At 46.6% G+C, this 144,179-nt stretch overlaps 3 protein-coding genes across 5 annotated transcripts in view; 1 reads left to right on the top strand and 2 right to left on the bottom strand.

The window, feature by feature from the left end:
• Window positions 1–289, bottom strand: part of LRRC18 (leucine rich repeat containing 18) — a 20,617-nt gene extending 20,328 nt beyond the window's left edge. Inside the window, exon 1 of one of the 2 annotated variants that reach the window (XM_043476355.1) lies at window positions 192–289. The gene's annotated coding sequence lies outside the window, so the exon portion shown is untranslated. The remainder of the gene's footprint in view (window positions 1–191) is intronic. The other variant, XM_043476354.1, reaches the window with a different exon arrangement.
• WDFY4 (WDFY family member 4) overlaps window positions 1–37,501 on the top strand; it is a 251,632-nt gene extending 214,131 nt beyond the window's left edge. Inside the window, 15 exon segments of the mRNA XM_043476353.1 lie at window positions 2,551–2,593; window positions 3,693–3,812; window positions 5,653–5,770; window positions 6,744–6,853; window positions 14,412–14,565; window positions 16,871–16,962; window positions 18,764–18,976; window positions 21,684–21,831; window positions 22,995–23,179; window positions 24,097–24,255; window positions 28,196–28,375; window positions 30,167–30,349; window positions 32,359–32,446; window positions 35,910–36,021; window positions 37,032–37,501. Coding sequence (XP_043332288.1) covers window positions 2,551–2,593; window positions 3,693–3,812; window positions 5,653–5,770; window positions 6,744–6,853; window positions 14,412–14,565; window positions 16,871–16,962; window positions 18,764–18,976; window positions 21,684–21,831; window positions 22,995–23,179; window positions 24,097–24,255; window positions 28,196–28,375; window positions 30,167–30,349; window positions 32,359–32,446; window positions 35,910–36,021; window positions 37,032–37,098 — 1,972 coding nt within the window. The 3' untranslated portion in view covers window positions 37,099–37,501.
• Window positions 37,502–56,326: 18,825 nt separating this feature from the next.
• VSTM4 (V-set and transmembrane domain containing 4) lies at window positions 56,327–134,866 on the bottom strand. 2 transcript variants are annotated; one of them, XM_043476351.1, is made up of 8 exons: window positions 134,741–134,866; window positions 126,429–126,827; window positions 109,490–109,558; window positions 100,630–100,737; window positions 95,048–95,081; window positions 81,622–81,746; window positions 80,219–80,280; window positions 56,327–57,714 (listed from the first exon to the last, which is right to left on the bottom strand). In XM_043476351.1, exons 1-8 carry the CDS (start codon window positions 134,793–134,795, stop codon window positions 57,589–57,591), a joined length of 978 nt encoding a protein of 325 aa, XP_043332286.1. In that variant the 5' UTR covers window positions 134,796–134,866; the 3' UTR covers window positions 56,327–57,588. The 2 variants fall into 2 exon arrangements, with proteins under 2 accessions (XP_043332286.1, XP_043332287.1); XM_043476352.1 differs by having other exon boundaries at window positions 81,622–81,728.
• Window positions 134,867–144,179: the final 9,313 nt, after the last annotated feature.

The following is a 144,179-nucleotide window of genomic DNA, read 5'->3' as shown; positions in this document are numbered from 1 at the left end:
GCCAAGATTGATCTCTGGCATCTTGTTTAATCTACAGCTTATGCTATAATTGTGGGATAGTACCAATTCTGAAAGAAGTACTTTAATGATGAGATATTCATAAAATTCACATAGACCATTATGGAAGTTCTATAACTGTCTTCAGATGAACATGATTTTTTGAAAAAAGAAATCTTTCAGAGAGAACTCACCTTTGGTTAGATGAGTTTCTGGATACTGCTGGTAATGTTGTCTGTTTTTGATGGTAAGGAAATGATGGATCTTCCTTGGAGCTCATAGCCGGTGAAATGAGGAGTAGGATGGTAAATTGCCTTTATCTTCTGCACACCATTCCACATGATGGCAATGTCACAAAAGACCACAGGCAAAATTCTAGAACTTTTTCTGAAAGAGGAAAAACAGAGGCCCTCTCTTTTCCTGGACTTTTGCTCCCCTAGTCCTCTTCCACTGTCAGATTTCTAAAATAAAGTACCAAGTTCAGCAGGCTTTGCTCTACTAACTCCACACCCTTGAGGCTCAGCCCCACATCCTCAGAAAGGCTCAGAACACATTCTTTTCAAGGTCGAGATCTTCACTGTCTCCAGCCTGGGCTCTGTCCTCATTTATAGCCTTCAAAGTTTTCTGAAACTGGGGGCTTCAGGTTTATAGACTGCATAGAAAAGCTTGTCTCCACTTGAGTCTTTGCAAGCTAATGCAATAAATGTGACCATGTTTTGTCTGTTTCCTGTTGTTACTGTTTGCCTGAATAAGATGGACTGAAATGATGATTTCTCTATTGGCGGGAAGAGGTGAATCCCAGCAAGGGAGTTGCTTTCTGTTTATAGAAAATCTGCCAAGGAAGGTATTGAATGAGGAAGGTTGGGGAGCCTGGACAGACATCACAGCAGTGCTGTGATGCAAAGATGAAGAGGTGCAGGCCTGCTGGGGCACTTGGGCACCAGGCCTTGTCACATGAAGGTGCAGTCCCTGTGGGCTGAACGTCCCTGTGGGATGCATGTGGGAGCAGAGTCCATGGATACCTGAACAGGACTGAGGCAGAGGTCATGGCTAGAGAGTGGCAGATCTTGATTTGGTTTGGAGGAACATCCGGAACGAAAACCTGGTTTGGGGAGTAGAAGGGGCATCTCAGGGAAACAGAGGAGGAAAGAAATAGAACTGGAAAAGGAACCACAGAACCCCAGAGGCCAAGGAACTGGGATTTATACATTCTTGCTGAGCAGGAGAAGGCAATGGCACCCCACTCCAGTACTCTTGCCTGGAAAATCCCATGAACAGAGGAGCCTGGTAGGCTGCAGTCCACGGGGTCGGTGAGTCGGACACGACTGAGTGACTTCACTTTCACTTTTCACTTTCATGCATTGGAGAAGGAAATGACAACCCACTCCAGTGTTCTTGCCTGGAGAATCCCAGGGACAGGGGAGCCTGGTGGGCTGCCGTCTATGGGGTCGCACAGAGTTGGACACGACTGAAGCGACTTAGCAGCAGTAGCAGCAGCTGAGCAGAAGCAGCATGTCACATGGAGAGGTTCCTTCCCCACGCCCTCCCCAACACTGCATCCTATACACTTTTATACTCTTCCCTACCACATAGCTTAAAATGGTGTTTCCTTGGTTTGATTTGTGTTTCTTAATTATATATGTGGTCATATAAATTGGTACAACTTCCTAAGAGGACAGTTTGGCGACATGTAGCACACTTGATAATTCTCATAGTTTTTAGCCGAGTAGTCCTGCTGCCGAAAATGTTATCTCGTAGATACATTCAGAGATTCAAATCATGAAATCATTACAAGATTTAAGTCTCATAAGTCACATAGATTGATGTCCAAAGGTGATCACACAAACATCATTTGTGAAGACCAAGCCCAGCACGGGGGAAGCCCCCACCAGGTCCCATCCCTCTGTGCCAGGCTGCCCAGCTACTGTGGCCACAGGACAATGTGGGCACCTCCAGGAGCAGGATGGAGACCCACGTGGATAAGATGATCCCACATACCAAGAACAATTCATTTTAAACTGTGTGAGCAAATAGACTGCCATATGGCTAAAACTCTTTTGGAAATTAACTATAGATGTTTCTTGTGTGGGAACAGTAGTTTGCAGACTATTGTTTTATACCTCATGACTTTCTGTATCGTCTGCACTTTTTAGCCATACATCCACGTGTCAGTATATTATATTCACAAATAATATATTATAGCCACGTGTATTTTGTTCACATGGGCAAAGAAGGCCAAGCTGTGGTTATGGGAAATCCAGTGTAGAGCGTGAGACCCCAAACTTGCTCTTGCATGGCCCTGGGACTTCTCCAGGGGCCATGCTTCAGGCAGCAGTGTATTCTGGAATCACATAATAGCAAGGGGAATGGCAAGAACCCATCTTTCAATAGGGCAGTGTGGGAGCAAGAAGAGCTTGGGAAATAATCTTGCTGCTCTGGGAAGTTGATGGCCATTCTGGATGCCCCAACCCCACAAAGGCCCAGGAAGTTCCACCTCTCCCTCCATTTGTACCTTGAGACATTTGGTCACCACCATCATTTTCTGTCCCACAGGAGGTACCCCAGCTCCGACAAGACCATGCTGCAGAAGTGGCAGGTACAGTGACCCCTCAGAACACTGTGGGTTCAAGGAAACCCTCAGGAAAGCAAATCAGCAAATAGCTCAGGCCCCAGGGATGAAGAGAGAAGGCACACTGGTGAATCAGGAGGGATCTTGTTTTATTAATTTGTTAAAATGTCTCAAGCATTTCCCTGAAGAGATCTCAGTGACAAAAGGCGATTCTTGAGTCAGAGCTGGGGAGTTAGTATGAGCGTGTGTGTGCACGTACATAAGCTCTATGTGCACACACATGCTTTATCCATGAAGGTGTACACATATGTATAAATGAACACACAACTCAGGAAGGTACAGATTTCACTTCACTTCCTGGGAAGTCATATGTGGCTCCCAGCCTGGATGAACTGACACTCTGCCTTGGGTTCTCAGTGGAAGGAAAGGATCCCAAGAAAGACAGCCATACAGAGCCCATGGCAACAGGAAAGTAAATCTTGGTCACTCATGTCCAAAATCCTTTCCCAAGGAGCAGGCCAAGCAAAGGAGAGACCACAGCATGCAGGTCCCATCAGAGATGACGTCTCTACTGGCTGCTCATGAGCCAGGTGGCCTTGGTGAATTTTTCCAAATATAGTCCCTGGCTCCATTCATGACTATACATCTTGAAACAGAGGGCCCTAAGAACACAGAGTATCCTAACTGGCAGAGTCAGAAGAAAGAAAGTTCAGGTTCCCAAGAAAGCAGATCATTGAGCCTGTTGGTAAGGGCCTCTTTCCTGGTGACTGCAAAGAACCCCCCAGCTTATATTTTCAATCATAAAGCAGTCAGCAGTAAGAAGGTCTGGTATTTGTGCTATTATTTTAATCAATTTTTGAGTATCACCCAACAGTTAACACAAAAGAATGCTTTAGCCTCGGCTTGGACCTCTGAGCTGTGTTTTTTTCCTAGTCAACTTTGCTTCCTGACTATATTTGCTTCAACTCCTCTTGGAATTAGTGTGGCCTCCCCGAGTTGCCCCAGCTCCAGGCACAAGGTTCCCACCTACACAGCTAGGGCCTCCTGCACAGGTCTGGGAGTTAGACCCCTGTGGTTCTCACGAGGAAACCTGTTGGGTTTATCCCCACTTTGTCTCTTCTGGCAGAAAAGAGACATCAGCAACTTCGAGTATCTCATGTACCTCAACACCCTGGCTGGGAGGACCTACAATGACTACATGCAGTATCCAGTGTTCCCCTGGGTCCTGGCCGACTACACCTCACAGGTAGGTGTTCACGTGGTTGGTATGCAGGTGTCCTGTGACTTTTTTGACCCTGATGACCAGAGCACCTGCAGTCATGCAGAGCCTCTGCGACGGGCTCAGTCCACCTGGGCCTGAGGGCTGCTCCAGGCTTGGCCCCTCACCTGGCCTTTGGAGTCTGGGTGCCTGGGTCCCTGTCCCAGCCCCACATGACTAGGACAGTAGCTGACATGTGCCTCAGAGGGTTTCTTGGCTCACTGCTACCATGAAGGCAAGAGATACCCATCTGCTGAGATACTGCCATGGGCCAACACTGGTCCGTCAAGTGAAGAGGGCCATAAGATGTGTTCCTAGAACCAACATGTAGAGAGGGAGAGGGAGGGAGGGGGAGAGAGAGAAGGAGAGAGCAAGAGACACAGAGACACAGTGAGAACAGACCCCTCCCCTGCAACCTGACTTCAGTAACTGAGATGATGATATGTGGAGGTGATGATATCACTCTAGATCTGGACCGAGACATGTAGCCCTAATGGAGGCTGATGATAAGACTGGGTCATCGCTCTTTTGCCCTCTGTCCCTGGACCTCAGCAGGCAGAGGAGTGAGGAGCAGAAAAGTGACAAGTTTGGCCAAGGGGATGTCACTGGGGGACAACCAGGCTACGGAGCAGTGTCCTGATTGCCTGGGCTCTGGCCATCAGGAGACTTGTGGGGCTGTGTATGTAAATGACCGGAGGTGTCTGGGTACACTACAGATAAGCCCTGGCCAGTGCTGCCTCAAGCTGTTTAGAGAGCTCACCCCCAGAATTTGGGAAAGGGGCCTCAGTCTTTTGTGAGCTCCCATCCCAATTTGAGACACAACACAGCAAACCTTTTCTCACAAGCCATACATTGCTTCTCATTGCTCGATCATCTGGGGCCAAGGTGTTTCAGAAAGGAAACTTGCCAATCCTAGCTTCAACTCACATATTACAAATAGGTGGGTCCCCAGCCCATTTTGATTAGCCCATATCCTGTATTAAAGTTTAATTTCTTATCAGTGTTTAAAAATTGGGAGATTTCTTCTAAAAAGCTGGTATTCCAATATCTTTTGGAGAATTTGGAGATGTGGCTACAGCATCAGCTATAGCTGAGCGGGTTTCCATGCTGCTGTCTCTCAAGGGGTCTCAGGAGCTTCAGTCCTGCTCCCTTTTCTCACCAGCCATGGTGGCAGGCCCTGCCTCCCCAGGAAAACTGATGATTCGCTACAGGTGGAAAGGAAGAGGCGTGTAAAGAAACACCTCCTTCTATAAAGACATGCAAACTCAGAGGACACCCAGCCCTGAAAACTCTTCATGGTGCTACTGTTGTGTATTCCAAGGGCAGGGGAAGGGGACGCCAGGACTGCTTTCACCACCCCAGAAGGGAGGTGCCTCCCAAAACACGAGGCCGTTGCTCTCATTTCCTCCCCAAACAGACGACTTCTGACTGCCTACAAAATCAGTTTGAGTCTAAGCAAGAACCCTGAACCGCAAACTGCTCAGCGAGGGCAGAAGCCAAGTATCCATTGACAACAGGAATTCTTTTGAAAGTCTCTTGGGTAACTGGTGGCGATGTTCTGATTTGGGTCAACTTGGAAGAGTTCAGTGTGAAATCAATCTTCCCCTCCTCTCATTTCCCATCTCTCCCCTATTAAGTCTTTGTGGATCACTGGCTGTGGGGCCGTAAAACCCTACCAGGCCTGCTAATCACCAGAGGAGGGGGGTCAGAGCGAACGACAATAAACCGATAAAGAGAACCATAAAACTAAAGACCGTGGCTCTTGCAGTCTCGCGGGGGCACAAGAGGGTCCAGGGGAGTTAACGCCAGTTGCACATTTACCTTCTAGACATTGAACCTGATGAATCCCAAGACTTTCCGTGATCTTTCTAAGCCCATGGGAGCTCAGACCAAGGAAAGGAAGCTGAAATTCATCCAGAGGTTTAAAGAGGTTGAGAAGACTGAAGGTGAGTAGATCCCAGCTTGATTTTTTTCTACAATGCTCTTTATCTGAATGCCTTGAAGTGAGAGCTGATAATGATTTAGGTGTCATCTAGCCTACAAACAAATTACATTAGGATAGAGAACTCCCAAATCCAGCAGTCTGCACCCTGGTTGCCTGTGAGAATCACTCGAGAAACTCGTTAAAAATGTTAATGTCTGGGTCCCACCCCTGGAAATCATGATTTAAATAAGTCTGTGATGGGGTGCACTCCAGGTGATTCCAACAGGAAATCAGGACTGAGAACTGTGCTGCCAAAGTGCTTAAACACCTCCATTCCCAGGGGCAGGGAAATGACATCCGTTCAGCCCTTTCTGTGTACAGACCAGCCTGCATTCATACATACAATGGTCCATTTTAAAGAGAAGGAAATTGGAACTCAGACTTCAAGCAATTCACTCAAGGTCATAGCCTCTAAATTGCGGAGCCTGTATCCATCTGGTTCTAGAGCCTAGTTCCCAAATCCTGTTCATTCCCACATTCCCTTTACAATTTTACTCCCTTCACAGGCCAGCTGCACTCTTAGCGCCTTACTGTTTTTCTTTAGATCTGTTCACCTTTTACACTTCAATGGATGTATTTTAAAGAGAAAATTTTCTGTCATATATTTGATGCCAGCTATACTGGTTTTCTCAAACACTTTGAAATAAAACATGAAACTACTAAAATAAGGAACATCTATCCGTGAGCCATAAATGATTACCTCATGTGCCGGAGGCAGCCCGTTTCAGAAGGCTCACTCAGCCCCGAAGCCCTGCCTTTGGTGAGCAGGTTCTCAGCAGGCTGAGGTTCTGCATCCCACACTGCCCTGAAGGCCCCTGCCCACCCCCCAGGACCCCCGCGATGTGCAGGACTGATACTCAAGCTTGTTGGGGGAGATGGGAGGGGTGGGCAGGCCACAGGCGGGGATGCAGCCCAGCCACGTGCTTTCATTGCAGGAGACATGACCGTCCAGTGCCACTACTGCACTCACTATTCCTCAGCCATCATTGTCGCCTCCTATCTGGTCCGGATGCCGCCCTTCACCCAGGCCTTCTGCTCTCTGCAGGTGAGCGCCCTGCTCCCCTACACACACACACAGCTAGCTCTTGCAGACTAAGAGCTAGGCTTGGATGAGGCAGGGACCCCCCTGCTAGAAATCCAGCCTTGAGCCCATGATTCTCACTTGCCGCTGGTTCCAGGACTCTGGACCATCCAGCTGAGGCAAGCTACTCTTCACAGACACACCACCATGTCTACCCAACAGTCTCACCAAAAAAACTGAAAAATAAGGAATGAGCTATGGGGGGAACATACTCAACATAAATAGGTTTTAGTGGGAAAGGAGAAACAGGAAGCTTGAAGACTTCCTTGCAGGTAAGGTAGGCAGTCAAAGGCTAGAAAAATAAACACAAAAAAGGAAGTATAAAAAGAATATCACTTGTGATGTCAGAATGCATAAAAACATGCTAAGTACAAGTTTGAAGGCTTAAAAGGACAAACAAATTATTTTTAATACTGAAATGAACAGCTAAACTGGAGAAGGAAACTCACCAAGTTGCCTACTCATAAATTAACAGAACATCATGCCAGCTTAGGGTTGCCAGATTTCACAAATAAAAATACAGGATGCCCAGGTAAATTTGAATTTCAGATAAACAATGGTTTATACTAAAAAATTATTGGCTGTTTATCTGAGATTTAAATTTAGCTGGACATCCTATATTTTACCTGGCAGTCCAATACAGGCTGGAAGCAGGCCAGTCTGACCTTGAGTGAATGCTAGTGTCAAGACACATGGAACAGCTGGAACAAAGTGCCTCATGGGAGGCTGGTATGTTTTTCTCTCTCTTTCCCTCTAACTCTACCACCGGGATCTTGAATTAAGGTTATCCAGGGGCACAAGGGTTGACTGGGGAGAGCCATGGGTATCCCAGTTGCAGGTAGCTGGCTCGGCCAATTCCAAAGAGAACACAGCACAGCATCCAAGCTTAGGGTCTCTCTTGATCGAGGCCTTTTAAGGGTCCTACACAGAGGAAGACATGGCCATGGAGGGTAACAGGCTGCTGAACTTTCAGGGACTCACTCTGACAGCCAAGCTTCACCAAAGAAAAAGCATGAGTGTCCCAGGAATTGTGTAGTCTGACTTCACCAGCAAGTTCACTCCTTAAAGTTACTCAGATGACCTTGACCCCAAGACAAAAGGCCACTCTGGGTCAGCCCTAAAGCCATCATCTGGGCCCTGGGTAGGAACAAATAGGCAAGGTCAAGGCTTTCTCCCCAACCAGCAGCAGACCCCTCCTGTCTTCTGTTTCTTGGCACAGTCCCCTCTCTCCTTGAAGGCATGGATTGTCTAGACGTTATATAACCCACCTCCCTGGAAATTAACTCAAAAATAACAAGCGTGCTTCCCCTGAGCCTTTCTCAGGCAACAAGCATTTTAAGTAAGTTTGGTTTGGAGAACAAATGGCCCCTGAGCTATTTATTCCCCATGCCAGGAATCCCATCCAGCTGCTCATCATCAATCCACGTGGAGTGATGAGCCCGCTGACCGTGATGGCCCTGCCTCCCATGACGATTTTCCACCCAGGGAGCTCTAGGTGCTTCAGAAGTTTCCCCTCACCCCTTCAGTCTCACCAAGTATACAGCCCCATCTCTACCTGTTACAAACGGTCAGCTCACAGAGAGACGAGGCAAACTGAAATAGAAACATCGAGCTGTGAGATTTACATCCCACAGTTATTTTATTTTATTTCTGCATGTTATTTTACTCTGGAAATGAGGATTAATTATGCACATCTCACTGAGCCATTGAGACTAAAGGAGGAAATGTGGGTAAAGCCCCTAGCTCAGGGCTGATGCCATGAAGGGGATCAATCATCCTTGTTCCTGTCTCCCTCCCGCCGTCAACCAGATCTCATCTGAGCCAGCCTGAACTGGTGCAAGCTGCCCCGCTCTGGTTTAAGCTAATTCAAGACAGCCTGGACTGTGTCAAAGTATTCCAAATGGTGTGAGCCAGATGAAACAGGTGTGCTGCCAACCTATTGGGTTAAAGCCATTTTGAAGCTAGTCACATGGGTCTGAGCTTATTCTAGCCAGTTTGGTCCAATGGCGACCAGCCCAAACTGGTTTGAGATGGTCTAAACCAGTGCAATTTCATTTGCTTTCACATGGCACCAACGCAATCATATTAGCTTGAGTTCTTTTGACTCCAGTGCTGACGTCTGATGTGACTCCTGGTTTTTCTGGGTTCAACTCTCTCTGGGACACATTGGCTCATCCCAGTTGAAATCTCCATGATGCTTCTGAATTGGTTTCTCCTCCTGACTTTGAACTGCCTCTTCTAGTAGGTCACAACCAGTCCAGGCCTTGGAACCAGCCAAAGAACCAACTGACTCTGCTTTTCCCTTATCATAAAAAAGAAACTGTAATCTCTAGGGAATGAATACAACAGCTACATCTGAGGGGAATGTGTGTGGCTCCCATCTGGGAGTCCTGGGGCCTGCACAGACTTCCTTAGGAACTATCTCGTATCTTCCTGGAGTCAGGCTTCTCCCTCCATTCCACTCTGCCTCCTGGGGACAGACTTGTTTCTTCTTAAAAGACTTTTGCTCCACCTCTGTGTGGTGACAAGGAAAGGAGCCTCCCTACATTCTCAGCAGCCTGAGACTTCTAGCCTCCATCCCCAGCATGGATCTCAGAGTGGAAAAGTGGAAGAAAGGTGGAGAGGTGCAGAATCCAGGCAACGAAGCCTTTCTCACTCATCTGGAGAGCAGGGACATGAGTATGTCCAGTATCTCCAGAGCAGGAACACATGCAGGAGTCAGCAGAAGAAAGTGCACACTCTTGTTCTGGATGAAACAAAGTCTGCCTCTGAGCTATTACGTGACTGAACCACAGGGACGCACTTGATCCATGGCTGGGCCAGAATGGCTTTGGTGTGGAGACGGGGTGCCTATGCACTCCCCCTGTGGTCTGATGGAAAACAGGTACAGCATTCTTTGGGCTGTAGCCTGCCCACTGGGCACTGTGCAGAGGGGTGTGGACAGCTTAAGAATGGCAGTGTGGCATATTCTGATCCTAAGAATAAGGTTTCTTTTATTCTTTTCACATTTAAATCTTATCAAGTCTTATTAAACTTTATTAGGCTGGTCTTAGAATTGATGTCTACCTCTACTGTTGCTGTGTTTGCTTTTCTGCCTCAAACCTGTTATTACAATGATCAGTTCAGTTCAGTTCAGTTGCTCAGTCGTGTCCGACTCTTTACGACCCCATGGACCACAGCACACCAGGCCTCCCTGTCCATCACCAACTCCCAGAGTCTACTCAAACTCATCTCCATTGAGTCAGTGATGCCATCTAACCATCTCATCCTCTGTCGTCCCCTTCTCCTCCTGCCTTCAATCTTACCCAGCATCAGGGTCTTTTCAAATGAGTCAGCTCTTTGCATCCGGTGGCCAAAGTATTGGAGTTTCAGCTTCAGCATCAGTCCTTCCAATAAACACTTAGGACAGATCTCCTTTAGGATGGACTGGTTGGATCTCCTTGCAGTCCAAGGGACTCTCAAGAGTCTTCTCCAACACAACAGTTCAAAAACATCAATTCTTCAGTGCTCAGCTTTCTTTATAGTCCAACTCTCACATCCGTAGCCTTGACAAGATGGACCTTTGTTAGCAAAGCAATGTCTCTGCTTTTTAATATGCTGTCTAGGTTGGTCATAACTTTCCTTCCAAGGAGTAAGTGTCTTTTAACATCATGGCTGCAGTCACCATCTGCAGTGATTTTGGAGTCCCAAAAAATAAAGTCAGCCACTGTTTCCACTGTTTCCCCAACGATAACCTCTTATAATCCAGAAAATACAGTACATGAACACTGTGACCTGGGTGGGTGCACATGCAAGCCGTGTGACTCAGGCTCCCGCTAGTGATGTACTTATCCCCACTCCCTGGGGTGTGAGGCTGCTGTCTACCGAGCTTGCTTCCCTGGATGCTGTGATCTTGGGAACCTTGCCTGCAGGGAGCCAGTGTCTGTGAGCCTTCAGACAGTTGAGCAACCAGGAGGCCACACCAGGCTGGGGCCACAGCACAGGCCCCCATTTCCACCCTGGCAAGAGTACGGGCTGCTCTCAGGCCTGAGCTGGGAGATCCAGTCTGGGCGGGGCAGAGCAAGGCAGCCAGCGCCCCAGCAAGGGCACAGTGCCACCTCCACTGCCACTGCTGCATTTAATAAGAAACTGAAATCAAGTGCTGTGTTAATTAAGTCACAGCCCATGTGAAGTCAGCTGTTACCAGCAGTGGGGAAGAATTTTCTGAACCACCTGAGGCGAGGCGACTGCTTTTGTGTAAGACATATGCCAACTGCAGAGAGGACCGAGGGCTCTGGGCAGCACTGGGCACAGGCCTTTCACCTGGGGGCTCTGTGAATGCCAGCCCCTCGTGGAGTTGTGTCCATAATAAAGGTGTAATTGTTATTACCCTTGAAATGCCTATCCAGGGACACAGGTGCACATAGATTCCGTGTCCTCATACAAAAGGAATAGCTCCTTCAATACAAAAACTCCTTTCAAGGTGTTTGCAGTTTTAACCAATGCACTGTAATCATGAACCTTACTCTGATTTTAACTCCTGTCAAATATTCAGCAACAGTGCAAAGTGGAACTTGTCAGTCACTTCTTCCTGCATTCAGTTCAGTTCAGTTCAATTGCTCAGTCGTGTCTGACTCTTTGCGACCCCATGAACCGCAGCATGCCAGGCCTCCCTATCCATCACCAACTCTGGGAATCCACCCAAACCCATGTCTATTGAGTCAGTGATGCCATCCAGCCATCTCATCCTCTGTCGTCCCCTTCTCCTCCTGCCCTCAATCTTTCCCAGCATCAGAGTCTTTTCCAATGAATCAGCTCTTCGCATCAGCTAGCCAAAGTACTGGAGTTTCAGCTTCAACATCAGTCCTTCCAATGAACACCCAAGACTGATCTCCTTTGATTCATCTCTTAGTAAAATTGAGCACCTCTTAAAGCATTTTAATTGAGACAGATACTTAGGATTGTATTATTTCTGACCCCTTCAACGTTGGAAATATTCTTCTGGTGTCTTTACATATGAATGATGTTGGCTGGGCATAGACTGTAAGCTTTTGCCTCAGAAACCTACGGACTTAGTTGCCTTGTCTTTTGGCTTTAATGTCACCTGGGAAATCTTCTGCCAATAAGAAGTAGCTCCTCTGTTGATAAGAGTAACCTTGCTATTAATTTTTTTGGTCTGTTTGGATACTTGGAGGATTCATTAATCTTAATATTCAGAAATATCTGCAGGATAGATTTAGGAGCATGTCTGGGCCCAGAAATTCTCTCTGACCACCCTGTTTCCATCCAATCTCTGGACCCAATCTGATTGTTGCTTGATTATGTTTTGGACTTTCCTTATGGGGACTCTCTGTAAACCTTGACTGTGCTTCTCTGCCTTACTTCTCTCCTTTCCTCCTTCTGACTTCTCTTCGTTATCTCCTTCCTTCCCTTCCTGAGACTGAAGTCCTGATGGGACTCCTTGCTGGCAGCCACCAGAGTCTGTGTCAACCCACAGACTTTGTAACTCATGTGAGTTACAAAGCAGCTCCACTTTTCCTTCCAGGGAATTCGGCGTTTCTTTTGTATCGCAAAAGTGAGCAAACCCATTAATTTTGAAACAAATGTATGCAAATACATTTATTAATATAGGAAATAGGAAAATCAGTTATTGCTTCCTTTATAAATAATACAGGCTTAAGTTTTAAAGATATTGCTTTTGCTAAAATGCATTAGACAGCTGTGAAAAAAATAACATTTTTCTTTGTGGTAATATCTTTAACCAGATTTGTAGCACTAACAATATTTCCCATGTATATATTATTTTTATTTAATACAGGTAATCTTTTTATTACCAAATCATATTGTTTCTCAGGAGATTACCATCAGCACTCATAAAAGCTGCAAAAGGAAAGCGGAACGACGAGGCAGCATCCATCTCCCTCCGATGCAAGGCTCTGGCTGCAGATTAAATACACAAAGCTCTTAATACATTTCAATGAGTCACTTGTTAGGGGCAGATTTATTTAGAAACACCCCCTCCACCATTTTGTTTCCATTTCAGTTTGAATCTGAGAGTGGGCTTCGTCCCCTAATTTTGCCGTTGTTTAGTCACTAAACAACCTGTCCGACTCTTTTGTGACCCTGTGGACTGCAGCCCGCCAGGCTCCTCTGATCATGGAATTTCCTAGGCAAGAATACTGAAGTGGCTTGCCATTTCCTTGTCCAAGGAATCTTCCTGACCCAGGGATCGAACCTGCATCTCCTGCATTGGCAGGCGGGTTCTTTACCAATGAGCCACCTGGGAAGCCCTTGCCTAATTGCTTAAAACCAAGAACAAAACAATCTTGGAGAAAAGCCACATCTTTCAGCTGCCCAAATACTGTGTTTGGCTGAAACCCCACTGGGTTTCTTGGTGTCCTCGACCCTGTGCAGAGAATGCTAGCGTTTTCTTTACACTTCGTCTGCCGCTGATGATGGGAAACCTCAGTCCCTGAAGAGAGAAGGGAGCTGATGGAGCAGCGGAGGGCACTAGCAATTTGAGTTCTATCCCTTTGTTCTTTGGGCCACATGTGCCCTCTGCAGAGGTTGGCAAAAGAAAGGCTAGTTCTGGCGGAACAAAAAAGGCCCAGTTACAATGGGGACAAGTGAATTACTGAATCCCAGAGAGGAGTTGTCCCTTGGGCATCCCTAAACTTAAGCCAACAGACCCAAATCCCAGCTTCAGAAACTCTCTCTTGAAGCCCCTCTGCCCACAGCGTCTTCAGTCGTCCAACTGGGACATCTCTGTCTCCTCCCGAACCCCAAGATCACATGCTGAATGAGGGTAGTGTCAACTGAAGCGATATGACAATTCACGTGAGAGGCACAGAGACTCCAAGGAAGGAATTTGAGCTTGGCTCAGCTGCCGATCTCAGGACTGCGTGGACCCATCTGTGGCAATGGGCCTTGGAAACAAGGTTGACCCTCATGCAGCACCATATGCTTCCAGCACTCCATCCTCAGATCAGTCCCCTCTTGTCAAGGCTGCTGTGTTACACATCACCAGGGCCCTACCTGACCTGCTTTCCAGGCCTTGCCCTCAGCTCAGAACATCACTGTTTTCTCCATCACCAGGCTTGCCGTCTCACCAGGGGTTGACTTCTCCAGGAAACTTTCCCGCACATAGACTGTCTGACCCACTCCTTGTACTTTGACTCAGAGCTAACCCTCAGTGAGTGTGTCAAGTGGTCAGACGAATGACTGTGGTTTTCCTGTCTCTGATCTGAACCCCAATTTCTAAACCAGGGAAACATTGCTCCCTTAATCACAGTAGACCATGCATCCTCCGTGGAAGCTCTGGTGCAGGGTTCCAGTGAATGGTCAAGGTGATTAGATGCTTGAAGAAACAATTGCCCACGTGTGTGGCCTGATGTGTGCACATGTGTGGGGGAGTGAATGAAAGGGCCTAAAGGCGAAACCCATGTCTCGGGGACAGAGTGGATGAAGAGGGCCCACTCTAGTGACGTCTGTGCACCCCAAGTTATCACCACACAGTTGATCATATCACCCCTTTTCTGCTTAGGGCGGAAGCTTCGATGTGGCAGATAGAATGTTCCACAGTGTGAAGAACGCGTGGGAATCGGCCTCCAGAGAGAACATGAGTGATGTCAGAGAGCTGACCCCGGAGTTCTTCTACCTGCCTGAGTTCCTGACCAACTGCAACGCCCTGGAGTTCGGTGAGCGGAGCAAGGCTCCGGGGCCGGACAGCTTGTGGGTCATGACATCAGTATCTTTGCTAAGCGACCCCACACACAGGCCCACACCAGACCAGTCTGGTGGGCAGATGAGAGCGAGGCCTCCGCTGGGTGGTGTCACTTGATGAAGAGGTAGGAGCCAAGGAAGTACCTAGCCCCAGGGTGCAGACCACCAACCACAGTTCTACCCAGGACCGCCCGCCGAGAGTCCCCAAGGCCCCAGTCTGCAGCAAGATGGCAGCTAGAGAGCAGGAGCCCCTGCTGACAGCCAGGCCTGGCACTGCCCTGCTGAATGCCTCAGGCAAGCCCGGCCCTTCTCTGCCCCATTTTCCCACAAGTCCCACAAGGGGGTTAACCCGTGAGCAGGACCCAGATGTGCTGCATCTCCCAGCACGGGCTGCTGGGGTGCCCACGGGCACCTTGGTGGCTCCTTCTCTTTCCTCCCCTCCAGACCCTACAGCAGAGTGAGCCATGCTCTCTCAACCACTGCTTTAGGGGAAGGACATAAATTTCAGGAAGCCACAGCAGGCAGGCCCTGGCAGCTACACGTACTTTGGGAGCCTCCACTGTGAACCTCAGGGTGACTTGTGGAGGGGATGTGGTCAGAACCCCCTGAAGGGCATGGTCCTCCCCACCCAGAGGTGAGGGGTGAATCACCCACTCTGAGGAGGCCCTTGGGAGCCAGCGCGGTGCACATGTGTGCTCTGGAGCCCCTCTTCCTCAGGGGGCCTCCTTCCTCTAAACCGCGCACATGGGCCTGCACCTCAAGCCAGACCAGGGGCAGGCCCAGGAGAGCTGCCTCAGGCACTCACCTCCTGAGTGGTGGTCTGCAGACAGAACACCAGCAGGGCATTTAAAGCATCCCCAGGCCCAGCCCATCGACTCTGAGCTCGTGGGACTTCGTGGCCTTGGCAGTGTTCACATTCTCAGATGCTTCACTTGTTTTAGATGAGAGCTTGACAAATATAAAGGGTAGTTCCTACAAGTTGTGATGAGACCATGAAAGGAGTGAGTCTGAACCAATGAAGCCAAGAGGAGGGTCCCAACTGGCCTGGGGTGAAGGGGGCACAGCGGGGAGGGCACCGGTTCTCCTTGGCAGTGGAGGCTGGTTCTCTGCTGGAGGGGAGGTGCTCAGCGGCAGATAGAGCCTTCAAGCCCAGGACCAGGGATCTGCAGGGAGGTCAGGAAAACAAGTGTGGCTATTATGCACCTACTGTATGCAGGCCCTTTTTAAGGCACTGAGGATTCAGTTGGGTGTCCTGGGGCGGATCACCTGGAAGGTGTTAATATTCTTTGCAGGGACAGGGGAGGGATAGAAAAGAATAGATAAATAAGTGAAACACTGTTCAATGCTGAGGAAGTCCTGTAAGGAAAGAAGGCAGGAAAATGGTTCAAGGTGCCCCAGCGGCCATGTGTGACTCGGGTCTCCAGGAAGGACCCTCCTGAGGAGGTGACAGGTGTGAGCTGAGACTGAATGAGGGGAAAAGCCAAGCCAGCCCTGCAGGCCAGAGAGAGGGGAAAAGGATGCTTTCACCCCAGTTGCACTTGTGGGCCCTGGAGCGTTTCAGAAAGGCTATAGCTAGTATTTACTGAGCAGCCATCATATGCCTGGAACTATTCTAAGCATGTTATGTGTATTTTCTCTTCTGATCCTTATGCCAGCTTAGGAGGTAATAGGTAGGAAAGTGACTCCCCAAGAGGCTAAGCAACTTGCTAAAGGCTGTGTGGCTAATGGGGAGGACGGAGACTCGGGCTTGAATCCAGGCTCTTCTTCTTGGTGTCTGGGGAAGCTCCCTCTGAAAACCTTCTGTCTTCACTTTAAAAGTGGAGAGAAAATGCGTAAATTATCGAGTTGAATGAAGAGTCAATAAGATGATGTGTGCCAAGCACCTAGCACAGTGCCCTGGCATAGAGTGAGATGCTCAAAATACAATCGCTTTTACTGTTGCTGTTATTATCTTATTGTTTTAGCGCTGTATAAAAAAGCACCTCCATGAAAAGGCATAGAGTGAGGGGAGGGAAATTTACCAACAATGATGACACAGCCATTTTATGCACGGGCACTGCTTGGAAGTGAGGAGGGTCTTATGGAGGCCCAAAGGCTTAGAATCCAAGAAGGAGTATTTCAGGCAGATAGCGTGGGGTCACTTCCAACAGAGGAGAGAGGAAGCAGTGCAGTCTATGCAGGAATCCTGGTACCAGACAGCACAGTGTTTACACACCCCTGACTCCTAACCACTTTGGCTTCCCAGTTACCCAAAGACCTGCTGTCTCCCACCCTATTCAGGCTGCATGCAGGACGGAACAACGCTGGGGGATGTTCAACTCCCTCCCTGGGCTGATGGAGACCCCCGGAAATTCATCAGCCTGCACAGACAAGTGAGTTGAGTGGGGTCATGGCAGACTCCCTGGTATCCTGAATGAGGACCTCGGTATGCCCTCAGTGTCCATAGAGGCTTTCTGTCTGACTGGAGGGCTGTGATAAATACTTCTGAATATGTCTAGAGAACTCAGAAAAGGGACTGGGCCCCATGCCCTGGGTTGGCAAGAAAAAGCTTGGGTTCTGGGCTCTTTTAAGAGCTCCATTAGGCTTTGCCCTTGTGCCAATTTATTGTGGGACTCATGAGGGGAGCAAATGCAGATTCTTGTTAGATGGAGGGCAAGTCAGTGCCCTTAGCCAACCCCACAGTCAAGGCCAAGCCCTGGACTGTATTGCCCAGTATAGATCAGAGAGGGGCTAGAGGCCTCAAGCGGTTCCCACTGGCCAAAATATTTGCCAGGACCAGGGAGGACTTGGTTTATGACTCAGAAAGACTGATGTGGGTACAGGCCACAGGTCATCTGGGGACAACATATGTTCAACATCATTAGTCATCAGGGAAACATACACTAAACCATAAGATGCTACTACGTAGTCACAACAATGGCTAAATTTAAAAATATTGCAAAATCCAAGAGTCAAGCAAAGATGTGGAGCAACAAGAATTCATCATGCATTGCTGGTGGGGAAAAATGGTACAACCACTTTGAACAAGAACTTCTTATAAAGTTGAAGATGCATTTACCATATCGCTCAGCAATTCCATTTGTATGTATTTACCCAAGAAAGATGGAAACACCACAGAAGAGTTTGTACATAAATATTCATCAGTGTTATTTATACTAGTCAAAAACAAAAAACAACCCAAATGCCTATAACCATAAATGGCTAAGCGAATGATACACCCACATGATGAAATCTTACTTAGCAATAAAAAGGGACAGATAATGGATACATGAAGCAACATGAATGAATCTCAAAAGCATTGTCCTAAGCAAAAGAAGCCAAACCCAAAGATATATACTATGGGATTCTATTTTTGTGAGATGTTAGAAAAGGTAAACTAAAGGGACAGAAAGCAGATCAGATCAGGAATTACTAAGTTCTGAAGTAAGAGATAAACAAGGAGAAGAAAACTTTTTGAATTGATATGAATATTCTATATCTTGATTATAATGTTGATTATGTCACTGAATGCAGTTTTCAGGACACATTAAGTTGCGCATTTATGGAAAATTTTATTATATGTAAATTATACCTAAAAAAGGAAAAAAACCTGGGGGCAAGCCTAACTGGTAACAAAGCTGTGTCTTCTCCTCTGTCCTTCTCCTTTGGTAAGGAGAGAGTTCTTCCCTGGTTAATCCTTGTCCCTGGAAATTCAGTAACAGCAGTCCTCACACCTCCTATGGCATTACCCACGTGTGGTCTTCTTAAAAGCATTATGGTCATATGCATCAGAAAACTAACCAAGCCCAGATGACCTGACTTTCCCAAGTCAGCATCAACAGGGAGCCCAGCCAATTCCAAATGACTGTCTTTGGGTTCTGGAGACCAACCTTTGGATTTGGGCTCTACTCAGCAGAAACGAATGGTGAACCAGAAATCAAAACACTGGCCCACATTTCCTCTTGCTTAAGGTTATTTTATGGACTGGATGGGCCACTAGCTTGAGGCAGGACTGCGTGGTCCTTAGAGGGACTGCACATCCTGCTTAGTGCTCATCCAGCCCAGGGAGGCATCGCTTATATTTCCTGTGCTGAGAGAGCATCCTGAACCACATGCCCCCTCCTGATCTGGGCAGAGGGCCCACGAGTCCATGAGACCCCTGTGTTTCTCATGCTCTTTGGGTTTTGGTTCCAGGCTTTGGAAAGTGATTTTGTCAGTGCCAACCTGCACCACTGGATAGACCTCATTTTTGGGTACAAGCAGCAGGGGTCAGCCGCAGTGGAGGCTGTTAATACCTTCCATCCCTACTTCTATGGTGACAAAATGGACCTCAGCAGCATCAGCGACCCCCTCATCAGAAGTACCATCCTGGGGTTCGTCAGCAACTTTGGACAGGTGCCCAAACAGGTACAACATACCATGATTTTTGTCTTACTTTCTCAAAAGAGTGTGTGCAGGGTGAGCTTGGATGGAAGAGAGAGTGAGAAGTAGGTGAGGACTGGAGAGATAAAATGGCCTGCAGTCACCTCCCTATGCTTTTAATTGCTGTTGTCATGCAGTCACTCAGTTGTGTCCGACTCTTTGCAAGCTCATGGACTACAGCAGGCCAGGCTTCCCTGTCCTCCACTATCTCCAGGAATTTGCTTAAGTTCATGTCCATCGAGTCCATGATGCTATCTAACCATCTCATCCTCTGCCACCCTCTTCTTCTGGGACTTTAATATCAAGGTTTAACTCTCCGTAACCCACTGACGTCAAGGGAGGTGATGATATCATTAACAATGATGAAGGCTGCATCCATCTGTGACCCATGTGACAGACACTATGATAAATACACAGTATTTAATTCTTTATATAGGTTTGTTGTGAAGATTAACCAAGTGCGTGAAAGTGTCTGAAATATGATTAACGTTCAAAAAATGTTATTCGTGTGATTCCCTCATTAAATCCTCTCTTAAGTTCTGAGTATGGGGATTATACAGATCAGGAAACTGAGGCTCAGAGAGGCTAAATAAATAACTTGCCTACACTTGCACCATTAGCAGGTGTCACCAGTGAGACCTTACCCCATCTGGCCGGCTCCAAAAACTACACTATATTGGCCCCACTGTGAGAGCATCCAAGCTCTGCCCTCAGGGTCCCTGGGCCTTTTGCTCCACCAGCTCTATCTGCATCAGGGCAGTCCCATAGAGATGTGAGACTGTGCGTTCACAATGACATCTTGAGGCCTATTTGGCTGATCCCAGCCCCATTCATGGAGAAGGCAATGGCAACCCACTCCAGTGTCCTTGCCTGGAGAATCCCAGGGATGGGGGAGCCTGGTGGGCTGCCGTCTATGGGGTCGCACAGAGTCAGACACGACTGAATCGACTTAGCAGCAGCAGCAGCAGCAGCCCCGTTCATGTTCAAGCTTCCATTTGATGTAGAGATTTTTTCCCCCAAGCGCAATCATTTGGAGGGAGAAGCATGGCCCCACGGACTAAGCAGTCAGGAACCACACCAGAAAATGAATACATAGGCCCAGCCAACTTGAGACCATCCTGGGCAACAACCTTCCCCATCTGTAACCATGAGGCTTGGATGGGCTCATCTAATAACATCTCTTCTGTCTGGCCTTACTGTGACTTGCTCAGGTTCACTCAGCTCCTAGGTAAGGGGAATGTGGAAAGGCCTGAGGGTGACTTGGAGAATGGAACGTATATGCAAATGTGGGTTTGGCCAAGGAAGGCTTTGTAGAAAGGAGAGAATTTCAGGAAAAAAAGCTAGAGTAGCTAAACAGTTTCATTTCTTTAATTTTAAAAATATTATACTAGAAATAAATAATTTGAAGTAGTAGTCCACAAGCAAAAATATGTTAATATCAGTAGGATCATGGAATGTACACTCTTTAAATTCTGATTTTAAGTAAGGAGATATTATATTCCATAATGTCTTACGGAAAAACTCGAACAATCTTTTTGACCAACCCAATATGAGCTTCTAAAAAATATTTCTAAAATAATTATCAGAATTAGAATTCCCCAGGTGGTCCCAGCTTGAAGACAAGATTAAATGCTTTGGGACCATTCACTGTTGCAACAAGGGGCTGTGCCTGCGAAAGCCGTTACAAGGGTCCAGCCTGTGGAGCTTTCGTTAGTCTGATGTGCGTGAAGAACATTCTTTAATGCTCATTTAAAAGTCATCATTCTGATTTCTGTTTGTATTGATCACCCACTCGACTTCTAGATAGTCTAGCATCTGGTCAAGGGGTGTAACCAAGGCTGCTCTGAGGTCCCGGGGCTGCCTGCTGAGCTCCACCTCAGTCTCAGCCAAGGCCAGTTCCACCCCCTGTCATGGCGCCCAGGGATATTTCCATCTGGAAGCAGAACACTGTGCTGCTGGCTAAAGAAACCAGCCTAGCACGAGCCCAGTCGGGGAGGGAGGGTGGAGAGCTGGAGCAGGCCTCAACTGCATTCTCTAGCCCAGCACCAAGGATTCTGCCAGGCAGCCTGGCTTTGCACTTCAGACTGTGTCCAATCATGCAAAAAGTTTGGCATTAAGGACAATTTGAGAGATCTAAGAAAAATGAAAATAAGAAAGGCCGCTAATGGGGTTTGCCTGTGTTCTTTAGAATACTTGAATGGTTGCTATTAAAGAATTCTGTGTTGATGCCCAGATGGATGGGCCTGCAGAGAATTTATAAAGAAAAAGAGAAAATATGAGAAATAGCTCAAACAAATGAAGAGAGACGTGATCTAGGGAGGAAAAAGTGTCATTCTGACGCTGTAGCATGAAAGGTAGCTCTCCCAGGGACCAGAGGCTCCTCAGGGGGCTCATCATTTGCTCAAGCAGCTTGGAGAAGAAGACAGATTTGGCTTCCAAGAGAGTTCTCCACCAGCCCCGCACCATGGCCTTGAGAAAGTAGCTGCCCGTGACTGAGCCCCAGGCCACTCCCCTGCAACATCCAAAGGTTGAACCAGATGATTCTGTTTCAGCTCACCTCAGTCAGGAGCAAGCTCAGCCCCAGCAGCGCCCAGGGCAGAGGTATAGCTGGGACTTGCCCAAGGATGACTCCCCTTCTGTCCATCTGTCCTAACAACTGACACGGTGCGTGTCTGTCTGCTTGCCTCTGCAGCTTTTTACTAAACCCCATCCAGCCAGGACTGCTGCAGGGAAGCCTTCCCCTGGGAAGGACGTCTCCACACCAGCCAGCCTGCCTGGGCACCCGCAGCCCTTTTTCTACAGCCTGCAGTCGCTGAGGCCCTCCCAGGTCACAGTCAAAGGTGAGCACCTGGTCCTACTTTGTGTGGTGTCCTGTCCCGCAGTTGTCCCTCCAGTGACTGGTGTTCCTCTGGAGGTTCAGGGGTGCAGACTGGGGCAAAGGTTTGGGGTCTGACTGCCCAACTGTGTCTCCAGTCATATCAGGAGTCTGGGGAGGCCTCTGCTCTGGAAGTGTCTGGGGCCACCTCTGTTATATACCCTGACTTCTGAAGACCCACCGGTCGAATGTCTGTTGAGACAAACACTCCTCTCTCTTTCATGTGCACACACATCTATCAATACACACACACACACACACACACACACACACACACACACACACACACACAGACCCCTCCTCACCTCCAGAAAAGTGAAAGTAAGAAAGGCTGCTAAAGGGGTTTGCTCTTTGGAATACTCAGATGGCTGCTATTAAAGAATTCTGTGTTGATGCCCAGATGGATGGGCCTGCAGAGAATTTATAAAGAAAAAGGGAAACTATTAGAAGAAATAGCTCAAGATTGCAGCCCCCTCTCTGGGTCCCGGTCGCTGTTGCTCCTGACCACGCAGGTGGGCCTGCAGCCACTAGCTAAGGGCATGCGCATGAGGCAGATGGCCCCAGTGCAGGTCCCAGCCCTGCTTCCTAGAGGGACTGGGTGTGTATGAAGTCCATCCTGGGGCCTCAGTGCATTGGGGATGTCTACCTGGAACAGCTTTCTGGTCCCAAGGAGTATAAGGTCAGGTTTGTCAGGGTTTCTTCTCTTGAATCCAACAACAGTGTCCTTGGCACCTCCAGCCCTGCTAGACTTGATGCCTGGAAGGTGCAGGAAGGACAGAGCCCCTGGCCCCCCGGCTCCTCTGGCTTTGAGCCATCTGCCCTGACAGCCTCGGTTCCTCTTCCCCTGGTATCAACCCATAAGAGACACTAAAGACCTGCATGGCCACACACTTCATGTATGTGTTAAGTCTGGGGAGAGACCCAGGGCCCGGGGACCCAGCTTGGGGCCAGAGTGTAACCTGGCCCCTAGAGGGAGGCCCAGGATGGAGGTACCAGGACAAGGAGTGGCTCCTGCCTGGGTGGGTGTTTGCCAAGTCTGGGTGGGCTGTGCATGGCTCATCTCTGGGCCCAGCTAAAGCAGGTGTTGTCCTTTGGCAAATAAATTCCTCCCTACTGACTGGGGAGCAGATATGTACCTCTTCTCTCTAGGCTCGGAATCCCCAAAAGGAGCCATCGGCCACATCGTTCCTACGGAGAAGACCATCCTGGCCGTGGAGACAAACAAGATGCTGCTGCCTCCACACTGGAGCAGGACCTTCAGCTGGGGCTTTGACGACTTCAGCTGCTGCCTGGGCAACTACGGCTCTGACAAGGCGAGTGGTGTCAGGGTGCAGGGTGGCCCCAGGGCCTCAGCCTGCTATTGGTTGGGGCAGAGGTGGTCAGGAGACCGGCGAGCCCAAAGCAGCCACAGCTGCCCACACCCCCACTTCCTCCACCCTGTGCCCCCAGCCTGGGGATGAGAGGGTTTGAGCAACCGTGCCAAGAGCCCAGTGGGCTAAGCCTTCCCGCATGTTACCAGAAGTTGAGCTTGTAAGTAGACATGCTGTCACCTCTGCAGTGTTCTCCACTGCTGGCTGGTCACTTGGCTGCAGTGAGAAGGCCCAAATTGTCATTCAGTTTGGGTGGAAAGAAAGTCTTAGGGGCTCCTCTGGCCCCTGCTCTGACTTAGACTCAGATGGCACAAATTGAACATTCTACAGGCCACCAGAAGCAAGCCACTGGGTTACTGGTCCTCCACGCCTGTGCGAGGCCATCCACTCCTCTTTACCTTCTTGATGTGGCCTCTGGCCCTGTTTTCTACCCTTGCTCCTCTCCCACCCTAGCACATGGCATGAATTCCCTGCTCACCAAGCTTTCTCTCCCCTCCCTAGCCTTCCCCCACCTCCTGCAGGAGGCAGCCAGCGAAACTGATCCCAGATGTCCCCACTTCCTGAAAGTGGGCTCTGCCTTTCCCAAGCTCACAGGGCATTTCTGCTGTATCCCCAAACTCTCCTGCTTACTTGCCTCTTCCCACCTGTTCCTTGGGTGTAGGCGCTCTCTGGAGACATACGTGGGCAGCTGTCCCCAGGGCTTTTCTTGAACAAATGACCTGTCCCTCGGTTCCCGTGGCACACAAGCAGGCCAGTGGAAGCAGCCAGATCTGCCCGCATGCCCCTGTCGCCCTGTTCCAGCTCCCTGCCCGTGTGGGCCCTGGCGCCAGTGTTCATCTCCCTTGCCTCCCCTCCCACAGATCTTGGTGACGTTTGAGAACTTGGCCGCCTGGGGCCGCTGTCTGTGTGCCGTGTGCCCGTCCCCCACGACCATCATCACCTCCGGGACCAGCGCCGTGGTGTGTGTTTGGGAGCTCAGCATGACCAAAGGCCGGGCCACAGGCCTGCGCCTCAAGCAGGTACAGAGCCTCCACGGGGGTGCTGGCTCAGGGCAGGTGGAGTCCCTCCAGCAGGCACAGTGCCTTTGCATGCTCCAGCTCCCAAGCGCCGAGAGCTCTGCCCCTCTCGGGAGCTGATAGCGCAGTGGAGCATTGAGGGCACATGGGTCCCTGTCATTCAAGGGTGCGGTTTCATGTCTTTGGGTGGACTTGACAAGCACACAGGGCTGGTGCTTCCATGGACACCTGCACCTCAGTGAGAGACGCTGCTTACACATCAGGGCCGGTGAAATTGGGAGCTTTTTGCACTAGGAGACATTTTTTAGCATTTTTCACAGGCACTTTTATGTGAACAGCCTCATTTTACCTCTTCATTTTACCCTGTCATAGGAATCATTATCATCCCCACTTCACTGGGGAAAAATCAAATCAAAGAAGTTAAGTGCCTTGTCCAAGAGCATAGAGTCAGAAAATAAAAGACTGTCTCAGAATAGGGGTGATTGTGGCAGACACAGAAGGAAGAGACCAGGAGGCAGAAAACTCGTCTGGTCTTACCTCGCAAACCCCAGCTGCTTGGAATAATAAACAGAGTGAAACTGACTGCTTACCTAAGGTTCTGCATGTTAACTGTAATCTCGGAAAGCAGGTACTGTTAGTCCCACTTTCAGATGAGAAACGTGAGGCTCAGAAAGGTCAGATTTGCATTTAAATCTAACTCTAAGCCTTGTGCTTTCCCCTGCATACACTTGAAGTTGCTGGAGAATATTTCTAGGAGACACTTCCATCTCCAAATGTAATTCATGTTTCCATCTGTGTTTTAGTGATCCATACAGCCCCAAAGTGACAAAAAAAGAAAAAAAAAGTTAACCATACAAGGCTTGCCACTGACTAGATTTCCTAAACTGGACATGTTACACTCGAATTGATGCTGGGTTTCTCTGGATGCTTTCCTAGTCAATGGAGTCTCCCCAGAGCCTGCCCTTATTCCCTGGCACCACCCCCAGCACATGCGTGGTACACAGCAGTGGACATTCAACAAACGTGAGGTGAGGGAATGCGTGGGTCAGGGCTGAGGGAGCTGGTTAATCCTGCAGAGCCCGTGGCACCTACCGAGAGGCAGTTGTGCAGGTGAAGTATGGGCTGCCTCCCCCTAGACTCTCCAGAGAAGTCCTCCCAAGCCAAGCTTAGAGCCCTCTGTCTTTCCACATCTTCACTTTCCTGACCTGCGTGGAGAGACTGTGCAGCCATTATGGGTGTGGAGAATCCGCCTCTCCCAGGCATGGCTCCAGGGATGAGAGGATCCACCCCAATCCCAAAGACACCTTGGGGAGCCAGGGAAGTGACCCCCCTCCATTTCCCTTCCAAGGTCCTGGTTAGTGGTGAAGATGCAGTGTAAAAGCCCCAGTATCGACAGCATAAAATGTAATTTATCATCCTCTCCTAGCTATAAATCAAGACAAAAAGGTAAGGGAATCCTACATGCTCTTATTTCCTAAGTGAAATAAAGTACTTTATCATTTACCTAAAGAGGCTGACACAGCCTTGGGGGTTCCCCAGACTGGAACCTGCTCAGAGAAAGGGGTCCCTCCCTGACTTATAGACTTGTAGACAGAGACATCATCATTAAATAGCTTCATTAACAGTTTTTTCAAGTGTTTTATTTCTAAATATTACAACATGAAAGACATATTTCAAAGTCAGATGATTATCTATAACCCATATAGAAAATTTCATCCTTGCGTGCTCCGATCCCCGGATATACATATTTATATCCTTCTGATCATTGTATAGATATGTTGATTCCATTTTCACCCAGCCTACCAAATTGTTTCCTCTTTTCTACAGGTTCTATAATTTACTTTTCAATTGTTCCATATTATTCCATCTCCACAAAATTATACTTCAATTGTTTTATGTCAATGTACCACAGTTTAATAAACCATTTCTTCTAAAACTAGACAATTACATTGCTTCCAATTTTAACTATTTTAAATAGTGCTGCAGAAGACATCTTAGATTGCTGTTTGCTTCTGATTAATCATTTCCTTATAGCAAATTTCAAGAAGCCGAATTACAGAACAGTGACATAATGCTTTCTATAATGGCTCTGTGGTTTTACAGTGCCACCACAATCAGGAGTGCCCATTTCACCACGACATATCCAGAATAGGGAATTATTTTCAGAGGTTTGTATTTTTTTATTTTTTGCTCCTTTAGTTAGGTATAAGGTGATACAGTGGAGCTATTTCCATTGGCCATGATGAGAGGTATTATTCTGAGAACAGAAGAGCAATGGAGAACATTTAAAACTGCTGTCCTCCTTCATTTTTCCCCAGGCCTTCCCCAAATAGGGAGCAGTGCTGACTGCCTCCAGGTGCTTTAGTGTCCAGGCTGGTGAGAGGCTTACAGAGGTGGGCAGTGCCCACGCACACAGTGGTCCCTCCCTCTCCAGTGCTTCCCCCAACACTTTCCCCAAGAAAGCAGAGGCCCCGCTCCAGTAACAGACAGCTCACACAGGCACTGGACTCATAGCCGATGTCTCTGCATTCCCAGTCCACACACCTGGGTCCCCAGCCTGCATGCTCTGGAGTTGTCCTGTCCCTGGCAGTCAGAACTTAGCCAGTAGACAGAGGTCATTCTGGGAAGACTACCAGAAAGTGCCTGTCAAGGCCTCTGCTTTCCTCTCTTCTTTTAGACAGTTTTCACTTCCCTAATTAGCCCCTAAAGTGACCCCAGCCTTCTTCCATGGGTCACATCCATCAGGTTGGTGCCATGTTAGGATCCATGGAGCACAAATGGGAATCTGCAGCTAAACTTTTAATTATTGTGACCAGGCCAGGTGAAAACTTTGAAAAATGGTGCTCAACCTCATTGACTCAAATGAGTGAGTGGTGGACAGTCCTGAGGGTGGACGTTTGCCACTAGATGCGGGGAGTAGTCAGGTTTCAGAGAACCACCTCTGCACTTCTCAGGCTGATTTCAGAGGACAGCAGGCACATGTGTGCGTGCCAGCTCTCATACCAGGCTTACCTGGCAGCTGCTGGGACAGTTGTAATGGAAACCACACTGCCACCAGCAGCAGCAGGCCAGGGATCCCAGTGTGCCTGGGAGGCATCCCTAGTCCCCCAGGAACATGTCCATGGGGAGCAAGGCCTCTGGCCAGGTCGGGACACATAACCATCCATCAGCCAAGCCAGACCCTCCTAGGCCAACCTGAGAGCCAAGACTGAGGCCCCGAGTTCCCGGCTGCTGGGCAGCCAGACTGGATATGAATGTGGATCCTTTGGACTTGAAAAGTCAAATCCTCTAAACTATGACCTGACCTCCCTGCCTTCTTCCCAGTTTAGTTTCCAGGGGGCACATGTGTTTCTGAGGTTCCCCTAGTATGATGCTCACATTTGAGCATGCATGAAATTCTCTGGACAGCTTGTGAAAACCCAGCTTTTGGGGCCCCATTCCCAGAGTTTCTGATTCAGCAGACCTGGGAGGGGCCCAAGAATGTACGTTTCTGACAAGTTCCCAGATGATATTTGTACCATTGGTTGGGATACCACACATGACAAACCAGCACCCTTGCATCTTAATAGTGGTGTGTGCTGCTTCAGACTGCAAGATAACATGGGAGGGCAGAGAGCATGAGGATGTTACTGGGGTCTCCGCTTGAGTATAATAAAAAGGACTACTGACTCTCCCCATCTGTATTTCAACCCTGGAAAGGGACGGTTCTGAGAAGCCAGCCACAGACCCGTGAATACACATGCGCACGCATGCACACACACATACACGCATGCACACACACATACACACACACACCCCTGACACATGTTGGAGTCACTGGATCACTCTGAATCTCTGTTCTCTCATCTGGGGCCCAACAGTAAAAGGGGAGAGTGGGGTATCTCCCCGAGTAACTGGATTAAGGGCCCCTCTCATAACCTGCACTCTCCCCCCTTGTCCCCAGGCCTTGTACGGACACACACAGGCTGTCACATGCCTGGCGGCATCAGTCACCTTCAACGTCCTGGTGAGTGGCTCGCAAGACTGCACGTGCATCCTGTGGGACCTGGACCACCTCACCCATGTCGCCCGCCTGCCTGCCCACAGGGAGGGCATATCTGCTGTTGCCATCAGTGACGTCTCGGTGAGGCTCTTCTTTCTCAATGTCTGTGTCCTCAACATGTCTAATGATTCTTCATGGTGACATGGTGGACAGTCCCCTGAGAAAAAACCCGGGCGCAAAGACCACCCCAGAGTGTATGGAGGCCCCAAATATGTGGGACATTCTCTACACAGGCAGAGTGGTGCCATCAACAATCTCAATTTTGGTCTCGATTTTATTTTTTGCTTCTTTATTTTTTTCCCCTCAAGGAGGTGGGCTGGTGGGAGGTGTCTGTTCTGACATGAGCATCGGGGAGTTGGGGAAGCAAGTTGAATTTGGTGAGGGATCTTCTGGGTTTGATTGACTGATCCAGCCAGTTGACTGCAAATCAGTGTGAGCTTGGCAAACACCTCTGGTCTCCAAGTCAGGAAACACCTCTGGCTGTCCCTCCATTTCTGGCACCTGTCAGGAAGTGCACCATGTGTGTGTGTATGTGTTTGTGTATGAGAGATAGAATAATATATATACTGTGTATATACATATATGCATGTATGTATACCAGTGTGGAGCTTTACACTGGAATCCCCATCATAGAATATGGGGTTTTCTGAGGCTCTGCATCTGCTGATAGAAAACCTGAGGGGCCTGGAGCATGCATAGACTGAGCAGTTGTATCATAGGAGGAGAAAGAGGTCATGGATGGAGGAGACTTCTGGTGCTAACTGTGGCTGAAAGTGGTGCTCCAAATGGGCTTCAATCCAGGAAGAATATTAGATGGGCAAAAAGAGGATGGATGGATAGGTGGTTGGGCAGATGGAGGGATGAATGTGTGGATAGATGGAGGGTGGGTAGGTAGATGGATGGATGTTGGCTGAATGGATGAATGGGTGGATATAATAGGGAAAGCACCATGTTCTGATATGGAAGAAAATAAATTCATAAGGAATTATGTCCCCAGCCCTTAGAGAAGACTGATATCAGGATAACAACTTGTTTGACCCACCGTGTCCTGGAGCTGACTGAGTTCATGAAGTGCTGGCTGGGTGCTGAGCAGAGATGTATCAGACAGGGTCCCTGGCCTCAGGCAGACTCCACCAAACGATTCAGGAAGGGACGTGATGGAGCTCAGCCCAGGGCACTGTAGAGGGGCCTGGAGCTCCCAACATCCCTTCTGTGGTCAGGGCAAGGTTCAAAGCCTTAGCCCCAGATGGCTCTTGGGGTCCTTGGTGGGTCATTGGTGACAGTGACCACAACTCTACTGGACACGAGATAGACAAGCAGTTAAGGAATGAACACTCCAGACATACACATTTCAGGAGATGCAATGGGCAAATTTCTCCTCAGAAATTCCCCCCAAGGGGACCTTGCCCTATTTTATGAACTACATGCAGTCATTCAAGCCCCTGTTTCCTGCCCTCCACCAGGGGTCATCCAAAGCTGCTTCACAGGGACAGGGCTGGCCAGCCAGGTGTAGACCCCATGTCTGGGCCTGGGATGGTACCCTGGCTAGGTCTTCTATGCCAGTCAGTATGTTGCCAGGGAGAGTGCTGTGGGAGGAGTCCAAAGGCTGAGCCAGTCAGCTTGTGCTGGGGACAGCAGTATCCAAATGCCTGATTTCAGTGTGAAGAGAACCAGGAAGGCACCGTTGTGTGAAAACACAGCAGGCCTGTGAGTCACCTGGGAAGAAGTGGATGTCTTAGGAGGTCTGGGAGTGCCTTGGTTAGTCTTCAGAGGACGGCAGGTGGAGGGTGCTTGGGTGTGCAAGCTGAGTGACCAGACAGACAGACAGGCAGTGATCCCAACCTGAAGTGAAGCCCGCTCTCACTGCTGCAGGGCACCATCGTCTCCTGTGCGGGAGCCCACTTGTCCCTGTGGGATGTCAACGGACAACCACTGGCCAGCATTACCACGGCCTGGGGCCCAGAAGGAGCCATAACCTGCTGCTACGTGGTGGAGGGGCCAGCGTGGGACACAAGCCATGTCATCATCACCGGAAGTCAGGATGGCATGGTCCGGGTAGGTATGCCTTGGGTGGAAGAAGGCATGCTACAAGAAATGTGTTCATCTCCATTCTGTCCACTTCCTCTAAGAGTCAAATCTGCAGACCGCATTTAAACATTCCAGACCAGGTCCCCACAGCATGTGAGGGCAAAGGCAAGGGTTTTTTTTAATATTAATATAATACATAAAATTTTATACACACATATACTTCAACAATTAAAAAATACTTATTGTCACAAGTTATGAAAGCTGAATGGTCAAATGCATCAGAATATAATTCAGTACTGACAAGAGACATATAGGCCATGCTTTCATCCATTCACCCACTGGTCTATTCATCCATCCATTAATCCATCTACCCATCCAGCTACTTATCTCTCTATCTACTTCTATCCATTTACTATTCCATTCATCCATCCACCCTTTCATTATTGCATTCATCCTTCCATCTACTCATCAGCCCACTTATTTGTCCCTCCAGCTATCCATCCGCCTAACATTCATTGAACTCTGGCTATGTACCAAGCACCTCATACATAAGGGATCCAAAGATTAATGATAAACAGGTCCTTGTCCTCCAGATGTCATATTCTAGAAAAAAAAGATGAACAGAAAATGTACATATGTGTTTCATGCTATGACTGGGACAATCAGAGTGCCATGTATGCTCTGAGGAAGGCCTTGGGAAGAGAAACCATCAAGAAACCAAGAAGACAATAAAGGAGAAACATTGAGGAGGGAGGAATAATGTGGAAAGAGCAAAACACAGGTGATTTTTCTGAGACTGACAGCAAGGAGGGGGGAATGAATAAGATGAGGAAGAGTTAAGAGCTTTACTCAAGAAACTGTCATTTGAATTCCACAATTTTTGAAAGGAAGTGTCAGTTGCATGCCTCGAGGTATTCTAGAAAATGCTCTTCGAATTCTACATGCATTTGTGAAAGCTCCGTGTGGGCCAGCCAGCATGGCTGCAACGAAGCCCTATCCTCCAGGAGCCTCCATTCCCAAAGTCTGAGAATCATCACAGAGGTGATGCTTCAGGAAGCAGAATGAATAACAGGGTGGGGGCCAAGTGGAGAGTGGATTTATTTCCAGCAGAGGAGGTGGCATTTCAGCCGAGCCCTGAGGATGAGGAGACGTCAGGGCATACAGAGAAGGCCATGCAGGCTGAGGGGTCAGGGTGCGTGGACAGGAGAGACGACGCTGAGGAGAGCCCTCTGGGAAGTCCCCTTGCAGGGCCTCATCTGTGGACTAGAGGAGCACAGGGTCTCTACAGAGGGAAGGGCGTCCTGGGCTGGCTAAAACACGAGGAGATCATGAGGGTCAGGGCTGGGAGGGTCGTGGTCTGTCCTGTGCATCAGTCAGAGGAGCCCGGGGTGGCTGGGGGCAGCTGCATTTCCTTCATGGGCCCCCAGAGCAGGAGCGTGAGTCTGCCAGGCGCCCTGCCCTTGTCCACTCAGCGCACTAACTGAGCTCCCGGGAAGGCCCAGCGCTGGGCTAGACCCGGTGCGGCGCTCACAGAAGCCCGCAAGTGGAGGCCGCTCATTGTCCTGCGGGAAAGAAAGTTCAGGCTTAGCAAGTGAGATGCCATGTGTGGTCAGCCTGAGGGCACTCACGACAGACCTGGCACCGTACATAGGGGACGGGAAGCCGTGCTGCTTAGTGATAAAGGGAGGCCTCTGGGAATGGTGGTAGACAGACAAGTGGGCACTAGCTAAGTAAAATGACATTGAGCTGACTGCTGAGTCTCGTCCCTGCAGATACGGGGTCAGGCTAAGTGCCCTATGACCCAGGGTTGGGGAGGGAACTCATCCCGTCTACATCCTTCTACAGCTGCCAAACTTCCCTGCAGGCAAACTGAAGCCTAAACAGGCTTTTATCCTGAGAATATGTCAACATCAGAAGTGAAAGGGGGCCATGCGCCCCTTCCCTCAGGGTCCCCCAGGTGTGGAGGAAAGGACGGGCCCCGAGCCTGCAGACAGGTTCGTTGCCCCAGCCCATGGCATGTTCTCTATTCTGGACAGATCTGGAAGACTGAAGATGTGAAGATGTCTGTTCCCGGGCAGGCAGCGCCAGAGGAACCTTGGGCTCCATCATCTCCAAGCCCCAGAGGTAACTGCTATGCTCCTGGTTCCCGGGAGCACCCTTGCCTCGCTCAGCCCTCCCTCCCCTCTTCTCTCCTCTGTTGAGGGCTGCAGCTCCAGCCAGGCTGCAGAGATCAGGGAAGACAGTGAGTTTCTTGGGGTATTGACAGATCTCAGGTCAGGAGCACAGTTTTCTGTGAGCTGCTGGTGGAGTATGAATCCATGTTTGGAAGCCCCACTGAGGCCCAGCCTCACCCTTCAGGGACCGGCTGGCTCTGGGAGGCTCCTCGGGCATGTGAACAGTGCTGGTGGTGGTTGTCAGGGGTTCCCGAGCTCTGGGGGGGGCCACACCCAGCTGAGCTTGGCTTGATGCTATCCATCTTCCTGGGTGACTCTTAAATGCCAAACTCCCCAGCTCAGGACCTGGGTCCATCCAACTGGCCACTGACCTGAACTGCCAGGCTGCAGACAGGAGCAGGGGTGGCTTAGCTGCGTCTCCGGGGAGAGGAAATGGTTCCATCGGCCCCATTCTGCCCTGTTGTCCCTGACTCAACATCCCCCACTCACCACGGCAAGTTCCTCAAAGTAGGTCTGAGGGTGGTCTGCACCAGCATGGCCCAGGAGGCTCATGAAACATTTAGAGGTGGGTCCTAACCTCAAGGAAAAGATTGGAGAAGGATAGAGTTCCCGTATCTAACAAGTCCCCAGGTGACTGCTGGTATCAGCAGAGTAAAAGAACCGCCACTCCGCAGCAGAGCCCTCTTTGGGGGGTAGCCTTTGGGCCTGGAGTAAGATGATCTGTTCTCACTTCTGTCACCATGGCCTCTGGCATCAGCACCACCAGGGCCACCGTCACAGAGCCGTGAGGGGCAGAGCCGACCGGGAGCAGTTTCCACCATTCACTCTTCCCGCGTGTTCTCTTATTTCTCACGGCAACCCCATGAGGAAGATACTGCGGTGATACCTGGGTGAGAAGAGAACTGAGGCACGGAGCAGTTCAGCAACTTGCCTGAAGTGACCCGAAGCCATTGCTACTATAGTTCTCATTTCTGCCCCCAGACTAGACACGCCCACTGCCAGAGCACGCTTCTTGGCCAGGGCCAGACCATCCAGGATGAGCGCAAACACAAACCTCACTCCTGGGGGTCCTGCATGGCCTCACTCTTGTCATCATGGGTTCTTCTGGTTCGTTCTGCATCCCGGGACCCATGATCAACCACTAGAGAGAATGTTCCAGATTGTGAAGGCTTGTCTTCTACAGGGAGTAGCCATTTTTAGTTCATTTCTAATATGTGCTCCACACTTCCTTGATTCATTTAGTCACTGATTCATGGACTCTTCATCCACACAAGCAGACATGGACATTGGCTGAGCCCCTGCTAGGTCCTAGAATCTACATGGGAATCCCTTCCTTCAACATAATGCCATCAGACGATGCCCTTGTCAACAACCTAGACTGACCTAGAATGGTGACCTTACAAGAATCTACAGCCACTGGGGATTCAGTTCACTGGTCCTAAGATCTCTAGGGTCCTTTGGGACCACAGTGAATCAGCCCATCACAGTGTAAAAAGAGTCCTGTGCATTCTTAGGAGCTCACAGTTCTTCTTTGGAGGACAGGGGCCAAAGTCTCTCCCCTGCCCATGAATTCTTATTCTCCCCCTGCTCATGAAGTGTTCTGTGGCACACCAGTGTGAGAGCACGCCACCTCGGTCTTGGACTCAGCTGACCACTTCTGAAGCTACTGAGCTCTGATAAGCTAAAGGCATTAGTTCAGCCCATGGTTGATAAGTGGGTGCCCGAGCCAGAATGTTAGCTGAGTGGGTAGGTAGATGGATGAAGGGACAGATGGACAAAGGGCATCTCAGAGCCATTCCATTGGTTCTGGAAGTGCTAGTGGATTTTCGGTTTCTACTCAGGATCGACAAGGTTGTGCTCATTGGGAAGGGGGTCTAGTGAGATGAGAAGCAAGATGAAAATCAGGAAACACAAGTTCTAGACCCAGCTCTGTCTTCTGCAACCTCTTCGGTCCTCAGTTTCCCTCTCTGTCAATAGAGGTGCTTCCTGTACCTCCTAACTTGTAGGAAGCAGATGACAGAAAAGTAATACCATAGACAAAGATCTCCTCGACAAAACGTGGGTCATGATTATCATTTTCTCAGATTACTAGGAGACTTTCCCCTAACACACTGGCCGATTATACGAGGGGACTACCTGATGGTGTCAGGCAGACAGGAGCCTCACACCCATTTCCTTCCTCTGCTATTTGTCCTAACCAGCCTGAGGTCACCATTGCCAAGTAGAATTAATTGCTCTGCTTGTGGTTACAGTTCAAAGGAGGATTTGGATAAAATGACACAAGGGCACAGACATAGTCATAAAAATCAGGTGAGGCCGCTGCTTAGAGTTAGCAAATCCATGTGCAGGTTTACAAACCTAAGCCACTGGAGGGCTCGCTGTCCTCATAATATTGCTTATAACTGTTTTGTTGGAAGGGGACTAGTCCTCGGCTTGACACAAGAGACGCATGTCTCTTGGTGTGTATATTATTGCATTCCTTGAATACCTTGAGAGGCAAGAAAAGAGTTCTTTGAGGGTACTGAGGATATGAGGGTTGCTGCATTTGTGTGCAGATGTCATCTAATTTCTGCCTGGAATTCATTTATTTGTCATTTGCAGCCAAGACCAACCCAGTGGAGTCCAATTTACTTTAGGAATCACTCCGTAGGTTTGGGCTCAATCCGGTACACAAAAAGTCCTTGGGAAAAGCTTGGTTTGGGAACTTATGCACAAACACAAAACACATGTGCATTTCCTGGGGCACAGAGCTGTCTGTCACCCTGGGTCAGCTGGGACAGCTGCGTCGCTACTGCCCTGACTGCAACCAAGTGACCTCGTAGTGGTGGACCCAACTGATGTCTCTCCACCTCACCCTCCACAAAGGAGTCACCGTCTGTCCCCATATACAGTCATTAAAATGAGTGAAGTAGCAATCATTGAGTTCTATTTTTTGAAAACAAACATTCTCAGCATTTAATTATTGGTCATGGCATGAGCGGATTTAGGTAAGTTGATAATGCCGACTTTATGTAATTTATTTTTACTAGGCAATTACAGGCTGCGTTACATCCTGGCAGCAAGGTATTGTGGGGTATCTTATTAAGCATAAAGCCAGTAAACACTGATGAACAATTTTGCTGAACTAGGCATGCAATTTAGAAAGCAATAATACACAAATCCAATTTGGTACACAATGGATACCGCAGCACGTCAGCACATGTAACTATCACAGCCTGCAAATTAAATTGGGACGGCCCTTTTTGCAACAGCACAGGCCAAGATTAAATATATTTTCCCCCTCAATTTAACAAGTTGCTGACCACAAATATAAATATATTTGTATGTGTTTGCAGCCCTGTGTGTGGATGTACACATGCATGTGTGTTAAACCGCTCGGGTTTTCTAACTATCCCCTTGCACGTTCCTCATAGTTCACCGATGGGAGAAGAATCTTGCCCTTTGCAGAGAACTGGATGTCAGCGTGGCTTTGACAGGGAAACCCAGCAAGGCCAGCTCTGCAGTGACAGCTCTGGCCGTGTCCAGGTAACAACAAGCTGGCTGCTCCAAGCCTCCAGCAGAGGGCGCTATGCTGCCCCTAGGAAGCCCTGGCTGTTGTACTCAGGACACTCGGCCCTAGGAGGTGGACTCACGACAAGGACCCAGGAACCCGGGGGGCCCCAGCATGTACAGTAGCAAGACGGCCATGTAGGGCCTAGGAAATGGTTCTTAACACACATATTCTTGCTCTTTCTTTCTCCCTCTCACTCTCTTGAATGTCTATGAATTCACAGAGAAATCCAGAAAGTAAAAGTATATTGACTTGTAATTTTATCCTAAAGAGGGACTTTTTTCCTGAGGCCCCTTGATGATTGTAACGTTTGGTATGATGGTTTTCCTACATTATAGAAAATGCCTTTCAAGGGCTCGAAGCCAACGTGGAATGGACGGGTGTCAGATACTACCCTTGCAGCATTGTTTTATTCTTTACAATTACTCGATGGTGGAACTTAGAATCATTAGCCTGTTCTAAACACTAGGCGTGTTAGTCTCAGGGGACCAGATCTTCAGGAGCCCTGTCCTTCTCCCCTCCTGCCCTGGAGTGGGGCACCCAAGTTCTGCCGTGGTGGGAAGGCCAGACTGAGGCAGGGTGGCTTAGGGTGGGGCGTATGGGAAGGGACAGAAGGCCCTGAGCCTTCTGTCCTTTGCTGGAGAACTTGCCCTACCTTCTGCCTACTGGCCTGGCTGCATAGCTCAAAGGATAGGAGATACTCCCAAAGATGCTGAAGGGAAAATGTCAGGGTCTTGCCCTGTTCCCCAGAGCCCCAGCATCTGGGAGCGTCCCCTCAGTGCTTCCAAAGCCATAACTCTCCTAGGTCAGAGCTCTCCCTGAGTCACAAGACTCTCCCCTGCTTCAGGTGGAGGCCAGGTGCAGGCTCTCCTGGGGTCCTGGCCTGAACCCCCTCCCCCATGTCGTAATGTCCTGCATGCAGTCTGGGGTAAGCAGGGTGCACAGGTTTGCTCTAATATTCCTCTTTATTTGTTCTCTTCCCAAGAAACCAGACCAAACTCCTGGTTGGTGATGAGAAGGGAAGAATATTCTGCTGGTCCGCAGAAGGGTAGGAGGCAGGAGCCGGTGGAGGCTCTGGCATGGCAGCCATGTGACCCAACAGGCAGCAGGACCAAGCGGAGGGCTCAGACGCAGCACTTGGGATGCAAAAGAAACCCGCAGGACCTCCCTTCCAACAGGTCCCCAAAGAGGAGGCCACAGGCCGCTGGAGCTCCATACCCTGAACTTTGGCCTTGGATCACACACGGATGTGAATCAGTAAAACAGATACACATGTGCATCGGGACCCGTAAGCAGCATGCTGGAGACTGTGGCTCACGGGTGCCAACCAGCACTCGCAATTACACAGCTCACCTTTCAAAGGGCTTATTGAACTGAAAAAACATTGGGCTGCTTCCTGGAAACTAGTGGGAAATATGGTATTGTTATTTTATTAAAACAACTATTTTCCAAATAGAAGAGGGCTCTTGAATTTAAAATTGCCAGCCTTTCCCACTGAGGTGTTTGTGGCTCCACACTTAGAAAGGCAGAAAGGCCTCAGGGATGCACAGCCCACTTCTGGAGTGTTCTTCAGCCCTCCATTTCCCTCAGTGGAATCAGAGGAATCTTGTGGTCTTGCTCTCTGTACAGGGGACCTTGGGGAGCAGGAGATCACATTCAGGAGGCCCAGCTTCCATGACTGGGCTCAGAACATAGACACGATGGCTGCCCACCGCAAGCATAAGCAAGTCAGCTGGGAGGACGCACCCTGCCTGGGGTGCCTGCCCCTACTCTGCACGCCACAGTGGGTCTTGGCTGGGCTCGGGCTTAGCAGGCTTTTCTGGGGACCTGTCTTTACAAGGTCAAGGGCCCCAGTTCACATACTGGTTTTAAGCTGCAGCTTATCCTGGGAGAATCTGGACTGCCATGTGACTTTTTTCTCCATCTGAAAATACACGGCAGGGGGCAAGTATTGAGCCCCTCTGAAAAATTCCAGCACCTTAAGATTCAGGCATTAGACCATGAAGGCAGCACCCTCATTCTTACATCTCCCCACCTCCAGCCTTCCAGAGGCCTTGAAAGGAAATTCACCTGCCTCTTCAATGAAATCCAGCTAAGGTGAGCACCCAGGGATTTGGGGTGGCAACACTCCTCAGCTTTAACTCCCTCCTCCCCACAATTTCCCTTCTAGAGAATACCAATTCTTCCCATATTTCTCTAAGCCCTGCAGATGCCCTGGTGGGTGGCCCATCCCAATTTAGCTTAGGCCTGGGGCTAACAAGAAAAAGAACTCAGTTTCTCGTGGTCCAGGTCATCTGGCCTCCAGGGAGCAGCGAGTCCATGTAAAGATAAATATTAAGAAACTAATGGTGGTATGAACTGTGTCAAAAATAGTGAGTGAGTGAAGGATGATTAGGAAATAGCGATCTACCTGTCAACTTCGAGTTCTTTGCAAACGGAAAGGTGGAGGAAGAGACTCAGCTCAGGTCCAGAACACCCCTCTCTGGGTAAGGAGGGCATGTGTCTGATCCCGGAGCCAAGGATCATGCCTCCACCCATACTGTCTGCATATGCTATTAGTAGACAGCCCATTTGCAATGCCTTAGTCAGTCTGGACCTGCAACGGAAGACCATAAATTGAAGTGCAGAGAGTACCCTCCCCGGGAAGGCCAACAAGCAAGGTCATAAATATCAAGGGCTGTTGTCATGTTTCAAAACACAGCTCATGTTATTTACCCCAGACTGAGAGGTCTGCTGGCCCAAAGGCTGTCTGGGGCTCATTCATTCAACAAGCATTTCCTGAGCTCTGCATTTTGGTTCCCCAGGTCACAGGAAAAAAATGGAAGGATGGGGGTGGATCATTTTGCTGGGGTCTTGGAGCTAAGATGCTTGTGCAAACAAATGTGACATGAGGTGGCAAGGCTATAGAGAGATCTCTCGGTTCTAGGGCATGTCAGTCTGGCTGGGCTCACTTGCTAGGACTGCCAGAAGGACTTGCTAGCCCTGCAGGCTGGGGGCGTAAACCACAGAAAGTTTTCTCACAGTTCTGGAGGCCAGAAGTCTGGAGGAGCGTGTCCTCAGGATTGACTTCTTCTGAGTCCTCTCTCTTTGGCTTGTGGACAGTCACCTTCTCCCTGCATCTTCACGTGGGGTGGGGCAGGGAGGAAAGCCCCAGGAAGAGTGGGGATCCAGAGTCGGAAGGTCGTTGGCAACCTGGGTGGGAGGAGACTCCAGCTGGTCTCAGCATTTCAGAAGCAGCCAGCCTGGGGTCCCTGACAATTGTCAATGGTGGAGGGAAGTCCAGGACAGAGGCCTGAGGAAGGGGGAGAGAGCAGGGGGGAGCACTAGGACCCCCAACAGCCAGGGCAGAGGCCAGGAACACTGGCAGATTGGGCCAAAGTATAAATAAGGACCACATGGATGCAGCCCTGCTGATACCCCAAATCCAGCAGAGATGAGGGGCCTAGGAGCAAGAGCTGTGCCAAGCTATGCAGCCACAGCTCAGCATCCAGAGACCGGAATCTGGGACCAGGCATACACAGTGATGATCACAGCTGAGAGAAGCGCCCAGGGACCAGGGAGCCCGAGCCCCATTCCCAGGGTCCCTACTGCCTGCCAGCTTTGGCCTCAGTTTCTGTATCTGGAATATGAGACTCCAGTGCCCACATGGTGACTGGTCCTGAGACTGAAATCACATCTGTTTATCCGATGGTGGAATGAAGCAGACAACAGACCTCTCGTCCTTGACATGATGTCATCTTTCAATGCATCACTTGTTCATTCACTCACTGGTATCTTCTCTTGCTGAGCCAGGCCTTGTGCTGGGGCCCTGGTAGAGAGCCATTCCGCCCCCGTCCAGGAAGCCCTCTGCCCAGACTGGAAAGAGGCACAAAGAAAGCACAACAGGAAGCAAGTCCCTCTCACACCCAGAGGTTTATCAGGCTGGAGCCAGTGTGCTCACACAGGGATGGCATTGCTACAGGAATATCCTGGAAGGCAAGTCTGACTCCCAGGTGCTGGGTCTCAGCTAGAGCAGAAGCCACAGTCTGTCTGTTTTTGTTTTTTGTTTTTTTAATCTCTTGAATGATGCTAATGTGGGCTCTGGAGTCACCACTTGGAGACATTCTGGAGAAGACAGAGACAGGCTGACTCTGGAGGTATTTGCCCGCTGCTCCCCACCCTGCAGTGTTAGAATTGGTAGCTTGTGAGGGGCCTCTGGGGTCAGGGTACCCCCACATCCTACCCACCTTCACCAGGTCAGCCTGGGACAGCACTCATGCGCAGCTTTCACCCAGCTGAGCTCCTCCCGTGACAACTTCTTAATCACTGAGAGGCCAGCACCCAGCCCACCTCCACCAGCCATGTAGCAGCCCCTGCTCCCGCGCTGGGAAAATCGCAGCTCTGTTACCAGCAGATAAAGGCTGCTCTCCCACCCATCCCTCATGGTAAGTCTCCACCTCCTCTGAGAGGTGGGAAAGAGGAGCCAGTGCAACAGACATTCCTCTAATTGCACAGAGGAAAGGAGGATTCTCTGTGGGGCTGCGAAAACACCAGATCAGGGTGTGCACCTGAGTCCACACTCAGGAAGATGTTCTACCTCCTGGGGTCCCAGGGAGGCTCAGGATGCACCCATCTGGCCATCTGGACAGGTATAGGCCCACATGGACATACATACTTAAAGAAGTATTAACTGGGCATCTCGTATTTGTATTTGCTAAGTCTAGGCAACCTGCTCCCTGGATCCCTTAGAGGCCACAAAAGATGGTACCCTGCCCAAGGGCCTGATGCACCCAACAGGTCCTCAGTATGTGACAGGTGAATCGCTTCTTCTGAGCAGACTGACATTCAACAGTGGAAGCATGTGGAGGGTCCACATGGGGCTCTTCGTGCCACCAATCAAGCTTCCAGGGCCTCTGCATCTCCCTGGCTCTCACTCCTGGTGACAGAGCCTCGCGCCCCTTGCTGGCCCTCTGCTTTCATTCCTTTGTTCCCTGAGCTCTAAGAGCAACCCAGGGCCTTGGAAGTCACGTGTGACAGCAACTGCCTCCCCCGGTCTCAGGCAGCAGCCAGGAGCCGAGTCCCGAGAACCCAGTTCCAGGGCCTGCAGAGAACTCGGAGATTGGATTTGACCACATTAACATGCAGCCAAGCAGGGCACATTTGGGGAGGAACAAACACTTCATATGAAAATCCTGATGAAATTTGTTTAGCATGAAATCAAATCTCTTAAACCAAAATCGGTTTTGCTTTAGTAAGTTCCTGGGTATATAACAGATGCCCAGGTGGGATGGGTTGTGTGTATAGTGAGTGTGGGCATGCGCACACGCATTCAGACCTGAGTCTGAATGCTTGCTTCCATTGCTGTCTGATGGGCTGCCACGTGCAGCACCTTCATGGCTTCTTAGTAAATAGAAGGAGTCTCCCAATTGTCTCCTTCCTCCAAATCTCTGAAATCTCAGGGAACACTGTGTTTCCCTGGCTGTGGTCTCTGCCCCACAAGCTGATAGATAGAGACACACCCCTTGTCCAAGACCATTTCCCACCATTTATCAGGAGAGCATCATTAGAGGTACAGAACTCCGCAATGACTGGGAAGTGGGTCATGCCCCAAGAGTGTCTGGTGCTCAGGAAGGCTGAGAACATTTGCAGAGGCTTAGGCAGCAGGGCCAGTGGAGGGGGGGCGCCCTCATGGGGCTAGAGGTGATACTCACAGTGAAGCCGGAGCAGGGGGAGTCCTTACGGATCAGACCTTAAGGGCATGCAACACCTTCCAGACAACAACTTCCTACAAAACAAAAGGGGTCCCCAGTGGATGACATGCTCCTGTGCAGTAAGGAGCACAGCCCCTGAAAGCAGGGCACTCCCACCCCTCTTGAACCAGAAGCTGGAGAAGCCCAGGGACCTTGTCGTCCATGGTACAGCGGGAGCAGAACCTCCACTGGCATGAGAGGCCTCAGCTCTTCAGAAGCCTGTAGTGACCAGGGCATCGGCCAGTTGTGTCCCCGGCCCTTTTAGTCCTCAGCAAACCCAACAGTGACACTCCCATCAGCCTAGGGGAAGGGGCGCCCAGCCCCTCAGTCTCCATACTGGTAATCTCGAGGCCTTGAGACCCCAGCAAGGTTACAAACTGGTGGTTTGGGGGACCAGGTAGAGCCTGTAGGTAGCTTCGGTTTGGGCCATGAAGTGCTAATCGTTATTTTGAATTTAAATGCCTTGAAGAGGCTGGTTTAGCATTTCCAGTTTGCAACAGACCCCCTCCTCTTCCCATTGCTTTGTTTCTGCAAGTTGTTTCTGGCATTCACATTATTAGACTGGCCCCAGAACCTGTTTTAATTTACGACAACTGGGCCAGCACTTGGGGATGGATGCATGGCTTGGGAAATGTACAGACATTCCATCTTGCTACATCAAGGCAAAAGAGCACCCACACCATCCCACTGAGCCCAGTGCCTTAGGGTCACTAAGAATGTCGCTGAGGGCAACACCCTCTGCCGGCCACCCTCCAATTCAGTCATGCGTGCATTTGTGCTCAGTTGCTTGTCATGTTCGACTCATTGCGACCCCATGGACTGTAGCCCACCAGGCTCCTCTGTCCATGGGATGGATTCTCCAGGCAAGAATATTGGAGTGGGTTGCCATTCTCTTCTCCAGGGGATCTTCCCAAACCAGGAATCAAACCCACTTCTCTCATGTCTCCTGCATTGGCAGGTGGGTTCTTTACCACTATCATCACCTGGGAAGCCCAATTCAATCATATTTATTCATAATTATTTATCAAGCTCCTGCTCTCCTCAGTGCCAGGATACAATGGTGAACGAGATGGATGAGGTCCTTACCCTCAGGGAGCTTACAATCCACTCAGGGAGGAAGACAAAGGAAAAATGAGAAGATCATGGCTGGTGAGGAAGGCTGTGAAGGAGCGCTGTCCTGTGAGATGGGACGTCAGCGGGCACGGGGCAGGGGAGTGAGGAACGTCCTGCAGAGACCTGGGAGCTGAAGGGTAAAGGATCCAGACCCTGTCTGCATGTAATGCTCACATCTCACCGTCTGTGAAACTGAGGCTTGGGGAGCTCAGTTTGAGTGCCCTGTCCCAGCCGAGGATGAGTCTAGCTCCACACTCTTCCCCCCTGCTGCAGGAGAGCCTTGTCAGGAAACCTCCAACCTCACTGAGCCCTTCAGTTATCTTCAGCCTCCATTCCTTGGCTCTAGAATAAGGCCTGCCCTGCCCCTCCTTGTCCTTCCAGAATGAACTGTGGCTGTCTCTCCTCTGTGCTCCTGCGTCCCTCAGTCAGATCATCTGGGAAAAAGGAAGCACTTTTCTATTTGCTGTCTGCCTCCCCCTGGGCGGTCCCCTCACCAAGATAGGGGTCCCTGATTGCCTCCCCTGATAGCTAGTACAAAGCCCAGGGCCTGCTGCAGGGGAGCAGGGACCCCAAAGCACCAACTGGCCTAACAGTGGGATGCCCCCTTGGTTCCTTTCACGCCACACTGCCTCTTTCCCAGCCCAACACTCTGGGTTGAAATTCCCCATTTTTCAGCCAATCCTCTAAGCATCTGTGAGTTCCTCAAGGTTGGAGATAATGTCCTATTTCTTTATGTCTATAATGCCCAGAGTAGGGCTTCCCTGGTGGCTCAGATAATAAAGAATCTGCCTGCAATGCAGGAAACCCAAGTTTGATCCCTGGGTCAAGAAGATCCCCTGGAGAAGGGAATGGCTACCCACTCCAATATTCTTGCCTGGAGAATTCCATGGACAGAGGACTCTGGTGGTCTACAGTCCATGGGGCCTCAAAGATTCAGACATGACTAAGTGACTAACATTTCACTTTTTTCATGCTGCCCAGGGCATCAGGAGCACTGGTCCCACATGGGTGCTCCATAAAGGTGGGAATGAATGAGTGAATGGATAAATGAATGAATGATGAATGGAAAGGATGGAAAGGAACCCTTTAAAGTTCTACAAACATTTTCTCTCAGTGTCTTGCCAAGGACATAATAAACGGAGCGTTGAGCATCACTGAGACTGGGAAGACAGGAGCGAAGCTTGGGCCGGAGGGCCACCTGCTGTGTTGTGCTGAGGCTGCCTCTGCCTGGGCGCCAGCAGACCCCTGGCCGAGAACAAAAAGAGTGAGGGTTGGAGATGGGGAAACAGAGGCTAAAAAGGAATGAGAGAGGCAAAGAGAAAGAGTGGGCGATGCGATGGGAGCAGGGGCTGCCCACTGGCCCCCAGCATGGGGCCCCCTCTTGGAACAGGGGCTGGGCAGACACAGGAGACCTGGTCAACGGCTACACACAGCTGGCCTTTCCCCAGACTGGTAGCCTCACCGCAGCCGCCATCATCTGGAAACACTGAACTGTGGTCAAGACGTGGCTTTGAAGGAAGACAGATTGTGGCCCACATCCCCGCTCTGCCCAAGCCCAGCTGAGAGGCTCAAGGAGCCTTGCACGACTCTCTGAGCCTCAGTTTCCAAATCCATAAGATGTCACCGGTTACACCCAGTCCTGGCAGAGGGTTAAATGTACAGCAGTAGGTGATGCAACATTGTGAATCAACTATGCTTCAATTAAAAACAGTTACAGTAAAACACATCATGTACAATGGATGCATTCTCTGAGCCAAGTTCCTGGCATAATTGAAAAGTGGTGAGGCTGACCTCAGAGCCTGCTTGTCAAGCAGGCTAGAGCCAGGAGCTGCCCTATCTGGACCTTCCTACCTGCTGGCCTGCCCTCCTGGCCTTCCATCCGACCACTCGTTCACTGCCCACTGCACACTAGTCACGAATCAATTACTGTGTGTCAAAGTACTGGGATGGAGCAGCGACTCCTAAAAACCCCAGCCTGCAGGGCACTTGCATTCTACTTTGAGACACAACCAATAGTTATGTAAGAGAAACACTAATTCAATAAGGTACCTCTTTAAGAAGAAAGAAAAAAAAAAATGAGGAAGGGGCAAGGAAGTACAGGAGGGGAAACGTGAGCCTTGGGGCCAAGATGGACTTCCCAATAAGATGGCATCTGGAAGCTGAAGCAGCAGGAGAGTGAGCACTGGGTGTCTGGGAGAGAACATTCCAGCATGGGGATGAACAGGTGCAGAAGTGTGCTGCTCAGAGACACAGCAGGGAGGTGACTGTGATTTGGAGCAGTGATGAGGAATATCGGACAGAGTCAGAGTAGAAATGAAGGGAGGATCTTAAGAGCTTGCCACTCAGGGTGGTCAGGGGCTTTTGGGCTCTCTAGGGTGGAGAAGGTAACAGCCTTCTGAAAAATGGCAAGAGAAGGTACCAGTCTGGTCAGGCCTGGGTCAGATGACGCTGGCCTCACCTCACACCACCCACATCCTGGGAAGGTACCTCCTGCCTTTGCCCTAGGAGGCAGAATGCCTACCCCTAGCTCCCAGTGACCCACTTCCAGCCATTCTTTCCAGTCCCAGTGGCCCAGGGATCTCACATTCATGGAAGCTATCCCCTGAGTCCAGGCACATGGCTATGCCTATTAACCAACTGGGAAGCCCACATCAAATCTCCTCTCCCAACTTGGGTGAGGTCAGGCCCCTTGGCAGAAACCCAGTCCCGCCTTCTCCCAGAACAGCGCATCCTCGGCCAGGGAGAAATTCCAGTTGCAAGACTCCAGGCTGAGCCCAGGGCCGTGCGCGGGGATCACTGTAAAAAATAATAGAGATGGTGAGCTCGGCCATTTCCTGTACAACACATAATTAGGTTAGATAAGAAACTAGCTGTGTCTAAGTGCTATAAATGTCTATATTAAGCTATTTTGAAAGTGCCGAGCACTTTGACATTTGAGAGTTCAGAGTAATTGAGGTATTGAAATAAAATTGCTTCTGTTATTTAAAAGGTCATTATCGTCTTCAGCTAGATATATGAGGACTATTTTCCACTCTAGTGAGCCGTTCTCCCTGGCACAATTAGTATCGCTTCAGCAGAGGCCACTGGGGGACTCCCACCCGCAGCCCCCGCCAGAAGCCCGAGGTAGCTGCGAAGACAGAAGGAGTGCGAGGAAAGCCTCCATCACCCAGCATCACTACCAGCTTCCGGAGAGCCGTCCCTGTCAACTCAGCACCTACTGTGTACCAGTCTCTCCACGGATGCTTTCGGTGTGATTTTGTCTCATCCTGACAAAACGGCCTAAAGGATGCCATTAGTGTCAGAACATCACAGAGGAGGATTTGAGGCTGTCTGGAGTGAAGGGGCACGGCGGTAAGCTGGGTAGGAGGTTGGCAATGTCCCTCAATTACTGGGCACAGAGCTTGCCCTGGGAGGCTGCTAGCCCTTCCCTGTCCTGGCTTCTTTAAGCCTCCTAACCATCCCAGGGGGGAAACAGCTCCATTTCATAGGTGAGAAACCTGAAACTTTGAGAGGTTAAGTAATAAAGCAGCAAGAAAGTGACTGGAAAATGCTTCAAGACCCGAGATTTTTTTTTTTTTTTAATGTAGACCATTTACTTTAAACTCTTCATTGGGGGACTTCCCTGGTGGTCCAGTGGCTAAGAATCTTCCCTTGCAATGCAGGGAGCCTGGGTTCAATCCCTGGTCAAGGAGCTAGATTCCACATGCTACAACTAAAGATCCCACATGCTGCAACTAAGATCGTGTGCAGCCAAATAAGTTTTTTAAATATTTAAAAAGTCTTTATTGAATTTGTTATAGTATTGTTTCTGTTTTATGTTTTGGTTTTTGGAGCTCAATGCATGTGGAATCTTAGCTCCCTGACCAAGGATTAAACCTACACACCCTGCATTGGAAAGCAAAGTCTTAACCATTGGACTGCTAGGGAAGTCCCAAGACTCAAGAATTTTAAGAATGTCACCCAGTGTGTCTAACCCTTCTACACTTCACCCACCAGGGCTCAGACAATTCCAGCTCTTTCTATAATGTCCTGCTGCTCCCCCAGCCTGTCGGTGTTCATGCGTTTAGAGTTCTTCCCAAGGAACAGAAACAAGAGTGGCCCCAGCTGGACTAGTTGGATAAATGGATTTAGATCAAAGGTTTCTAGAATAGAGACTCTGTGGGTGCTGGCTTGTGGTGAGCACGCCACTGGCCTGAGATCTTCACGAGGCCCCTGAGTCTGTCCGTCCTCATTGGTCACATCGTTTACCTAAGTAGAACCATTACAGATATCAAACTATACTCTGAAAACATGACTACTAGAACATTCCACTATTTAAAAAAAAAAATTACAATTTTTCTCCAATTCTCATTCAAGATGCTTCACCCCCTTTCACAATTGTTAAGGTAAATAAATAGAATGTTCTTAACTACAAATTAGATATCTAGTTTAGAACTAAATTATACCCTTATTGTTGATTTAATATATCACAATTTTTCCATGTTTCTCAAAGAGAAACTTGAGTTCCAATGGCATCTTCATCTCAGTAGCAGGGGCCTACTTCTCCAGAGAGGTGATAAATAGCAATAAGTCAACACTGTATAAGTCCCTGTCCTGAGCAATGGTGAACAGCCTCTTAAAAAAAAATGCATCCTTTGAAAGCATGGTCTGTGCTTTTATATCCAAAATTCATAGCATCATTATTCACAGTAGTCCAAAGGTAGAGATAATCCAAGTGGATGAGTGGGTAAACAAACATCTATACATACAACAAACTATTATTCAGCCTTAAAAAGGAAAAATATTCTGATATGTGCTATGATATGAATGAAAATTTAGGACTTCATGACGAGTGAAGTAAGCCAGTCACGTAATCCTGGAGTGTCTCAATCGCCAGCATCACAACTTTGGCACTCTGAGACCATATTAAGTAAAACAAGGGTGACTTGAACACAAGTACCATGGAACAGATACTGCAACTGTTCATCTGATAACCAAAATGGCTACTAAGTGACTAACAGGCGGCATACTCTGGACTAAAGGATGATTCACACGCTGAGTGGGACGGAGCAGGATGGTATGGGATTTCATCACACTATTCCCACTCAGGACAGCATTCAATTTAAAACTTACAAAATATTTGCTTCTGGAATTTTCCACTTAATATTTTTGGACCACTTTGACCACAGATAACTGAAACTGCAGAAAGCAAAACTTCTGATAAGTGGGGTGATGACCCTGATTCATTTGACATTTGTCTTACTTGGATTCAGTAAAAGTTCTGTTTTTCTCTGTTGCAAGATTTTTGTGAGCTGCAGAATCCCACTGAATTACTCAGAGGAGAATTGAGCCAGGCTGGATGTGACAAACGGCAGGGCAGGCAGTGACGTGGCATCATTGGGGTATGAGAGGCAACTTAACAGCGACAAGGAACAGGAAAAGGATGAATGGGCATTGGGTACGGAGAGGCAGCAGGAGACACCCCTGTTTCTGCTAAGTAGCAGGAAAGGTCTAGAGTGGCTGGAAATTAGACCAACTCCTGGGCCTTCCTCAAAGAAAATACTAAAAAACGTATGTGTTGAGTTTGGGGGAAGAAATACAATATACCAGAAACACCCTTTGGAAAGTGGAAGCAACTTACAAACATAAGCTACACTCACTACCTTGCTCCAGAGTTGGGATTTCATCTGAGGAAGTAAAATATTGTTGGAGCCTCTATATACATTAGCCTGACGTGGAGGCCACGTGTCTTCCTAGGAAGTCAAGGACGTTTCCCCCAGGCCAAGTCCTCAGCTGTGGTCTTCCGATGGACGGGGTTTCAGATGCTGCTGTGGGTTCTGAGACGGGTGCATCCTGCTCCCAGAACTTCTCTGGGAAAATATACCAGCTCTTTCTTGTCCTACAGAAGAGGCAGCCCTGCAGGTCCCCGAGGTGGTAGATGTCCCAGTATTCCCATCAAGCCTCCTTCCTCCCCAGGCTGGGCCAGACCACAGCCAGAGTGGCTGGCCCTTGTGGCCTTGTCACCCCTCCTTCCCCCGGCCACAGACAAGTGTGTTATTTCAGGCTGTTCCTTGATGGAAACTAGCAGAGGGGGCTGCCAATGGGATAAATATAGCAGTGCCTTTTTGCTGAGTTGTGGAAGCTCTGGATGATGTGGTTTGAGGCGCAGGATTTGGATGCCTCCAGGGAGGAACAAAATCTATAGGAAAAAAAAAATCCCTTCCACGTGGGTTGTGTTTTATGTTTGTTTGTTTTGTTGTTTTTGTTTTCAAAACACCTCCCCAGTCCTTCACTGTTTGTTTCCTTTCTAAGCAATGAGAAGCAGGTGGGTACCAGGCTCTGTGACAGGCCACAGGGACAGTGTGCTGACAAAACAGACAGGGACCTACCCTTAGTGGCATTATTTAGTGACTTTGCTTAGAAGGGAATGCAGTCTAAGGAAGCACAACCAGGAGCTGGAGATTGATTGCAGGGCTCAGGGAAGGTTCTGGAAAGCTTTCTCTGCACCAGGTCTAGTGTTCACATGGGTCGGATAAATATTAGCAGATGTTTTTATTCCCAACTAAGCTGAGAACAAGCTGATGGGAGAACCAGTCCTGGGGGCTGGACCTCCCAGCTTGAGCACTGCCAGTCCTGGGCCTCTGGGGCGGCTCCTCCCTGGGGCGCAGTCACGTCTCCATACCCTCCCCGCCGGCCTGTCCCTCCCCTGCTTTCATCCAGGGCCCACACTGAGGGTTGGTGGTGGCAAGGCCAGCCCTGCCCTTTTCCCAGGGAACTTATTCCACACGGAGAAGCCACACAGATGTCTCTTTAAATCCTGTTACCTCTGGCTATTTTCCTCATGAGGACACTGAAGGTCAGAGAGCTCAAACGGTTTCTCAAAGACACACGGCAATTAAAAATCAGGCTCGGGCTTTGGATCCGATCTTCTGACTGTAAACCCTACACTGACACTGCTGAGTGAGAAAAGCCAGGACACCAGCAAAAGAAAGCAAACTGTGTGTGAGGAGAGAGAAGGCCAGACACGGAACTCATCTGGAGGCTCTGACCCTGACTCTGGCACCCAAGCTAGAGAGATGGCTTGGATGTACTTGCTCGGTTCATATAGCCTCCTTGTGGCACACCATGCAAATGATCTCTTGTAAATGGAATGAAGGGGCAGGGAGAGAAACAGAGAAGATGAAAAGGAGGAAGGGAGACATCTGGGCCAAGTTTGGATGGGAATGGCATGTGTGAGCATGTGAAGGAGAGGCAGAGGCGGCAGAATGAAGGACCGGGCAGGGAGGTCCCTGGCAAGAAGGGTAAGCCGAGGCAGCATTTCTGCAAGTTCTCAGAGGAGGCCACCAGGTGGCGCTGGCAGCAGACTACCAGGGCTGACCTCAGAGGTGGAGAAGCTTGGGTGTGGCCAGGGAGGGGGAAAGGAGACTGCCACCACCTCCCCCCACCCCCCACGTCTGTTAACTCAGAAAGTCCGGAACCCTGGATGAATCCCTCCTGACATCCCTTCTTGCCACTCATATGCTGTCAGTGCTGAAGCCACCCATAAACTAGAAAATGTCTCTTTATTCACATATCCATAAACCATGTGGACAAGTAATGTGCATGAATTCCCAAACTGTCAAAATCAAGAGAACAAGCCAGAGACAAAAGTAACCAGGCTCCAAGCCCCCTTCATCAGAGATGAAAGTGGGGAAGAATTCCAGAATTACAGACTTGAAGGTGCAGAACTTCTTGCAGAGTATCTTTTTTGCTCTCTCTCTACCATCCCTTGGGGGCTGCTCCGATGGCTCAAGCGGTAAAGAATCTGCCTGCAATGCAGGAAACGTGGGTTTGATTTCTGGGTTGGAAAGATCCCCTGGAGGGAATGACAAGCCACTCAGACACTCAGTATTCTTGCCTAAGAAATTCCATGGACAAAGGAGCCTGGCAGGCTACAGTCCATGGGGTTGCAAAGAGTCAGACATGACTTAGCATGTATGCATGCTATCCCTTGGGCATTCATCATCCCAGTTTCTGATGATAAAATAAATTATCTCAACTGCTGGACAGCATGATGGAATAGGGCATCCATGATTGTGGTCAGGATGGGACAGTGGCTTCTGAGAGGTATGAGAGATGCTCAAGGGGACAGCTGGTGGGTAAACATGGAGTCAGGAGAGGAGTCCAGTTGGAGACGTGGATGCGGAGTCCTCAGGCTGCAGCTCAAGAGCAGTCAAAGACACAGGTGTGCAAGTACAGAGAGAAGATGGCAACTTGGAGAAAGCCACCCCTGGAGTGGAGTGAAGGAGAGGTGATTACGGGGTGGCCTAGGGTGTGCAACTGGACAGGTCAGGGAAAGGACACCTGTGTCACACGGTGTGGAGAATGATAGAACCCACGCTTAGCCGTGATCCCCAAAGGCCTGGAGCAGAGCTGAGGTCAGGGATGGGGCTGAAGACAGTGGGCAGAGGCTGAGAGACCAGAGGGGCAGTGCGGGAAGCAGAGACTCCTGACTGGGGGGATGGGGGTGGGGTGGGGGAAAGCAGCAGGAGAGATAGCTTGGGGGGTGGTCCACCCAGCTTGAGATATGTGTGTCACTCTGGAGACTGAGGGGACAGCTGGAGGTACAAAACAAGAAAGGGATGCTTAGTGAAGGAGACTCCCCGAAGAACCAGAAACAGAATCTGGAAGAGGCAGGAGGATGAGAAGCGGAGCAGAGAGAGACATCTTAAATGACTCCGAGTGGGCCACTCTCTGGGCCACGTGCAGCCATGAGCCTCCTAGACCCTGGGATCCCTGAGAACCAGGAATTCACAGGAGGGACTGAGGAAGGACAGGGACAGGGGAGATCCTGCAAGGCGAGGCTGGGCAGCCCTTATCTTCAGCAAAGCCAAGACCAGCCCCTCAGGCCAGAGTGGGACCAGGTAGGCTTCTTGAAGCCAGAGCCCATGGGTGTGGGGCTTTGAATTGGGCTGCATGGAGTCACCGGGTTGAGAGTCAAGAGCTCTTTTCCAACTGGTTCTGCCCACCAACTAGCAGGCCCCTTCCTATCTCTTTAGTTTCCCCAGCTGCAAAGTGACCAGCTTCATCAGGTTGCTCTGGGAGATCTGGCAGCTAGGATCCTGGTACAGAGTCTCTAAAAGAGGATCGTGGACCCCTTTAGTAAAATCAAAGACAGCATCAGTCTCCCAGACACACAGTGCAAACTTCTGCATAAACTTTTGAGATTCTAATCGTACCTGTAAACAAGGAACAATCACACCCAACACCCCATCAGTTAAAAAGCCTTAATAAATGGAAATAGGATGCCAGCTCTTTCAATAGCAACCATGGCCCCCACACAGACCAGCTCCTAATGAGTTTTTCTCCTATTTGCTGATGGAGGACATTTGTAATAAAGTTTAATGTGGAAGAACAAGGTGCATTTAACCAAAGCTGCAAACATCTCTAATTCTATTTAAACTATAGGATGTAGTACATTAACATTTAACAATCAGACACTCAGTCGGTGTGAAACTAGTGGAGCTGTGCTTACTAGAAAGCAGGCACCAAGTCATCTTTTATCAATGACCACAGAAGGAGCAGAAAGCTGCTGTGGCTGCCCTCCAACCCCACCCTGTGCATTAATTAAGAGTCTGCTCCAAATCTTCCACCCTGTTGAACGTAACTGATGGTTTTGGAGAAAATCAGCTGAGCAGGGCAGACACACTCAGTGCCAAAGTCTGTTAGGCTTGTGCATTCGGGGAATTGTTTATCCCAGCAAAATAAATCTTTTAATAAACTTTAAAAAAAATGTAAAGTGTGTAGTGTTAGTTGCTCAGTCATGTCTGATTCTTTTTGGCCCCATGGACCGGGGCCTGCCAGGCTCCTCTATCCATGAGATTTCCCAGGCAAGAAGACTGGAATGGGTTGCCATTTCCTTCTCCAGGAGATCTTCCCAACCCAGGGATTGAACCCATGTCTCCCACATTGCAGACTGATTCTTTACTGCCTGAGCCACCAGGGAAGCCCCAAAACAAAAATGTGAAATGAGCAATTAATTCAGAATGAGCAGAGGTTTAACCTCTATTCTACTTGACCACTACAGAGTACATACTGCTGAGCCCATTCTCCTTCCAGAAACTCCCAGACCCAGCTTTCCCCGGCTCCCCTCTAACTCCTCTGGAAGTTTGCTCTGCTCTGGTACCCTTCAGGCATCTCGCCTGCTTTCTGGACCAGACCTGCAGGCAGAGGAGCACCCATAGCTCAAGCCTGGCTGCAATGCCTCTCTTGGGGGAGTTAGCTCACTGTTAGGGCTTCAGCTGTGACTTCTATTCTGAGGCCACTCCCATCATCTCCCCAGGGGTTCCAGATCTGCATTTCCCAACAGTCCCAGGAACCAGAAGCATGGGCATCCCCTGGGAGCTTGTTAGGAACACAGACACCCAGGCCCCTCCCAGGCTTCCTGAACACAACACGCGCCACTGTTTACCATGATCCAGGTGATGCATGCGCATGTTAAAGTTTAGGGAACACCAATCTATCCAATCCATCTGGACACTCCCCAGAGCTTAACACATCCAGGCTGAAGGCAGATCCTTCCTCTAAAACATGAAATTCTTTGTTTCCCAACCCAGTGAATAGCTTCTGTCTGATGTTTGGGGTGGGCTGCGGGGGTTATGCTGGGTGAGGGGGAACATCAACATCCCTACCACGTGGCTGTCTTATCTTATAACAGGCTCCCTCCTGACCAAGGATACTGGGTCAGGGTGTGCTGGGTCAGGGATACTGGAAAGACAGCATATTCCATGTGGAAGCCAGCCTAAACTTCAGAGCCAGCCAGCACAAAAAGGCTCCCTCCAACATCCATGTGACAGGGTGCTCACATGTGCTAATTCTACCAGAGCGGCTTCCGCAAGAGTGGCTCAGTACTGCCAGACTCCCTACTCTAAACCCAGGAGTCCCTCCCTTAGGAGCACGTCAGGCCTGAAGCCAGCTGGTCCCTCTCCATCTGAGGGTCCTGTGAGTGGCCTGTGAGGGGCCTACTGAGTAAGAAGCAGACTGTGGCACAAGCTCATGGTTAAAATTCTGGATGCTGGATGTGATGGAAGTGGGCTCCTTGGGTGGTGCCCTCAGCGTAATTCTTTTGCTTCCTGGTTTGGGAAGCAGCTTTGATGCATACTGTTTTAGTTGGAATTCTCTTGACTGCAACCTGACCAGCTTGAGCAAAACCAGGAGTTAGATGGCAGGAGAAGGGGCTAGTTTATTGAATCAAAAGAAGATCTAAAGGAAAAAGAAGAGCCTGGGGGATCTTAGTGGCTGTAGGCTGGGATTCTGTCTGTGCTCCCAGGACCCTGTCTTCCCCACTGCTTTCTCAGCATCTTTTTGTTCACCAAGGCTTCATCCCTTGGCAGATGTTGCTGTAGGTGGTTCTGACAGGTGGCCTCCTGGCTTAGCTGCTTTCTAAGATGCTTTCTTTCTCCTAAGAATTCTGATCAGCCCAGACCAGGCCTCATGCATGCTTTGGCCCATTTTTTGTGGCCTGGAGCATGAGTCCCATTCTTGGCCCAGCCTAGGTTGTAGTTATGCATGTCAGAAACTGAGGGATGAACTAAGCCACGAGCAGTCCCTAAAAGCATCAACTGGTTTAGTGTTTTTATCCTGAGTGAGTCTTTGGGCTCATCCATGTGTGGGTTGATGACTATGTACTAAAAAATATATAGTGCCCAGTGTCATTTTCACACCAATGAATATGAGAGGGAGGGTTAGGCTTAGCTTTTTCCTTCTCTGCCCTGTGAGTTAACAGAGACATGATGATTTAATGAAAATGTGATCTAAAAGGAATCCCAGCCCTGTCTTCCCATCACAACTGCTTTAGTTCAGGGTCCAGGGCTGTGACTTGGCAAAGCAGTCTCATTTGGGGATACCCCTTCCCCATCCTTGCTTCCTGTGATGATTCCGCCATGCATGACCAAAACCAAATCCCCACCAAATCTGAGAGTCTGTGCACTCTGCCTGCAAGAGCCACTGCATTCCATTCTGAGCAATGGGTTCTTTGTCCTTCATTTAAATGTATAAGCCGTTGTCCATGTTGAAAACTATCTACAGTTGTTCCCACAGATGCTTTACAGCAAAAAGAAAGTGAAGAACTTTTCCTCATTTCCATTTGAATGATATATATTCCTTATCTTTAGAAATGACAATATAGACATAGTGGTGTATTTGATAGAAAACAAATAAGGAGACTTATTTTTAAGTTTATTCTGAAAATAACATCAAGGTTTATCATCCCAAAGAAGCACTAGGTACAAATCATCCATTGCTCCCAGTTCTGAGCAGAGTTTGGACAGCTTGCTCCTAGATAATAGTGGAGCAAGCTGTGCTCAGATGTTGCCAAGAGCTTCCATGATTCCCTTAGGAAGCATGTTCAGTAGGAGGTATTGGTCCTGAAGCCTCCTCTTAAACCCCATGTCAGTGGATCCCCTCCTCACACACCTCGGCATGGATTTATGCAAATATGACCAGAGTTTTGGAGCAAGAGTCTGAATTGAATATATAACAATGACTTGTTGGATTTTAACCTACAGAGACTCTTCAAAACCTGTGCTCTTCTCAGTGGAATGTATTCATTTCCATATGTGATGACACAGAGCCCCCACTGAATTTAACACGGTGGGTCTGCAGGTGACTGAAGTTTGATTCAGTTCTGCAGAGGCCCAGAGGCTTCCTTCTCCATCGCCTTCTCTCCATCACCTCTTCAGACGCCCCACTCTCCACTCCCACCTGGTACTCCCAGGGCCCCACCCATCTGTATATTAATAGCTCCTTGTGCAAATCAGGAAATTACTTTCCTTCCCCACAACACCATGTAACTATGCCCTACCAAAGAGTGCCATGATAAAACATGATAGGATGCCCAGGATAATGATGATATGAAAGATGCACTAACCATATATTCTCCTGTTCTAAAAGATGTCCTCCTGTCTGGAAGGTTCTAGTGAGTTCTTCAGAAATCGCAAAGCTTACTCACTACCTTGGAAACTTGGCGAGAAGGAGAGCATGAGACGCAAGCACAGGCAGCGGAGAATGACTTCCTTTTTGTAAAGTCAGGATATTTTCGCTTCTGGAAAATCATTACCTGCTCCTGACTTGGACCCTTTCCAGTAAACCACGAGAGGCACTCATAAGCTATGACGGGTCTTTGGGAAAGTTACCATAGAGCTAAGTTCATGGACAAATATTTACTTTTTAAAGTTAACACAATGAGAGCTTTAAACAGTAAAGGCATTTCATTTTAAAAATATGGACTAGTTTTAGCATGCATGTTAACATAGTGTACTTGTGTAGCAATTTCTAGCATCCAGAATCTTCCAAGTCATTATCCCATTATAAGAATTCTACGAACTCACCTTTGTATAAATAGAGAGTCTGAGACCAGTAGGGGATAAGAACCTCAACCAAGTTCACATGGCTGTACAGAGGGGCACAACTCACATTCAGATTGTGTTTAAAATATATAATTTAACATATATACATGGTCCATTACAAAGCCAAACAATTTCTGTAGTGTGCAGTAAAAACCCACCCATAGCACACTCACACATCAAGTGTCCTTAACAACACAGCTGATAGCTTGGCCTGTTCCAGAATGGTGAGGTCATGGATGTCATATAGGTCCACAGAGCAACTGTCTCATAGATCTATTTGCCAGGCCTCCCTGCCTCCCTCCCACTCAAGTCCATTCGAATTAACATGCAAAGTTGAGTCAGCAAGGCACTTTGTAATGGGCTGGTGAGGGGGGAGGGTGAGGGGGGTATCCAGGACACGTTTTTCCAGCTTGGCTTATACTTCCTACTCTCCTACCATTGGGGAAGCAGTCAAAAGACTTTGCTCTTACACAAATGGATGTTCAATTAGAGTTAGTAACCTTGGCACACTTCCAAGAGGCCCCCTTCCTCTATTCTGTCAATCAAAAGCACACCACCTTGCTCCTTTTGGAAAAGGGTAAGTAAGAACTTCTTGGAGAATAGTCTCTATACAGGGATAAGCCCCCCCTGCCAAAGAGGTGGAAGCACTTCAGAATGAACAATGTTCTACTTGTCCTGTGGCTGTGAACAATAACGGGTGGGGAAATGGGCACAGGGGTATCCAGACAGTTCATTGTCGGCTTAGACCTCAGACCGCTCCACAATCTGTCTCTCTGCCCTTGAGTCACCAGGGTCAGTGCATCTATTTAAAACAAGAGATGCTATCTTGAATGACTGCTTACAATAAGCACTTTATGCTGCTCTGGGTGCCCTGGCAATGTTATCTGATCCTTTGAAAACCAATTAGTACATCTCTACCATCTCACACTTGGGCCCATAATGGTATTTCCTCTAGCTATATACTATGAGCTTGATATCACAGATACAGGAAGGGTAGAAGATTAAAATTCAGATTAAAAAAAAAAAGATAAAGAAGAGAAAAAAAAAACATACAGGGGTTTGGCTCAGCAGAAAATCCTCTTGAATGGTCTCAGAATCAGAGTCCTCACCCTTCAGGGCTCAGACCCAGAAAATCTTGTCCTGGGAGATTTATCCAAAGGGCTGCGGCCCCTGCTCTTTGCAGAAAGGAGCGTCATACCTCTCTGAAGGCACCTGAAAGGCCGTCAGAAAGGGGCTCCCACCACACAGAAGGCACGAGTGAAAATACAAAAATAAGGACTTTGTATCCAAAATTTCATAAATAACTGGAGTGGCAGATATTAAATAAGACGCAGGGTTACAGCTTGTTCTCCTCGAAGAGGATCTGCGCATAGACTGTGCTGGTGGGGATGCCCTTGGCTGCCTGGTGGGGCTTGATCAGCTCCAGCTCAGCGTAGGTCAAGTTCTCCTCGGCAATCTTTGGCTGTAAGACAAAAAACAACACAATAGGAGCCGACCACAGGGAGTTCAGCACCACACATCCATTCATCAGGCATGTATTTTCATAGCACTTTGGGGATTCAAAGGGAAATAAATGAAAAAAAATTTAAGGCATATGTAAAACTTAAATAACCTAAAGCTACATCCTGTCATCTTACATAGAACACTATGTCCTGCAGAGAAACACCACATGATTTAAGTTGTCACAGAACACTTATCAAAAATGATTAAACATGAGGCCACAAAGCAAACTTTAATTCCAAAGTAAAAATAATGTAACTAACAGTCTCTGCTGGAAAGAATAAAACAGAGACAGAAACAAAAAGTCCTAGAAATTAACAACAAAACTAGAATGCTATCACCTAGAAATTTTAAGTGACTCAATCTATATAAAACTAAAATTTCAGCATATGATGAAAATAATGGCAAAGAAAATATTACACACCAGAACCTAAGAATGTAGTACTTGGAGAAAAGTCATAACGTTAAATATTTATATTAAACAATATGGATGAAATGGATCAAACATCCAATTTAAGAAGCTAGGAAAAAAAAACAAAATAAACAAAAGCAGAAGGAAGAACCAAAAAAAAAAAAAATTAACACTGGACATATAAGTCAGAAGATAGAAAAATCAGAGAATAAATAAAAATATCCAAAAGTTTATGCTTAAAAAACACCAATGAAACAAACAAAAACTTAATCAAGATAGGAAGGGAAAAAGCATAAATGAATGGAATGGGAAATGCAAAAACCTTGAAATACAAGATAAAGTGAGTAATATTCTAGAAAAATATAAATTATAAACAGTAGCATGTGACTATACTAATTCCATCAAAGGAAAGAAAGAAAAGAAAGGAACAGAAGAAGAAAGGAAGAAGAGAGAAAATACTGTCAAAAGCACCTGGCACAGGCAGTTTGATAAGAGAATTTCTAAAAGAAATTCCTTTGAGGAACAGATAATCTGAATATAATTAAACTGATTCGGAGCATTACAAAAAAGGAAAAAACTTCACATACTTTAGACCAATTTCATTTATTAGTGTGTAAGTTAGCATAAATCAGATTGACTCAGCACAAAAAAGCACACTGAAAGATAATCATGCTCAAATTGATCTTATTCTAGGAATAGAATAAATGGAATAAACAAATGAATGGAATAAATGGTTCAGTACTAGAGAAATCTATTAATATAATTCACAACAGTAATACGGAGAAAAACCATATGGTTATCGCTATAGATACTAGAAAGGCATTTAAAATTTTTGTTAAAAAATAATTCTTGATAATATAATACAGTCATAGATTTTTTTCTTACCATAATTAAGGAAAATTATTAAAATAAAGAATAATTTGTGATCCAACTCCAGTGACATTAAAAATATACAGCTACTATAATTAAAGCTCTGTGATACCAACAAATGAATAGACATCAATGGGATTGATGAAAACATGCATAAATTAACCCAAATATTATTTTTCAATAAATGGTGTTGGGATACTTGGGTAGCCAATTGAAAAAAATCATATTGTTCACATCATTCTTTACATTAGATAAATGCCACATTAATTTTAAATTTTAACATGGAAAATAAACTCAAAAGTGCTAGAAGACTGTGTGGGAAAATTTTTAAAAAATAATCTCAGCAATTATTTAAACAATTATTTAAATTATTTAAAAATTATTTTTTAAAATCTCACCAATTTAAAATATGTGTTTTAAAGTCTTACAAAACCCAGGAGCAATAGAAAAATGACATGTAGATTTTCATGCAATATATTGCAGAATATCCTCTAAATAAAGTCAAAGGACAGTTGAAAAAAATGAGCAAAATATTCACAACTCAGATCAAAGGGTCTCACAATTGAATAACAATAATGGCCAACAGTCCACTAGAAAATTAAGCAAAGAACAAGAGACAGGATCAGAGACTTCACAGGAAGGGAAATACAAAAGTTCTCACACGTATTAAATGAGACTTCACCTCTCTCAAAATAAGACAAGAATGATTTAAAATCACTTAGACATCAGTTCTTGTCTTTCAAGCTGACAAACTACAAGTTTTCGAAAAGAAACAGCAAGAAACAAGTCCTCTTGTATACTGTTGGTGGAAATGTTATTGGTACAAGCAAAACACTGGAAACACTTCAGTGGACATCAATAGGAGTCCGATGCATTCTTAATGAAATATTCGGCACAGTCTTTAAAAAGAATGATGAAGCCATATGGGTACTGCATATTTTACTATCATTTGTGTAACTGTGTGTGTATGGGAGTAAATACACATGCATATATTTTATGTGCTCAGAAAACCCTTAGAACTCACCTGGAAATCAAGAACTTGGTCTTCAAGGTTCCCTCTGGGGAAGTAAACTATGTGGTTGGAGAGAGACTCACCCTTTATGGTACATATTTGTTGAATCTTGTAGATGGTACATTATTTAAACAGCAGATTAATTAATTTTAATTCACAATTAGAAAAATAAAAGTTAGTCACTGATTTATAGTTGTAAAAGACACCTCACTTTTATTTAAGCAGCTCTGGTTTTGGTTTTGGTTTTGGTTTTGGTTGTGTTGTCGTAGATTTTTTTTTTTATTTTCAGTGCTATACCTTGATTAACTCACAAAAATTCAGGACAAATAAATCATATACGTTCCCATTAAGTTCCTTAAAATGTGTGCCAAAAGCAAAAATCCTCTTTTATTTTGAGATGAAGCATCATACTAAGGTGCAGGGAGGGGAATGTGAAGAATGACTTACAGCCAGTACCTGCTGGTGAGGGACACCACCAAGCCACCTTCATAGTCACCCGGCTCTCTTTAAACTTCAGTGTTAAGGACAGGTACATGGGTCAGAGCCTCCTGCTTATCTTTTTATACCAAAAATCTTCACAGTTCTTCTTAGTCATCCACATCTCACCAGCCAACAAAAATACCATTTACGTCTTGCCTTTCCGTTTAATTACATTTCACGTTATAATGATTCCATTTAGAAATGTCATGTGTCCTCAAATAAGCACACAAAACCCAACTCATGTAAATTTTAGAACCAAGATTTATGAAATCGTATTGTCCAGGTGTTTTATTACATTACTCTGAAGCTGCATTGTTTTCTAGCATAGATTATCTGTTTATTCTTAAGTTATTCCATTATGTTTGGATATGAAAAATAACACTAGCTTTCTCAATACAGGTCACCAGGCTGGCTTGGCTGATGTGTTGTTTTCATACATTTTTATGATGTTCCTATAGTAAACATAATTTAATAAAGCCAAAGCACACTAAATAAATAATTGCATCTAGAAAAGCAATAAAAACAAATAAAATTAGTACTTTCATAAGTGGAAAGGTACTTCAATTACTGCTACAAGCAGCAACCCACCATAAAATGTGTAGAATCATTTCCCTTATGCATATTTCTGGAATATAATAATTTGATTGAAGGTACAAGGCAGCACACAAGAGGCTCTGAATTGTGAAGTGTATACAGTTTCCAACAGGAGATGCATATTAGTCCTTGGCACCTTTAAAGAACCTATTGTTTTTCTGGCATGCATCCTTGGCTATCCCATCAACCATGTGCTTAATTACGTTTCCCAGCTTGTTTAACTAGAAATAAATTTCTTACCACCACTAAAAAGGGGAAAATGTAGACTTCTCACCAGTTTCCACTCAGCTACCTTTCTCTGCACTGATGCTTTAGGGGAAGGCTTAGGTGCATTAAGAAGTAGCTTAGAGAACAATATTGGCATATCAGTGAGAGTAGGTAAGACTCAGCTTCCCTGTTGGCTCAGTGGTAAGGAATATGCCTGCCAGTGCAGGAGATGCAGGTTTGATTCCTGGGTTGGAAAGATCCCCTGGAGAAGGAAATGGCAACCCACTCCAGTATCCTTGCCTGGAGAATCCCAAGAACGGAGAAGCCTGGTGGGCTACAGTCCATGGGGTCACAGAGAGTCAGACTTGACTTAGTGACTAAAACCATAACAACAGGGAAGACTACAGAACTGGGAGTCAAACTGGGAGCCAGGAGCAGAATGTCAAGGTCAAAGGGAACAACTGCAATGGCGCAAAGCCAGGGTGAGCGACCTGCTATAGGGCCCCACCTGTATTTCAGGTGATGTCTTGCCAACACGAACGTGTTTAGATTTAAGATAAAGAATTACTCCTAATGTGTATGGCAATTCAAGACCTGGAGTGCAGTGAATGGGTCTCTGAAAGAGAATCAAGACACACTTCAGCTAGTTCTCTGACAGCTTCTGGCCCTCAAATGGCCCTCTTCAAGCCCCTGTCCTATTCCTAGTGGTGCAGGAGGTACACGGGACATCAGCACTCGAAAACAAACTTAAATACTCTTGAACTGGCTGTTCACAAACACTTCGACAGCAGGTCTTGCCTGCACTTGAAAACACCAAGCAAAGTGCAGAAGGCAGGACTTCCAGGCCTCGGACATGAACTTGACACGTAGGTCTGCTGTTGCTGTTTCCGGGAAACAGGAGGGGGCAGGGGACCAACAGCTGGAAGTCCTGGTAGGGGCTTTTAGAAGAAGCCTCAGAGCTTTCTAAACATGTGAGAAGCAACAGTCCTCTTCCCCAGGACTGTTTGGTTTTACTTTCTTTTCCCTTTCACCAGGCCTGAAAAGACTCTCGGCCCATTTCTCTTTCTATTCCTCCAATAGAGGCCTGGTGTTTGTGTCAAGTGCGTGGTGTCTTGTAGGCTCTAAACCCCCTTGTTTTATGTGTCTTTAATCTCACTTTTCATCCATTTCCTCTCAGTCATGAAGAATCCACTCCCCTGGTCTGGAGTGGAATTCTACGAGCAAGAGGGGATGGAGGCTCAGATGTAGACACTTGTCAGCGCATCCAAGGAAGGCAAGAATAAAAGGAAATTTTCTCAGTTCAGTGAAAGTGTTCGTGGGGAGGAGGTGAGGAGAGTGGCCCTGACGCCGTCACCCAGTAGCTGCCTGCAGAGCATGGGAGCAGGGGCAAACTGCTCACCGGCCAAAGAATGAAGAGATTTTATAATACATTTTTATTAATTTATTTATTTGCATGGATATTTAAATCTTTCTAACCACGCCCCTGAGCTATGTTCTCCATTGCAGGTGACATCTCCTACCCCTCTACCCCACAGGTTCACCCAGGCGTGGTGCACCCCCTGAGCCAAGATTAAAGATCTATTCTCTGACCCAGAGGGATGGGATAGGGAGGGAGGTGGGAGGGGGATTCAAGATGGGGAACACATGTAAATCCATGGCTGATTCATGTCAATGTATGGCAAAAAACACTACAATATTGTAAAATAATTAGCCTCCAACTAATAAAAATAAATGAAAAAAAATAAAAGATCTATTCTCACCTCCTACTATGTCTTCCAGGGACACCAAGAATTTTGTTTCAATTCTTAATTTAATTTTCTTAAAAGACATGTAGTAAAAGTGACTTTCTAATGGATCACTGTATGTATCCAAACACAAGAACAGATTTCTGGGCACATTGCCCCCACAGAACTCAGGACAGTCCCATCACACGCCCTCATGCTATCTCTGCAGTCATGTCCTCCCTCTAACAAGACCCTCAGGCAACCCTGACCTGTGTTCTGTCACTGAGGCTTTCTCTCTTAGAGAATGTCATGTGAAAGGCATCACATGGTATGTAACCGTGTGGGGTCAGCATTTTTCTCTCAGAATAATTCCCTCACGTGTCATCCAGGTTGCTGCATGTATCAACAGTCTGCTCCTTTGGATTACTAAGTATTCCACCGTGTGTCACATGCCTCGTTTTGCTTAGCCATTCACCTGCTGAACGACATTTGGCTCATTCTAAGTTTTTGGTGATTATGAACTGAGTTGCTGTAAATATTCATTGCAGGTTTGTGTGGGAGATTTTTGTTACTCTAGGGTAACACCCAAGAATGAGGTTGCTGGGTTGTATGGAAAGTATGTTTAACTTTGAAAGAAACTGCCAAATTATCCATCCAGAGTGTCCACACCATTCTTCCCTTCCTCCAGCAATACTGAGAGTTTTCATTGCTCTGCATATATGATGGCACTTGGTGTTGTCCATTTTATTTTTTATTTTTTACTTTTAATTTTTAATTTTTTATTATTTTTTATTATTTTATTTTTTTACTTTTATTTTTATTTACTTTTTATTTTAGCCATTCAAGTAGGTGCTACTGGTCCAGTAATTACCTTCTCACTGTGCCCAGGGGACTCAGCAATTCCAGACTTACACTCAAATTCTCACTGATGCTGTGCCCGATTAAATTCCTATACTGCACGACATCCCCTCAGAAGAAGTTGGAAAAGATGATCGCACAGACCAGTTTTCGAATACAGTAATAGAATCTTCTGGACTCCACATGTAACAAAGTGAGTCTGCAAGTATCAGAGTTTGAAATGCCATATCTCTCATCCCCTATCTTTCCTTTCTGCCAGTGGTGAGACTCTGCTACAGCAGATGACAGCCTCCAGGCTGGATCTCCCACTTCTCATTTAAGCCCCACTTACCCTCAGTTTCAGAGTGATATTTCAATGGGGAAGGATTTACTGGCTAAAGCTAACACCAGAAAAGTCAGCCTCAAAGAATTCAGAAGTTGTGTACCTCTTGGAAACACACCTCACTTCAAGCTCCTCATTGGAAGTTTCTGAGTGCTTCATTTTGTAGGTATGTTTTTTGGGAATCAAGCCAAGAAATAACTTTCCTACCAGGAGAGAGAGAGGTTTAACATTCTATGAAGATTCCTGCAAAACAACACCTTTTCACAGAGATCACAGATGGATGTGCAAGTTGAATTAAGTTGAAGGAATAAAAGAAAAATGCAATTGCAGCCACTGAAAGTTCTCCAATGTCAGAAGTTCAATTGGGTAATACCATTATTGCAGTAACAGATCAATAACTGGGACATGGGATGTTTATGCTAACGTCACCTTAGAGTTTAAAAATGTGATTGCAGTTCTACCGAGTTGCACGATCAGGAATCTATTTACCCAAGAGAGAATTACATATTATCCATATTATCGAGGGCAGACTTCCTCTTCCCCTTTTGAGATAAGTGCTCATTTTTTATTCAACAGAGGAGTACCTGGTAAAATAAACACTCCCCTCCTAACATCCATACAAGTGCAACAATGGCCATTCAGTGGGGGGGAGGTACTGTATATTCAGAGAAGCTCTATTTGATGAAAAGCCTTTAGTGGAAACTTGTAGGTTCCAACTCTTTAAATGTCCTGTAAGAATCAACTTGCCTTGGAAATGAACTTGACTTAATTTTGAGTTCCACAGGTCTGTCAAATGGCCTATTTATGTATAGTTAAACATTTTATAGAAGGAAAAAGTAGAGTTCCCTGGTGTGCACATTAAATGAAAATAAAGGCTCAAAATGAACAAAATAAACACATTTCCAAGACAGAGACATTAAATGATGGTACAAAGGATGCGATCCAGAAGTGATGTGAGAGGCGACAAACGGCGGGGTTTGAGAAGTGGTCCTTCTGATACAGAACTCAGGAACTGTTAACTAACCTTCATTAACTCACTCACTCCTCACATATCAGTCCTGTGAGGTGGGGCCAGTGGTCATGGCTGCTTCACAGAGGAGCAAACAGGCTTTAAAAGGCAGGTTCATGGCACCAGCCTGCAGCCATTGCTAGGCAGAGCCTGGACTCAGACAGGCTCTGATTCCAGTCCTGCCTGGAATCCACCCTCTGCTCAGGAGCAGCCCCCTGAACTTACAAGAGCAGGGTCAGCAGCAGCGACTAAGACTCTGATGTGGACACACTGCACCCAGGTGAGCCAGCCAGGCAGACAACAGACCTTGAAATCCCAAAGGGGAAAAGAGTGACCTTCCAAAGACAACAGGGAAGCTTTACTGGTATGAATCTCTGGAGAGCGTGTTTTCAGAACAGGCCTGCACTGTTCAGTGGGCAGATGAGCTCCGGACAAAGGAGAAACGGGGTAAGGAGAGCTGCCCACCTCTACCCCATGCTCATCATAGGCCTGGCTTGGTGTCGGGGGACAGAGGCTCTGAGGGCAGACATATGGGGCTGACACCAATTGCAGGACAATGAATGAGGAGGGGAATTTTGTTGGAATCCCTTCAGGCCACCCCTTGTCTCGCTCCACAGTCTTATACCCAAAGGACTCTTAGCCCCCAAGAAAGGAGCAAGTGTGCCTCTGACCAGCATGGAAAGAAGATGAAAAAGGTACAGGCTCTGCTTTGACCAGGCAGCATGTGGGGTGGCAACAGACTCTTGATTACAGCTGCCCACTGAACAGGTAGAAATATGCAGCCAAGGAAGGACTAAGGATAGGACTGAAAAATCCAGGGGAGTTTTCCGAGGTACCTTGCGTCTAGAGCCACATGCCAGGGCTAAATTCACCATCTCCTCAGAGCTGAGGTCAGTGGAACACTGGGACCTCTGGCTGTAGCAGCGTAACTCGTACCAGAATCCTCCTTAGCTGGGGCTGGGATCCAGTTGCACTCCCAAGCCCAGCAGACAGCTGTGACTGCAGACCTAGGTGCACCTTGACAATCTGAACCTAGAGAACAGGACTCTCCACTACTGTGCATGGAGACAGAGGACTCTCTGAGGCCCACTTCCTTTGTTCCAGCCATCTATAAGCCGTGCAGAGTCCTACCTCACACCTGGCTTCCCCTCCCCATGGTTACCCAGTGACTGATGGTCAATACCCAGTGTTATCTAGGACTTTGGAAGGATTAGAAAGCCTCTGTAACTCAGCAGAGAAGCCTTGGATGGAGATAAAGGTTTCAAGGTCTTATCCAGGTGTGTTGGCACCTTGCGTTGGATGAAGTCATTCGGAAACCATGAGCAGAGCAAATTCACATCATGCTCCTAAGTCTAGAGAATTCAAAGGATGTTTAGCAAAGTGCATTCCCTGAATGAATCTGATGTGATGGAAAGTCACATGCCCCTGGCTAATTGCTCTGAGGATAGGCAGAAGTGACTGGCTTTAGACGGTGCCGAAGCTCTACCCTGAAAGGCCCGAGGCTTACGAGTCATCAGACAGATGGATATCTCTAGATTTCACCAACATGTGTTTTGGAAGCGAAAATGTAATTATGGACAACGCTCTTGGGGAGGGTCCTGATACATGACACTCCTCACAGTGTCACAGTGAGAGCTCCATGATCTAATACGGTCATTCATTTTCTCTTCCCCATGGACCGCAGATGTATGTTTTCCCAGCTGTCTTCCAAATGTACTTTTCCTGGCAGTATTATTCAAGAGAATGCTTATGCTTTGAATAAGAGAGTGTTTGGTTACCTACTTCCATGTAGAAGTCCACTTTAAAAATCTTCACTCTTGAATCTCAATCTTCTAATCAACCTCAATCTTTAACACTTAGATTCATCAGTTCGAGCAAGGGTCTGCCTGGTGGTACTTAAGAGCATGGACTCTTGCAGACTGACTTATTTACTGTCTGTGTGACCTTGGGTAAGTTACTTAACCTCTCTGTACCTGTGTTTCTTTGTCTGTAAAGTGGGACCCATACTAGTACCTATCCCACAGGGTTAGTTTGAGGATTAAATGCATTAGTAAATGTAATGTACTTAGAAAATTACCTGGCAGCTAAACAGCAAATGCTACACAAGTGCTCAATTATTCTTATGACTATAATTTTTATCATAGAAATGAACAAGTGTTGCTTTAACAATCGGTCCCTTTGAAATATTTAGAAGCAGAGAAAAGAAGACAGTCAGAGATTATTTGGAGAACATCATGTACCAGATGCTGCTGGATGCCACTGGACCTCAGACAAGTGCCAGAAAAAATCAGGTAATTTTTTAATAGTGGGACAGATAGTTCTAAAAATATCAATTGAATCATGCCATTCACCGCTCTGCACGAAATTCCCTGTTGTTTCTCTTTACACTTGGAATAAAATCCAGTGTCCTTATCAAGATCCTCATCCTTCTGAATCTTACCCTGGGACTCCTCTGTCCCCAGCTCACATCATATCTCCCCCATGCTGACCAGTGTTCCAGCCATGCAGGTCTCCTTGTGTTTGTTGGACATACCTGGACAGCACTTCCTGTGTGGGGCCTTTGCCTGGGCTATGCTCGCTGCTTGGAATGTTCTTTTCCCACATGGCAGTGCAGCTTGCCTCCTTCTTATCAGGTCTTCGCTCCAAGGCAGCCCCCGCCCCATCAAACACGTCCCCGCTTGGCTCCCTACCCTGCTCTCTTGCTCTGCTGAGCGCGTATCACGCCTTGGCACTAAAAAGCAGTGTACGTTTGGTGATCACCTGGCTTCTCACGTTGGAATGCAATGATAGCACCTTGTGTTTACTTAGTGCACCAATAGCTCTTTGCATAAAGTCCATCTTACTGTCCTTTCACAAGAAATGGCAAGCTTGGGGCCAATAGCTAGCAAGCGCCAGAGCCAGCACAAGAACCAGCCTCTGACCCCATCACTCAGCTCAGTGGGAGCAGAGGCTCTATCAAATGTATCCACTGCTGCACCCAGTGTATGCAGGGAAACTGCTGAGCAACTGACCCTCCAAGAAGAAAATTCATTTGTAGCATTTGCGAACTTACATATGTAAATCTTCCCACAGTGGCTGATTTCAAGATGCCAGAGAGATTTCCTCTCTCTAGTAGACAGGAGTGGGCTGGAGCATGCCACGACAACTTAGCTCCTAGGAAGATACCCGACCCACGTGCTACCTGGCACACAGGAGCTACTCGATGTTTGTACTGGTAAGCACTGGGGTAGTACCTGCAAGGGCACATGCCACCAAAGTGAGGTGTGTGTGTCACTGCTATCAAAACCATCATTATCACTGCCATCATCACCACCAGCACCAATACCATTACCAACACCAGCATTATGTCACAGACACAGTGTACAACGCACAAAGCAAGCATGAAGCACAAATATAAAACAGTAGTAGGTATGCTAGCTTATTTGTTGGATTTACATGTAACATGGGCAATGGGCACCTATGACTGAATTCATAGTTTGCATTCATCATCTTTCTATGCATACTCTATAATCTTAATTCATAGGGCTGTGTCTTATTACCACACATGTGCTTATTAGAATTTATAAATTCAGCTTTAGGAAATTATAATAATAAATAAGCATTGAATGTGGCTAGGGAAACAAAATCCCCTATATACACCATTAGTTTGTCATGAAATTTTCTTGAGCTTCACATAGAAATTTTCTTCCTGACATTCTGGATGCCTAGCTTGATGTTACAGATATTACAGGTTGCTGATGCTTTATTCCTCTCTTTTTTTCCCCCCAAAATGGTACTTCATTTCTAGTACTCTCTATTTGAGATGGAAAAAGTCTTCTAATAACAACTCTGAAGTGCTCTGCATTCAAAACTGAAGTTTTCAATGAAATAGGCTTTAAAAAAAAAAAATCAAATATGAGCACAAATGATATTGCTCCATGAGATTACAAAAATAAAACAGAATGAAAAAGTTAAAAAAAAAATTTCCTGGCAGTGCAATGATCCCAACAATGAAGTGCCCAATAAAGGCAGCAAATTAGCTGAGCTGAGATGGAAAGCAAGCTGCCTCTCACAGGGACATTCCCTGTAGACACACAGGGATGGGCCTGCCCCAGAGTGGGCTCAGGACCCCCAAAGGCTGGGTGGGTCTGTGTGACCAGGTGGAGTCACTCAGTGGACTGGCCCTGCTGGACTTCCAGGCCTGCTTTCAGCCTGGGCTGTCCAGGGCTCCAGCTCACCTCTATGACGCCTATTCACCTTTGTCAGGGGTCAAACGCTGCAACCCCTAGAGCAACTCGCACACGCCTTGTCAACACTGAATGAAAGACAGCAAAACAATTCCAATGAATCTGTGATGCAGCAAATGGGAGAAACACAGTTCCGAAGTGGTCAGTCCCAAAGCCACCTGCCTCCTGGAAGCACACAGCTGCACTATCCTTCGAGAACAGAACGGGGAAGACTCCCTCTGTATCACTTCTAGAGGATTCCCATCGTCTCCCAAAAGAGGGTCCCCAGTGAGTGCCTAGGGTGCTACCAGTCTTAAAAGATTCCTGAAAGTGGTGGCTTCACTTGGGCCCTCGTTAAGAACATCAGAGTCTTGACCAACCTCCATTGGCCTGTGATACAGTTGAGAAGCCTCCAGCCCAGCAGCTGTTTGGAGACAGCGCGAGGCAGCGGAGGGACATCAGAACCCAGCTCCTGGCCTACAGTGAAGGGACAACCCTGCATCAGGGCTGAGTCCCTAATACGGGATGTTCCCACTGCCACTTCTGGGACGCCTGATCTTGACTTCTTGGTGATCACATCTCATTCATGAAAGACCCAGCTGCTCACCCCTCCCTCTCTGACTGAAGGAAGCACATGAAATGAAACGACTTCTGTTTTCCCCACTCTCATCCATTTCGAAGCCCCGCATCTCTTCTTCCCTCCAGTCGACATACATAACTCCCTGTGACAATAATGGGATGTGCATGTGTACCAAGGGGGGCATAGAAATTTTATCTCTCTAAAAATGGGACTAGCGTGGTACAAGCATAGTTTTTGTTTTTTTCCCAAGGCTTTTACTTGGGGCAATATATTGTTCATGTGGTTGTGGGTTTTTTCCTTCTTTTTAATTTTAAATCGAGATTATGAACATATATTATTCAGGTTAATATATCCTTTTCATGTAGAATTCAACTGAAACCAGTGCTAGCACATTTAACGACAACAAGAGAAATTCTCCAGCTTATTATAAACATCCTTCAAGAAACCTGAAATGCATGTCCTCTGGAAATAATTTTGCTGGAGTTTGGGTTATTATTAAAATCTTCTCAGAATTCCATCACTGGGGTCTAATGAGCCTCAAAGCCCTTTTCTGCTACTGATCAGAGAAAAACTCTTTTTGGTCTTAGAAGTACATTCTGGATAGTGAAAAGTAAGCTGGAAGAAAGGGGGGTTCTTTCCAGAAACCAGGGAAACACTGAACAGAGCTGGCATCTCGGTCCTGGGCTGACACTGGGTGGAAGGAAGGCCCTCTCCTAAGACAGGTTCCCTTCAACAATGATAGAATGAACCTCATCCTCTGGCTGTTTTAAGTGCTCTGATCTTTCAGATTCCATGAGAGGAGGCAGGTTTACTGCAGACTTTATAAACTCAAGGGAATCCCAGGCAAATGGGTCTTGGCTACACATTCCTACACGTCAGAATTCTCTACCTGTGACTGAGAGGTCCTAGAAGACCATAGGACAGGGCTACGCCAAGCTGAGACGGGGATGAGCTATCCAGGAAAGGTTTTCAGGAATGAGGAAGAGTCACAATACCCTTTAGAAGCAGATTCTCATGTTTAATTATCTCTGTTGATAATGAGAAAATTCACCATTCTCCCAAGTGGGCTGACCTGTCTTACTAAAATGTTAGTATAACTATTTCTGAAGGTGGCCAGCGATGACTCTGTCTTGCCAGCAATAACCCAACCAGAGCTGGCTACTGTTTAAGTTACTCAGAACTGTACTTCCTAAACTTCAAGGTGCATCGGATTCATCTGGGACCCTGTTGAACTGCAGATTCTAATTCAGTAGATCTAGGGTGGGGCCTGAGCTGCTATTTTCCCAACAAGCTCCCAGGTGATGCCCAGGTTGCTGGTCCCTGGACCTCACATTGAGCAGTGAGGACTTAGAGCTGCAATCTCAGATCTTCGTCCTCGATTCATTCACTCCACATACAGTCTGCAGATCCCAGGTCCCCACTGAGGACACAGTGATGGACAGGTTGTCTATGACTTTAAAACTAATGTTAATCAAAATTTAAAACTTCTGGGCATTAAAGGACATAGTCAACAGAGTGCAAAGGCAACCTACAGAATGGATGAAAATATGTGCTTATTATATATCTGAAAGGAGTTAATATCCAGAATATATAAAGAACATCTACAAACACACACAAAAAATCTGATTTAAAAATGGGGAAAGATTAATCCTTTGTCTGTTGCTTCATTTGCCCATTCTGCCCATTTTCTCCCACTCTGAAGGCTGTCTTTTCACCTTGCTTATAGTTTCCTTTGTTGTGCAAAAGCTTTTAAGTTTAATTAGGTCCCATTTGTTTATTTTTGCTTTTATTTCCAATATTCTGGGAGGTGGGTCATAGAGGATCCTGCTGTGATTTATGCGAGAGAGTGTTTTGCCTATGTTCTCCTCTAGGAGTTTCATAGTTTCTGGTCTTACATTTAGATCTTTAATCCATTTTGAGTTTATTTTTGTGTATGGTGTTAGTGTTCTAGTTTCATTCTTTTACAAGTGGTTGACCAGTTTTCCCAGCACCACTTGTTAAAGAGGTTGTCTTTTTTCCATTGTATATCCTTTCCTCCTTTGTCAAAGATAAGGTGTCCATAGTTACGTGGATTTATCTCTGGGCTTTCTATTCTGTAAAGGATTAATCTCAAAAATATACAAGCAACTCCTGCAGCTCAATTCCAGAAAAATAAATGACCCAATCAAAAAATGGGCCAAAGAACTAAAGAAGATATACAGATGGCTAACAAACACATGAAAAGATGCTCAACATCACTCATTATCAGAGAAATGCAAATCAAAACCACAATGAGGTACCATTACACGCCAGTCAGGATGGCTGCTATCCAAAAGTCTACGAGCAATAAATGTTGGAGAGCGTGTGGAGAAAAGGGAACCCTCTTACACTGTTGGTGGGAATGCAAACTAGTACAGCCACTATGGAGAACAGTGTGGAGATTCCTTAAAAAACTGGAAATAGAACTGCCATATGACCCAGCAATCCCACTCCTGGGCATACACGCTGAGGAAACCAGATCTGAAAGAGACACATGTATCCCAATATTCATGACAGCACCGTTTATAATTGCCAGGACATGGAAGCAACCTAGATGCCCATCAGCAGATGAATGGATAAGGAAGCTATGGTACATATACACAATGGAATATTACTCAGCCATTAAAAAGAATTCATTTGAATCAGTTCTAATGAGATGGATGAAACTGGAGCCCATTATACAGAGTGAAGTAAGCCAGAAAGATAAACACCAATACAGCATAGTAAAGCATGTATATGGAATTTTAAAAGATGGTAATGATAACCCTATATGCAAGACAGAAAAAGAGACACAGATGTACAGAACAGACTTTGGGACTCTGTGGGAGAAGGTGAGGGTGGGATGTTCTGAGAGAATAGCATTGAAACAAGTATACTATCAAGGGTGAAACAGATCACCAGCCCAGGTTGGATGCATGAGACAAGTGCTCAGGGCTGGTGCACTGGGAAGACCCAGAGGGATGGGATGGAGAGGGAGGGGGGAGGGGGGATCGGGATGGGGAACACATGTAAATCCATGGCTGATTCATGTCAATGTATGGCAAAAACCATTACAATATTGTAAAGTAATTAGCCTCCAACTAATAAAAATAAATGAAAAAATAAAAATAAAAATGGGGAAAGACTTGAACAGACATTTCTACAAAGAAGATATACAAATGGCCAAAGCACATGAAAAAGATGCTCAGCATCACTAATCATTATGAAAATGTAACTCAAAACCACAATGAGATACCACCTCACACCCATTAGGAAGGCTACAAAAAAAAAAACAAAGACAGAAAACAACAAGTGTTGGCAAGGATGCAGAGAAAACAAAACCCTCGTGCACTCTCAGTGAGAATGCACATCCATGTTCATAGCAGCATGTGGCAGCATCCCAAGAGTCCGTCGACAGATGAATGGATAAACAAAATGTAATATATATACATAAATCAAAATATTATTCAACTTTAAAAATGAAGGAAATTTTGACACATTGCAACATAGATGATCCTTGACAATGTTATGCTAAGTAAAAGAAGCCAATCACAAAAAGATAAATACCAAATGATTCTATTGATATGAGGCACCCAGAGTGGTCAAATTTATAGACAAAGTAGAAGGGTAGCTTTCAGGGGCTGGGGGAGGGGAGAGTGGGGAGTTATTTAATGAGTACAGACATTTGCAAGATGAAAAGAGTTCTGGAAATTGTTTGTACAACAATGTGAATATACTTAGCACCACTGAACTGTATACTTAAGAATGGCTAAGATGCTCAATTTTATGTGTATTTTAACACAATTTTTAAAAACTTTTAAAAAATATTTTCAGTATCTAAGGTGTCTACCACGTACAGCCTTCACAGTAAGAGAAACGTAAAGGTCACTTTGTAAAAAGGCACGATGTGGTTCTAGTGAGGGAGAAAGTTGAGTCAGGCATGAGAAATGCTAAGATACAGATGAGGTCAGGTGCTGTAGGAAACTTCGGGGGGCAGGGGGGTGGGGGCAGTCCTGAAGTCAGATGGATGGGGAGGTGGTGGGCATGGGGGCCAGCTGTGGCTGGGAGGAGGAAAGGACAAGCCAGGTGCCTGAGAAGTAACAGACAGCCTTTGGTCATCAATGAACATGCGGATGAGGGAGAAGGCACCTAGAGTTCAGCAGGGATATCCTAGGCGGGGCAGGACCGGGGAAAGGTGATGAATTCTGTGTGTCTAAGTGTGGAGTACATGTGGAGCCCCCTGGGGAATGTTTCATAAGCAGTCAGAAGAACCAGTGTGGAACCGGCTTGAAGACTGAGATTAGGAAACCAATGTGCTGCACAGGTGGCTATTGCACCTATGAGAGTGTTGAGTCTCCCAGGCAATGTGTTCAAGGAGAAGAGGACCCCAGAGGAAGGTAACACTCTGAAGAGGTGGAGAAGCAGAAGCCAGCCTAACCATCTGGGGGCAGGTGACAGCAAAGAGGGAAAGCAGTCAGCTGGGGTGATGGCAGGTACTTGGTGATGGTACATGGCAGGTGATGGCCATGTTTACTTCCAGGGACAAGGGCATCAACACCTTGAGGGGTCAGATATAACAGATTAACTAAAATGTGCCATGAGAGTTGGCGATGGGGAGTCCCTGACATACACAGGGTAGCACTGATGCCTACAAGAGTCCAGATGTGTGAAGAAATGGGGCTGAAGGAGCAGCAGGCCTCACAAAAGAAAGTGGTGTGTGAGCTACATCCTGGAGGTGAGAGGCAGCCCTGTGGAAGGATGAGCCAGGCAGCCGGTGCAGGACAGAGCCCATGGAGCCAGCAGGAAGGGGACCTGGACCACACAGGCTAGTGGGGTGGAGGGGTGGAGCGGGAGATCAGTGATGACAGCTGCCGCTCGCAGGAAGCCGTGCTTCATCCTGGAGGCAAGGGGGAGCCACGAGAGTATTTTAAGCAGGGAAATGACATGACTGGAGTTGTGTTTGAGAAAGATCCCTAGGCAGTAGTGCGGGAGATGGATCCGAGAGGGAGACAGGATACAAGAGACCCACTGGGAAACTTGTTGTGATTAAGCCCCTGATGTTACTGGTTTCCCCATGTCTTCAGCCTTTTGCTCGCAACGGATAGTTTCTCCTTAGAGAACAAGGGTGGTCTGATCTTTCTAGCTACAGAGCGCTACAGGCGAGTGACTTGGTTCTAGAGAGACAGGAAACAGAGGTAATACACTGAGGCAGCCTCAGTGAGCAGGCGTGACCCTGCGGCAGAAGGAGCCCATGGGCCTGCATCCTCTGTGAGTTGGTCTGGGGATGCTGCCAACCCGACCCTCCGGCTCACAGTCCCTGTTACTATTGGGGTCTCGCCTCCCCATCACAGAAACTGTTTTCTCTTCCTCCACGAGGTCTCTGAATCAATAATTGACCTAGGGCAAGAAAAAGAAACATATTCTGTTCCTTCTGAGACAAGGAAGCAACATCAGCCTTTTCTGGAAGTATGTGAATTATCTCAGTGGGTTCAGGGACCCCAAAACCACGGGGAGGAAACAGGGGTCCCCTGAAGGCCTCCGGGAGACTTTGACCTAGTGCCCATCCCCCCACCGCCAACTGGAAGAAAAACTACACATTTTGAGTTTTGAGAAAGTGCATCCTGGCCCCCTAAGGATGAAGAAACACTGATATTTTGGAATAATGATTCATTATCAGCATGCCAGGTTGTTAGACAAAGGGAACACACTGTCCATCAGAAAGACCCTTGATGATAAGGCATGGCTTCATAAGCTAATTTTGAGAACAGGTTGTTGTGTTTGGTTGTTTTGTTAAAATGGGGGAAGGCAGTTTTGACACTTCGATTATAAAAACATCTAAAATGCCTTTCTCACCTCTTTTTTCTTCTTGAGTCCTATCATTTTTTTCTTTCAAACCACTATTAGTCTCTGGTATATATACTTCTTGCAAAATGCCATGTTATCTTGGAAACATAAGAAAAGATGTTATGCTTTGAGGGTGAAAATGCAAGGACCCAGACCTGTCATTTTTGCCTGGAGTCCGAGGGTCTGCTGGGAGTCGGCGTGTGTGGTTGAGATGAGGGAGATGGAGCCTGTAAAGCACCTAACAGAGGAGCTGACACGTAGTAAATGCTCAATAAATGGAGGTTCTTCCTTCTTGCCAACGAGTCAGTGGAGGGAATGGGCAGGTTGCTTTCTTGGGATTAGCATGTGTCAACATCACTCTGGAAAGAGGGCCTGGGGGGCTGGAGAACTCTGTGGCCTGTGACCACTCCAGGAAGCACTATATTATGGACTTGTGGCAAAAAGCAGCAATTATAGAATTAAACACCTAAACTGGTACCAGATCCCAAAGAAAAGATGTTGCTAAATTATTTTCTAAATTACCCACCAAGGCCTGTGTGAGTCAACAGGTAGCTATTGACTGTAGTTTCAGCTGCCATCAAGACTTATTGATCTGAGAGATAAATATCGACCAAATTGAGACTGAGGTCAATGCTGGCCTACTGGGAAAATAAATCTTAATATTAACCAAAACCTGTAGATGCTAGGCCTGGTATTTTTGACTCTAAACTGCTGATCAGGCAGAGGTACACTCAGAGTCAGGTCTTTCCTTTATTGTGTATTGTTGTAGATGCAAACTGGTTTTCAAATTGACTCATTTCTGGAAAATTTGGTTTAAAACATTTTAAGTCTTTTCATATTTTAAATTATCAAAGGACAGGAAAATTGGTATTTAATAACTGCATTGTGAATATTTCCATAAAACAAAGAATCCATTTTGAACTGCATATATAACTGCCCTGACTTACTTTCTGTGCAAATCAAGAATTTCCTCTGTTGGATCTCTGTCCCAGAGGAGCACACTAGCTCAAACAAACAAAAAGTCCATAACATCGGGAAGGAGGTAGGAGGGGGGTTCAAGATGCAGGGGACACATGTATACCTGTGGCCAATTCATGTTGATGTATGGTAAAAACATCACAATATTGCAAAGTAATTATTCTCCAATTAAATTAATTAAAAAAATAAAATTTGATGAAAAATGAAAAAAAAAAAACTCATGTGGGGCCAATTTAGGTGTGAAGGGGGTTTTAACCACCCCCCCAAAAAAGTCCACAACAAAAAAACGTGTGATTGGGACCAGTTATTTTTTTAAATGCTACTGAATCTACTTCATTTATAAGTGGCCCCAAACTGCCGAAGGAGGCAGCGCTGTGTCGCTGTGAACTCGAGAGTTGCCCATTCAAGGCTGCTGACATTGCTCCATCCTCTGGGGGAGCAGCCGTTTCTTCATGAGAGATGCAACGCTACCCCCTGTGGGTTGTAAGAACCCACTTTCCTTAAGCAGAGTGTTTGAGTGTCCTCACAGGCAAGTCTAGGAATGGGGGAACTTACTGTGAGAATTAAATATGATGACATGCAAAAAAGCACTTTTTCTTATATATCCCTGGGATGTATCAATGGCACGTCAATAAAGAGCAGTTTCTGTTTTTACAAGGGGTAAGAGATTAGATTAGAAACAGCAGGCCCTGAGCAACTTAGAATGTAAAATGGGGAAAATTTACAAAAGTATAATCAGTCTTGAGGTTGCTGATAAATACCAGGATTAGGAATAAAAGATCAGGAAAAGATGCACCCACACCTACACAAATGTGCAGTGGTATGCACAGCTGGGAGACTGAGCTCAGACTATCGGGGGAGTCTGATTCTCATGGGTAGGATGCAGGATGCTCTAAGAAAAGTTGATCATTTCAGCCTCTGCGTTCAACTGAGTTTCCCAAAGTCCACTGAATGACCATAGATCTATTGAAATCAGCAAAACCTTTGCTGCTGTATTTGAGGACAAAACTGGTATAGTCAATAGAGCAGAAATGGTAAGGAATTTTTGATGACATGAACCAGATGAAATCACACTTCATGAAAACACAACCCACAATTCATTGCAGGGGAAAGGAGGTTCTCTCTTGGAAAAGAGGAGCCATCCTGCCCAGAGGAACAGCAGGTAACCTGGGCACAGAATAGGTCATGAGAAAGGCTGAGCCAGAAGATGTCAGTCATGCATAGAGATCCAGGTTTCCCTCTGAGACAAAGCTTTGAATAAGCTGGTTAAAACCTCATGCTCTGGATTCAGAAGGACACAGGTTCTGACTGCAACCATCAAGCTCACAACATTACAGATTTGAAAATCTTTGCTTGCCCTGATCTTGTGTAGATACACTATGCTTAGAAAGCTTTATTTTTACCTTTCATACTAATTAATTTTTTGTGTGGTGTGAAGTACCACATATATACGGTACCATATATGGAAAAGATAATCACCATATACGGAAAAGATAATCCCTTCTTCACTGCACTGTAATGTCACTTTTGTCATAAAATTAAGTAACAATACATATGCAGATATGTTTGGGGCTCTTTATTATGTTCTTTTGGTTTATATGTCTATTCTTGTGCTAATACCATTACTTGAAAGCGAAGTAAAAGTGTTAGCCGCTCAGTCGTGTCCAGCCCTTTGTGACCCCATGGACTGTAGCCCGCCAGGTTCCTCTGTCCATGGAATTCTCTAGGAGAGAATACTGGAATGGGCTGCCATGTCTTCCCCCAGGGCATCTTCCCAACCCAGGGATTGAACCTGGGTCTCCTGTATTGCAGGCAAATTCTTTACTGTCTCAGCCACCAGGGAAGCCCAATTACTTACTACATGGCTTAATTACTGTGGTTTTAATGTAAATTTTGTGAACTGGCATATAAAAACTCTCCACTTTTCTATTCTTTTCCTTTGCAATACATACACATTTTAGAATAGGCTTGCCAGTTTCTCTGCCTCTCTCTCCCTCTCTTTTTCTGTTTCTCTCTCTCTCTTTCTCACACAAATATACAACTGCTGAACAAAATTAGCAACAAAATGAATAACAATACAAGCACACATTTAAAAGAAATTAGATCTCCATGTATGCACACTGATGTAAAGAAATTAGTGAATAAATCAATGAGAGAAGGGAGCCAGCTCTTGCTTATAGAAGAATTTTAAGTAGTAAACAGAGACGGGTTGAGGAAAACAGAAAATCACCATTAATTCACCGTAGTAATAAGTGCTAGAAGCAAAACCCACCGATGAACACTAAAATAAGTAGATGAAAGTTCAAGGAAAAACACACTATTTGCATAGGCTGATGTATCTCCCCTAAAATACCTATTACTGTGGTGGTTTTCACGTGTCCACAAAGTCTTTGATACCCCTCCCTGCAGGAGGTGCAGCTTCATTCCACTCTCCTTGAGTGTGATCTGGACTTAGTGACTGAATTCTAACAAATAGAGGGTGGAGAGGAAAAAGTAGTGATTTTATATGAAGAAGTCTGGCAGACTCACCCTCACTAAGTGGTCAAGGTGAATGTCACAGCAGGTCCCCTCCATGGGACGCAATGAGAAAGGCATATCTCTTCTGTGTTGTTCTTCCCTCAAATCCATAACCTCATTTCTAATCATTGAAAAACCTCAGAGAAACCCAAAGCAAGGGACATTCTAAAAAATGTAGCTACTACTCTTTAAAAGTGTCGAGGCCATAGAACTGAGGCACTGATTGGAAGAGGTTAAGGAGACAGGACCATGAAATCCATGTGCTAGCCTGGATGGGATCCTGCACCAGAAAAAGAACATTCATGGAAAAACTGCTGAAATCTGACCCGAATCTGGAGTGCAGCTAATGGTAATATGCTGAAGCTAAATTCTTAGTTTTGACAAATATACCACAGCTTTGTGAGATGTTAACCTTAGGAAAAGCTGGGCGCAGAGTAGACAGGAACTTTCTGTATCATCTTTCTAATGCTTTTGTAAATCTAAAAAGTATTTCAAAATAAAAAGTACAACATATATTCTGGAAGGTTCTTTTGCAGTCTCTTCAGAGTGGTTATCAAGACAAATGTATACAAGCTGGTCCACTTTATATTTTAAACATTCCAGAGTGTGATTTTTTTTCCTTCTTTTCAAAAAGGAGCATGGATGATAAAAAGCAATCCTATGTGGATTTTTAAAAAGCCACTCTGGGAACTAGGTATGGAGAAAAACTGGCTCGAAAGCTGACCCAAGAAGAGAGAACGGCTTTGCTTGGACGAAGCACCAAGAACTTGGAGCATGTTTTGTGTCAATAAAGGTACTCCTTGGACCAGAGTGTGTTTAGGGCTTGAGGGGACAGCACAGAGAATGTGGTTACTCACCAGGGTGACTTTCCTTTGTGGCTTTAACAGCTTCGGTTTATGGAACGTGGTGGCGATGGGAGCTGTAGAAACATGTCAACGGTTTAGTTTGCAATTCCTTCCAGGACCCTTAAAGTCCACATTACCATGAGCACCACAGACAGAGTCTTATGGGCCCCTTCCTGCCTTCGTGGAAGAACTTCAGTTTCTGATCCAGGTAACAGTTGGACTGGTGCCCTTCGGGGAATGGTGATCCTCTCCTAGCCTTTGGACATGTCACCCTCTCTCCTCAACAAGGTCGACAAAACACCACCAGCTACAAAGAGGTCAGTGCAGGTGAGAACCAGGTACACTTGGTTAAGGCTGAGGCTGGAACTTTCCCTGGGGCTTCCTCCTAGCTGCACACTAACCCTGATGGTGGTGACCTCTGACCCTCACAGCCACCCTGTGAGGTCATTAGGGAGGGCCTTATTGTCCCCATTTAACGGAGGAGGAAACTGAGGCTCCTCCTGCAATGTCATGTAACTAACTAGTATTAAATGATTTGGGGCTTGAACCCAGAGTCAGGACTTAGCACGTGGTTCTCTGAGTCTCATTTTCGTCTTTCGTTAGACAAGGCACTGTCTACTCTGATTGAATCAGACGCTACAACAGTACACTGCCCAACCCAGAGCAGGGACCACCCCCTTCCCTCCCCAGATCCACACATGTCATGCCTCCCAGGACACCCATGACTCCCAGCCTCTTCCGTCCACCTGATACATGTTCAGACTCAGCACCACTGCCTTCTACCACAGGGCTCAAAGGGTGCTTAGGGGACATCCTAGAAACTCCCAATTGAGGAATATAATGGATCTTGTCTTGTTATTAAATTATTCATCGGGGAAACCCTGTATTCCCAACTATATATCGAAACCTTTGAGGTATGACCTCCTAAGTTAGCCACAGTTATTTTAGGAACTATTTAAAGACACCTCTAGTTCTTGCCTCAGGAAATGCCCATCTTCCTCATTTAGGTTTCTCTGTCATAATTCCTTGGAATCAAGGAATAACCCTCATTTTATCCTAGAACAAATCCAAACTAAGTTACACACCTGTTTTTTATCCTTAGAAAAATCAGAGAAACTTTTTCCCTTAAATAAACAGACACCCTTTTGCTCCATCCTGCTTTGCGCAGATTATGATAGTAGTTCAGAGGGAAATACACTTTAGAATAGTCTGTAGAGGTGTGTGGCCAATGGCCCCACGCCCCCTTCAGCCCACCTCAGGGACAGGGCTCAGATATGATCAGAATCTAGGTGGAGTTTTGCAGACCATGTAATCAGGAATGTCACATCCTCCATCTGGCTCTCTCCTGTCCTAAACTCACATCAGACCCCAGGTGCTCTGCTCTCCACGGGGGTGCCCACTGGCTAGTTTCCTACCTTTGGCAGGAACTGCAGGAGGAACATCAACTTTCTCCTTCCTCCTCTTGCCCTTCTTGGGCTGCAGAGGTGCCAAGCTGGTCACGCTGGTGACAGTCTCCCCTGAGCTGCAGAAGAAACAGGTCCTGGTGAAGGCAAAGGCAGATTTGTTCCAAGGAAAGGGAGCAACAGTCTCTGAGAACCCAGATGAACCTATGTAAGGTAGGAGTTTTTTAGAGCTGAAATGAGATGGCTCTGTGCTTATCCCCAGGGATGTCTGGTACTGACCCTTGGCTAAGGATGATGAGATGAGCTGGTTAGGAATATATACTCTGCTGTGTAACATTCCAAAATCTCTGGAGAGACCCAGGGCCAGCTTGCTTACATTGTTTGGCGATGTACAGATTAGTGGTTTACACTCAGTCTGGCTTGGCTATATCACCAGTAGGGTATTAAGATATCACTAAAAACTTCTTGAGCTCCCCTAACACCAGTGTTCCTTGCATGTGTCTTTGCAGTTCACAATAGAGACAGAGCAGCCCCTGTGCAAGGGAGAAAGGACCCTGGGGAACTGCAGCTGGGAGCCCCCAGAGGCCACCATGATTGGTCTAACCCTATCCTCCTGCTGTACGTTCACCTATGAGGTAGAGGCTGAAATGATCCTCAGGAGTGTGGTGAGTGTTTTCAGTTATCTGGGTAGTTACTTATGCAATCACTATAGTATCATATTCTATGTGTTATCCATTATAGCCCGAAGTAATGGGTAAACCTTATATTACCGGTAAGAATACCAAGACTCAAGGATGCCAAGTGACTTGCCCTAAGCAACACTGTAAACTGCAAACCCAGACTGGCCTGATGTGAAACCTGTTGTCAATGCCACCTGCGTGTAGAGTTCACACACTTCCTTGAATGGCCATCAGTCTTCTTTCAAATGCATCCTATTGGCTCCAGCAACCCAGAGGAGAGTACCTCTCTTGTCCTCAGACACATAATCGGCCAGGTAAGTACAGTTACCAAGAGAGGCTATCTCCATGATACACAGGACTTCTAGAAATCCATTAAAATATGACCCAATAACCAAAATGAACAAAGGTGGTAAAGTTTTCACCCAAGAGGAAAGGCTCATAGCTAGGAAAACATGCTAAAACTTTCTCAAGAAAGAGGAATCCAAATAAAAATGTACTGCACTCTCTTTCTGCACACATCAGAATGGCAACAGTCAAACTTAAGGTAAAGCACTCTTTTGGCAAGGGTGTGAGGAGTCAGGCACTCAGAAGTATTGGGGGTACAAGTGGAAACCCTTCCTGATGCAGAATAATTCAGCAATCAGGATCACAGGCCTATCAGAATTACAGAGGTTTATATTCTATGACCTGGCAGTTTCACTTCTGAGAATTTATTGTGTGGATATTGTTGCATGGGTACAATAGGTACATATAAGTCATTATAGTGCTATTGGCAACAGCAATAGATTAGAAACAGCCTAACTGTCCATCAGCATGGGACTGGTTAAGGAAATCATGGTGAATCCATAAGTGCATACAAAGGCCGTCCTTTGAAACTGGAATGAGGAAGCTATTTATACCAGGATAAGGAAAGACCCATTATTAAGTGAAAAGGCTAGGTGTTGGACAATGTGTAAAATGTGTCATTTTTTGTATAAAAAAAGGAGAAAATGACATATCTTAGTATTTATGTACACAAGCATAGAGAAACTTCGGAAATATTCACTTTGGAAATATCCATTAAAGAGTTTAAAAAGTATTCCTTAGAATGTGGGTGCTGAGGAACTAATGAGATAGAAGACTGGACAGAGAGAATTATCACTGTACATACATTTTTTCAATTAATTATTTCACTTTTAAATTTAAATTACTAAACCATGTGATTGTATAGGGGCTTCCCAGGTGGCACTAGTGGTAAAGAACCCCCCTGACAATGCAGGAGACATAAGCAACGCGGGTTTGATCCCTGGGTTGGGAAGAGCCCCTGGAGGAAGGCATGGCCATCCACTCCAGTATTCTTGCCTGGAGAATCCCATGGACAGAGGAGCCAGGTGAGCTACAGTTCATAGGGTTGCAAAGAGTCGGACACAACTGAAGCGACTTAGCACGCACACATGTGATTGTATAATCTTTGAAAAACAGTAAATTAAACACAAATATCTATCTATCTAAATATTATACATTTAATAAAAGAAAATAGACTATTCTAATACAGTCCTTGAGTTTTAAAACAACACAGACTCATACAGTGACTAGCGGGGAAATTTCTAAGAATATAGTTCACACCAAGAGTCCCCAAAGATAGCTTATTTTTATTGGGAACAGAAACTCTAGCTGACCATGGCTTTAAGTATAAGGTCAACTGTGTAAACTCACAAATAGCCAAAAGGAATGTGTGTTTACAAAACTCTGGCCACTACGATGGAAAAGGGGTCAGAAACCCTCAGGATTGTTTAAATACACAACCACATGTACAGCTTCATTTCCTAGCATCTTAAACTCTTGAAATGTTTTTTCCTTTCTTTCCATTATAAATTAAGGCATGTTCATGTTTTAAAATGGTAATTACAGACATGAAAACAAAAATAATAAGTCTATTGTAACCTTCGTAAATATTTCCAGTCTTTTTCCTCTTCTGTGTTTTATTTCTTTTTTTGACCTTATTTTTTTGAGCAAAACCGAGCAAAAGGTACGGAGATTTCAGACAGACCACTGCCCAGCCACATTATGAACTTCTTCCACCAGAATGGTATATATATTTGTGATAATTAATGAAACTACTTTGATACATCATTATCACCCAAAGGTCACTGTTTAATTAGGGTTCACTCTTGGTGGTGTACATTCTATGGGTTTGGACAAATTTATAATGCATCCATTACTAGAGTAAGGTACAGAATAGTTTCCATGCCCCCAAATTCCTCTGTGCTCCACCTAGTCATCCCTCTCCCCCATCTCTGGCAACCACTATTTACTATCTATCTCCATAGCTTTGCCTTTTCCAGAACACCATACATTGTCTGAACCTTTTCAGATTGTCTTCACTCACTTAGAAATATGCATTTAAGTTTTCTCCATGTCTTTTCATAGCTTGATAGCTCATTTCTCTTTAATGTCAAATAATATTCCATTGTTTGAATGTACCAGAGTTTATTTATTCATTTATCTACTGAAAGACATCTTTGTTGCTCCCAAGTTTTGGAGATTATGAATAAACAGCTGCTAGCTACATCCATGGGCAGGCTTTTGCGTGGACTTAAATTTCAACTCTTCCCTGGCTCTTATACATTGTTTTTTAAAAAATAAAATTGCATTACAATTTTGCATCCTACTTTTTACTTAATCTACATTTTCCAAATTGTTATATCCTCCTACTGTTCTAATGACAAGACATGCTGCAGTTTACTTAGCCTTTCCCCAGCATCTAAACATCTGTTTCCCAATTTTTGATAAATAAATAACATTGCTATAAGTGTATTTGTGCATAATGGTTTTCCATTCTTAGACTTTCATTTTTTAATTCTTAGACCTAGAAATACTAGTTCAGGAAAAAAGGATCATTTTAAAGGCTATTCAATACCCACTGTCAAAATGATTTCTGACAAGTTAGTACTATTTTATAGCCACTTGGTCAATGGATAAGCATATTTATGTTTTCATCCTTTTTAACATCAGATTTATCAGTTAAAAAAATTTCTCTCATTTAATAAAGAAAAATGTGCTATCTCCTTTTATTTGCATTTCTCTGCTGGCTAGGAGTAACCTTTCCTGTGTTTGTCTAATTGTGTTTTCTCATTTATGAATGATGTATGGACACCTTCTACTATTACTTATTAGGACCATGAGTCTTTCTTATATATTTGCTTGCACTTTTTACATCAATCTGACATGCTTATCACAAACATTTCTCCTATTTTGAATTTTCACTTTTTGTTAAACGCATGGTCATTTATTTTTGTTAAAATCATTTGATATTTTCTTTTTGATCACTGCCTAACAACAACTTGCTCTGCTATTTTCTTGGTTTTAATCCTCTTGCTCCTTAAAATAAAATGAAAATTTTGAGATATGTAAGTCTAAGCCATTAAGTCTAGGGCTTTCTGTAAGCTGAAAAAGATCTCTGCTTTGTCATCACCATTCCCCCTGAAAACAGTAAAACTGCACTAAACTTAGTTCTGCTTCATACCTCAGTCATGAGCCCTCAGATACAATGAGTCACCACAATGGCATATGACAGACAACTGTTCTCTCAGCATCTTACATCTCCTGTTGAGCCAGCAGGCCTGGTAGGAAATTTTGACGAAGAAAGTGCATTTTATGATTCACTTAAAAGAAAAGTTACTCTACATCTTGGGTTGCAACAGGGCTACATTTTGTGTCTGACACAAGGAAGCGAGCATTGCTGGAGCCAATCAAACCGAGGAAGATAGAAAATAGGCCGGATTGAACAGAAGTGCTATTTGTGGGAAACAGGGCAGTTCTTCTGGCTCCAACCAGGGTGGGGCAGGAGGCCCATGTGTGGGCCCCTTGTTGTGACACACACAAAGTTCCGGCCCAGCTGTCCCTCACGGGAGTCCCCATCCCACGAAGGCTGGGCACCTCTGCTCCACGGAGGCTGGATCCCGCGAACAGGCTCTGGTGCAGGCAGAAGTGCACTGAATCTGCTTCCACTCGGAGCAGGGAGGTGATACAGGGCAAGTCCCTCACTTCCCTGGGCCACATCTCCCAACCTGCAAAGTGGGGAGATGTACCCTTGCTATTCAGCTTCCTAGGCTGCTCAGTAGTAAGAACCCGCCTGCCAATGCAGGAGATGCAGGACACACGGGTTCGATCCCTGGGTCGGGAAGATCCCCTGGAGAAAGAAACGGCAATCCATTTCAGTCTTCCTTCCTGGGAAATTCCATGGACAGAGAAGCCTGGCGGGCTACAGGATAGCAAAGAGTCAGGCACGACTCAGCAACTAAATAGCAACAACAACCCCTGCCATCTATCTCACAGAGTTATCATTAGGGTCAGATGAGACAGCTCAGCCTAAATGAGATGGGACATGAGCTAAACAGCATGGATCCTACCCTCCAGTGTGTGGATGCAGGTGAAGAATGGGGACATTTCATGGTGCCACCTAGGGAGAACAATTTTACCACTTGGTTATCTTATGGTGCCACGTCTTAGCCCTGAGGGGAAACACAAACTTCAACTTCAATCTTGATCAGAAAATCTTTCTTCCTGAGAGAGCACAGGGTGCCCTTCCAGAGCCACTGACGTAGCCACAGATATACAAGTACCAGGCAGGACAGAGCAGGCGAGCAGGGCGTAGGGAGAGGCTGCACCCGAGTGGCGGGCGGCGCCCTAGGCCATCAGGTAGAGCAGGCAAACTGGACTCTACCAGGCATTGAACCAATTGTGACCAATCATGTTTTGCAGAAGCTCAAGTTAATAAGAGCTCTATCAGTCTACCCTACTCAAGGCACTGTGAAAAGCACCTGATAGCCATAATCTCTGACCCTCCTAGATGGGAAAATGAAGCCTCAGAGGGGTCAAGGCAGGCGCTTTGGGATCTGAACCAGTTCCATCTGCTGCCAGGCCCTGAAGCAAGGACTCTGGGCCCAGCCCAGACAACAGAGAACAAGAAAACTAGGGTAGGAAGAAGGTCAACAGAGCCAGACCCACAATGGCTGCTCTGGGCTTAAACCAGCTTCCTAAAGAGAAGTTAGCAGAAGACGTTATCAGCATTTCACTGCATTTTCAGTCTAAACTAAATGCAGGACTGTTATAGCTGCTCAGAGCTCTGTCCTGATAAGAAGAGGTCGGACTGAGTGCTAGGGTCTGTAGGGTGCTACAGGTCATGACAACTATGTTAGCAACTCACTGTCATTTGCAATTACAGGTCGCCCCTCACCAAGGTCAACTGCCATTGATAAAGGCCAAGGACTAGCGTAAATAGGGTGAATTTCCTGACATCTGGCTTGAGGCCTCTGAAAGCGCTCCATAGGCTTCCACTACCACACAAGGTCATCCATAGTCCATGCCAGGAGCTGTGTACAGCCTGTAGAACTTCACTTTCAAGGTGGAAGAATGGTGCTTCCCTTGAAAAGACTTTTTCTCATAAATATGTTAAATTATGTCAAGCACACAGAACTACATCTGGTAAGTAGAAGCACTAAATGGGTGTCACCTATGACTATCTTACCAGCATTGGTATCATCATTATTATGGAATCTGCTCTGCTTGAATAGGGAGCTGGCTGGACATGGCAGAGTTCTCAGAAATCTGCACCAGGGTGGGAGCAGCTACAAAGGACCTGCAGACCCCTGGGGATCCTGATGCATTACTTTCTGCATACGACCTTCTTGCATGCATTTTGCAAAGAGCATCAGGATAAGAGCTGCTCCTTTGTGAGGTAATTGCCAAGGCACCTTCCTGTCCACAGCCTCCCCATGGCCTTTCATCGTAAATGGTTTACATCACCTCAGAGGTTCTGCTGGGTCTTGTCATGAGAGCGCGTCCTTTGCAGTCCCTGCCAGTTCTCACCAAGTCTGCACACAGGCTTAGGTTTAGTTTTTAAGTTTAAAATCTCTGAATACCAACTGGTAAGACGGGGAGGTGCTTCCTTAATATTCAGCGGTTCCATGCAGTGTTGGCCTTGGGTCATAAGAATAACGGCAAAAAGAGATCCCTAGGGTTATCTGCCCAGCATCCACTCCCTACCTTCTGGGGCTGAAGGGACACGTTTGGGTGTCACTGACCCCCAACCCCTGCTCAGCACAATCTTACCCTCTGGCCATAGAGCATGGTTCAGGTTGGTCCCATAACAGTGAGTGTAATTGTGCTTGCTTCCTGTGGAAGCAAGATGAGTCCTTCATGAGACCAGGGGTGAAGGCTCCTGCTGCCACCTTTCCTTTCCTAAGAGGAGTAGAACTGGCTGGAAGACACATCAAAACCTTGAGGCAGCACTGCCCAGAGAAAGGCTGGGAACAGAAGTCACTGCCCCAAGGACCCAGTGTCTCCTGGATGGAGGCCCACACCCTGTAGCATCCCCAGTCAGGAACCAGCCAAGTCTTCTCCTGGGTAAGACCATCTGAGCTGTCTTTTCTGTCGCTTGGAATCAAAAGGTCCGTAAATAGTATACAGGGCTAGCTATTCATTTAACAGTTGGCAGTTTTATTCATGCTCTTAGTCTGGGGAGATTAATTTGTACCTAGCAGGCTTTTTATGAGGATTAGAAATAAACCCCATCAAGTGTTCCGCCACAGAGGTACACGGGCACTTGGTGAGTAATTATGAGGAATTAGTCCACAGCCGGTATTATCTCACTGAATCCGCATGACAACCCTGAGCTGCAGGGACAAAGCCAAGTTGGTGCCCATTTGGTGGAGAGTGAACTAGTCCCACAGAAGCTGGATAGTCCCACAGAGACTGGTCCCACGTCACCAAGTGGCTGGTGGCATGGTTCCAACTGATGCCAAAACCAGGTGGAGGCTGTTCATGTTATTCTAGGAATAACCAGATGCCATCACCTTGGTCGTCTTCCCCTTGCATGCCTCTGCCTGAACCCCAGGGTGGGCGCGGATAAGACAGCATAGTGATGTCCTCAGGGATGCAGGAGCAAGACCAGGAGACACACACGGGAGCCTGTCGTCCCAGCCCTCACCCACTGACTTGCTCAGCTGAATGTGGTCACAGGGGAAGACACCTACAAATTGATGCCTATGACCAGAGCTCACTGGACTTTTCAAAGTCAGGAAGAGGCAGAGCAGCTGCAGTCATCTCCAGCCAAGTCCTTTCCGCTTCTCCTTCCATTGCCCTGACTTTTCTGCAGTATCTACTTCTTGTCCATTTGTGTGACTGCCAATATCCAAGCTCTCACGGTCAGACCCAAGCTCCCCAGCACGCCTGAGCTAGCGTGTGAGTCCCAGAGCCAGGTGGCCTGGGCTGGTAGCCCTACTGTTCCTGCTTTCACTGGTCAGGAGACCTCCCCAACATCCACACTCTTTTTGTACTGGTTTCTCATCTGCAGGATGGGGATAATCACAGCAGTCACTCATAGGGTTGTTATGAGGCCAGAATAAGACGGTGAGTGTCCCGTGCTTAGCACTGTGCCTGGCATTTAATAAATGAGGCTTTGTTATTACTTTTAATATGATGACTGCCATCCTCCGGAATCTGCCCTGCCACCATCTCCAGCCTCACCTCCCTGCTGTTCTGCCCTGAATCTCCAAGATTCCTCACCCCACGGACGAAATCCCTTCCCCAGCTGTGCTCTTCTCGCCCCACTTCTATGTGCTGCTGTCCCCCATCTCACTTCCCCTGGAATGCTCTAACTCAACCTTCAAGACTCAGCCCAGATTTCAGCCCCAGGAGACCCCTGAGACAGGGTTAGGAGTGCCTCCTCTGGGTGCCCGTGACAGTTCTGTGGGCCACGGCTTCTGCCACCGTGTTATTTCTCTGGGTCTCCCAGACCTCAAGGTGTGGGCTGGTGTTATTTCATCCTCACTCAGTGGGTCTTACAAGCCTACAGAAGAAACACTCACAAGTATTGACTGAATAATAACAGAACTATTTGCATAGGGCTCACCATTTACCTGTTGGAAGCACTTCATACAGACTAACTCATGAAATCCTCCCAACTCCTTACATGCTAGAGCTATGATTGCTCTCATTTTATCAGAGAGGTTGAAAAATTAGCTAAAGGCACACAGCAATCTATGGCAGAGCTGGCATGTGAACTGAGGCAGCCTGGCCACAGTTCTTTAACCATCACAGCAGACTGCCCTTCACAGAAGGAATAAATGTTTTGTAACACTGCTCCTATTCACTATGCTTCAACTTGCTTCAATGCATAAGAAGCAGGTAGTCACGCACCTCAGTTTGGAGCACATATCTTTATATTCTCTTTGAAATCACATCTTTGCCTTCTCTCCAAGATCCTAAACAAATCACTTACTAAATCCCATACTTCGATTGTGAGGTATGTTTTAAAATGTTTATAAATCTCTGATGTTTCAGAAAAGACTGCAAAATGCTTTAAACTAAGCTCACAAAACACAGTAAAGCTGTGCCTGTAATTTATCCAACATGTAAAGAGTCTGTTGACCTGACTGTCTATCCTTGAGAAAGTGTATGCACCGAAAACATGAAGAAAGCTTGGAAGACTTCAGCTGTAACTGCTATCGGCACAGATAACATAATGCCCATCTTAATTTCTCCCACTTGGAGATACTTTATTATCTCAAGGGCATAAGACGAGTTTGAGCAAAAGGTCAGGAAATGCACTGGCCGGGAACTGCCTTTTTGTGCCCTCGTCCACCCTCTTGACAACTTTACTGAACTTGAAGAAAGGCACCTGAGTGCACTGAGGAGGAGTCTTGGTGTGGGAACACATTACGAATCTATGAAACTGGCGGCCTTTCATTTACAATCTGATTTTCCGGAACTTTGGGGTACAGTTTCACAGTGACCAGTTGAGCTGCTCTCCGGATAGTTAAAATCTTGCAGAGCCCTGAGATGCTCGCTAAGGTCCAAGTATCTGCTCCCGGAGAGGGCGATCCGCCATGGGAAAGGAGCGGTCCTCCGGCTCTGCAGGTCAAGGCCACCCTCCCAGGAGACAGCAGTTTCCGACTTCAGGGCCGGCACACATGAAGATAAGATTTGTTTTCCTCCTGTTTGAACTTGTCTCAAAAAGTCAAGGAATTCCCTAGAGTCCCCAAGTTCTGCCCCAGTCGCTTGGCAAGGCCCCTCTCTCAGTGACCACAGCCTCAGGGCCAGAATGTGGCGTCTTCCTGAGGGGCCCTCCCCTGCCCGAGGGTTTTCATTCCTGGCAACTTGCCCTGGTCCTGTGCGCTCTGCCCATTCTCCCTTAGGAGGAAGTGGTCAGAGGACACAGACAGACATTCATCCCAATCATGGCTTGAGGGGCCCAGCTGCCCACTGCCATAGCACTGACGATGCAGCCCAGAGGTGGGAGCTCCCTGGCACAACAGGGACAGGAAAAAGAAAGGCCTGGGCTACAGAGGCAGTGCACAATTCAGGTCAAGGCCAGTCAAAATGGCAAGGACTGACCAGTTCCCAAGAGAGGCCCGGTGGCAGATATCAGCCTGCACTGAGTCAAATCAGCATGAGGTTCTTAACAGAAAGATGAGTGCAGGTCAGGAGGGCACCCAGGTTTCAGTGGGCAGGGAGGGTCCTGGGGTACAGTGAGGAGAGGCAGGTTCTCCTGAGGCAGATCTGTGGGCTGGCCCAATAGGAGACAGGTCGTGGGACGAGCTTAGCTCAGGCACCCAACCAGTCTCACTGACAGCCAGCGGGTCAAGGTGGCAGCACTTAAGCGGGACTGTGTGCTCATCTCTGACCTCTGGCAGGCTTTGCAGGACTGAGGGGAGACCAAACTCTAATGCCCACCAGGCTGGGGTGACATCCTCACTGTATTTACAGCATCAGCACCAGCGCGGAATAGATGCAATTGAGGGGGAAAACGAGGGAAGGGAAGGAAGCAGGGCCCAGACTCCCACACTGCTTGCTAAGGATTTAAGGCTAGATGCTAGATGCAAATTCTGAGAAACACTGGCAGGCTGACCTCTCCACAGCCTATGATGTCCCCTGAGCCATAACCTCTTTCAGTGTCTGAAATGCCAATACTTGGAGCCTTTTCAGGGCATATGCTTTAAAAAAAAAATTTTTTTTCCTGAGGCATAATTTACTCCCCATAAAATTCATTGATAATAAGCATACAATCCAATAGTTTTAGTAGATTTATAAAATTGTATAACCTTTGCCACAATACAGGTTTAGAACATCTCTGTCACCCTACAAAAGTTTCCTCTTGCCAAATAAATAACAGTGAATATGGCTGAGTCTATGTCTACTATTTTAAGAAATCACCAAATTGTCTTTCCAAAGTGGCTACACCATTTTACATGCTCACCAGCAAGATACAGTTTCACCACATCCTGGCCAACACTTGACATTGTCATTTTTATCACAGCCATTGTAGTGGGTGTTTAGTGGCATGACATTATGGTTTTAATGACACTTCTTTAATACTAATGATATGGAACACATTTTCATGAACTTGTTAGCCATTTATATATCTTCTTTAGGGAACTATCTATTCAAATCTTTTTGCTCATTTTTAAAATTGATGTACAGTTGCTATACAATACCAAGTTTCAGACATACGACATAGTAATACACATTTTTTAAGGTTATATTCCATTAATACTTATTATAAAATATTGGAAAAGAATATTGGTTATACCCCCTGTGTTGTACCATATATCCTCGTAGTATAGTTATTTTATACGTAACAGTTTGTACCTTCTAATCCTTTACCCCTATCCTGTCCCTCCTCCTTCCCCTCTCCACACTGATTACCACCAGTTTGTTCTCTATATCTGTGAATCTACTCCTTTTTATTAATATTATATTTACTAGTTTTTTAGTGTTTTGCTAACAATTTAATTTCTTGACTTACTACAGCTTATTCAGATTATAGCTTTATTTTTAAATCAGTTTTGGAAAATTTTTGTTTTCCTAGGAATTTTTCCATTTCATCTATGTTGTCTAATTTGTTAGAATACATTGGGATTATGAGGATTATAACCTTTTAATTTTTATAGGGTTTGTAGGAATTCCTTTTTTCCTTCCTAATTTTGGTAATTGGTTTTTTTCTTTCTCTCTTTTTTATTTTCATGGACAATCTAACTTAAGGTTTGTCAGGTCAACTGGTCTTTACAAAGAACCAACTTTTGATTTCACTGATACTTCTCTTTGTGTGTGTGTGTGTGTGTGTGTGTGTGCGCGTGCGTGCGAGCACGCGCGTGCACGTGTGTTTTCCATGCTATTGATTTCTGTACTAATCTCTACTATGGTCTTTCTTCTTACTTCTGATTTCACTCACACTTCTTTTTCTAGTTTCTTATGGTGAAAGCTTAACGTATTGATTTTAGACCTTTCTTCTTGTCTGATCTAGGCATTTAAAGGCCATAAATTTTTATGTAAGCATTATTTTAGCTGCATCCTATAAGTTTTGATATGCTGTGTTTTCATTTTTATTTAATTCAAAACATTTCCTAATTTCTCTTTTGAATTCTTTGACCCATACAGTATTTAAAAGTATGTTGTTTAAACTTTCAAAACATTGAGAAATTTCCCAGATTTCTTTCTGTCACTGATTTCTATTTAATTCTGTTGTGGTCAGAGGACAGACTTGGTATGATTTCTTACATAAATAAAATACCTAATTTTATAAAGATATGTTTTATGACCTAGTATATGGTCTATCCTGGAGAATGTTCCTAATACACTTGAGAAGAATATATTGTGCAGTCACTGAGCAAATTATTCTTACTTGTCAGGTAAAATTGCTTCATCTTGTGTGTCCTGGTTGATTTTCTGTCTAGGTACTCATCAATTTCTGAGAGTGGAGCATTGAAACTTCCAGCTGTTGTTCTAGAATAATTGAAAATCTTTCAATTTTCTGTTTTTTGCTTCACGTATGTTGAGGCTCTGTAGCTAAGCCCATGTAACGTGTCATATCATCCTGATGAGTTGATCTTTTATAATTAAAAAAACTTCCTTCTTCATCTTTAGCAATATTTCTTGTCTTACATGATATCTTATTTGATATTAACTACCACCTCTCTTGTTACTGTTTGTATAGAAAAATGTGCTGCTTCTTTCGGCCCTCCATGGATTTAGATGAAAAAATGCACTGTCATTCAAATATGTGTTTCCCCATAGGTAATAAATTGTTTCTCTTTGGTTGTTTTTAAGATTTTTTTTCTTTGCCTTTGTCTTTCATAATTTTCTTCTTACTACCTTTCAGAGTCCTCCTTTGTTGGTCTCTTATATTATTTCCAGAATTGATAGTTATGCTTATTGGCAGGGAAGAAGAGCAGGGAGAAATTGATCTTACCCATCCTGTCTGGGAAAAAAGTCTCAAATTTCTAAATACTCTTGGGTTTGCAATATCTACTATAACTATTGTTACCTGCAAGGTGTGTCCCATCAGCTAAAAGGCGAGCCTCTTTGCGCACCTGTCACTAATGGACACATTCTGTAGAGTAGGGCATAGGACAAGTAGGCATTGGTGGAAGGGGATCAGGAGTGTTTGTGGTCAGAAGGCATCAAGATGGTTCAGTCCATCTGCCAGTCCCTTCCTACACAGGGGAACAGTCCTCCAGGAGCAGGTGCCAAGCCTCCTCCAGCATGCACATTGGGCCAGCATGAGTCACATGTTCACTGGCCCCTCTGGGAGTGAGAACCAGAATATGAAATCTGGGAACATGTAAGTGCATGCAGAATACATGTTTTTAGGTCAATCTGTAAACTAATATGCTGACCTTAAGATAAAGATATGAGTTTAACCAATTTCTTCGTAATATCAAAAGAAAGTAAAATAGCAAAAATTTCACATGGAAAAAGGAAGAAAATATTCCTACCTGTTCTGAGGGCATTTCACCAAATAGTGTCTCACTGTGAAAGGAAAAAGAAATAGAAGACGGTAAATAAATACTACCTTAGATATACATGCCCCAGGAATTACTAGGAAATGTAGGTGGCCAGGTGTTGTCCAGTGTTTCCACTAACCACCTCTCCAGGTTATCTTTGGATGAGTACAGTAGACTCATAGCAAGGACGCCACGGTGACTTGATATTGTTCAACACCTGGATCAAGCCAGGCATGAAGCCGTAAACCTCAGACTTTCTGGTTACATAGCCCCCAATATTTTTTTTTTTTTTTTTGGCAAGCCAGGTTGAGTTGGATTCTAACCTGAAGAGTCCTGGAATGACAGAGTCACCCAATCTCAGAGCTCTGCCTTAGTTAGGAGAAAGCGTTCTCAGGGCAACTTGTTTCCACTTAGATGTTCCTCTCTATAAAGTGGGTTTTCATTCTATGATCAAAGCTCTTCCAGGACTGAAAGGAGGCCCTGGGAAAGACAGTCTTTTTTTTTTTTTTTTGCAATGACATTCTTCATAGTAGGTAGCCTTCAGAAAAAGAAAAAAAAAAATTCTAGCTGCAGAGGAAAAATAAGAATACCTAGGCAGTTATCCTAATAAGGGTCCAATCTAAGCTCACTGTTGAACTTACCTCAAACAGAAGTAAAGCTGAAACAACCACAGGGCTCTGGAGTTGTGTAGTAGAGTGTTACATCAATGGCCCCAGTGAATCACACATTAATATATTCTATCTCTCCACATCCTTACGTGACTCCCTCCTACAATGACACCGAGCTTGGCCATGTGATGAGCTTTGGCCAATGAAACATTAGCCAAAGAATCACAAGCAGAAGCATAAAAGGCCCTGTGCTTTGAGGCTTGTGCCCTCTCTCTCTCTCTCACTGCAGGGAACTGTTCTGTCACCACACAAACAAGCCTGGCTAGCCTACTGGAAGATGAGACCACACGGAACAGACATAAGACATCCCAGTTGAGGCCCCAAAGCAGCCAGGCCCCAAATGCCCCACCAGCAGGCTGAAGCTGCATAAGTGATCCAGTTGAGGCCAGAAGAACTGCTCAACTGAGTCCAGTTCACCTTTCTGATCTGCAAATAAAACAGTTGTTTCAAGCTCCTACACTTGAAGTGATCTGTGATGGAGGTGACCAATGCAGGCTCCAGACCAGGATGACAGAATCTCAGCTTTCGGGAGTTTTTTTGGTTTATCTGATCCAACCCCTTGTTAGTAACTGAACTCTTTCTGGATTGTGTTTACTAAATACCTACTATTTGCTGGATAATTTATAGTTGCAATAATAATAAAATCATAGTTCATATTTATTGAACTCGCCATGTCTTCCTGGCACTATCCTAAGCTTACTATATGGGTCAGTGGTCTTTAGTCTGGAGCTTGCATACCCCTGGAAAGAACAGTTTTAAGGACATCATTTTCTGGATCCTCACCTCCCATGTTATTCTTTCCTTAGAATTCATTCCCCTGGAACTTGCCCTAGGTCTAGCTGTATTCCTTTCCCTCCCTCCCTGTTAAATGAGCCTTTCTACTTCATAAAATCAAGGCATTCCTTTCACCCATCCTGACTTGTACTACAGAGACCTGTCCTGGGGCTAAAAGCCAGTGGGCACATCAATGGCCTCAATGAATCAGTAAATGATTTGGACTATTGGTGTCAGTGTTGAGAAAGTGAATGACTAATGACTGGGCACATAAACTTTTCACTAGAGCAGAGGTTTCCAATATTTTGCTTTCAACAAGGATTGAAATATGAGCTAATCCAGTCGTCAGCTGGTAGAGAATTAAAATCATTTTCTATGATAGATCATTATGACTTTTGACATATAACTTGAAAGCAGTTTAAAGTATCGAGTAGTGTAAGGAAACTTCATCCATTCCTGCCTCTTTTCATACTGAGATTTTGCAGAGTTAACATCTATTAAAAATATAGGACTAGAAACGATGCTGAATTCTATTACTAAGTAAATCCATACAAGGCTATATGAAGTAAAAATAAAAATCCATTTCCAATAACATTTTACTTCTTGTGATTATTATTTATCTAAACTTATAATATATTTATGTGGTTTTGATTAATTTTATATTTATTTTCTAAATCTTTACTAATCATGCAGTATTTACTGAGAACTCAATCCAGAAAAAAGTTTAACACCTACAGACTTGTGGAATAAGGACATTTTTAAAACCTTCATGCAAAATTTTATACACATGCTATTTTACAGAAAAATATAACTAGACCTCGCTTGGAATCTCCCTTAAACATGCATAGCATAATCACTGCTGATGACATAACTGCATCACCTGTCTTAGCTAGGGGTCCCCAGAAGCAGAGTCTGTCTATAAGACAAGGATTCAAGTGCAGAGTCTATGTGGGAAGGAATCCTGGGAAACCCACTGGCAAGTGAGGAAGTGAGACCAGGAAGAGAGGAAAAGCCATAAAGGGTGGTTCTGGAGCCAGTCTCCACCATGGGTCATAGCTTAGTACCCAAGGCTCTTGATTCAAAGGCTCTCGGTGCCACACAAGGCAACCCCTGTGCATAGAAGCAGAAATTCAGGATGTGGTGCTTTTAAATAGGAACTTGTGATCTTCCGGACTCTAAGGACTCTAAAAGGAAGGGCTGTTTCTCTTACCTCTTCTAACAGGAAGATACCTGGGAGCCCGAGGTTCTGGCCACCTTCCTCTGCCTCCTCAGATCAGGCCACACAATACCCACTGCATGGCTAAGGCTCCCAAATGACACATCCAGGCTGAAGGCCATCATCCCTCCGGGCCTGTCCCTGTCACGGGTAATTAGGGATGGAGGTAGCCATGCCCCCATCCTGCCAGTCCCTGTAGCAGTGTTAGGGCCTCTGAGGTCTGTTCCTGAAGGTTTGGCCAATCTGCTCTAAGGCTACCATGTCCAGGTGAGGGCTAACCCCAGCCTGGACATGGTCTTGCCTGGGCTACAGGATGCCAGCCTGCAGGTGGCAGTCGTACCAGACCGATGCCAAGCTCCAAGTTGCTGCGGGAGCTATGAGTTGCTGTCTAGGAAGGACCTCAGCAACAACCGCATGGAAGGCTGAAGGAAAATTCCTTGGCAAGGTCAGTCCCCAGATGGCTGAGGTTTTCTTGAACAGAAACACGAAGGCTGAGGATGGGACTGGGCTTGGGTTCTACCACTCCCTTCTTTGGGGACTTGGACAAGCTCCCCAGCTGTGTCCTTGGTCAAAAGGGAGCAACAAAGGCTGTTGTTCGGGCTGGCAGTAAGGATTCGTGAGAATGTGGAGGGACCAACAAGGGGTCTAGCCTGCAGTGGGTATTCAGGCCAAGACCTTGACAGCTCACAGGGTTTCAGACGCTGTGTGCAGGTACACACGAGGCCATCTGGGCCCACTCCCAGGGGATTGAGGGCAGCAAAGACCTGGGTGCCCAGTGGCTCTTTGAGAGGCCTGGAGTATGTGTCCTGGTCTGGCTTGTTGACTCTGGAAAAGAAGGACTTCTACTGAACTGCCTATGTGGCTCTGTTTCCCTGCTCCTGCCCACAGCCTACCAGGACTTGCAGCTCCAGGCAGATTTCTCCATTATGCCCCTGAGCGCAGGAACAGATGCCTTTACAGCAAAACAGGCTTGGGGACTGCCCATGTGGCATCCGAACTCCAGCAGCTGGGAGCAAAGCAGCTGGGAGACAAAGCCACTTGCCCACCATTTGGTGAACAGCTGTCATCTGCCAAATTCCAAGGAGAATGGGTCAGAGGAATGGTCCCTGCCTTGCACGCTATCGGCCTGGAGGGAGGCAAATACATTTGCACATGTGCAACATGTGCTACGAGCTCATCAAAGTCATCAAGGGTTTGCAACAGGAGAAAAGCTTGGACACCGTGGAGAAGGTGGGCGCAGCCATGGAGGGGGGCACCTGGGGCGCAGAACTGACAGACCAAGCACGGTGGGCAGGGCGCGGGCTGTGGAAGACGTCTAGCTCTGTCTCGGGTGCTTCGGGGCTCTGTGCTCCCGTCCGGGCCATCATCACTCTTCTCCACTCTACTCAGGCCCTGGAGGCTGACCTCTAGGCACTTCCCTCTGGCTTCAGGTCTGGGTGGCAGGACCAAAGGAAAGCATCCCTGGGACGTGTGAAGGAGGAGGGCAGGGAGGGCCTGAGGAGTACAGGCTCCTGGCTCACTCTCTGCTCCCGCCTGGTTTGGCCTGGCTGAATCCTTCTTCTAAGGCTCCTAGTAGTGACAACTCTCTGAAAGCTGCAGCTCTCACAAATTCCAGAACCTCTCCTTCTCTTGTCCCCTAAGGTCTAGGGTAGAAACAGCATTCCATGGGTGTTGGTCCCTGAGGGCCTCCCTCTCTGTCTCTCCCTGGTTCCCTTAGCCCTGCCTACACCTCTGCAGAGAATCCCCTCTAGAAATGCTGCTCGGTGTCCCTTTATTTTCCCCTTAAGCCATGAGCACCAAATGTAATACTTGCCAGCTTTATGAACTTAGGCTAACAGTAATCATTATTATATATATTAATAACTATACCCACATGTCATCATAAATACAGGGTACTTACAGGGAATCAGAATGTGTTAAGGGTTTCATTTGTGGTTTTTTTTAACTTAATCCTCACAACAATGCTATGAGACTGATATACTGCTGTACTCCTCACTATTTAGATGGAGAAGGTGAGGCATGGTAGGTAAGACATCAGATAGGAAGTGAAGAGTTGTCACTGAACTGGAGTTATTTTAATTCCAAAGTCCCGCTGTTACCCAGGTCATCTCTGGGAGCTGCAGTGTCCCCATCTATTTCAGAAATTCCTAAGTGGGAGGGCACAGGAAGGGTATTTCAGAGGAAACACACAGGAGCTGGTGGAAACATGTCATGGAGGCTTGGTGAGAGGAGGAGGCTAGGGAGAGAAAGCAGGCAGTATTCATAGGGAGATTTAGAGTCAGAGTCGCAATTACTGCAATCACTAAGGAAGAAAGATTAAAGCAGGAAGGGGCTGAAGACAGAATCCAGGGGACATGGACATCAACAAGGAAGGAGGCAGAAGGAAGTGAACACTCAGACGGGACAGGAGAAGGGAAGGGAAGCCTTTCTAATCCCTGCCAGGCACAGTGCCAGATGCTGTAATTAAATTAAGAACACACAGCAATATTCAGTCTAAAGAAGGTGGTGTCCATCCCATGTCATTTAACAAATAAGAAAGCCGAAGTTCAGAGTGCATTAGGAATGTGTCTCAAAACCCAGTCTTAAGTAGCAGAACCAGAATCAAACCCAGGGTCATCTGACCCCACAGCCTCTTCTGGGAGGAAGAGAGAGGTCAGGGCGCTCAGAAACCGCAGAAGGAAGGGCTTTAAGAGAAGGGGGGAACTGCAATGATGTCAACAGTGGTTACGGTTGATTTTAGCAGAGTCTAAGGGAGACATACCTCCCCCACTTACTTTGCTTGCCAGTCACAGGTAAATAACCCCCTGACTCAGGATGCGTTTTTCAACCAAAGTGATACTTTGCCCAGCCATCTTCTGTCTGTCTGTGGTTTGCTTGTGCTCACACTCCAGACATGACTTTATCCATTCTCTTACCTCTGGATTTCCTCTTGCTAAAGACAGACTGCCAGATGATGGTTAGGGTGAAGAGCAGAACGCTGAGAATCCCCACACAGCACACTAGCACAGCATACACGTAGAGATCTGAAAAGCAGGAACACGAGGGTCACTGCCAGGACAGGCCACACCAGAGCAGATGCTCCAAATAAAAAGAACTTCACACATTATCAAAATTCAACTCAAAATGAACTACATGCCTAAATGTAAAGTAGACACAAGAAAACTTCTGGAAAAAGAGAAGAAAAATCTTTGAGATCAAGAACTAAGCAGAGAATTTTTAGACTTAACACCAAAGCATTACTCAAACAAGGAACACTTATTAAATTGGATTTCATCAAAATTTAAAACTTGTGTTCTATAAGTATCCATATGAAGAATGAGATAACCCATATACCTATCAGAATAACCAAAATAAAACTAGGATGATAATAGACGCGGACAAGGATATGAATAAACTGGGTCACTCAGACCTTGCTGTTGAGAATGTAAAATGGTACAGCCACTTCTGAAAACAGTTTGGTGGTTTCTAAAAGGACACACCAACAAGTACCATGCAACTCAGCAATCGCTTTCTGGGGGCACTTGTTCAGAGCAATGAAAACTTAAGTTCACACAAAAACCTGGCTGTGTATGTTTGTAGCGGTTTTATTCATAATAGCCCCAAATTGGAAACAGCCCAGGTGTTCTTCTATGGGTGAACGGTTAAACAGTGCTCCATCCGTACCATGAAACTCTTCTCAGTGATAAAAGGGAACAATTCTTAGCACAGAGCTATACTAAGTGAGAAAAAAATCCCCTCAAATTACATACTGTGTGATTTTACTTACACAAACTTTTTTGGAGTGACAAAAATGGTAGCAGTGGAGAACAGATTAGTGTTGGCCAGGGGTTGAGGAGGGAATGGGTGGGGGAAAAAATGGGTCTTGCTATCAGGGAGACTCGTAGCGAATATTCTGTATCTCAGCTGTATCAGTGTCAATATCTGGTTGCAATGTTATACTGCAGTTTTTCCAGATGATGCCTTGAGAGAAACTGGATAAAAGGGTGAAACTGGTACAAGGAATCTTTCTGTATCACTTATTAGAAATATACGTCAATCTACAAATATCTCAAAATAAGTTTGCTTTACAGTCCAAAGATTAAATCATGTTCATATCTATCTTAAACCAGGCTGCTATAACAAAATACCAAAGACCAGGTGAATTGGATGACAAAAATTTATTTCTCACTGTTCCAGCGACTAGAAAGCCCAGATCAAGGCACTGGCAGGTCCAGCGTCTGACAAGGACTCTCTTCCTGGTTTGGAGATGTCTTCTCCTGGTATCCTCACGTGGAAGAGAACAGAGAGAGAGCAAGTAAGCTCTCACAGGTCCCTTCGAATATAGACACTAATCCCATTCACGAGGGCTCGATGCTCATGACCTCAATACCCCCCAGCGGCCCCCTCTCCCCGAAATCCCTACCTCCTGATACCATCACATAAGGGTTAGGATTTCAATATACAGATTTTAGGGACACAAACATTCAGCCCATAACAGTATATACAGTCATTTCTTAAACTCCAGTGATCAACTTATTCATCAATCTGATTGATAAAATGCCCAAACTGCCCAGAAATTGAAAGGGAAACCAGAAGCATTATCTAAAGCTTGTACGAAGCAAAAATAAAGTGAAAATGAAAGTGTTAGTCGCTCAGTCATGTCCGACTCATGTCCGGTCTTTTCTACAGACCCCTCTGTCCATGGGATTTCCCAGGCAGGAATACTGGAGTGAGTTGCTGAAAGAAATTAAAGAAGACCTAAATAAATGGCAAGATATAACACGTTTATGAATTACATGTCTCCACATTTTGTGATGTCAATTTTTCCAAACCAACCAGTAAGTTTGGTGGTGGTGGTGGTTTAGTTGCTACATCATGTCCAACTTTTGCAACCCCATGGAGTGCAGCCCACCAGGCTCCCCTGTTCATGGGATTTCCCAGGCAAGAATACTGGAACAGATTGCCATTTCCTTCTCCAGGAGATCTTCCCAACTCAGGGATCGAACCCCAGTCTTCCACACTGCAGGCAGCTTCTTTACCATCTGAGCTACCAGGAAAGCTCACAAAGCAAACAGCTGCAGATATTTGAATTTGGTAACTGTTTGAACTTATTAAAAATGCTTCTCTGCTGACTTGAATGTTTTTAGCCAACAGACATATTCAGCCTGGAATCAAGATCAGAATCAAGCTGGAATCAAGATTGCAGGGAGAAATATCAATAACCTCAGATATGCAAATGACACCACCCTTATGGCAGAAAGTGAAGAGGAAAGAAAGAGCCTCTTGATGAAAGTAAAAAAGGAGAATGAAAAAGCTGGCTTAAAACTCAACATTCAAAAACCTAAGATCATGGCATCTGGTCCCATCACTTCATGGCAAATAGATGGGAAACAATGGAAACGGTGATAGACTTTACTTTCTTGGGTTCCAAAATCACTGCAGATGGGCAGATGGTGACTGTAGCCATGAAATTAAAAGATGCTTGCTCCTTGGAAGAAAAGCCATGACAAACCTAGACAGCATATTAAAAAGCAATGACATTACTTTACCAAAAAAGGTCCATATAGTCAAAGCTATGGCTTTTCCAGTAGTCACGTATGGATGTGAGAGTTGGACCATAAAGAAACCTGAGTGCTGAAGAATTGATGCTTTTGAACTGTGGTATTGGAGAAGACTCTTGAGAGTTCCTTGGACAGCAAGGAGATCAAACCAGTCAATTCTAAAGGAAATCAGTCCTGAATATTCATTGGAAGGACTGATGCCAAAGCTCCAATAATTTGGCCACCTGATGCAAAGAACTGACTCATTGGGAAAGACCTGATGCTGGGAAAGATTGAAGGCAGGAGGAGAAGGGGACAACAGAGGATGAGATGGTTAGATGGCATGGGTCTGAGAAAGTTCCAGGAATTGGTGATGGACAGGGAGACCTGGTGTGCTGCAGTCCATGGGGTTGCAAAGAGTCGATACGACTGAGTGACTGAACTGAACTGATATTCAGCCTGCTCCTAAGTACAAGAGATATAATCATGAATATCCAAATGTCTTCTCGTCGAGAAATCAGAGGGCTACATGGTACCCGAACCACAGAAATATGTGCCCAGTACCAGAAACACACAGAGGAAGGACCCATCCAGCTTGGGGAGGTTTGGAGGGGCTTTCCAGAAGACTGGACCGCTGTGGTAAGCTGTAGTTAAAATAACATAGAAAATGCAAAAATGCAGAGAGAGAATAAAAGCAGAAAAAGAAAGAAAGAAACAAATCATCAGCCATCCATCACTCTGAGGTGCTACACTTTATGATGTATATGCATATAGTTTTAAGATCATAACTGTTTTATACCTTGCTTTTTATTTTATCTCATTTTCTCATTAGGGTCTCTTCAAAAAGTTATTTTAATTTTGAAAAAGATGATAAAAGTTTCTGCCGTTTATACATCATCATGAGTGACTTAGTATCTTGTCATTGGCTACTCAAAGTGTTCCTAACTTCCTTACAAGAAATGATTCTAAGATGAGTATTCATAACCTTAAACCTTAAGGACGCTCACATTGTGTTCTCAAGATTTAAGTTCCTGGACGTGGAATTGCTGAGTTGGCAAGAATGCACATTTATAAAGCTATTAGGACATGGAGAAGCAGCTGGTTAAGTGCTGAAGCTGAAAGAGCAAGCAGTAAGCCTCCTGGAGTGGCTGGCTTGCAGGGAAGTCTGGAGAAGCAGATAAGGTTATGGTCAGGAGAAAGAAGGGGAAATGGGACAGAATCACACATCTCAGGGTCCCCAGGAGGCCCTAGGTAGTCCCATCCCTGGAGAGCCTCCCTTGGTCTCAGGCTCAGCCAGAATATTCACCTAAGCTAGCTTGAATTAGCTTCTTAGAAGGCAACTTCGAAGCCTAGACTAAAAAATAAGCTAAGTGTCAATAGAAAGGGGCTTTCCTGGTGGCTCAGAGGGTAAAGAATCTGCTGGCAATACAGGAGACCTGGGTTCGATCAACAGAAAGAACAGCAGGACAAGGTTGCTGGGGAAGGGAGCACTTACACTAATATTTAGGAAGAAGGGCAGGTGAGTGCGAGAGAGAGAGTATCCTACAAATGGAGCGGGAGCCAGGCGCAGGAGTCGAGGAGGAGCAAGTGAGAGGTGTAGAAGCCAAGAGAGTGGAATGTCGTAAGAAAGCTTCCCCAATAGCATCCAGTGCTCCTGGAAACCACCCTTGGGTTTTCCCACTAGGAAGTTATTGGAGAAGTCCTGGAGGAAAGCCCCTCTAGTAGGATGGTGGGGACAGAGCCAGATAACTGCAGTCAAAGAGCTAGTGGGGTATGAGGAGACTGAGACAGACACAGAGAAAACTGTCTCCTGTAAGTGAGATCAAAACTGCCTTTCTAAAGAGATGCCTGTGTCTCAGATGTGTGGGCTTTGCAGCTTAATTCAGTAGAGAACTCTGCAAGTGGGCAGTTAGGGGGACAAGCTTGGGCTTCCATTTAACATGAAATTCCAAGGGAGAGAGCAGAGGTCACAGCCTGGGACTCATGACAGGATACAGGACAGGCCAGAACACGAATAACATATGGCCAGTCCTGGATTCACACACTGTTGAGCAAACTATTCCGGGAACAGGACTACAGAGCCATTTCTGGCTCTAGAGGCTGGGAAACAAATGCAGTCAAAGTGCCAGGCAGACAGAACGCGGGCAGGTGGGTGCAGCATCTGTCTCAAAAGGATTCCGGAGACTCGGGCCCCGGGAGCAAAAGGCAATGGCAATTGGGCTTCAGGATTGGGATGGAGAGAAGAACTCTCTTCCTTATGTTTCTGTGTCGATGGAGCAGAGCGACCTGAGTCACGAGTTCCCCTCTTTATCAGATGGCATCTCTGGTTTCAGGACTGCAGGAATCAAAGAGGGATGAGGTCGCAGGGAGACTCTCCCACCAGTGTCCCCCAAAACCTACTGCAGACATCTGTGGCCCACTCTCAGGCAGGAGGCAAAGGGCTCCAGGAGGCCCACATGACAGTTTCAGATCACAGCCTCCTCAACGTGCACAGAGGGGCTCTCCACAGGCAGCCACGGCTACAGAGTCATAAAACATCTGGCCAGTCCGGAAGGCTCAGCTGCACCGCCAAGCACACAGGCCCTCCGGGCTGTGGACACTGGCCAGCAGGCACCAGCCACCCTCACGTGGGTCCCCACAGGCTTAGCACGGATCATGCCTGCTCTATTGTATTCTCAAAGCCACAGGAACATTAAACAATATCACCTTGTAGGAGGACAAAAAGCTCAAGAACACCTGAGGTTTCCCTGGATTGGGTAGCACCCCAGGTTGCTGGTTTTTCCCTCTGTTTTCAAGCCTTCCTTTGCTGCATAAAGGCAATCTCCCTGCTGGAACTACTCAGAACACTAGAACCACCTCCCCTGTCTTTCTCGGAAAACAAAGGTTAAACCCTGAGCCATGTGAAATGCCAGCACAAGTGGCTAAGACTCCAGGATAGTTTTTGCCAGCAAGCTAGAGCCAAAGTGTTCCCCGGGCGCCACAGTAGGGCTCCAGATGCCGTTCTCAGGCTGGATACTGGCCCAAAGTTGCCTGGTCTTTCACCTTTTCCTTTTATATAAACACCTCTCTCATTATAAATGTTAGCTCAGAGGTTGTAAAACTCGGGCCAGGCCAAACAATGCTTGTCCGGAGGCTGAATCCTCACGTTCAGGTTCAAGCTAAACAAAACATCTACACTTAACGAAATCCAGGCTTAGCTTTTCAAATACCACATACACCTGAACACTCAAAATAATTCTAAAAATCTTGCTATGTTCTCCGAAATCACTTGCAGTTTCATCTTCTGCTGCTGGACTTTCAAAGACATCAACGTCTTTGTTAGATTCAACTGCAAGCCGCCATGCAGAAAGTTGTCTCCCCACTGCCCCTAGCCCAGGCCTCCCTGAAGCAGATGGTGGGGCCGGCAGGCGGGAGTGATGTGCACGCGGCAGGGAAGCCAAGATGTGGTGCAAAGTGTGTCTGCATGCCAGCTCCCATCCGTTTAGAAAGCCAGGCCACACCAGGCCAGGCCAGGCAGAGCAGTCCCCATGAAAGGCAACCTGCGCACCTGTTGCCAGGCAACCATGAGCCTGGCTGGAGTATTCAGCACTGCTTTGAAACCCAGTGACCCCAGCATTCCTCAGCACAGGGAAGAAGCTCAACTCCCCCCGGGCCATTGAATCCAGAAAATTAATGTTCATCCTCTATATTTCCAGGGCAACTACAAATCCCTATTTTACAGTTCTGGGGAGAAAACCAGGTACTTCTACTCATGTTTTTATCCAGCCAGTAATAATATCTTGCTTGGGGAGAAATACCTGAGCTATAGCCCGGAGGGATTTTAACTTACTCCAGCATCTCACCAAGAGGCCTGACAATGCTTTTTTTGTGGTGCAGGCATGCAGCCTGGCTGAGCTGAGTCCCAGGAGGACAGATATCCGTCCTCAAGCGCTGCCGCTGCTCTCCCATGCAGAAACAAAAGGGCAAAGGCCTGGGATCAGACGCCAGCAAGTTTCAACTGTACCGCTGACCTCGTCAACACTGTGGCTGGACTAAAAAAGCAAAACCCACAGATGCTGCTGCCGCCGAAATCACAGGGAAAGAGCGCCTTGGACACAGCTGCTCTGAGGCAGGATGTACACTGAGAATTCCAGTCCTGCTTTTCTGTAGAAACCGAGTTCTCTGTGTGGAGAAGACAGTGCACCATGGGTTATAGATTTTGTTAGAGTTAGACTGAGAGTAACCCTGGTATTCCGTAGCTACACATGAACTAAAAAGTAATCATTAATTATACAAAATGTTTTAGAGATTCGGATTGTGCAGCAAGGTGTGTGTGTACAGACTTTTAAATGCTACAGTCTCTCCAAATATATAAAGTCTTGGGTTTGGGGCCATAGTATTTTCACAGTCCTCAGATCACTTGCACCAAAAACACCTCAAGCCCTGATGAAGTGCAAATTCTTTGATCTCTTCCTAAATGTGATAATCAGATTCTTGGCAGGGGTGGGAGTGGGGGGCAACCCAAAGTCTGGGTTACTAACAACAGCCCCCAAGATATCCTTATGCATCTGATGATACACAGGGCTCCTACTGTCACCTCTGCCAGTGACCTATCTTAGAGAGCCCCCAGGGTAACTCCAGACGTCCCCCCTTCCCAGTGCCTGGGTTACAGGCAGCCTCAGAATATGGGCACATCAATTCCTTTTTCTACTGCTTCACTCTGTGAGGATGAAAGTCACACGCTCTTTGCTAACAAATAGGCATTCACTGAATGAAAGGCTAAAGGAGGGAACTGCGGATTATTTTACTTGGAGAAGATCATTAAATACAGAAAAAGCCATCTACAAAATGTGCAGAAGAAAAGGCAGGGAATACAAAGAATCACTGTTACAGTAAAGTGCAACCTGAGAAATGCAATATTTATGACTTCAAAATGAAACAATCCTAATGGCCTACCTGAGTGACACTTTATGACTTGCAAACCAGGTTCATAATTATGGTTACATTTTTCTTAGGGAGACAGTTCCTCAAGTCACTGTTATTAACTAGCTATTGGAAGAGGTAGGTTTGAATCCAAATGCACTCTCCCATAAGCTTGTTCTCATATCCACTGAATTAACAAAAGGTGATGGTGAAGCCCCAAGGAACACAGGTCTCCTTAGATCCTTTTCGCAAGGTTCATACATCATCAAAAAATGCAATGCCTTCACAAGATGTAATCCTTCACAATTTCCTGATCACACCTTAACATTAATCTGTGTGTTTTTTTTTTTTTAACTCATCAAAGGTTCTGCCTGAGAACTCACAAAGTACATTCTTTCAATGCTTATGGTCATACTCTTCAACCACTATACAATAATTTCTGTGAGTTGTCCATACTCTAAGGCCATATACTTTCTCAACCTTGGCACTCTTGAATTTTGGGGCCAGATAATTCTTTGCTGTCAGGGCTGACCTGTGCATTGTAAGACCCAATAGATTCCAGTAGCACCAAAATGTTATTGTGGCAACCAAAACTGTACCCAGACATTGGAAAATGTCCCCTAGAGGGACAAAATTACCTCCTGTTGAGAAACACTGCTCTAAAGCTCCAGTCTGAGTATAGAAAACCTAGGTTTCTGGGGGTAACGCCCCCAGAGACTCTGATTCCATAAGCATGGGTGGCACAGAACACAGTGCATTTGTAACAGCCTCCCTCCCAGGTGTGCTGATGCTGATGTGATGTTGATGCTGCTGGTCTGGAACCAGTTTTGGGAGACATCTCTCTAGGGCCATGGCTGCAGACTGGCATCTTACAAAGAACTTCTAACAAGTTCCAACTTAATCAGAATCTTTAGAGATGTGGTTCAGGCAACGGTGTTTTTAAAGCTCCCAGGTGACTCTAACATGGGTTGAAAATCACTGGCTTAAGGTTTACAAATGTTTCCAGAATCCCAAACTCTTAAGAAACCTGAGATAAAATTAGTCACAGTAGATGTAATTTGCCTTTTTATATCACTTACAGGTCCCTCCTTAATATCACTTAGGAGTAGGAATCTTGAAGAAAAACAACCACCACCAAATTATGCAGATTGGAGCTTTCAACTCTGTTCTTTCAAAATCTGTGGACTGACACCTCCAGGGATTCCCATCCTACTCCTGACTATGTTTAAAGCAAGAAAACCATTTGATGTTAGGAAAAAACTAAGAAGTCAGGGTCCTTTCTTCTTATTCTATTCATTTCCTATTATCTAAAAGTGAGGCTGCATCTTATAATAAAGAAATAAGTAAGAATTACCTTCAAAAAATGCCCAGGTCTCTTTCTTTTTCTCAAAGGATGAATCTTCAGAAGATTTGAGGGAAATCACTGTAAGACAAAAAAAAAAAAAAACGAAATTGCATAGCATGAAGTGAAGTAGTTTATGAACCTGGCCCATCTCAGTCCAAAAGATTATATCATATGGGGTACATGGCACTTACATTTATAAAGTAATTTTCACATTTGCAAAAACCACATTTAATTGTCACAACTCACATGCCAGGGGAAGGTGCAACGACTTACATATAATAAGTAAGAGACCAGAGAAGGGAATTAAGTTTTTGGTACTCAGTTCGGTAGAAGACCTACTCACCCCATGTATATTTTTTTTTCACCCCATATATTAATACTTACTACATCTTCCCAAAATGTAGTGCACTTGCTGAGTATCTCTAGAGAAGCCTGAGGTCTTCTGATGACTCAGGTCGGCACTCTGAGCACCGTTCTCCATGTAAGACAGTCACACAGCAGCATGCGTCTGATTTTGAGATTATTTTGTCTGCTTTCAGTCAGCAGCAGTTAAGCACTGAATTCACTGTGCCTGCTTTCAATCATCAGGAAACACAATGGAGTTACAGGGCTTCCCTGGTGGCTCAGACAGTAAAGAATCTGCCTGCAATGTAGGAGACCTGGGTTGGATCCCTGTGTCGAGGGGATGCCCTGGAGAAGGGAATGGCTACCCACTCCAGTATTCTTGCCTGGAGAATTCCACGGACAGAGGAGCCTGGCAAGCTATAGTCCATGTGGTTGCAAAGAATTGGACATGACTGGGCAACTAACACTTTCAATACTTTTTCAAACCTTGAATGTAATACTAAAGAGTCTAGAACCATGGAACGTTTCCATGTAGAGGGGTAATCTAAAAATTAACCTAATGGAAAAATGTAAATGTCAGGGGATGAGAGCACTGTGTTAGGACTTTCTGAGACGAGGGAAATGTTCAGTGCCTGCACCACACCCACAGCTGCCACTGCACGTTCGTTGACCATGTGAAACGCGTGAGGTGTCTGCATGGGACTAAGGAGCTGAATTTGTAACTGTACCTCAATTTAATTAACTTAAGTTTAAACGGTTACATGTGGTCATTGGTTACTGCATTGAAGAGTTCTAGAGAAGAGAATCTAGGACCCAAATAAAAAGACAAAGGTGGTTGGAATAAAAATTGAATTAATATGAAAGGAAAGGAATATGGCAAGGATAGTCTAAAATTTTAACTCTATTTATTGCTCCTCCCTCAAACTTTTATATTATTATTGCCGTGGGTTCCAAATCTGAATTTTCCATCTTTATTTTTCTCCAGGTCTTGGTACTTCCTATTGATCTACCACACAGATCACTAATCTTCTCTTCACCTGTGTCTAAGCTGCTCTTAAACCCATCTACTAAGCTTAACATTTCATTTATGTTTTTTTTTTTTTTTTCAGTTATAGGTCATTCACTTAATTCTTTTTTTGATAAAGCCTATGCTCTTTGATGAATTTCTCCAGCATGTCACATAATTTTTCAACCATATTAATCATATTATTTTACGTTCATGCCTGATAGCTTTCACATCTGCATCACCTGTAAGCTTATTCCTATTGTCTGTTTTTCTTTAAGATTGTTTAAATTTTTACTTATTTACATATTTATTTTTTTAATTTTTTAACTGAAGGATAATTGCTTTACAGAGTTTTGTTGTCTTCTGTCATACATCAACAAGAATCAGCCATAGGTACACTCATGTCCCCTCCCTCTCGAATTTCCCTAGCATCTCCCTCCCCCTCCCGCCCTTCAGCCTATCACAGAGCCCCTGTTTGAGTTCCCTGAGTCATACAGCAAATTCCCATTGGCTATCTATTTTACATTGTAAATTTCCACATTACTCTCTCCATAACCCCTCCATGTCCATAGGTCTGTTCTCTATGTCTGTTTCTCCATTGCTGCCCTGAAAATAAATTCATCAGAGCCATCTTTTTAGATTTCATATATATATGTGTCAGTACACCATATTTATTATTTCTCTTTCTGACGTACTTCACTCTCTATTGTAGGCTCTAGGTTCATCCACTTCATTAGAACTGATTTAAATGTGTTCCTTTTTATGCCTGAGTAGTATTTCATTGTATATATGTACCACAGTTTCTTTACCCATTCATCTGTCAATGGACATCTAGGTTGCTTCCATGTTCTAGCTATTGTAAACAGCGCTGCAATGAGCATCAGGGTACATGTGTCTTTTTCAATTTTGGTTTCCTCAGGGTATATGCCTAGGAGTGGGATTACTGGGTCATATGGTAGTTTTATTCCTAGCTTTTTAAGGAATCTCCATACCATCTTCCATAGTGACTGTATTAGTTTACATTCCCACCAGCAATGCAAGAGTGTTCCCTATTATCTGTTTTTGATTTTGATCTTGTCCCTTGATGTGACTGATAATTTTTTAACTCAAAAGCTAGATATTGTATATGGAAAGTCATGGAGACTCTAGATGAAACTTTATTTTCCTCATAGGAAATTAAGAGTAGGAGGATGCTCACCTAATCCAGTGAGAGTATGAACTGTAGAGAAGCTGAGTTTCAGTTTTTATAGGATATGGTCTATTTCTGGTTTGCCTTACTTCAAGGATCCCCAATAGAAAGCCTCAAGTAATTATCATAGACCTTCCAATTTTCATCTCACAGTTAAAACTGCCAAAAGCTGTTTGCCTCATAAACAACCTGATCGTCAATTTCAGAATAACTTTTCTAAACAAGCACTGCATAGTTCCGTTCAGTCGCTCAGTCATGTCCGACTCTTTGGAACCCCATGGACTGCTGCCCGCCAGGCCTCCCTGTCCATCACGAACTCCCAGAGCTTACTCAAACTCATGTCCATCAAGTCGGTGATGCCAACCAACTATCTCATCTCTGTCGTCCCCATCTCCTCCTGCCTTCAATCTTTCCCAGCATCGGGGTCTTTTCCAATGAATCAGTTCTTTGCGTCAGGTGGCCAAAGTATTGGAGCTTCAGCTTCAGAATCAGTTCTTCCAATGAATATTCAGGACTGATTTCCTTGAGGATGGACTGGTTGGACCCCCTTGCAGTCAAGCACTGCATAAGGACGGTTGAATTTCTTATAAATGACTCTGACACAATTAGGCTCCTTCACTGCTCTTCTCTGCAGTCAATCTATGTGTCCTTCAGAGAACAATTAGGAAAGCTGAAATACACAGGCACATATGTAATTGTGTAATTATGTCACGCAAATATAGCTATGAAATATAAATAAAAATAAATTTAGGAAAAAAATCCTAATAAATTTAGAAAACTGAAATGCAGACTACTTTTTCATCTTTTCTAATTGTTCTCAGAAGGAAGGTTTTGTCCTATGGGAAACAACTCCCCTCCCTGTAGATCCTAAATTCCTCAAAAACGAAAACCAAAAAGGTGATACCTCCATACCACCATCTTGGGGCACACTGCCTGGCAGCTGGTAGGCGTCCAGTAAATAAATGATCTACGTCTTTCTGATGGCCCCTGAAAGAAAGCAACCTGGACATCCAGGAATGAACTCTTAGTGGACATTTGGTCTTTCATGCATTACTAGATATGTCAGACAATTCGTCTAACATCCTTCCTGCTTAATTTGCCCCACCCACAGGCTGTATAATCTACTCACTGCCAGAGCAACTGATCAGATTGCCCCTTCAAGAATTTAAACAGAGTACATATGGTTGTTGTAGATCCTGGGCTTGAAAAAGTCTATGGACTCTGGGGTGGGCAGCCGTTTTGGAAAACAGGAAAGCAAATGGAGCAAGGGCAGAACCTACAGAAGGAAGGTAGAGGATAGAGAACTTGAACTTGATGGCATTCTGGGTACCAAGAGGCTGATGTGTCATTTTCTAACCTTGCATTCAATCAGCTCTATATCCTTAAACCATCCCCACCTCTCTCCTGAATTAGCTTGAAGGAGTTTTCATCTTTAACCAATTGAGCCTAGGCTAGGATAACCACAGAGTCTTAATAAAGACAATACCAAAAGGAAAATGGACCTCTGAGGACCTTAGATTTCAGGAGATTAGTGATGCCCATCATGGTCCAGAGCCTTACTACTCTATGTGTGGTCCACTGACCACCAGCATCAATGTTACCTGAGAAGTTGTCAGAACTACAGGATTGCAGGGGCCCCAACCCAGATCTACTGGATCAGAATCTGCTTTTAAACCCAAATTTCTCGAGTGAATCATATGCACTTTGAAGTGTGAGATGCACTGATGTGCACTGGGTTGAAATACTAAGTTGCCATTTGCTAGTTATGTGACCTTGGGCAAATCACTTAGCTTCCCCAGTTGTTATGCCTGAGTTTCCCCATTTGTTATACAGGGATGATAAGTTGAGGATGAGTGTGAAGCCAGAAGGGTTAATATATGGAAAGTACTCAGAACAGTGCCTGAGATCTAATAAGCCATTTTTATTCATAAGACAGCTCCATAAGAGCTTAGCTCCCTAGCTCCACAAGACAGCAACTTGGTCTCTTTTATTTCCTGCTCTAATTCCCACACCTAATTCTAGCATGGTCCTTTACAGTCAGCCCTGTGCCTCAGAGTGTGACTCTTCAGTTGTCCAAATGGTCCATAAGAAAGAGTTCCTTGCCCTTGTGGCTTAATGTCTGCAGTCCCTTTGCCTTATTTGGAATCAAAGGTAATAAATAAGGTCTCCCCAGTGGACCTGTAGAGATGGGTATTGAAAGAACCAACAAGCTGGGATTCAAAGCTAAAGGGCTCTAAGCAAGGAGTGTGTGGAGGTTCCTCATTTCTCTCTCCAGTGCGGCTATTTTATGGGAAAGTACAGCAACCTTGTTTGGCATATGAAGATCAGCAACACTGGTCATAATCTTATCTGTTCCTACAAAAAAGAAAATTTTTACATGAATTCTGCCAGAGCTTTTGAAATCTTCCCAAGGTCCAGCGTAGCTATCTTATTTCAGCTGCTAATCCTGTGCTATCTCAAAGTGAATGTGATACATTGTCCAGCCACACATATCTGAGTCCAGAGATTCAGGCCAATGCCCTGCTCGAGGTGGCCTCCGTCTTGCCCCATGCTCGGAGCTCAGCCTCTCAGCCAAGAGCTAATGTGGGGCTGGGCAGCGTGCCCTCCTAGAGAAGGTTCATTACTCTAGATGCTGGGAATGATGCCAGCCCTGCCTCCCAGGGAGCCTTGCCTCTTCTATCCTTCCTGCATCCTGAAGTCTTGTGAGGGAGGGTGGTACAAGGACCACCTCCTCCCACAGGGTATGGGGCCTGGAAAGAGGATAGTAAAACTGGTCAGGGAAGCAAAAGGAAGCCCAGTTTGGCCTCAGCACCAACCTACTCTTCTCAATACAGCTTTATCAGAAACAAAGTGGGCATTTTCAGTTCTGACTCCTGTGCCCATTTATCAGTGGGTCTGGGCCACAGTATAAAGAGAAAGCAACGAGCACTCAAAAGCTAAGTCATCAGCTGACCTCTTGATGGCTCTGTAACTTTCTGGGGACTCCAGCACTTGCTGGGCTGCCCTTCTGGTGAGGTGGTGGCCTGATAACAGGGACAGGCCATTCTGGGCTCCTCCCCGAGACAGCAGAATCAGATGAAATTTAAGAGGGGTGGGTTGTGAGAGCCACCACACCTTGGCCCTCTGGTTGAAAGTGGTCACAGGATCACACTGTCTGGAAGAACACAGCCCAGAGGTACCAAGACAAGATGATCCTATCAGCCGCGTGTCTGGAGGAAGCAGACTGGAGAGAAAGAATCTTAGTCAAGTATCCTGTGCTGGGCCCTGCGGGGAGACCGCCACGCAGAGAGGTGTGAAATCTGAGCCCCTTGATTTCTGACTCGGACAGAACATCCTGCAGACTCCCTTGGGTGGGGGGGGCGGATTTCACAGGCTGTGGCAGAGTGTGTCCCCCTGAGTTCACGCCAAGACCTGGTGACAAAGGCCTTCAACTGAGGGACTTCCTGGCCCCTTCCTGGTCTCCCGTTCACCGAGGATACACACACCTTTATCTGAGCCTCCTTTGAAGGACTGACCCACACTCCCACCCCCAACCCCGTCATTCATGGAGCAGATGACTCAGGATCGTTAGAGGCCCTGGGAAAGCCCCCTTTCTCCCAACATTCTTTCCCACCTGCTTACCTGTGCCTCCAACTCCTTTCACAAAGAATCCTATGATTAAAGGAGCTTAAATAACAACCAGGGGCTACATCCAAAGTGAGGAGCACATTTCTGACCCAGAACACCTTCTGGGAGGCAGGAGTTGGTAGAGAGAAGTGAGGGGAGGGCACACACAGGGCAGTGAGGGGGCCGGGGAGCAGCAGCCCAGATGCAGGAAGGACTGGCCCCAAATTTGTGAGACATGCCTTTACCTTCCTGTTTCTACTGCCTTCACTGAGCGCCCGAAAATCAAGGTTTTTAAAATGTTAGTGTACAGGAGAATTAACTAGGCTTCTTGGGGCCTCTTGAGGATTCCCAGGCATGACCCCTGAACTTCTGGTTCAAGTAATTTGGGGGGAGGACCTGGGAATCTGTATGATTAAGGAGCACAAAGTTGTGGAAATTCTGAGGCTCGAGGTCCCAGGAAGCCTCATGGAGAAGCCCTGCCTCACATACTCCTAGGACAGAGAGAGATGAGTTCCCAGAGACATGGGAGAGGCGATTCAGGTCATGAGGAGCCAGACCCTAGGCCTCAGTCTCCCGCCTAGTCCAGGTTAAGGTCCAAAATTCAAAACTCAACCAATGCTCTTTAATTTAATCCAGGGAAAACAAGAGTAACAGCACGATCTAAAGAATAAGACTATCACACAAGTGTTGTTTACAAAGGACTCCAAAAGAGCCCTTTAATAACATGTCTCAGTGCAGGGAAATATAAGGTGAAGAACACAGCTTTCAAGGAAGTTATTTTCAAAAGAGCAGACCATCTATAAAGGATGATGTGTCTCCCCAAAAGGCAGACTCAAACTTGGAAGCTGGAGAGAATTTGAGTCAGAGAGGCCTTCCTCTAGTGATTACCTAATATTTCATACCCTCTCTCCCTGCTGAATGCATTGCCATATAATGCATCACTACACTTTTCTCATTGGTCTGGTTCATTATCCCCTCCTCCAGCTGAAGAAAAGTTCTGTGCAGGCTCGAACTGCATCTGTTTTCACGTCCCAGAATCCTTCTTAGTCCATAACAAGTCACAGTTACTTTGAACAAATGAAAGAATGGGATGACTATGATGCTGTATTGGGGGGTCAAAGTATCCCAGAGAAAGCTTGGTCCTGGGACCAACTTACATTGTAGAAGGCTGAGAAGAGAGCCCAGGGCAGGGAGCCCAGGCCTACCCAGCACCTTGCTTCCCATGGAAGATCCACATCAGAAGCAAGGGGATAGCACCAGCTCACCAGGCCTTTGGAGCTGACTTCTCTGGAGGGCTCTAACCTTGGAGCTGCTGGTTCTGGGTCTGTCTCGATCACTTTATGGCCAGAAAGTTCTTAGTTTCTTATAGGATGGAGGCAGGAAGCCCGCAGACCTTAAGCAGGCAACATTCTGCATAAAGTGACAGGAGAGAAAAATCTGCAAGGACCAGAGATAGCTGTGTTCTTCCCCTTGTATTTCTGCACACAGAGACATGTTATTTTTTTTCTTTTTTTTGAGACATGTTATTAAGGGGCTCTTTTGGAGTTCTTTGTAAACAACACTTGTGTGATATGTTTATTCTTTAGGTCTTGCTGTTACTTTTGTTTTCCCTGGATTAAACTGAAGAGCATAGGTTGAGTTCTGAGTTCTAGTGATACGAAATATGCACAAGACTCTTAAATAAAATAAAGAGGAGTCAACACTTTTGCTCAAATTCAAAAATTAATATAGTCATTTCACTGACCTTTCTTATTCAATGATGAGATGGTTTCCCAAGGAAAAAAGTAAATGTAGCTGTGTCCTCACTATTTATAACTGACTCGGTGTTCTCAAGAAAGGCAACTAAAACCCAAAGAGACACAGAGACCACCTCTGTTTCTGCTCTCTGAAGTTTGCCTATTGCTTCCTTCCTCCCTTGACCCTCCAAGCCTCAGGCTGAAGGCGGTCTCTCTTGGGGCTTGGACAAAGCCATATATGTGCATAGGACCTTTGGGTGACCTGCGCCGATGGAGCAGCTGATGAGAAACAGAAAAGCTCCAACTTTGTCTATTTTAAGCCACTCTTTCCTTTGCATTCTCTCTAAGATAAATTCTAGAAAATACAGCAAAAGAGCAAACAAAAACTTGTATTAAATAGACTTCCTATTGTGACAAGGCAGTGGGATAAGAACTATGCATTCTGAGATGGAATCAGCTACAGAATACAAAGGCATGTGTATTTAGAAAATATTAAAACTTAAGGTTGGTAAGTTTTACCAAGCCCTCTCCAGACACAACCCTGGGATAGATCTATATATTATCTTCTTTTTAAAAAAAAAGTATTCATTTTTGACCGTGGTGGATCTTTGTTGCTGCGTGGGGGCTTTCTCTAGTGGTAGAGTCTGGGCTTCTCACTGCAGTGGCTTCTCTGGTTGTAGGGCACAGGCCTAAGGCACATAGGCTCATATTATTAGTTGTGGTGCAGGGGCTTAGTTTCCCCCTCACTCAGCATGTGGATCTTCCCGGAGGAGGGACTAAACCCATGTCGCCTGAACTGGCAGGCAGATTCTTAACCACTGGACCACCAGGAAGTCCCTGTATCTTATCTTCTTGCTACCACCTTCCACTCCTTGTTAGTATTAATTAAAATGGCATTTTATTCAAAACCATAAGTGACTTGGATCACTCATTCAGTCCTTCATCTACAAAATTCATTATATTATGCACTGTGGCAGGCATGTGGGTGCATCTAAGAATTTCACAAGGTACCTTGAGATAAGGTCCCTGACCAGGGCCATTGTGGCAACCTTTCCTCTTATCACTGTCCACCTCAGCCCTCACCAACCACAAACATGCATCCAACTCCATTCTGTTATTTGCAAATCCCTCTTCTCCCTCATCCATGCCTTTGCTCTGGCTGTTTCATCTCTTGACGTGGCATGGCCCGTAGTCACAGACCCTCCTCACCCTGTGGCCCCAGCGGAATGTCACATCCTCCAGGTGAATCTCTCCTGTTCCCCCAAGTATATAACCTTGTCTTTTCCTTACTCTCATGCAAGTGTCAGCCTCCTCTTTGGCCTTTTCAGACTTTTTATTAGCTATTTCAATAAAGTCTATCAAATATATACCCATATCGACATACCTCTTCTCCTCCAGATTGTGAGGTTGGGTCCCAGGACAGTGGGGATCAAACCTCCCCACAGGTACCTCTCTTTGGGTAAATCACAGAGATCACAGGCTCATAAACTGGGGCTTCACACATGCTACTGAGTTTGTTCCAATCTCTTGAATTCTTCCAAGACCATGGCAGTTAGAATGAGGATAGACACAATGAAGGACTGTTTGAAGTTGTGTTTAAATTACACTCTGGTTGTCAATTTGTTCCCTTTGAGTATCTGGACCTGTTGACACTTTAAACATCATGATGTGAGCTTGCTTAATTAAGCAGTAGCACTAAATGTTTAGTTAATCTCATTCCTAATTATCTGCTCCGTGTCTCTGGGGAAAAAGGAATTATTTAATTTCTTCCACTGAAACTTGAAATATCGGTTCCCTGTGGTGGTACTTTCAGATCCAATTATTAAATTTTCTCTCATTTTTCAGGGTTAAATAGATAAGAAATTATAATTTCATCTTTTCCCCTAAATACATTTAGGGTAAACACAGTTTTCCATTTTCTTTGTCCACTTGTAACATTTAAAGCTCACGTATATAATCTGAAGTCATGTAACAATATGGTTTGTTAAAACATGTTATTTGGGGTTAGACTGAAATACTGTTTAAATTGCAGGAGACAGCTCTTGCAAATTGCTTCCATTATTAGCATTTTCACCGTTAATGAAAACATCTCCATCTGAAAGGAAGGAGATTCAATTCTGCTTAGAATATCAGACTGCTTCTGAGTCTGTGGGTGGCAGAACCAGGCTGAAAAGCCATTGACGATAACTTGTACAAAGCCTGGAGAACAGGAACGGATGCTGTTCTACCCCTAAGAACAGAGGCCTAAATGAATGAGAGCATCACTCTGGAGAACCCTGGGGCCCACACTCCCCGGTGGGAAGGGCCCATGTGGGACCCTCACGCAGAGCCCCTGACTGGCCTGTCAACAACTATTAGGCACATGTGGTACCCAGGACTCTGCCAGAGCCCGTCGTTGACCAGGAGCCCCAGGGACCTTCAGGCTTCATCTTGGAAACTCTCCTAAGAAATTCCAGGCTTGGGAGCTGGTCTACCCACTCAGGGCTGTCCTTGTGATTAGAACTATCCAGGGTCTGCATGTCCTGAGAGGGAGCAGGCTGATCGGTGCACAAAGGAGGACAAATGTGGGAGGTCGTTGGGACATCAAACAGGATGGCAAAGGGCAAAGGCACAAAGGCAGAGACACCCCCAAAGCTTGGGGAGCATAGGCAGCAAAAGGAAGTCAAGGGATGATTAGAGAAAGCAGGCACAACGTACAACCAGCAAGCACCCGGATGCAGGGACGCGGGGCAGACAGGGTGAAGGGTGTGCGGAGAGGCTTAAGGAAGGCAGGGAGCTTCCTTTATAAACTGCACGCCTCAGGCACTACGAGTACCAGTCAGCGCTGAGTGCGCAGGACAAACGCAGCGTCAGATGCTGTAATACATTTGTGTGCACAGGGACACTGTAAAGTAAACTTCAGAAAGTATCACGATTTGTGAAAAAATTGATTACATGTAGTTAAAATTCATTGTTTTGCACCTAGAGGACAGACGGTGGCCCCTTAAAATAGCAAATCTTCACCTCGACTTGTAAGTGATCTTGGAATCTACCCCAAAGAGAACAGCTTGTCTCCATGCCTAGGGATATGTTATGCTCTGTGTTTAGAACAGAAATCCTTTTTTAGGCTGTTGGACCCCAACTACTTAAAAAGCAAAATTATTATTTATTTCTTTTGGCCTAAAGGAACCAAGAGCATTTGGAAAACTCTGCATTCATCAATCTATGAAGCCTCCAACTCAGAAAACCCTGAACCTCCCAACCATCAATAAGGCTCCCCTTAAAAGACCCTGCTGAAAAGCTTCATCTCCCTGTTGGAAATTACCCCAAACCACTGCCCATGCCCCCTCTGTTCCCATCCTGACTTCCCTGTTCCATCAACTCCAGCCTCTCTCTGCCTGTTCAGTGCTGGGCACACGGCACTCCAGACTGGACCTCCCCACATCCTTGGTGTCGGCCAGGGCAGGACTGTGTAGTTCACGTCCTCCTGTCTCACCTGCAATAAGACCTGCCCCTGCATCTGACCTGCTCATGATGAATGAGTCCGAAGCTGTTTCCTAGAGATCTTTTTTTTTTCCCCCACCATCAAAATATTTATTGGAACCAAAGCATAGAGAACAGAGATGTTAGGAAGGCAAATCAAAGTGCAGATTGGAAGGTGGGGTAGAGCAAGATGTGGGGTGGAGGGGGCACTTCAAATGCCACAAGAGGGGTCCCTGTGGTCTGGGCTGGAGAGAGGCCCTTCACCCCACCCTGGCAGTGAAGATCCCCCACTCACCTCTCCCATCTCATATCCATCCTGGGGGGCAGCTGGGGCCCTGCAGTGACCCCATAGGGAGGGACCACCCCTTCGATCCACCCACGGCTATCAGTCAGTCTGTCTCCCTTCCTCATTTTCCCAATAAAGAGGACACAGGGCTTACCTGGCAGCCAGAATCAAGCCAATGCACCTCCTTCCTGCCTGGAACATCTCTGAATTTCCCAGTCGGTGGGACTGTCTGGGCTCTGTGAAGAAGCTGCTGCTCTCCTACTGAAAATACTTTGCCCTTTCCAGATAGCCATGGGGTTGGCCCAGAGGAGCCCATTCCAGACACCAAGCCAAGCTAGCTCCATCTGCTGCCCCAAATACTGGTTTTTCCCGGGGCTCCTCACCTTGGCCCCTGCCCCTTGGAAATCAACTCACCCCCTGGTGAGTTCACCTGCCTGACTCAGATTCAGTTCTCACAAGCCAGATCAGATGGGCCCTCCAGCTCCACATTTCTGCGTACTTACAGGCCATCAGTGTGGGACGGCCTGCACCCAGCTCACTCTCAATTTCCCTGCGGATGAGCTCCATCTCTTAAGCTCCCTTTGTCAGTCATGGGCACCACCCTGGGCACACTGAGTTACTCTCCTGGGTATCATCCCAAAGTTTTCTCCCGTGCTGCATCCAGTTATTAAAGACATCTTATTTGACCTCTAATGTCTCTCCATTCCTACTACCAAATCTGGCATCATTTAAAGCCTGTGCAATGGGCTTCCCTGGTGGCTCAGATGGTAAAGAATCTGCCTGCAATGCAGGAGACGAGGGTTCCATCCCTGGGTTAGGAAGATTCCCCGGATAAAGGAATGGCAACCCATTCCAGTATTTTGCCTGGAGAATTCCATGGACAGAGGAGCCTGGCAGGCTACAATACATAGGGTCTAAAAGAGTTGGACATGACTGAGCAACTAACACTTTCACAAAGCCCATGCAACCCCAAAAGATGGCCTCTTCACTCTGTAGCCTGGTCCCCCTAGAGGGGTCTGTCAAAAGACTTTATATGCTTCATGGACTTGCCAAGGACTAAAGAAAAGATTCTCCAAAAAATGCCTAATGATAAAATCACCTAGTTTGCTAAGTCAATTCATTTGTGTCCTACTCTTTGCGACTCTATGGACTGTAGACCTCCATGGAATTCTCCATGCCATGCCCTCCTGCAGGGGATCTTCTCGACCCAGGGACCAAACCTGCATCTCTTACATCTCCTGCATTGACAGGTGGGTTCTTTATCACTAGCACCACCTAACAAGCCCCGAAAATTACCTAGACTGGGTGTTAAATATTCAAATTCCAACCCAGGCTGAATAGACTAGAATCTCTAGGGTAGATACTTCAGAATCTGGCTTTGGTGTTGAGAACACTAGCTTACAAAATCAAGTGTAAATTCTTTGACATTCAGTACAGTCTCATCCGCCCAGCCCAGCCTGCTTCCCCTATGGTGGCAGTGGGTACTGCCACCTCCACCTCCCAGTTCAGACTCCAGCAGTCCTGATTCACTGCTGTGGGATGCCCTACCCACCAAGATGCCGCCTCATCTCATTCCCTGACCCACATAAACAGCCAATGTCAGCTCAAGCACTGCCCACTCCTCATCCTTAGGGGCCTCCTACGCTTTCACACAATGCTCCATGCACACTTTATCACTGCACCTGACACCATGACATCATATCTGCTTCTGTATCTGCCACGCTATAGACAGATCCACCCTGTGTCCCCAAGTTTCCAGCACAGTGAGGTACAGAGCAGATGCTCCATAAAATAAATCCCCACTGAGAGAGGAATAAATGAACCCACCAAGCACTCTAGTCCATGTGCAATTCTCTGAGTACAGCAAAGCTTCCTCAGCTAAACTGTTCACTTCTCGGAAGGCTGCCACTCATTTTATTATCATGTTTGCTACTCTCTTCTAGATCGAATCTATCTTTCTACAAGTGAGGGTCCCCAAATAGACTGTGTAGTCCACATTAGTGTCTCCCCAGAAGAGTATACATAACACAACCAACTTCCTTCTTAGGGACACCAGGCCAGTTTATACATGGATGGAAATAACATGGGCTGTCCGCTTTGCCGTATCACCCTGAAGTGGTGGTTTAGTTGCTAAGTTGTATCCAACTCTTGTGATCCCAAGGACTGTAGCCCATCAGGCTCCTCTATCCATGGGACTTTCCAGGCAAGAATACTGGAGTGGGTAGCCATTTCCTTCTCCAGGGAATCTTCCCAACCCAGGGATCAAACTCAGGTCTCCTGCATTAGAGGTGGATTCTTTATCTACTGAGCCACCAGGGAAGCCCCCTGTCACCCTACAGATGAGCATCTAATTTGCCACTGATGCCACCAAAGTCCCTGCATGGAGAGCCTCCTATTGACTCTCCACCACTGCCTGTGAGTTGTTTCCCCTAGATGTGTATCACTCTGCCATTTGCCAAACTGAATCTCATTCTGTTACATCCTGCTTGTATTACTCACCTCTTTGGATTCCCATTTGTTATGTTTTATTCCTTGTTGATGTTAAGAACAGTTCCCAGTTTTGTATTTTATGTAAAGTTCATTAAGGTGATGTGTCTACCCTTTCCAAATCATTGATGAAACAATTAAATGAAATCAAACCTAACATCCTCCCTCCTGGAAACCTCTCCAGAGGGTTCCAACACCATGTGTCACTTAGGGCTCTTGGATCCAGGTTTTTTGCAGGCAGGGCTTCTGGCTCACCGAAATGGTCACATGGAACAAGCAACTGAAGAAACTGCATGACATTCTTGGCCTTTCCTCCTACCTCCGCATAGTAAACTGACACTGACAAGTTCATGGGATGTGACAGATTCTCTAAAATAAGACAAGCATGACTCCAGTCACCTAGAGGGTCACACGTGTTCATTCTTCATTATTTATCATCTTCTTTGGAAGATGATAACTATCATCTTCTAGAATCAGGAGCTCTCCCCGTCCATGGTCTCATACATATGTGGTTTTCACACAAAACCCAATAATCTTTCCCATTCTTCAAAATCCCCAATTCTCCATCATATTTCAATAACTTGTTCAGTTAAAACATAAAATGACAACTTATGTTTTGCCCCCAATTAATTCAACCTATATTTTTTAGCTACACCCTTTCAGAGATGTCCTCAGGAAAAACTCCAGGACAAATTTACTTATTAACGTAGATTTTTTTCTCCAATAATTTGATACTTATTTTTTTAGTCACCTCAACACACATGCTCAAGGACTTAATCCGATTTTGGAGAAACTCAAAAACACACACAGACAAAATAAAGCAAATAAAACTGCAATTGTTGGAGTAGATTGGTTATTTGGTCTGGTTTTAAATTTTTGTTCAGATTTCTCGTCTTGCATGACACTGGGAAAGTACTCTGCAGGCACATTGCTAAGGAGCTGGACTGTGTCAAGAGACACCATCTTAGGGACACAGCAGGAATGTGACCGGTTGCAGTTTATAGACAATTCCCTGGACACCCCCTTGTAACTCCACCCCTCCTCTCACACTCAGAAGGGCAGATCAAAGTACTGAGAAGTGGGGGAAAGAGATTAGTTTCAGTGTAGTTGCGCAAACCACCTTAAGTTTCTGTAACATGTAACCAAATAAATGTTCTAGAAGGAAACCAACGTCATTCACTGAAGGGACACACATGAAATAGTGGACATGCCGACAGCACTCACTTGAATGCAAGGAACCTTTTTATCTATTCTAATTGGCAGAGAGTCGTTACTGCCCAGAGATTTACTACAGGGCTCCAAGAATACACCAGGACATAAAAATTAAAAGGGTATACGTAAGATCACATGTTTCAGAGCCAAGTGAAATCCAGAGTGGATTCTCTCCTCAGCCTGTGGTCATCTGATTTTTCTATTTTCTGTGCCAAAATACATATTTATATTAATAGTCATTTGTTTTCTTGAATTAATTTGCTTAAAGAGAAAAAGTGCATGACATTTCAGATAATACATCATTCCATGCTTAAGAACGTGAAAATAAGCAAACTCTAAAGACAGATGAAGTTGGACTATCCATGTAAATTATTTACTTTAACATATGCATGCTTAGTTGTGTTCTGACTCTTGCGACCCATGGACTGTAGCCCACCAGGCTCCTCTCTCCGTGGGATTTTTCAGGCAAGAATACTGGAGTGGGTTGCCATTTCCTCCTTCAGGGGATCTTCCCAACCCAGGGATCGAACCTGCATCTCCTGTGTCTCCTGCTTGGCAGGCAGATTCTTCACCACTGAGTCATCAGGGAAGCCATTGGATGACACAGGATATTAAAAATGCCTGTTCACAACTGAGTTCTATCCCTTTAACAGCATCACTATTGCTTTTAATATTAAATGACATGTATAAAATAAAATTAGATTCTTTTCCACACTTTGGGTCATCAGGTTTATTTTGTGGTTCTCTTGATTTTCTACCAGGCCAAATTCATGTGCAAAGTAATCAAAGATGTAATTTTAGCACACAGTAACAAGTTATTAAAATTTCGATAGGTGGCCTCTTGAATGGAACATCAGTGGTAAAAAATGATAACCATTGGGGAACTCCCTGGTGATCCAGTGGTAAGGACTCGATGCTTTCACTGCCTGGGTCCAGGTTCAATCCTTGGTCAGGGAACTAGGATCCTACAAGCCACACATGGGAACTCCACCAAAAAAAAAAAAAAAAGCTAACCTCAAATATAGCATTTGGTAGCTAAGATGTTCCAGAACATGGCCCATGCCTCTTATCTGTTTCCAGAAAGGGAAGGCCACCTCTGGTTCCTTGCCCACTTTTGGATGAATTTCTGAGTGAGCTGTTCCCTGAGGCTTGAATCAGTTCCTCTGGGCGATGGATCAGAGCCACCAGGCTGCCCTGCTCTGAGGCCTGGCAATTCACATCAAGACCTCCCAATGCGTGCCTCCTCTCAAAGGCATCCGGCACTCCCATCCCCAGGCAAAGCAATCAAGGCAGTGCAGATCTGAGCTAGAGGCAAATGAAGTACACAGCCAGTCCCATCTTTCAGGTACAAAACAAGTTTGCCCAGGGGCAGGTTGGCTGGCATGGGGCCAAACACCTTCTGTCCTGACTTTACTTCTATAGCACAAGTCAGTCCCAGCATCCACGTAAAGATCTATCCTCATTCTCATGGCCTGGTTCATACAGGCATGGCCCTTAGAGTCCAGAAAGATGTATTCTAGCTCAGTAGGACAGTCCTGGAGGCCACTGCTTGGCCAGCTGGAGGGAGACCCTCTGACTTGCCCCCTTCCCCTCTCCCCAGAGAGAAGAAGTATTCTTACCTCTCATTTCTGTCCCTGAGGAACCATTGGACCAAGCTGTCCACTTATTCCTGTGCTTGCTGATTTCCTGGACTTTGCAGACATAATGCCCTTGATCTGCTGGCTGGAGGGTCAAGACAGAGAGCGTGTAGAGTGTCCCACGCCGCTCCTCAAGGAGGCGCAGCCTCTGCCGGTAGGCACTGCGGCTGAAATTCCCGTAGTACTGCACCACCCGGAGCTTGGTCATCTTAACCATCAGGGCTTCCTGGGAGTCTGGTCGCGCGAAGAACCAGCGCACAGCCAGCAAGCTGTCCTTTCGCCTCTTCTGGGAGACGTGGCAGAGAAGAGTGGCATTTTCCCCCTCCAGGTAGTCAACCACGGGCCCCGGGGACACGGTGACATTGAGGGCTCCACAGACCTCTGCAGAGAAAAAAGGAAGGAAGAAAATGAGGAAGGCCACCGCCATTCCCCAGGTGAGCACACACAGCATCTTTTCTCAAGGAGTCAGAGTGATGTGCACCGCCAGAGAGGCGGGCCACCTCCACCCCTTCTATGCTCACTCTGCCTTTAAGAAGGAGCCCTCCTTGGGGCATGGAGTGAGTCTCTGTGGGCCCCCACGTCCTCAACCTATGAGATGATCCCCTGCAAGCGGGATGTCACTGATCACCTGGCCTAGATGCTTTTCTTATTTTTAGTTAGTTGCTGATATTTAAAATTCAGGAGATTTCACATAAAGATTTAAATTTGGGGAAGCTCTTAAAAATATCCAGCTTACATCAAATCCACCTTTCCTACCTGCTTCCACAAGGCCTGCTTCAATCAGTTTCATCACCTCCCTGAGCAGGCAATGCTGTGGCCCCCTTCCCTGTCTCAGCTATTTCAGGTGTAACCAAGGCAGATTTTCAGTTCTGGTCAGGCAAGTGTTAAACTAGTACCAGGGAGCTGGAGTGACAGAGATGCCTCGGTTTCTTACTCCATGTCTCTTAGGACCATGATCCACGATCTAACAGCTGAACTGCAAGAATAAAGACCCAATGAGCCCAGGAGCAGAGAGGGCTACCAGATTCACCCAACAACCCGAAATATGCTCCAGGAAACCAGGCCCAGGTCGAATTCTTGTCCTTTGGTCTCACCAGCCACAGTTCAACTCCAAGCTGACATTTGAGGGTGCCACCCCCTGTCCACTCAAGATCAGCCAACCCAGCCACCCTTGCCAAGGTCTTCTCCCAGTAGATACACCACACAGTGTCTGCAGGGATTACATATTGCAGCCGTGCAGCCCAGGAGCTCACGAGTGCAGCCTCCCCCTGGCAGGCAGAGTCCAGGAAGGACAGGATGCCCAGAGCCTCCTACTGTCCAAGCTGGGTTGTCTTCTCAGCAGGCCCCACATCATCATCCCTGCGCTGCCCAGCAGGTAACTCCAGGAAGCATCATGCCCTACTGCACAAGCAGGTGTCCCCAAGGTCATCCCAAACTACGAATGGTCCCCAAATACCACCTCCTGGTCACATGAGGGGACTTGAGGGCCTTGATGGCAGAGTCGCCCAAGATTTTGAACCCTGGTCAGTGCTATAGGTAAGCAAGGAGGAAGGATGAAAAAGAGAGTAAAGATTTGGACCTTCCACTGTGAAGAGGCTGTGAGTCAACAAGGTGAGGCCCTGTGTGTGCTGGGGGTGACAGGGAGAGTTTAACACAAACAGTATCCTTCATTGTAAAAATTCAGGCAATAGGCTCCTCCTTACATATGGTTTCCACATAGTTTCCACTATTCATTTAATAAACTGAACATCTCAAGAGATATCACTTGAGAGTCAATTTTCTTTTGTTTCTCAGCTCTTAAAAGCCAGGCCACCAGGACACTCCAGGATATTCCAAGATCCTTAACTTAATCATATCCATAAAGTGCCTTTTAAGCTGCATTCACAGTTCCAGGGATCAGGATGCAGACATCTTTGGGGGTCATTATTCGGCTAGCAGCACTGTAATAGTCTTTTGTTACCATTAAAAAAAAATAGATGAAAGTGAATTCAGAAGGAAAAGATGGATGCTTGGCTGGACTCAGCTCATTGTGAACAAGAATGAGGTCTTCTATGTTTACAGTGGCAAAGCCAAAGCCACCCAGGGAGACACTCGGGAATGCAGATCAACAGGTACCCAAGGAAGGCACACGCCCCCTAGTAACAATCTCACTATCTACACAAGTCACTCACACAGGACAAAAGAGGGACTGCCCTCACCGTTTCCCTGCAGCTCACCCACCAGCCCACACACCACGTTATATTAGACCAAAAGCATTTTCCCCAAAGTCCACTCAGGCCCCATGCTGGGAGCTCCCTGAAGAGAACAGAAATGCCAGGCTGACCCCACTTCAACAGCTGCCCAAGCGGAGAGCAGCAGAGATGAAGCAGCTGGCTTCCAGAACTGAAGTCCCGCTCTGCCCGCCCCCATGGTCTCCCCACTGGAGGCAAAGAGAGCTGGGGAAAGCAGGAAATTGAAACAACGTGGATGGGATGAGAGCACAGCCGGGACCCCACACCCTCGTCTCCTCCTATTAACGCTGCATGAAGGCGGGATTATTTATAGTGACTGAAACCAGGAGAACACGCCAAGGGCTCTGGTCCTCATGGGAGGCCAGATTCCATCCCGGAGGCAAACTAGTAACTCTTCCACTTCTGCAGCTCAGGCCGAGTCAGCGGCTCCCAGGAAAGGGAGCAAACTGCACCATCTTTCCCAGTTAAAGATGGAAATGCCTCTCTGCCTTCAGTTAGCCCCTCTCTTACAAATGGCCCAAACATGTCACTCCCACTGAAGTGCAAAGACCCCTGCTATGGGCTGAACAGTGTCCCCCACAAATTCCTATATTGAAGCCCTAATCCCCAGGAACTCCAAATGGGACTGTATTGGGGAGAGAATCTTTAGGGAGATGACTAAGTTAAAATGAGACCTAATCCCCAGGAACTCCGAATGGGACTGTATTGGAGAGAGAACCTTTAGTGAGATGACTAAGTTAAAATGAGGCCCTTAGGGAGGACCCCGATCCAACATGTTGTCATTGTTTAGTCACTAAGTCGTGTCTAACTCTTTTGCGAGCCCATGGACTGTAACCCACCAGGTTCCTCTGTCCATGGGATTTCCCAGGCAAGAATACTGGAGTGGGTTGCCATTTCCTTTTCCAATCCAACATGACTGGTGTCCTTATAAGAAGAGATTAGGGAGCAGACACAGAGGAAAGATCATGTAAACACACAAGGAGAAGAGGCCGACTACAGGCCAAGGAGAGAGGCCTCAGAAGGCAGCAGCGCTGCAGACTTCTGGCCTCCGGAGCTATGAGAAACTAAACTCTTGTTGTTGAAGCCCCCAGTCTGTGGCACTTTGTGATGGCGGCCCCAGGGAAGCAATACAACCTTCCTCTCAGGAAGGCTCACTTCAGCCCTAGTCTTATCACCAGCCCAGATATTTACCCCTACTTTCAACACGAGAGTATAGGGGTGTGACTGAAACGATCATGCCCACAGGCTCCTCGGGGCATTGAGCTTTGTTAAAACACACAGGCTCTCAGGCTGTGTGGTTCCCCACACATGCAGTGACCTTTCTCAGAAAGCCACTGCCCCAGGTAATGCCCTCCCCTCTACACTGGAAATGACTACCTCAAACCCAAGGAACCCAACTCAGCCCAAAGGCAGTTGTGAGAAGTGGCATTGCTTGAGGGAGGGAGAAAACGCAGGTAGAGGACCCAGTGCCTTGCAGACGGTTGCTTAGCTGGATGTTTAAATACTAGAGGAGAGCATCACCCAGCTTCTGCCCATGGCAATTATCAGGCCCCATATGGCTCAACAGAGAAACTGCAGAGTGGCCAAGAGTTATGCAGTAGAGACAGGCTGACCAGAGTGTGGTGCTAGGGAGGGGTCCAAGCCTTTCCCCTCTGGGTCTCAGTCTGAACAGAGCATCCACACCCTGCAGGGCAGAGGGGCAAAGCAGGCAACATGGACCAAGCCAGCTAGCAGACAGGAGAGGCAGGTGTCACTAGACCCTCTGACACCACACAAGGTAAGGGAGTAGCCCAGGGCCGGGCAGAGTTTCCCCTCTCCGGGCAGAGGAGGAAGTACTGAAGTCACTCTGTGCTGGAGAACTAAATTTATTGCTTTCTGGGTGCACTGCAGGGACGTGAGCTGGGAGTTGGCCCCCCAGCCCCACCCCCACCCCGGCCACCTCCACATTCAGTGCTCCGCTTCCTCCAGCTTACACCGCAGCTTATGCTTTGTTCCCTTAATCACTTGACAAATAGTTGCTGAGAACAGCCATGTGCCGAGCACTGTGAGAAGAGGCATCCCTAACCTCAAGGAGCTGAGAGTCCAGTGGACAAGGCACTGGTCATCAGGTAAAAAGACACAGGAGAACTTCAGAGAAAAGATGCAGGGCTTACAAAACTGAGAGTGAGATTCTGATCTCCGTGTGTCAGGGAGGAAAGAAACCCTGGAGAGGTGAGGGTGAGTTGAAGGCTGAGGGGGAGCTCATGACACAAATTCAGGGCAGCAGCGAGGCAATGATCTTCGTGGAAGATGGTTCTACCTGTGCAAAGGCCCTGAGACAGGAGGAACCTGGTGCAGGCTGGAAATGGGAAGATGAGTATCCTCCAGTGAACTGCACCACACCATTGCCCAGGCAGCCACCTAGGTCTGCAGACAGACCTCAGGAGGGGCCACTGCACCCCAGCCAGGGCCCCCAAGACCAGTTCTTAAAGGAGGAATATGACAACATGGGCAAGAAACAGACTGACCCAAAACAGACGGTCGGGCTTCCTGTTGCAGAGAACCTTACTTCTTCAACAAGCACATGTGCCATGACCTGGTAGGCAGGTATGCCCTCCACTCATGGGCTGGGTGACAGGATGCTCAAGGCCCAGGGCCTTGCCCGTGGTGTGGCAGGACTGGGCAAAGAGCCAGGGGTTGGGATCCAACAAAGCCGGGCTGGAAACCTGGTTCTACTAGGAGTGAGGTCCTCAGGGCCTCAGTTTCCTCATCTCAAAAGCAGGAAGATGATGCCTTGCATGGTGAGTATAAGGCTCCAACAAGAAAGCACCTTTAGGGACTTCCCTGGTGGCCCAGTGGCTAAGACTCTGCACTCCCGATGCAGGGGGACTGGGTTCAATCCCTGGTCAGGGAATCAGATCCCACACGCAGCAACTAAGAGTTCATATGCCACAACTAAGACCTGGCACAAACAAATATTTTTTTAAAATAGATAAAAATGCTACTTTAAAAAAGCACCTTTAAAATACTGATAAATGTTTGCATGCTCTGAGAACAGAGCAGGTGGAAATAACAGAAAGTGACACACACAGCGATCTATAAGAAGAAGGCTGGGCTTCTCGCAGGCATGATCAGCAGTCATGCAGGGCCTTAAGCTTGGAGGGTCTCCATTTGATTTAATCTCTGCTTTTTTTATCTAATCTCTGCTTTTAAAAGCCTAAAAAGTTTAAAATGAAGGACCCTGCATTTCCGTTTTGCACTGAATCCCACAAATTACATAGCTGGTTCCCCCTGTAAATAAATGTTAAGTTCCTGTGGATAAGATTTATGGGGTCTAATCCTCTTGTTCCCATTTGGATAATGTTATGAAAAGAACTAAAGCTCAGAAAACAGCCTAAAAGGACTTCAGTATAGCCAAATAGTACACAACCTATTCATTTAGTACTCAACCATCTTCTCTCCTTTACCCCACTTACCTCCTCCCCACACTTAATATGAAGTGAGAAATAGCAGCTTCCAGGTACAGGGGAGTACAGAACTTCTAACAGAAACAGAGTACCTGCCTCGCCTGGGACACAGACGTGGCAAGGCCAGGGTCCCTCTGTTCCAACTTGGCTAGCTAAGTGCTAATGGCTCTGTGCCCCACACTTCTCTGTCTAGAAGAAACTTCCTCTCTCCTTTCAGGAAGCCAGGAGCCTCTGCATTGATAAGGAATGCAAATTATGTGTACCAGTTGGCAGTCATCTCACTCTTACTAAAAGGATAGTCTGAATTTGTGACAAATAAATCTCTGAAAGAAATATAACTGTATTACTTTAAAACTCATAGCACTAGAAGCCAGTGTTTACCGAGTACCAAGCAGAGATCCAGCCTACAGGGTAATGCCTTCATATTAAGGTGGTCACCTTAAAATAGCTCTCATCCAGGATGAACACAAGGCCCTGACCAATGATGAACACTAACATTTACTGGATGTGAACTTTAGATCAAGTACTGTTCTAAGCACTTTAGTTGTGTTTTTTTAATTTATCCTCATAGTATGTTTACCCCCATTTTACAGACAAGAGGATTAAGGCCCAGAGAAGCTAAGCCACTTGTTCAAGCTCACACAGAACATGACAGAGCTGGAATTAGCAACAAGGCCATCTGGCATCAGAGACAGTTCTCAACCACCAATCTGGACTACAGGATAGCTCTGAGTAAATATTCTGCCCCTTCAGTTTGCTATAAAATGACAGGTTGGACCAGGTAACCCCTAAGGCCCCACTTTTCCCCAAAAGGGAGATGTAGAAAAGTACAGCAGTTAAGAGCCCAGACTTGGGTATAAAGTGGATCTGCCAGGCCTTCTCTTGAGGTGTCGCAACCAGGGGCTGTGGATGAAAAGCTTAAAAGAAGGACTGGCATCCTGAGTGCAGCACAAGCAGAAGCTGCCATCATCACGCAGCCTTGGGCACAGCCAGGGCTGACTAAAGGTTCTCGGATTCCAGAGGACTTCCTTGGCAGTCTGGCAGTTAAAAGATTCTGCACTTCCAATGTAGAGGGCGTGGGTTTGATCCCTGGTCGGGGAACTAAAATCCCACATGCCGCACAACATGGCCAAATAAATAAAGGTTCCCTAATTCCAGTTCTCAAAGCTCCTGAGGTTTCCTGGAAAAAGCCCCTCTCTGGGGACACCATTGCTGACAGCACCTGAGACTAGGAAATCGGTCGTGGAGCCCAGGGAACAAATACCCTTGTGCCCCCCTCTTGCATCTTTCTGGCTGCTGGCCACTAGAACTGCCCTGGCCCAACTATCTCAGTCGAACCTCCAGTAACTGTGAGCCAAGACAGCAACAACTGTGAAGAACATTTCCCACAGGGCCAATTTCAAGTTCACTGGAAACCCCACTGCACTGGTAGCCAGGGGACAAGGGGTAAATTTCTTCCCACTGGGAACCAAGTCCCTCCCCCAGCAGAATCGATCTATGCTGGCTCAAATGCTGGGCCACCCACCCAAATGCTGGGAAATTACTTAACTCTGTTCATCAGCCCCCTTACTTAAAAAACACTGGCAACACAGCCTAGCCAGTAACAGCGGTCTAGACCCAGGATTCTTGCGTTCAAATCCCAGCTAAACCAGGTATAAACCTTGTGTCTTAAAGCAGGCCAACTCATGGAACTGGCCGGTTTCCTCATCTATAAAATAAGGGATAATAATAATAGCATTTCCCTCAGAGACAAGTTTAACTGAATTAATGTTTGCAAAGCACTTGGATATATATTTACTCTTATCATTATTACTTTGAAGCACTGTGTGATTAAAGGAGATACCTGTAACACCCAACGGGCACCCAGGAAATGTGAGTGCCATCAATATATTTATTATTAGTATTATTCTAGCCAACACTGCCCTTTCAGGCTTGGGCAATAAAGAAAAGTCTTCAGCGCCTTAGAAGTGGGAGCAGAAACCCCAAATGAAAGCCAGTAGAGCCGGTAGAGGCTGCCCCGAAAGTCGGGTGCTCAGGAAAGGGGTAAACGGCCCGGCTTCATCCAGCCGAGGATCCCCTAGCTCCCCAGGCCGGGTCATCGCAAAATGCCCGCGATCAAGTCCCCAGACCCCACCGCCGGCGGCAGATGCGGCTCCTTCGGACCGGTCCTCCAAAGAACTCTCCGAAGAGAGTTAAAGGGAAGTTGCTGCCCACACTAACCTGCCAACAGCTGTTGGCGCTGACTGTTGCGAAGAAAACAGAAAACAAACCAAAACTAGGACTCGCAAAGTCCTGCTCGCATCTTCCACTTGGAGGCCTGGCCCCTGGAAGAGAACTGGGCTGCGGAAGGTCCGGCGGAGCGCTGGGGTCCCAGCCGAGCGGGAAGGGAGGAAGGGATGCCGCATCCCCGACCCTCGAGAGGCTCTGCTGGGCTCCGCCGCCTGGACCGACAGACCCCCGCTCGCGGGCGCCGACGGAGACCGGGAGGGGGCGGCCCGGAGGCGTCAGGGCCTCCCGGCCAGGCCCGAGTCCCAAGTCCCCAGCCCCAGCCTCCCCGGGACCCACCACCCGAGCCCCACCCCAGGGTCCCCGAGCCACCCGGTCCCGCCGCGCTTACCCGGGGCCGGAGCCCGCGCCAGCAGCACGGCCACCGCCAGCGCCAGGAGCCGCATCTCCCCGCCGCGCCCGGCGCTGTGACGCGGGAGCAGCGCCACCGCCTGCCCGCCACCCGCCCCCCACTCCTCCCCCGACCCCGCCGCCGCGCAGCCCGCCCCGCGCCCGCCCCCCACCTGGCTCCGGCTCCCGCCCCCGCCCCTCCGGCCGCCTGCCCCCACGCCCGGCCAGGGCTTCTGGGCTGAGGGCAAGGGCGAGGCCGCCGCCAGCGATCCTCTAACAAAGCCTGCAGGCGGCTCATTTCACCACTCCCATTTCACAGATGTGAACAGTGAGGTTCTGGGAGGCAATGAGTCGGGCACGGGGCACACGTAGCTGCAATGATATTGGAAGTCAGTTTGCATCACAGGCCAGTTATTGCTACGGGGACGGTGTCTGGGAGCTTGGGTGAAAGATGGGGGGCAACTACCAAATGCGGGAATTTCTTGGACCTAAGGCTAACCTGTTGCCCAACGAACCTCCTGCAGTCTCTACACAGAGACCTTTGGGAGCCAAGGAGCAGCTGAATTCGAATGAGGGTGGGGGGATGTCATGCATGGGGATGCTTGGAAAATTGAGAAGGTTCATACACATAAGTTCAGAGTGTGCGGGCTCTATAAACTGTGATGACCACTTAGGGTGCCCCCAGCCACAGACATTGGCTAGATACTCTGCAGCATGTCACTAAATCCTGCCACTGTGAGACCCTGGGACAGCTCTTCAACCTCCATGTGCCTCAGTTTCCTCCATCTGTACAATGAGAAAATGGGCATGTCCCCCACTGGGTGCTTAAGAAGATCAAGTAAGACAGTTCCAGTTAAGGTGCTGTATGTGTACCTGGCCCCAGACCTGTGAATGTCACCTGTCTTTACTATTATTGCTGCAGATAAGGAAGCAGAGGCAGGGAGATGAAAGGGCTGTTACTGGTCACACAGCCAGGATGTGGTGAGAAGGCCATTCAGCCCATCTCACCCTGAGTCAGTGCCTGATCTCTTCCCCATGCTTCTAAATTTGGGGCCAGAGCCTGACTGATGTGTTAGTCCAGCACTTCTGGAGCAAAGAAAATGTGTGTTAGATATGTTTTGCATGTGTCTGTCAAAGGAGGGCTCTGTGAGGTTCCAGAAAAGGTAGACCCTAATTTGGAGTGGGGTCCCTGAAGGAAGAAGAGAACATGGCCCCCGTCTCCTTCCCTCTAAGAGCAGCGAATGAGGGTGGGGGAGGCATGGGACAGAGGTGGCAGTGCCCACTGGCTGTTTTTAGCCCATGTCATGTCCCAGAGGACAAGTCCACCCTGCAGCCCCGGCCAGTAGGGGCACAGTACTTGTGATGTCTCCAAACGCCAGGTATTCCCTAGGGTCCTAGGGCCAAGAATCCACAGGACTCTTGTAGCTGAGGACCCTCACAAGGAGCAGGGCTCTGCAGGGACTGGGCTGACCATCCAGGCAGCCTGACTGGAGGGAGCAGCCGCACCTCTTCTCACCAGGAGGTGACAGAACTGAGGAGTCCATGGGGAACTGGCTGCAAGGTTCCTGAGTCTGATGCCAAGGACAGGAAGTGAGGGCAAGAACTAGTGTCAAACGGGACCCTACAACCCAGGAATACAGACATTTCTGGGAGACTTCCAGATCAGAGCTTGGAAACCACTTTGCATGTAAGAGCAACTAAACCTCACACCCCACCCCTGTGAGGTTCCAGGCTCCATTTTATAGGTTAGTAAGCTTAGGCTCAAAGAGGTCTCCTATCCAAGGCTCTTGGGCCACAGTGTCTGGATGGAGAACTTGGATTCTGACTGTGGAGGACAGTGCTTGGTGAGACAGGGGAAAGGAAGCCAGAGGAGGAATGCTGATTCTGAACGCTGACCAGCATCCCACCCTGCGTACCACTTGTGGGTCCTTGGGCAACATAACCTCTCTGAACCTCATTGTCCGGATGATAGTGACATATGTAAAATGGCATGTCGGCATGAGTACACGTGGGCAGGAAGCTAAGGAAGCGGCAGGACTGTGTGACCTCCCACCTCAACCTTTGTGCTTGCGATTCACTCCCCGTGGGTGGAAAGTAGAAGGAGCCCTTCACACAGGTGGGACACACTCAGGGGAGCCAATTATCGCTTTAGTATCATTTCTAAATATCTTTCCCTGCAGAAGTGAGCAGATATTCAATCCAGAATCAGACTTAAGGGCCCACCCTTTGCCTCGCTTTCTCTTTGCCAAAATTGATGTTGTGCTGGACATTTAGGGGCTTAAAAGTGCTTTTCTTATAGTTCTGTGACACCTAACAATATTCTCTTTTCAGCTATGTGCTCTCCCAGTCCTTTTCAGCTTCTGAAATAATCTACCAGACTATCTCGACCTTTGCTGCATGACATAGGAACAGGGAAACACACCCAGTCTCCAGGGCAGACACCATCAATGACCCAGATGAGATTCAGGATTTCAGTTATTCTGGATACAATAGCAAAGGCCTTCCCGATACTTCCCTTCACCTTGCTGCTGCTAAGTCACTTCAGTCGTGTCCGACTCTGTGTGACCCCATAGACAGCAGCCCACCAGGCTCCCCTGTCCCTGGGACTCTCCAGGCAAGAATACTGGAGTGGGTTGCCATTTCCTTCTCCAATGCATGAAAGTGAAAAATGAAAGTGAAGTCGCTCAGTCTTGTCCGACTCTTAGCGACCACATGGACTGCAGCCTACCAGGCTCCTCCGTCCATGGGATTTTCCAGGCAAGAGTACTGGAGTGGGGTGCCATGCTGCCTGCTAACTCACTCACAACCTTAAGACAATTTGAAAACCCTCCACCAACTTACTTGTCCAACTCCTGGCTCCATCAGGTCTGACTGTGTTCTGAATTAGAAGAATAATGCAATCCAATTATTTTTAAAAGTTATCTCTTCTAAAAATCCCTCTGTCTGGGGTTTCTGGATGAGTATACAGACTGTTCTGAAGTTGATCCAGGTCCCTGTGGACTCTAAGCTATACAGAGGCCCTACTCAACTAATCCTGAATCTATACCAGTCACTACTGAAAGAATCTTAGAAATCCAAGTGCCCTTAAAATAAATTACGTGGCAGGCTACGAAGTGGAGGTCTCCTTTTCTTCTTCCATTATTCAGTTGTCTGCTAAAACCTGGTCTGAGATGAAGGAGGATGGCATGGTTTTATAATCAGTTTGACTTTGTGTATAGCAAGTATATTCTTAAACTAAAAGCATCAAGAGAAAGTAAACACCCCCATCTAAGATGCTCAGCGGATTTCTGTGTTGCTTTTTCACTCTGGATTTACACAAGTAATTTTTAAGATCTCCTCCTTCTTGCTGTTCACAGGCATTTTGGAGCCAAAAGCACTTAGTTGCATGCTTGAATAATCACCAATAGGGAGTGAACAAAGAGTAGACTTTGGACAAAAGAGGTTTCAGCTGTGACTGATGAGAGAGAGGATAGGAAAGAAGAGATCGTGGTTACAGAGGATGCATCTGTCCAATCAGAAGAAGAAGTCATGAGCCAGCAATGGTGGAATTTGGACAGAAATTACAGCAGCTTTCCCCTGCACAAACAGAGAAGGGGTGGGAAATGCACTGGTTTTTCCCTAAAGGTAAGGAGATGTGAAGCTATAAGGCTGACAGTACATCTAGATAGAAAGAGCTTCTCCAAACCAAGCTGTAAAATATAAATTCAGGTCATTCCTTGACCTTAGCAGTGATTGTTAGTTTGATTGTCAGGCTCTGCAGTCTGGTTGGATGCAGGAAGAAAAAAAAAAAAATGACCCCTAGGTTCTAGAACTGGAGAAGGAAATGGCAACCCACTCCAGTCTTCTTGCCTAGAGTATCCTGTGGACAGAGGAACCTGGTGGGCTGCTGTCCACAGGGTCACACAGAGTTGGACATGACTGAAGCGACTTAGCATGCATGCATGCACTGGAGAAGGAAATGGCAACCCACTCCAGTATTCTTGCCTGGAGAATCCCAGGGACAGAGGAGCCTGCTGTGCTGTCGTCTATGGGGTCACACAGAGTTGGACACAACTGAAGCAACTTAGCAGCAGAAGCAGCAGATTCTAGAAGGCTTCAGATAGAAGGAATTGGAATGAAGGCAGGTTTAGGAACTGGACAGGTCATCTGTATCACTGATCACAACAGGGGCCATGCCTGCGTCCTCTTTCTCGTCTTGCTGGAAACCTCGACAGTGAAAGCAGCCCTTGAACTGAACCTTCTAGTATCCTGGGAGAGTTCCACCAGCAGAGGGTAAGGGACTGTTCCAGAGGAGGGAACAGATTGCCAAAGCACAGTGACTGAAGGTCACAGGAGGGACATCAGCACTTCTGCTGCAAGGGACATGGGTTCAATCTGTGGTCAAGGAACTGAGATCCCACATGTTACCGGCCAAAGATATTAAAAGTAATAATAACAGATTAAAAGACACAGACATTTCAAGTCTTGCAGGTGGCTCCTGAGAGCTTAATAGACCAGTTGCACCTGGGGAGTGAGATGTGGACGGAGGTACAGGCAGGAACAAAGCCCTAGAGGCCACTGAATGCCAGATCCAGGAGTTTGTACTTCATCCCAACGATGGTGGGTGACGTCAGTGAAGGAGGGGAGTTGTCACAAGGGTCCTCCAGGCATCACAGAGAGGGCTCCACTAGGTTTGGAAGCAGAGACTTCATTGAGTCTAATATCCTCAGTATTACTGACAGTAATCCAAGGGAAATGTGGAATTTTAGAGTCTGTGACTCACAACAAGGGTACAGAAAAAGGAAAGACAATTGACTCAACCTCAAGCCAATACGAGATGCCTTGGAAACCAATGTCATTGTCCAGGATCTGAGACAAGAGAAGGACTGAGTGCTGAGCTCTAGAAAGCACAGTCTTGCATGGTGCCCAGTGCATGGTGGGCCATCAGTAAACATCTCAGGGGTGCGTGGGTGCATTAGTAAATGGAGAAAGGAAGCTGTTTCTCGGGCTCCCATAACAAAATGCCACAAGCTGAGGGACCTAAAGCACAGAAATAAATTGTTCTAACCGTTCTGGAAGCTAAAAACCTGAGATCAAGGTCTCAGCATGTTTGGTTTCTTCTGGAGCTTCTCTCTTCGGCTTGTGTGTGGGCATGTTCCCCCTGTGTCTTCACCTGCTCTTTCTCCCCTGTGTGTCTGGGTCCTAATCTTCTCTTCTTATAAGGGCACCAGTTATGTGGGATTAGGGCTCAGCCTAATGACCTTATTTTAATTTAACTACTTCCTTAAAGGGCCCATTTCCAAAACAGTCACTTTCTGTGATGCCAAGGTTTAGGACGTCAGCAGGTGAATTCTGGGAAAGATTCAGTTCAACCCATAATAGTAGGAAAGAAGGGAGGAGGAGGGAAGAAGAAGGCAGACAATGAGGGAGCAGATAAAGGAAGCTAAGAAATAGAGATGGGGGTAGGGAGCCAGGAGACTGGAGACTCAGTCACCAAGGTCAGCTAGCAAGGAGAAGGATGGCTAATCCCAAAACAAAAGTAACAAAAGAACCAAGAAAATCCCTCACCCTAACCTGGGATTGAAAAACGAAGAGTCTAGCAGAAGATACTTCTTTCCTCTCACACACTCAGATGTCCGTGAATAGCAGCCTTTTTTATTGGTGTTCAATCGCTTACAATACTATGTTAGTTTCTACTGTCCAGCAAAGTGAGTCAGCAATATGTATACATATATCCCCTCTTTGTCACCACAGAGCATAGAGTGGAATTCTCTGTGCTAAAGAGTAGGCTTTCATTAATTTTCTGTTTTATACATGTGTATGTGTGTGAAGTTGCTCAGTCATGTCTGACTCTTTGCGACCCCATGGACTGGAGCCTACCAGGCTCCTCTGTCCCTGGGATTTTCCAGGCAAGGGTACTGGAGTGGGTTGCCATCTCCTTCTCCAGGGAATCTTCCTGACCCAGGGATCGAACCCCGGTCTCCTGCGTTGTAGGCAGACGCTTTACCATCTGAGCCACCAGGGAAATCTATATATATGGGCTTCCCTGGTGGCCCAGATGGTAAAAGAATCTGCCTGCCAATGCAAGAGGCCTGGGTTCAATCCTTGGTTTGGGAAGATCCCCCGGAAGAGGAAATGCTGTATATATGTCATTCCTAATCTGCCAGTTCATCTCACTTTACTTTTCCCCACTTGGTGTCCAGACATTTGTTCTAAATAGCAGCCATTCTTGGACCACAGCAATCCAGAGCTAGGAGCCGCTTTCATACCGGCACCCACCCGCTTCAGTGCTCCATCAGCTCCCCCTGATGAACCCATCCTGGTCCCCTTGCTCCACCTTCACTGTGTGCTGTGGGTACTTTTTACTTTGTGTTTAATCAAACACTGAGGATCAGTGCTCAAGGCTGGCAGAGCCTGTCCTTAGAGAAACAGCCTTCAATGGGCAGCGTGGACCCCCCTAGGGATTTTTGGAAATGTGTGGAACAGTTTTGATTGTCACAATGATTTGAGGGGTGGATGAGCAACTAACATGCAGAGACCCTGATGTGAATGCCCTAGATTGCAGTGGGCAGTCCTGCAAGGGAAATAACAGTGCACACAAAATGCCAATCATGCCCACGTTAGAAACAAGAGAGAGTGATGGGAGGTCACTGACTCAGGCAAGCGCAGACTTCTGGAGTTTGTAGGAAGAGTGTGCACAGGATTCAGAGTCATGTCCAAGTTCAAACTGGCTGTTGATTGTCTTCCATCAGCTACAGGTCAGTATGCTGCTCTCGGACTAGGCATCTCCAAGCCGAGTCTCTCACTGCCAGTCTGGCTTTTCTCTGCTTCTGCAGAGGAGTGCTGAGTCCAGCTCTCAGCACCACTGGCCCAGGAAATTCAGAGACAGGACTGCTCAGCTGCCTCCTGAACACTGGCCCAAATAGAGCCAGGGCTGGTCAAAAGGGAAGCCTGGCTGATAGCTCAGCCTCCATCACAGCCAGGCCGGGTTGCTCCTCCCAGCCTTCCTTTCCAGATGAGAACAAGATGTAGGAAGCTAGTGCTTTGTGCAGTATCCAGAGTAACCTCTTTTTGAGTGAGAAAACGTCCCACTTACTCCCCCAAGGGCACACACACACGTACCGCACTCCGCACACGGATGGATGAGAGATGAGACGTCTTCAGGGTATGTTTCCCTCTTCCCAGTACCCACCCACCCCTCCACAGGTGAGTTTTGAGATCTGGTCCTAACTCTTCTCCGTGGTCACGCCCTAACTCCATTTCCATTCCCTCAGGGGCTTCCTCTATAGCTAACTGATGAATTAATTCATGTAAGAGACTTAAATTAGTATGTGAGCTTTCCAAGGATATTATTATTAAAATAGAGAAAGACAAGTCTTAATCAGTGAATCTGATGATGAAATTGCTGAACCATTAATTGCCTGAAGAGAAGATTGTGGGGACAAAGGAGCCAGTGCTCTAGAGGACAAAACAAACCTTTTACCTCTTTATAATGATAGCCTTTGTTCTAGAAGTTCAGAGTCCCAGTCTTATCTCAGTTTGGGATATCTGGACTAATTGCCTCGTCAGGGAGGTGCTGGGTTTCTATCCTCTTAATACTCTGCTTGAAGAGGTAACTACCTCTTCCAGGAAGCCTTCCAAGCCCTGAAGACTGAGTTAGTTCCCCTCTTCAGAGCTCCCACACTTTGCTATACAAACCTCGACACACAGCATCGTAAATGTGCCTACTGGACTCTCTGATCCCCAAGACCAGACACTGGCCATCAATCATCTCTGTGTCCTTCCTGCTTGAGCCCAGGCCCTGGCTGTGGAGGAAGCAGTGGGTGAGTGTCTGTGGAATAAATGAGGAGTATTCCACATGAGTGCTCCTTGGTTTCATTTCTCAATCAGGGTTCCAGGGCTCCTCCTGCTCCCTAATGGAATTCTTAGAACATTAGGACAAAAATTCAAAGCACATGGGTTTTCTGCTTATACACTTTATAAACATTTTGTGGCACGTGATTTCTGTGCCCTTGTTTGCATGTAGGTTGGCAACCGGTGTGACCTTAGATGATACAGCTTTACATACTGTCCACACTGGGAGATTGTGTCATCTTACTATGCTGCAGTTAGGACCCATCAGCCCCAGAAAAATCCGCCTTGCATTCAATCCCATACTCACTTAGGAGGCAACTTGGTTTTGCAAGCACCAAGCTCAACAGTGACATAAAACTAATGTTGTCAATTTGAGTTTCATTGCTGATGTTATTGCTTTGTATTTAATGTATAAATTTGTTTTTATTTTAGAGTATCAAGGAACCATAAACTAGAATATTTGTTATTTAAGTCGTTGTGTAAGCAGCAAAAAAATACGTCAATGTGGGCCCGGTAAGAATGTTCTTGGTCTTTGAAAGAATAGTATTCAAGTTTGCAAAAATAGTGCTGTCAATAATTTTCTCTCTCTCCTCCTCAGATGATGGTAACTGGCACAGCAGTTCCTGGGTGTGCTCTGGGAGGGGCTGCAGGAAGTCCAGCAACAAAGCATCAGTAAGCCCCAACAAACCCATTAGAGCATCATTCATGGACCTTCTTTCTAGGTCCTTGTGCTCCACCCCAGCCAGGGCAGAGAGGCACATATCGTGTGCACACATACATACACACCCCATCACACTCATCCATACCCACGCGCACACACATGTGTGTACACACACATGCTCTTTTCACCATGGCATTTTCATGAACTGCTTGTTCCATCTTCCCAACAGCTCAGCATGTCCTGGTCCTCATCAGCCCTGACCCAGCTCATTTCTAGGTGGGGCTTTCCAGTCTGTCTCCCTGAAAGGGGGAGTAGTAGAGGCTTAGAATAGAAAGGAAGGGAACATACTGTATTCTCTTAACCAACTCCAGGCCACCACATACTCACATGCCAGAATCCCTCCAACCCCAGCCCAAAGCACTCTGCATGCTCAGGACCAGTAAGCCACTCTGTATTTGCCAAAAGTCAACCTCTTGATTTCAAATGCCTTTATGCCATTCTGGGTATATAAATCAACAAGTACTGATTGAGTGCTCACTGTGTGCTCACTCTCCTGAGGACCTGGGACCCAGAAGACTCCCCACCAGAAACACGGACCTCTATGACGGGCTCTGGCCCTTGTTCTTCAGCATCTGTAGTCATTTGTCAGGGCTGCCTTGACAAGACAGTCAGACCGGGGGGTCTGGACAGCAGACATGTATCATCTCCCAGTTTTGGAGGACAAGTTCAAGATCAAGGCATCTGCAGGGTTATGTCTTCTGAAGCCTGCCTCATTGGCTTGCAGATGGTTGTCTTCTCTCTGTGTCTTCATGTGGTCTTTCTTCTGGAATACCTGTGTCCTAATCTTTTATAAAGACATAGGTCACAATGGATTAGGTCCATTAGGTGCTAATAATGACCTCATTTTACTTACTCCTTTAAAGGTCTTATCTCCAAGTAAGATCAC

This window comes from Cervus canadensis, chromosome 8 (genome assembly GCF_019320065.1).
Source record: "Cervus canadensis isolate Bull #8, Minnesota chromosome 8, ASM1932006v1, whole genome shotgun sequence".
NCBI lineage: Eukaryota > Metazoa > Chordata > Mammalia > Artiodactyla > Cervidae > Cervus > Cervus canadensis.
This window is presented reverse-complemented; position numbering and strand designations above follow the sequence as displayed.

What these genes read in the sequence shown, in the direction of transcription:
- VSTM4 (XM_043476351.1), bottom strand. Translation starts at nt 134,795, where the DNA reads ATGCGGCTCCTGGCGCTGGCGGTGGCCGTGCTGCTGGCGCGGGCTCCG. An exon ending in GGCGCGGGCTCCGGCCCCGG is followed by an intron (nt 126,828 to 134,740) that starts GTAAGCGCGGCG and finishes TTTTCTCTGCAG; the next exon opens with AGGTCTGTGGAGCCCTCAAT. An exon ending in TAGCAAGAGGAAATCCAGAG is followed by an intron (nt 95,082 to 100,629) that starts GTAAGAGAATGG and finishes TTCCTTTCACAG; the next exon opens with TGAGACACTATTTGGTGAAA.